The sequence below is a fragment of the Salvelinus fontinalis genome, chromosome 25, assembly GCF_029448725.1.
Source record: "Salvelinus fontinalis isolate EN_2023a chromosome 25, ASM2944872v1, whole genome shotgun sequence".
Classification (NCBI taxonomy): domain Eukaryota; kingdom Metazoa; phylum Chordata; class Actinopteri; order Salmoniformes; family Salmonidae; genus Salvelinus; species Salvelinus fontinalis.
The window spans coordinates 12,280,213-12,424,391 of NC_074689.1; the positions used below are offsets into that span (position 1 = coordinate 12,280,213).

Consider the following 144,179-nt stretch of genomic DNA (forward strand, 5'->3'; position numbering starts at 1 on the left):
TGGGAGGGGAATGGGCAGGGTATATGCAAATGAAATACTGTAGTATTACTACAGTTAAATAATGTTTTTTTGTGGACTGTAGTGTTTTTGGGGACATTATTGTAGTATTTACTACCGTTTTTGTATGTGTGTGTGTGTGTGGGGGGGGGGGGGGGGGGGGGGGATACTGTGGCCCTGCAGGACTCTGTATTCCTTGTCTAGACTCCGGATTAAGGTCTTTGGAAAACTGAATGGGTGAGGTGAAAGGCTGCAGCGCGCACCGCCTGTCCTTTCTCCGGTGTCGGCCAATGAGGTTCTGAGACCCTTGCAGGAAGAAGCAAGGACATGGTTTTCCAGCTCTACAGCTGCGTAGGAGAATTGACTTTCTCTAAGTAACATAATAACTATGTCCCCACCCGACCTTCCTTCCCTCACCACCTATAAGAAGTGTGGGAACAAATTCCAGCGCAAATGTGCGACTGAATTTTCATTAGCGTAAAAAATGGTCAAAACACCAGTCGGCGATGATTTGCAGTGGTGGCGGTACAAGTGGCTGCTCGTTAAAGGGACTCGTACATGTTACGAACATTTTCTTTACGGGAAATGTGGTGCGAGGCAAGCGTCTGTCTCTCCTCCCTGCCTCTGTGTCTATAGGGCGATCTGGGAGGGCAATCATCCTAAATGAAAGCAGCTGGAGAGAGAGAGAGAGGGAGGGAGGGAGAGAGAGAGAGAGAGGGAGAGAGAGAGAGGGAGGGAGAGAGAGAGAGAGAGAAAGGGAGGGAGAGAGAGCGGGAGAGAGAGAGAATTACATTGTAAATGTCTGTAATCTTTTGGACCTTTTGTGAGTGTAATATTTACTGTACATTTTTTTTAAATTGTTTATTTCACTTTAGTTTATTTTCTATTTCACTTGCTTTTGTTTCCCATGCCAATAAAGCCCTTAAATTGAAATTGAGAGAGAGCCTTACCTCACCCTCAATCAGCCACCTGGTCTTGCCTAATGCTCAGCTCAATTATTTAATATATTTTTGAACCATTATTTAACAAGGCAAGTCAGTTAAGAACAAATTCTTATTTTACAATGACAGACACTCACAGGTTGCCTCTTAGTTTTGTCTCCTTGCACACTCCCTCCTTAAAGCAGCTCATTGGCCCTGGTTTGATGTTTTTCAAAGGGTGTGCCTGGAGGTTTTATGAGCAGGAAATCCAGATCTCTTTTAATGGAGGGTGCCAAGCCAGTCATCATCATCACTGGGTAGAGTTCACTGCTAGGCAGAGGCTGCTGTAGCCCTGGGCCCAAACCTGCACCCCTCACATCACCACTCTACCCACTACCCCCTCTCGAAGCTCCCTGCAGCTTGGCAGGTAGTAAGAGTACAGGAGGCCTTCTGCGGCTGTGCCACCATTACCTCAACGCACACACACACACACACACACACACCACCATAACTGCCCTTCTACCTAAGGGTCTGGCTGGTGAGAACACAGAACATTAGATGGACCTGGTTTTAAACAGACTGGCTGAACTGATAGCTTTCATTGTTTACTGACTTCGCTGTTTAATTCCTGACCAATGCTTTTTCTATGAGATATAAACAGCTCCTGTGTCTGAATGTGTCCCAACAGCATGGGAAGTTAACTCTCTTTCTTAGTTACTTTGCTTTTTCTCTATTCCCCCTTTCTGTCTCGTTTTTATTCATATTTTCTCAGTCTAATTTGTTTCCAAATGAAAATACAAGTATATGCAGTTTGGGATAAAACTGCAGTTGTGTTATTCATGTCAAAATGTGAGTGTTAACGGTGCCTTTTTAGTTAAGATTTGGCCATTATTACATGACTACTATTTGTTTTGCATCTGAATCAGAAGTGGAAACAGAGAAACACATGTTACTACAGCACAGATTTGACCCCACACACACACCCACATGCACTCCTCACCAGCCCTCAAACTAGGTCCTTAATTAATCCTCATTGACCCCAAGGTGTACGTCGTTAAATGAACCTCTTTTTCTGTTGTGCTTTCAGAAACCATGGACCATGGATCAAGTAAATGTGACAAGTGAGTGTATTTTACAGATTCCTTCTGTATGTTTTCATGCTCATTTGGACATCGATTTTTCTCTGTCTATGATTATTAACTATTTGTAGAGCTCCCTCTCCTCCTTCAACTCTGTGTTTGTTCTCTCGCTCTTCTCTCTGTTCATTCATCTCTCTCTCTTCTCTCCTCTGTGTTCATTAATCTCTCTTCTCTCTCTCTCTTTTCTCTGTGCTCGTTCATCTCTCTTTTCTCTGTTCGTTCATCTCTCTCTCTCTTCTCTCTTCTCTGTGTTCGTTCATCTCTCTCTTCTCTCTTCTCTCTGTTCGTTCATCTCTCTCTCTTCTGTGTTCGTTCATCTCTCTCTCTCTTCTGTGTTCGTTCATCTCTCACTTCTCTCGCTCTCTTCTCTGTGTTCGTTCATCTCTCTTCTCTCTCTCACTTCTGTCTTCGTTCATCTCTCTCTTCTCTCTTCTCTGTGTTCGTTCATCTCTCTCTAACTCTGTGTTCGTTGTCTCTCTGTGTGTTATGTTCAGTGGGGGTGTTCAGAAGGAGAAGGTACGGGGCAAAGATGAGACGTACTGGAAGGAGATCAATGCAGCCATGGCCTTGACTAACCTGGCGCAGGGAAAGGACCGCAGCGGATCAGGGACGACCAGCTGCATCATCCAGAAGTCCTCTCATATATCAGAAGTAAAGACTGTCAAAGTGCCTCTGGTGCAGAAGTACTAGCGCCTATCACGGAGTCGTCTGTCTCCAACTCATCTTCCCTTCTACTCTCTATGCAACATCAACCTTCCCTCTGAAAACTCACTCGGAAGAGACAGTCAAAAACAAGAAACAGGTACTCTCTGTTTTCCGTCTGTAAAAATACAGCAGAACTGAAGACATCCTATTTCGTGTGTGGGTTGTGTTTTGACCTGCATCACATGCATTAGACAGGTGTTGCCATGATCATCGTTAACTGCATTGTTCAGTTCTGAACGAGACACTTTTGTTATGTTAACTTATTTGATGTATCTGAATTTCATTTTTTTTTATTTTTTTTAATACTCCAAAATTTGTATTGTACTTTTGCCAAAGTGCCTTTTTGGGAAGCAAAGCAACACACCCGTTGTGGTTAATAATGTACAGAGTGCCTCTGGGAACATAAAGGACTATCTGAAGAGGCAAAATAATATGGTCTTATAAGCTTCTTCTGAAGGACTTCCTCCATGATATGTGCCTTACAACGTGAATGAATTTAGCTGACCTTAAATAACATCTGTACTGTTCTAATTTATCAAGACACACACAAACACACAAAGCAGTGTGGGACTAAATTAAACTAAACTAAACAGACAATAACTGTGAATATATAGATAAAGTTCACTCCAGCCAAACACCTAGCACTTGAGGGTTAGAATGGACAAGATACCAGCAGATCCATTGTGCTGTCGTTAGTCACAACCACCATCATGTCTTCCACAGCTCGGCCTTGGGGTTTCATTTCCGAGAGAGGATGGATCCTTATCGAGGCTTTTAAACTGGAAAGCGCAAGCAAATGTTGAACTAGCACCAGCATACAGGCATGCTCACGTGCACACACACGCAGGCTGACACACACGCAGGCAGACAAGCAGACAGGCGTGCAAACCCACACACTCACACTCGGTCGGGAGGTTTAGTCGGCTCAGTGCTGCATCCGTTTAAGGGCCATGAACTAAAGGGATGTTTTTCTTTCTGTTATCAGTGTAGTATTATATGAAGTAAAGTGTTGCTCCCTTACATGTTTTCCTTTAGAACAAGGTACGTCAACAGTGTAAAAAAGACTAGGAGGTCAATTTAATCCAACCCGGATTGCAGTATTTACGCAGTAGTTCTTTTTCCAATGGTCAAATGAATTCGCAGACTGGTCTTGTCTTGGGTACTGTATAAAAACCTACAACTACTAGCAGGGCGACCCCCCCCCCCCCCCCCAACCCCTCACACACAGGTCTGCTTTTCACAATTAGAAGTGTGCGGGCATGGGATGGATATTGTACATAAAGACACTGAGTAAACGTTGCTAAGGCGGGTTTGATTGAATCCCAGCCTAGCTCACCATGCCGTTTAATCCTACACTCACTCCTGCTTAGCTGTTCAGAATCACATTCAAATTGCTGTTTACAAGAAGCCAGGGAGAGAGAGAGAGAGCAAGAGAGACTTGCTCAAAAAATTACAAATAAATAGCCTTTTCAGTATTATCTCTTCGTCAGCCAGCAAAGCAATTGTTCAAGTATTTGTTATTGAGAGTTTGTTTATGGCAGTGGTTGTTCTGCTGTATCAAAGTTTTCCTTAACCATAACCCGTTGTGTTCCTTTTTTGACCGACTGGAAAGAATCCTCCTTAAATACTTATAAAGTATGTTATTTACATTGTAGCAACCCAATGCCAAGTACACAACTGAGAGAAATCAAGTTGGACTGTTATAGTAACTAGTCGGCCATTTTCTGCCGACTCACTAATTGTATGTATATCTTCAAGGTAATGTTTGTGTCAAAATCTACACTTTTTTAAATTCTCTGTGCTGTTTGGGCCCATTGTTTGACAACCTCGACTGTGCTTGTGGTCAAGGGGTGATTGAGAAAAGCTGCACAAAGTTACTTTTAGCAATGACTCTTATTCTTGAATGTGCAAACCGTTAAAAGCTGCACTTTAGACTCTCTGTTCTCCAATAGAAAGAAACAGAAGAGAAGGCGTCATTGAGAAATTATGAGATTGATTTGAAGGGGGAAATAATGTGTTGAGGCGTCAGAGGTACAGAACAGCCATTGTTTTAGCTGTACAACCCTGTAGGGACACAGAACAGCCATTGTTTTAGCTGTACAACCCTGTAGGGACACAGAACAGCCATTGTTTTAGCTGTACACCCTGTAGGGACACAGAACAGCCATTGTTTTAGCTGTACACCCTGTAGGGACACAGAACAGCCATTGTTTTAGCTGTACAACCCTGTAGGGACACAGAACAGCCATTGTTTTAGCTGTACACCCTGTAGGGACACAGAACAGCCATTGTTTTAGCTGTACACCCTGCAGGGACACAGAACAGCCATTGTTTTAGCTGTATACCCTGTAGGGACACAGACCAGCCATTGTTTTAGCTGTACACCCTGTAGGGACACAGAACAGCCATTGTTTTAGCTGTACACCCTGTAGGGACACAGAACAGCCATTGTTTTAGCTGTACAACCCTGTAGGGACACAGAACAGCCATTGTTTTAGCTGTACACCCTGTAGGGACACAGAACAGCCATTGTTTTAGCTGTACACCCTGTAGGGACACAGAACAGCCATTGTTTTAGCTGTACACCCTGTAGGGACACAGAACAGCCATTGTTTTAGCTGTACACCCTGTAGGGACACAGAACAGCCATTGTTTTAGCTGTACACCCTGTAGGGACACAAAACAGCCATTGTTTTAGCTGTACACCCTGTAGGGGCACAGAATCAGCCAGCAAACTAAATGTACCCCAAGGCTTCGGTCTAGTACTGTACCTTTTATTTTCTGTGCAAAAACTCATGTTTCAAACAGATGCTGACAAACGGAAAGCAATTAACTTTTGTCATATTTTAGAAAATCTATAAATTATTAAGGATTGTAAAAAAATAAGTTGGTGAGAATAGTCTGTTTTTTTTATTGTTAAGTTATGAGTTAAAACATTTTGATAGAGACTGGATTGTTATCCAATGACCAAATGCATAATATCTCATTGTATTGTCTGATTTTGCTTTTATGTGAACATTTATTTTGTTAATCTATGGTTACTTCCACAAAACAATGAATAAACCTTTGAAGAAATTGTATGATATTGACATTTTGCTCAATTTGGGACTCTATAAAACATACAGTATATATTCATGGGAATTGTATAAACTTTTATGAATAATTATTGAACCATTGAGTTATTTTTCTATCAACTTTTACACATGAGAAGAAAATTCATTTTGCTTTTACTCTGATCAAAAGTATGAAACTCTTGCATCACTATACCAAAACTTTACATTAAAATATATATTTTTTAAACGGCACTTGAAAATAAATCTGAATTCACCACAGTTTGTTTTTGCAACATTAACTCCTCACTGTTATCGGCTAAAAACACATTTAAACCTGCACTTTTGGCATTCTGGGTTAAAGAGGTCCATCCCAGCCATGTGTTTGTTTGATTGGATAATTCCCGCAACATAAAGCCTCGCAAAAATATAATGTTGCAATTCATCTCTGATTGGGCCTCTGTTAAAACAGAGTGTTGACGTCTTTCGCTTTCTTCTCAGAATTATTCTGAATAGGCCACCCCACTAATTAAGCTAAATGCAATTGTCTTTGGTTTCTGTTTAGTACATACTGAAACCCAAAAGACACACAAGCCCCGAAATAGAAATAGATTTAAGGGACTAGAGCAGGAATAATGTAATGTCATTTCCTTAGTGAAAACACGTCACCCGCCCGCTGTTCTGAAGGTCTTCATTCCGATGATTATGTCACAAATGGCATGCTTTTCCCTATATAGTGCACTACTTTTGACCAGGGCCCCAGAAGTAGTGCAGTATATAAGGAATAGAGTGCCATTTTGGGATGCAAACCATGATTCAACAGCAGATGTGAGACATGTTTATTTACAATACAGGAGGGGTGTGGTTTTCTAAAGAGCATTTTCAGAGCTACACCAACAAATCAGACTCTTTTACAGCTTACTGTATACATCAGTGGTGTCTCTGTCGCCGCAGATTCACAGTTAAACTGGGCCCCTGTGTTTGGTATTACTGGTATTTTTTGACTTCATTGGGATTCTCAAACAGTTGTGTGTTCTTTGTGCATTCTGCAAATCCACTTATTACAATATGGACTAATGGAGATATGGTTTCTCTATACAGATCACAGTGACTAACTGTGGCGTTGTATTTGTACAATGCTTTTGATACAGTGTGCACAACCAAGTCTTTCTGCAGGGATCATGCAGTAAAGTTAGTCTCCCCTCCACAGTGAAGTTGGAGGAAGCGTGAATTCGTGGCAAGAGACGCTAGGTGTGTCCTTGTCCTCAGGGTTTGGTGTTGGCGGCGGGGCCTACACCCTCTCCTCGCCTCTCCTCTTTAGCTTCTATTAATCGCTCTACCATGCCATCGCTCTGCTCGCCACCCTATCCTGAGCCCTGCCGCGGGGCCAAGGCCCTCTCACTCCAGGGACGGCGCGCGAGAGAGAGGGGAAGAGAGGGGAGGTAGGGAAAGGGAGATGACATAAAGTAAGAGGCAGCGAGAGAGACACAGAGAAACATACAGAGGCAGAGAGAGATACACAGAGAAACATACAGAGGCAGAGAGAGAGACACAGAGAAACATACAGAGGCAAAGAGAGAAACATACAGAGGCAGAGAGAGATACACAGAGAAACATACAGAGGCAGAGAGAGAGACACAGAGAAACATACAGAGGCAGAGAGAGAGACACAGAGAAACATACAGAGGCAAAGAGAGAAACATACAGAGGCAGAGAGAGAGACACAGAGAAACATACAGAGGCAGAGAGAGAGAGTATACAGAAACAGAGTCCAAAGGAGTCCTTCCCAAGCCAATGGCAGTGAACACAACACCACAAACTGCATGACGCTGCCTGGCCCTGGAAAGCCCTTCGCTGCACGGCCCATCTATCAGTCAGGACCAATCAGGCGAGGGCTCTTTGAGGGGCCAGCGGCTCAGCAAGGGACCACTGGGGATGTACTGGATCCCTGAGCCAACTGGAGCGCAGCTCTATCTCTCTCCCCCTCCCTTTCTCTCTTGTCTCTCAGGCAGCTATCCCGGACACGTCCCAAAATAATTCTATCAGGTGTTTTGACCCGTCTCTCTGTTCTCATCTCTCATTAAGTGGCCTGGCAAACATCCACATCTGAGCAATAGTTTCCATCGAAAATATTAAGCGATATTCCATCATGGTTTCTTTTTCCCCCTGATATGTCCCAAATGGCACCCTATTCCCTATATAGTGCACTACTTTTGATCAGGACCCACCGGGGTTCTGGTCAAAAGTAGTGCACTATGTGGGGAATAGGGTGCCATTTGGGACTCAGATTTGGTGTTTGGAGGATTTGAAGTTGAAGACTCGCATTTGCTGAAAGATTTGAAAAGCGTTGCGGAACTAAGAGCTGTTATCTCGGAGCGCACGATCGAGAGACGGACAAGTGGAGAGATGTTAGGCGCTTGGCGGACAACTTTACTTGACAGACTCCAGATCACCTTGTTTTTACCCAGCCAGAAAAGGAATGGAACTCAGAGGAAAATCACACGGGATAAAATCCAAGAACCAAAGACTTTATTCCTGAAAATCATTTAAATGAACAAAACAAATAGTTAAGTATTTCTTATTTGATGAGGGACTCTAACCTTCACCACACTGAAGTAAATAGTTACCTTGCAGAGGAGGATGCTCCAACAGCACGTTCAATAGAGTCAGTCCTTCTCTGCATCCCAAATGGCACGGTATTGTCTATATAGGGCTCTGGTCAACGTAAATTCACTATAAAGGAAATAGAGTGCCGTTTGGGACACAAACCTTGTTGCGTTTCCACTCATACACAGTACGCTTGGAGACAAATCTGAAGACAAAAAGCATTCAGCTTGTTATTCAGAAATTGCTCAACTACTTTGTTGATTAAAACGGTCCGGCTTTGCAATCTTCTCAGCAATGGGACCGGTACTGATCAACTGCAGGTGCATGTCACAGGAGGCTGGTGGCACCTTAATTGGGGAAGATGCTCTCATGATAATGACTGGAGTGGAATTAGTGGAATGGTATCAAATACATCAAACAAATGATTTCCATGTGTTTGATGCCATTCCACTCGCTCCGTTCCAGCCATTATTATGAGCCGTCCTCCCCTCAGCAGCCTCCTCTGCTGCATGTGTGTTTTGCCATTATTTCATGTGCCTTTTTAAGCGTTTTTACATCATATAAAGATGAGGAAGCTAACAAAGCCATGTAAGGTCACACAGAAACTGTTGTAGGAGTCTCAGCTCTCGTGATAAAGAGTGTCGACAAGACACAGGGGTCAACGGGTAAAAGGGTGATGACATTTCAAGGATGTGTCCCAAACGGTTCTATTTTCTATATAGAGCACTGCTTTTTACCAGAGTCCTATGGCCCTGATCAAAAGTAGTGCACAAAATAGGGAATAGGGAGTCAAATTGGGACATAGACAAAGTCTTTAAACCGTTGAAACAGACTGATATGCACTTACCTAAAGACTAAAGATAAGGGCTCAGACACACCAAAAGCGTTTGCTGGCCGAGAGTACTTAGCACCTCCGAGCATAGTTTGCAGACCGAGTGTGTACCGTCGACAGTCAGATGTTCACACAACAAATTTACGATTGGAATTGTAACACCCAAAGTGCTAAATGTAATACTTTATTAGTAATTATATAATTACAAGTGTTAAACTAATACTTTTCAAAGTATTGATAAACTAACACCCCAAGAGTGTTGCAAATTCCAACTTAAATTAACACATTATTAAAGCGGTTGTTGGGAATTAACACCTGTGGTGTTACAGGAACTCATTGTTGGGTGTTGTTTTCTATCTGGTGTAAAGCCTTATTTGCATATTTATTTCCCAGGGTGCCTTTCGAGTGAATTTTAGATGTACCAATACCACGCATGACCGTGTACGCATTCGAAGGCTTTCAGTCCTGTAGCTCACCAAGTGAGTGCAGAAGTGAAGATTTCATCCTAAAAATGTAATTATTTATGACAATACATTACTTTTTTTGACAATACCATACTTCGACAGCTAGTTTTACCCTAACACAATAGTCTGACACTCCTGGTTTGCAGGCCACATTGGCAAATCATATTATGCTGGCTTGCAAAGTGTTACATAATTCCTATTGGAATCCAGCCAGAGTTAGCCAGAGTTTCCAACAATTGGAACTTTTAATCACCCGCAATCTGCAGTTAGAATGACATGCCAAGGTAGGGAAGAGAGATAAGAGACTACCTTAGCCATCGAAACTGGCACGGCCATTTCAATAAAGGGTGAAAAAAGTTGATTTGTTTCAAAAAATGTATGTTATTTATCTTTGTGTAGTATAAGATCAATTAATCAATCAATGCGCATGCAGAAAGATAGATATGAAAACAAACTAATCTAAAACGCAACCTAACTCTGAGAGAGTTAACGGAAATGGTTAACACATTTATTCACCGCTGGTGGCGTCAATTTCAATACCACTGGTGTCAACCCCACTAGAATCAACACTCAAATATATAACGCGCACAACACTTTGAACCTCAACACCGAGATGTTAACACCCGCAAATCTGCTTCGCACAGCAGGTGGTCCCTAAAACACTGCGTGCTGAAGGATCAGCAGATCCACATTTGGTGCAATGTATGCGAGCCACATCTCACCCAATCACAGAATTACCGAATCAAATCAAGTGAATCACACAGAGCCAAAGACTCCTTACTATAATAAATGAAGAGTTCATTTAGAATCATGAAGGAATTATGTAATATATGAATTGTTATCTCAGTGTGATGCTTCCTATACTTATCTATATGAATGCGGAAAGTTACATTGCTTTTTATTCATTTCTTAAACTAATGGGGCAGGATGACTGTTAAGAGTAAAACACTGAAAAGGTTTATTTTGTTATATTATATTGCTTAATGTATTATTTCCCTAAGGTATTTTCTATTGGTCTGAGTATGAGGGATGAATACTGGAATTGTTTTGTCTCCATCATTTTATTATTGTTTTAAAGCCACAAATGTTCAACTCTTCTCCTGGTTCCAATGCTGATGTGAGGCGGCAACTAGTTTCTAAATCTGCTGCTCAGTAAGCTTACCTAAGGCAGTAACAACATTTCCTGTCTTTATTTTTCATAATAAACTTCAAAAAACCACGAGAAACATTGAGAGAAAAAAGTTTGACTTGTAAGAAACAACATGAAAATGCTATTTTCGGCCAAACAGCGGCGTTTTAGATGCGTTCACTGTTCTGTTTTGTTAGAATGTCTGAGTCTTTTGAACACCTTGGTCTTAAACAAAGGAGTAAAAATGATACATCATGTCAAGTTAAAACAAAAAGGTTGAGTGGACTTGTAAGTACATGGTTAGGAGGGTTGCGTGTTGTTTCGACTTGAGAAATGGTCACAAGCGAGTAGATCAAGAACGAGAGACAGACAGACAGACAGACAGACAGACAGACAGACAGACAGACAGGACAGGACAGGACAGGACAGGACAGGACAGGACAGGACAGGACAGGACAGGACAGAGCTCCTAACCTTGAACACTAATTCTAACCCTAGCCTTGTGGGGACTAAGAAAATGTCCCCAGTTGGTCAAACCTTTGTTAGTTTACTATTCTACTAAGTACAGATAAGCATGTCCACAGTCACACACATAGGTCTGTAACATTGCAAGAAAAAGGCAGGATTAGCTTTTTCCTAACCTTTTCCCTAACCCTCAGCTGTTTCCTAACCTCCATAATCCCCTCTATAACTAACCTGCTGTTGTTCTCCTGAGACGGACCTGGCGAAACAGCTGCTACAAACAAACCCAACTTCCAATGGGATTGTGGGTAATAGCCAATTTATGCACGCAAGCACACACGCATGAGCACACACATCTAGGCACGCAAACAGGAACACACATACACATCTTGCCAACAAACAGCAGATTGCCAAACCCACATTATTGATAATTTGACTTCCTAAGACTCTTAACAACATGCTTTGGCTGCTCTTACAGTATCTCCTTTCATAAACGATGATCACTTTGGCCCAATTATTGTCTTCACCTCACCAAACTGGCCCAAGGTCCTAAGACTATGTATACTCAGTGGCCAGTTTGTTAGATACACTACCCCCATGACAAAAATGGATCGCTCCTACAGACAGTGAGTCACGTGGCCTGCGATATAAAGCAGGCAGACAGGCATCAAGGCATTCAGTTACTGTTCGACTGAACGTTAGAATGGGCAAATGAGGGACGTAATGAACTTTGAGTGTTGTGTAACTGTTGGTATCAGGCACGCCGGATCCAGTATCTCAGAAACGGCCGCCCTCCTGGGCTTTTCACGGACGGCTATAAGGTTTCCCGAGAATGGTGAGACAAACTCAAAACCTCCAGTCAGCGTCAGTCCTGTGGGCGAAAACAGCTTGTTGATGAGAGGTCGAAGGAGAATGGCAACAATCATACAAGCTAACAGGCGGGCCACAAACAGACAAATAACAGCGCAGTACAACAGTGGTGTGCAGAACGACATTTCGGAAACACACAACTCCTCGATCCTTGTCATGGATGGGCGGTTGCAGCAGACGATCACACCGGGTTCAACTCCTATCACCGCTCCAGTGGGAACACGATCACCAACACTGGACAACTGAGGAGTGGAAAAACATTGCGTGGTCTGATGAATCCCAGTTCCTGTTGCGTCATGCTGATGGGGTGGCAGGTAGCCTAGTGGTTGGAGCGTTGGACTAGTAACCGCAAAGGTTACTGCATCCCCGAGCTGACAAGGTAAAAACCTGTCGTTCTGTCCCTGTTCCTAGGCTGTCATTGTAAATAAGATTTTGTTCTTAACTGACCTGCCAAGTTAAATAAAGGTGGTCTACTGCTGTCCAATATGCAGCAACTGCTTGATGCCATCGCATCAGCATGGACCAACATCCATGTGGAATGTTTCTGGCTCGTAGAATCAATGCCTGAAGAATTCAGGCTGTTCTGGAGGCAAAGGGGGGGGGGGGGGGGGCTGACCTGGTACTCCATGGGTGTACCTAATAAACAACAGCTAGAACTCAGTAGAACTCGGTTGTTGAATGTCATTTTCTAAGCTAAAACAGAACCTATGCCATCAGCAAGACCCATGATTGAGTTCAGTGTACTTTCCTCATTCTCGCAACTTCCCATGTATTATGTATTCCCAGTTCTGTCTATTCTTCAGGATTAAATATTCTCTGTTATTCTGGATTAGGAATTCTGTCTTGTATCCATGATATAATGGTTCTCTGCTACAGTTTAAAATAACGTGTTCCATTCCATGTCCACATTGGGTTAGGTCAGAAACATTGTCCATGTCCCACATACACCAGTCCAGCAGTAGCAGTAGCATAACCCCTCATAATATAATGACAGCTGTGGGATCACAAATAAGGGAAAGAAGAGAAAAAAGGTCTATGTTTCTGTTCTGTCTGTAATATTTCTTAAGAGAAAAGTTTCCTAAATTCCTGACTACAGTCAAGTGAAACCACGTCAATGCAGCAGATGTAAAAAAAAAATAAAAAAAATCGCAGCTGCCGTAGGAATGTGGCTTGGCAGGGACGAGGATGGCCGGGGAGACTGTGGCCCCGTCCCAAACAACACCCTGTTCACTACAATGCACTACTTTTGACCAGAGCCCCAGTCAAAGTAGTGCACTATATAGGGAATAGGGTGCTATTTGGGGACGGGACATGTAAGGTCCTCTCACGTTAACACTTTGTGTTTGGAAGCACAAAGAAACATTGTTGATGGACGGAGTTTGACTCTCCCTGCTTGAATCACATATCTGCATGTACAGGGTATCACATCTCATTGACTGGCACATGAACAAATTATACACAAAGGCTTCCATGTGTCCAGACCATACGCCCAGGGTAGTTTTCTATTAAATACTATTAGCAATATTAAGAGTGAGTAGATCTACTATTATGACTGGCACCCACCCGCCCGCCCGCCCGCCCGCCCACCCACCCACCCACCCACCCACCCACCCACCCACCCACCCACCCACCCACCCACACACACACACACACACACACACACACACACACACACACACACACACACACACACACACACACACACACACACACACACACACACACACACACACACACACACACACACACACACACACACACACACACACACACGATTATGTCTGGATTCATGGTCTCACTGCTGGAGATTCAGTTTAATAAAGCGGAAGATGCACTCTGCATGGCCATTCTTATTTACTGCCCTGAAATGTATCATCCAGCCGACAATATATTCAGCATTACCCAACTTAGGAGTGTGTTCACAGAGAGTTTACCTATCAAGACGCATAGCTCATCAACCACCATATAAGCTCATTTCATAATGGAGACATTGAATGAAAACCCAGGTCAGTTTGGGTCAGCAGAACATTAAGGATATACGTGCAAATGAACCAATAAAGCAAGTACTGTATAGAGCAGCTGGAAATAATAACTAATAAAATAATAAAAGAAAAGAAACGTCCTCTCACTGTCAACTGCGTTTATTTTCAGCAAACTTAACATGTGTAAATATTTGTATGAACATAACAATATTCAACAACTGAGACATAAACTGAACAAGTTCCACAGACATGTGACTAACAGAAATTGAATAATGTGTCCCTGAACAAAGGGGGGGGGGGGGGGGGTCAAAATCAAAAGTAAAAGTCAGTATCTGGTGTGGCCACCAGCTGCATTAAGTACTGCGGTGCATCTCCTCCTCATGGACTGCACCAGATTTGCCAGTTCTTGCTGTGAGATGTTACCCCACTCTTCCACCAAGGAACCTGCAAGTTCCCGGACATTTCTGGGGTAATGGCCCTAGCCCTCATCCTCCAATCCAACAGGTCCCAGACGTGCTCAATGGGATTGAGATCCAGGCTCTTCGCTGGCCATGGCAGAACACTGACATTCCTGTCTTGCAGGAAATCACTCACAGAACGAGCAGTATGGCTGGTGGCATTGTCATGCTGGAGGGTCATGTCAGGATGAGCCTGCAGGAAGGGTACCACATGAGGGAGGAGGATGTCTTCCCTGTAACACACATAATTGAGATTGCCTGCAATGACAACAAGCTCAGTCAGATGATGCTGTGACACACCGCCCCAGACCCTCCACCTCCAAATCGATCCCGCTCCAGAGTACAGCCCTCGGTGTAACGCTCATTCCTTCGACGATAAACGCAAATCTGATCATCACCCCTGGTGAGACATAACCGCGACTCGTCAGTGAAGAGCACTTTTTGGCAGTCCTGTCTGGTCCAGCAATGGTGGGTGTGTGCCCATAGGCGACGTTGTTGCCGGTGATGTCTGGAGCGGCCCTGCCTTACAACAGGCCTACAAGCCCTCATTCCAGCCTCTCTCAGCCTATTGCGGAGAGTCTGAGCACTGATGGAGGGATTGTGCATTCCTGGTGTAACTCGGGCAGTTGTTGTTGCCATCCTGTACCTGTCCCGCAGGTGTAATGTTCGGATGTACCAATCCTGTGCAGGTGTTGTTACACGTGGTCTGCACTGCGAGGACGATCAGCTGTCCGTCCTCTCCCTGTAGCGCTGTCTTAGGCGTCTCACAGTACGGACATTGCAATGTATTGCCCTGGCCACATCTGCAGTCCTCATGCCTCCTTGCAGCATGCCTAAGGCACGTTCACGCAGATGAGCAGGGACTCTGGGAATCTTTCTTTTGGTGTTTTTCCAGAGTCAGTAGAAAGGCCTCTTTAGTGTCCTAAGTTTTCAGAACGGTGACCTTAATTGCCTACCGTCTGTAAACTGTTAGTGTCTTAACGACCGTTCCACAGGTGCATGTTCATTAATTGTTTATGGTTCATTGAACAAGCATGGGAAACAGTGTTTAAACCCTTCACAATGAAGATTTGTGAAGATATTTGGATTTTTACGAATTATCTTTGAAAGACAGGATCCTGAAAAAGGGACGTTTCTTTTTTTGCTGAGTTTATAAGAGTCTCGAGGGCTTCAATTGTATTGCAGAGTGTGATTGATTAATCTGCTTCATTGAATCAACATTGAATTGATCTCTTTACAAGTTTTCGTTGTATTCCACTGGCTACTGCTATGTCTGCCTGTGTGTCTGTCTGTCTGTGTGTCTGTCTGCAGGCCAAATCTATAAAAGGGATGAGAGTGATCTACTTAGGACTTATGCCCAGACGGTTGGACGGCAATGGTTGCGTCCCAAGTGGCACCCTATTTCCTGTAGGGCTCTGGTCAAAAGTATGGCTCTACATAGGGAATAGGGTGCCATTTGGGACATCACATTCCCATGTATTGCATGTCATCTCAGACCCAGATGCTCTGGCGTTTGTCAGGGTTGAGTTTTGCGTCACTGGGTCCTATTTAAATGACTGCTATTTAATCATCATATACCGCTCATCTCCTTCAGAGGAGACCTCAGTTATAGATATAAAGTTCTACTGTAGGTTGGTTTATTATATATGACACCCATACACAGAATCCCACAAACCTAATCTAACCAATGATCTCGAACAGTCTTTTATGTATCTTTTGAGAATATAGTCCATATGTTATACTGTTATAATACATGCCTGGTATTTGTTATTAGAATGGACCTAATAAAACTAACATTGTGGGGGAAATGAGGTTTCAGAGAACGTTTTAGCACCTCATCCGGTCATATGTTCTCAGATAAATATATGATGGTATTCTGGTTCTGACCCCTGAATGGCTGTCATTTCAGTTGCAGTTCTTTACACAGAGAGACAGAGAAAATAAATCAAGGAGAGAACAGAGAGACCACTGAAATGTTCCAAAAAAGATAAGATCAAGTTCTAAAACCTAGATGAAGATAAACTACCTCAAAATATTTGAAGCTCGGAAAGAGACAGACAGAGGAGGAGGGGACAACATCAATAGCTGTCCACTGTGTGTGTTATACTCCGTTATTCGGCTGTGTCCGGGAGAATACTATGAGCTACAGTACCCTGGATCCCCTAAGCTCTGCGGTGGGAGTGGGAGGCAGAACGCTGATGACCTCACTGAAATATATGCGCTACTGTCTGCCGCTTGATTGGACGAATGTAAATATTTGAACTCTTGGAAATGTGCCTGCTGCTATCCAACACCATAAATGAGTTCGGAGCCACTCAGGGTCTGTACGGTGAGGAGCCAGGAGCCAATGCACAGACACACACACACAGACACCTTGACGTTGGTAGCCAGGAGCCAAGGCGGGCCCCGAGCCCCAACCCGGCACTGTGGGGAACCTACACCATTGTTACTGTATCTGCTTACCTAGGAAGGGCAGGAGTGTGTGTGTGTGTGTCTGAACATATTGTGTGTGAAAGCTGATGTAAAATTAGACGTGGAGAGTTTTTAGAGCCGGTGCCAGTCTATGTTAAGCCAGGCTCAGGCCCAGCAGGTTACTAACGTCCTCCACATTACGGCCTTGAGATGGGTGAGGAGTAGACAAAACAGCCAAGCCTAAAGGCCCCCGGCCCGGGCGAGGCTGCTACCATTACAACACACACACACTCCCACACAAACAACACACGCACACATGCATACACACACATACATGCAGACACATGCGCAGACACACGCACATACACACAGTTTTCCAGCTTCTACATCTGCCACTAACTAACAGGCTACATTCCAAATAGCACCCTATTATTCCATTTTGTCCTGGTCAAGAGTAGTGAACTATAAATGGAATAGGGTGCCATTTGGAACAAATCTATAAAGTACAGGGTCTCTTTTCTCGAGTACCACAGTAAACTGTCCCGCTATTGTAAATTATACCACTGTATCAATAAAGTATTCCAAATCCAAAATATATTGATTTCCAAAATATTATAAAAGTATAACAACATCTATAAAATGTACTTTTTGGACCCAAATCTATCGTCTTGTATTCAATATTAGTCTAAAAAGTGATAAACATCTGTGCAATGAAAACATTTTCCAACCATTTCAGTATTTTTGAGTCATAAATCTTTGAGGTCTCTCAGATATGGTGATATTTTTCAAAATATTAAATATGTGATGACAAGGAATTCATGAAATTATTATTTTTCCATTCGCATGTATAAAATTCTTAGACAGAATACGAAAATACCAGTCATAAATATAACCTAAACAAACAGCCTGGTTTCATAGACTAGAGGTAACATAGTAAATGTAAATCTGGGACACTCAAATTAGTATATGTTACTTTTGGCATGGTTACATAACACACATGGTTACTTAAGGCAAAAATGGAGGTGGTTGGGTGGGCGTATAATGCAAACGTCTACCAACACAAGTTTGATTCTCATCATGGACAGCTTTAGCATTTGAGCTAATTAGCAACCTTTCAACTCAAATCAAATTTTATTTGTCACATACTCATGGTTAGCAGATGTTAATGCGAGTGTAGCAAAATGCTTGTGCTTCTAGTTCCGACCATGCAGTAATATCTAACAAGTAATCTAACCTAACAATTTCATAATAACTACCTTATACACACAAGTGTAAAAGAATGAATAATAATATATGAAAGAGCGATGGCCGAACAGCATAGGCAAGATGCAGTAGATGGTATAGAGTACAGTATATACATATGAGATGAGTAATATAGGGTGTGTAAACATTATATAAAGTGGCATTGTTTAAAGTGGCTCGTGATACATTTATTACATCAATTTTTCATTATTAAAGTGACTAGAGATGAGTCAGTACGTTGGCAGCAGCCACTCAATGTTAATGATGGCTGTTTAACAGTCTGTGGCCTTGAGATAGAAGCTGTTTTTCAGTCTCTTGGTCCCAGCTTTGATGCACCTGTACTGACCTCGCCTTCTGGATGGTAGCGGGGTGAACAGGCAGCAGCTCGGGTGGTTGTTGTAAAAAGGAACGCGAAGCGAGGCGGCCATCTCTGTCGGTGCCAGAAGTTGTACTTATTACTTAGTCTACTTACTACTTTGCAACATGATAGCTTACCCTTCCCCTAACCTTAACCTTTACCCGTCCCCTAACCTTAACCTTAACCTTAAACATAAGTCCTATACTTAACCCTAACCTTAACTCTTCCCCTAACCTTAACCCTTTCCCTAACCTTAACCCTTCCCCTAACCTTTAACCTAACCTTAACCCTTTAACCTAAGTCCTATACTTAACCCTAACTTTAACCCTAAACGTTAGCCAGCTAGCTAACGTTAGTAACCAAGCCAACTAGCTAGAATTCGTAACATATCATACATTTAGCAAATTCGTAAAATATTGTACATTTGGGAAATTCATAACATGTTGTACATTTAGTAAATTCGTAACATATAATACTAATTTGAATTCGTAATACGAAACAGGTGACGGACATCCAACATATCATACAAAACGTAACATAAACTACATGACCAAAAGTATGTGGAAACCTGCTAGTCGAACATCTCATTCCAAAATCATGGGCATTAATATGGAGTTGGTCCCCCCTTTGCTGCTATAACAGCCTCCACTCTTCTAGGAAGGCTTTCCACTAGATGTTGGAACATTGCTGCAGGGACTTGCTTCCATTCAGCCACAAGAGCATTAGTGAGGTCGGGCACTGATATTGGGTGATTAGGCCTGGCTCGCAGTCAGCATTCCAATTCATCCCAAAGGTGTTTGATGGGGTTGAGGTCAGGGCTCTATTCAGGTCAGTTAAGTTCTTCCACACCGAGCTCTTTGCATTTGGCAGGGAGCGTTCTGGCATCCGGCAAACCCAGATTCATCCGCCATCACTCCAGAGAACGCGTTTCCACTGCTCCAGAGTCCAACACCGGTGAGCTTTACACCACTCCAGCCAACGCTTGGCATTGCGAATGGTGATCTTAGGCTTGTGTGCTGCTCCTTGGCTATGGAAACCCATTTCATGAAGCTCCCAACAAACTGTTCCTGTGCTGACGTTGCTTCCAGAGGCAGTTTGGAACTCGGTAGTGAGTGTTGCAACCGAGGATGGACAATTTTTACGCGTTACAAGCTTCAACGGTCCTGTTCTGTGAGCTTGTGTCGCCTATCACTTCACGGCTGAGCAGTTGTTGCTCTTAGAAATGTCCACTTCACAATAACATCACTTACAGTTGACCGGGGCAGCTCTAGCAGGGCAGAAATTTGACGAACTGACTTGTTGGAAAGGTGGCATCCTGTGATGGTGCCACGTTGAAAGTCACTGAGCTCTTCAGTAAGGCCATTTTACTGCAAATGTTTGTCTATGGAGATTGCATGGCTGTTTACAAAATTTTATACACGTGTCAGCAACTGGTGTGGCTGAAATAGCCGACTCCACTCATTTGAAGGGGTGTCGGAAGTTTACATACACCTTAGCCAAATACATTTAAACTCAGTTTTTCACAATTCCTGACATTTAATCCTAGTAAAAATTCACTGTCTTAGGTCAGTTAGAATCACCACTTTATTTTAAGAATGTGAAATGTCAGAATAATAGTTGAGAGAATTATTTATTTCAGCTTTTATTTCTTTCATCACATTCCCAGTGGGTCAGAAGTTTACATACACTCAATTAGCATTTGACAGCATTGCCTTTAATTGCTTAACTTGGGTCAAACGTTTCGGGTAGCCTGCCACAAGCTTACGACAATAAGTTGAGTGAATTTTGGCCCATTACTCCTGACAGAGCTGGTGTAACTGAGTCAGGTTTGTAGGCCTCCTTGCTTGCACACGATTTTCAGTTCTGCCCACAAATTTTCTATAGGGTTGAGGTCAGGGCTTTGTGATGGCCACTCCAATACCTTGACTTTGTTGTCTTAAGCCATTTGGCCACAATTTTGGAAGTATGCTTGGGGTTACTGTCCATTTGGAAGACCTGACTGACTGATTTGGAAGTCCTGACTGATGTTGTTTCAATATATCCACATAATTTTCCTCCTCATGATCTATTTTGTGAAGTACACCAGTCCCTCCTGCAGCACAGCACTCCCACAACATGATGCTGCCACCCCCATGCTTCACGGTTGGTATGGTGTTCTTCGGCTGCAAACATAACGATGGTCATTATGGCCAAACAGTTTTATTTTTGTTTCATCAGACCAGAGGACATTTCTCCAAAAAGTACGATTTTTGTCCCCATGTGCAGTTGCAAACCGTAGTCTGGCTTTTTATGGCGGTTTTGGAGCAGTGGCTTCTTTCTTGCTGAGCGGCCTTTCAGGTTATGTTGATATAGGACTTGTTTTACTGTGGATATAGATACTTTTGTACCTGTTTCCTCCAGCATCTTCACAAGGTCCTTTGATGTTGTTCTGGGATTGATTTGCACTTTTCGCAAGTCTCCTTCCTGAGCGGTATGACGGCTACGTGGTCCCATGGTGTTTCTACTTGCATACTATTATTTGTGCAGATGAACGTGGTACCTTCAGGCGTTTGGAAATTGCTCCCAAGGATGAACCAGACTTGTGGAGGTCTATAATTTTTTTTCTGAGGTCTTGGCTGATATCTTTTGATTTTCCCATGATGTCAAGCAAAGAGGCACTGAGTTTGAATGTAGGCTTTGAAATACATCCACAGGTACACCTCCAATTGACTCAAATTATGTCAATTAGCCTATCAGAAGCTTCTAAAGCCGTGACATCATTTTCTGGAATTGTCCAAGCTGTTTAAAGGCACAGAAAGAATCTGTCTGTAAACAATTGTTGGAAAAATGACTTGTGTCATGCACAAAGTAGATGTCCTAACCGACTTGCCAAAACTATAGTTTGTTAACAAGAAATGTGTGGAGTGGTTGAAAAACAAGTTTTAATGACTCCAACTTAGGTGTATGTAAACTTCCGACTTCAACTGTACACTACCTTTCAAAAGTTTGTGGTCACTTAGAAATGTTGCATACATGTTGGGAATAGCTTCTTATGGCAATCTCTGAATGGATTCCAGACGCAACCATTCCACAGTATAGTAGTGTAGTGGGTGAGGTGAAATCGATCTTCAAGGAGCTTTAACTAACAAGACATCAACGCTAGAACCTTCTCAGCACCAGAGAGTGACTTAGTGGTAGCATGACCTGAACTAAATGAAACATGTAGATCGCATACACTTCACTATGGCAGCGTGCCAAATGGCACCCTATTTCTTTTATAGTGCACGACCTTTGACGAGAGCCCAAATGGTAGTGCACTGTAAACTCAGCAAATGTTTTTCAGAGTTTTGCGTGACTGTTAACATAGATGTAACACAGAGATTTGGTTCTGGGTTACAAGATTAGTCAGATAGACTATTGTTTTCCTTTTGAATCTGATTGAAATGAATTACCCAAAAGAAGTGGATACAAGATATTGACTGGGATTAGATCAAGTAAAACTCATGTACAGTACTTTTGATGTGTCTGTCTATGTGAAACTCATCTATAGTTTCTTTATAGAGCAAGAGCTGTATTCTACTTAGAAGAAGAGGGAAAGAGAGAGAGAGAGAGAGCGAGAGAGAGAGAGAGAGAGAGAGAGAGAGAGAGAGAGAGAGAGAGAGAGAGAGAGAGAGAGATAGAGATATATATATATATATATATATATATAGAGAGAGAGAGAGAGAGAGAGAGAGAGAGAGAGAGAGAGAGAGAGAGAGAGAGAGAGAGAGATATTCTACTTGGCCAGTGGGAGGGTATGAGTCGTGAAAGAGGTAGAGGTTGAGGTCGGGGCCTGTCTGTGTTTTCAATTTCAATTGTCCGCCATACATCTTAAAGAACCTGAGCTTCCTGTGGTTCAGGGTAATAAACGTAACCTCAGGTTACATCCTGAGCACAATGGAACAGACATGTTGGAAAAGCATACATTAAGTAAGAGGTAAGCTGCAGGGCAAAGGTACTATGCTGTGCAAACACCCTGCAAAAATGACAAAGCTACCAACAAAAGTAGCAAAGCTACCAACAAAAGTGGCAAAGCTACCAACTCAAATTAAGTGGCAAGGGTTTAGTACCATTGAACTACTTGTCAGGTCGATACTTTGTACTGCTTCTCTTAAACACCCCCTATTCTGTCCAAGGTGGCACGCCTATTCAGCGTTTGAGGAAAAGTAACCCTGTATCTTCCCCACCCTGACAGACCTACACGCCTCATCAATGCCAGTCAAACTGCAGGGACTTCTGGTCTTTGTGGTTTCTAATGAATTCACTAGTACAGCCCTGAAAACCAGATCATCCTGGCAAAGGAAAATAAGCAGCGCAATTATAACACAGAGCAGGATTATTTGTTTCTATACATGCCAATCATGTAGCCCAAAGGGAGTTTAATAATATATATTTTTTTTCAAGGCGGGTCGAGATAGAAGCGTAGCAGTAAAACATGCGGCCTTTTTCATGGATGAAAAAGTGTTTCAGGCATGTGGAAAGCTTACACCCGGCCCATGTTGACACAATGTGATTCGTTTATTATAGAATCCAATAAGTTTGGGCCTGTATGGATATTTGCTTCCATGTTGTAGTAGCACGAGTCCAGATCTGACCGGAGGGCTTTTTGTGACAAGCGGTCGGGTGGTGTGGGTGAATGACAGCACAGCTAAAGAATTCTGGGGAGAGCCGGAGTATGCCAGAAATATGCCACAGGAGAGTGGAGCGGGGAGCGCAATAAACAGGGGAATTATGGGTAGATGGATGATGAATGGTGGTACTCATCCTTTCATTTGGTTTTGTGTGTGTGTGTGTGTGTGTGTGTGTGTGTGTGTGTGTGTGTGTGTGTGTGTGTGTGTGTGTGTGTGTGTGTGTGTGTGTGTGTGTGTGTGTGTGTGTGTGTGTGTGTGCGCGCCTGCGTGTGCGCGCCCCGGTCTGTCCCTCTCCGAGCCCTGTGCTTATTAACACAGTAACCTGAGGCCAAGATGAAAGACTGCCCTGTAGAGAAAGGAGCTTCCGCTGTATGGGTGTGGAATCACTTGAGTCCCTCTCCCTTGCATTCTTTAGGGACCTTTACGTAGGAGTCTGTGTTTTCCCAAATAACAAATATAGGTTACAATACAATCACTTAGTTTCAAATCCTGAGGAAACTCAATTACAACTGAATTACAAGTCAAATTGAATACACGAAATTAGGCCAAGGGTTCACACCAAGCAGGGGTAGAGGTTTCCTACTCACCCAAGGTCAGGGATTATTCAGTTATGGGGCTGCTCCAGTCTGATTGATAAGTGATCTTGTAGGCCTGGTATCTCAGAGGATATGATCACACCTTTCTGAGGAGGACAGAATCTAACTTCAGTGGGCCCTACACTACTCTAACCCTGTCTTAACATTATGTCAACACCAACACTATCTCTGTTCATACTGTTTCAGGACACAATTTCAAAAAACAGGAGACTGCGATCTAGAATGAGAGGGAGGTAGAGAAAGAGAGTGAGAGATACAAAGAGATAGAGGGGAAAGTAGAGAGAGTGAGAGGGAGGTAGAGAAAGAGAGATGGAGGTAGAGAAAGAGAGAGGTAGGTAGAGAAAGAGAGGGAGGTAGAGAAAGAGAGTGCGAGGTAGAGAAAGAGAGAGGGGGGTAGATAAAGAGAGAGGGAGGTAGAGAGAGTGAGGGAAGTAGAGAGTGAGGGAGGTAGAGAGAGAGAGGGAGGTAGAGAGAGAGAGAGAGAGAGGGATGTAGAGAGAGAGAGAGGGAGGTAGAGAGAGAGAGAGGGAGGTAGAGAAAGCGAGTGAGAGGTAGAGAAAGAGAGAGGGATGTAGAGAAAGAGAGAGAGATGTAGAGAAAGAGAGAGGGAGGTAGAGAAAGAGAGAGGGAGGTAGAGAAAGAGAGAGGGAGGTAGAGAAAGAGGTAGAGAAAGAGGTAGAGAAGGAGAGTGAGAGGTAGAGAAAGAGAGAGGTAGAGAAAGAGAGTGAGGGAGGTAGAGAAAGAGAGAGAGGCAGGTAGAGAATGAGAGAGGGAGGTAGAGAAAGAGAGAGGGAGGTAGAGAAAGAGAGTGAGAGGTAGAGAAAGAGAGTGAGAGGTAGAGAAAGAGAGTGAGAGGTAGAGAATGAGAGAGGTAGAGAATGAGAGAGGTAGAGAATGAGAGAGGTAGAGAAAGAGAGTGAGAGGTAGAGAAAGAGAGAGGTAGAGAAAGAGAGTGAGGGAGGTAGAGAAAGAGAGTGAGGGAGGTAGAGAAAGAGAGAGAGGGAGGTAGAGAATGAGAGAGGGAGGTAGAGAAAGAGAGTGAGAGGTAGAGAAAGAGAGAGGTAGAGAAAGAGAGTGAGAGGTAGAGAAAGAGAGTGAGGGAGGTAGAGAAAGAGAGGGAGGTAGAGACAGAGAGGGAGGTAGAGAAAGAGCGTGAGAGGGAGGTAGAGAAAGAGAGTGAGAGGTAAAGAAAGAGAGAGGGAGGTAGAGAAAGAGAGTGAGGGAGGTAGAGAGGGAGGTAGAGAAAGAGAGAGGGAGGTAGAGAAAGAGCGTGAGAGGGAGGTAGAGAAGATCGAGGGAGTGAAGGAGTAGTATTATAGGACAAAAGGAGGGCCATACATCTCCGAGGGACCACTGAAATTGTGAAACAAGAAGCTCCTGATGAAATAACAGGTGACAGAGTGTAAAACGACAATCTAAACAGGAGATTCAACCTAATTAGTGTGTTTCCACCTGCATTGACAGTCTCATCAGTCCTGGGGCTGTTGGTTGCATTACCTCAGAGGCTTCTGGTACAGAGAGAGGTTGCTTCCCAAATCACACCCTATTTCCTTAATAGTGCATTTCATTTGACCATGACCCATAGGGATCTGGTCATATGTACTGTAATATATAGGGAATAGGGTGCCATTTGGGACGTACACAGGGTAACCTAAGAGAGGAGAAGGCCAGGGAGCTTGGCTGAAGCTGGAGCTTACTGACTTCAGAGGATAGGGAAGGAGGATGGAGGGGCATTTTCCTCTACCTCACTTCAGAACGTTAACACTTGAAAAGTTTGCAGACGCACAGGTGCCTTATAGGCATGGTTGGGTAGGCTACTTTCTAAATGTAATCCGTTTAAGTTATCAGTCCAAAATTGTAATTAGTAACATAACTTGTTGATTACTTAAACTCAGTAATCTGATTACTTACTTTTGGATTGTTTTTCCCTTAACCTAGAAGACAAAAAGGATCCATCAAACATATTTGCTGTGTCATCATAGTGGTCTCTGAGTTGTGGTCAGACTCGCTGAGGTGGAACAAACTTAAACTTATGCACAAAGGTGTCAATGTATTTTTTTCTTGCAAACATTTAAAAGTAATCCAAGAAGTAATCATCTAGTTCTTCAAAGTATCTGTAATCTGATTACAATATTGTTGCTGGTAACATAACCAATTACAGTAAAAATTTAAAAAGAAAAATCAGATGACATGTACGGTAATCAGTTACTCCCCAGCCCTGCTTATAGACCACCCTTTTCACACTACTGAGCTGAGCCGAACCAAGCCGTACTGCTCCGGCCTCGTTACGCATCCAACTACTGGAAATGTGTTGCAAGGGCCAATGTGAATCAGAGCCAGCATGGTACATTCGGTTTGATTCAAGTTGGCACAGTGTGGAAGGAGTAGCTTTTTAGACAAGGCCTGTTGCAATGTCGACTCACCAGTGCTCCCCATCACTTTCACACACAACACTTTCTGGGCGCAGAGCGGAGAGGAGGCTATCCTTATGGTTAACCTATTAGCCTTAAGGCCCCCGATAACTCAGATCTCTCCCAGCATCAGTAACAGAGAGCGTGATCCTTTCAATTGTTCTCTCCCCATTCTTTCTTCTGGTCGGCATGGCAAAACAATTAACTGATAGTAGACCGACAATGAGCATGACAAACTGAGTGACGTCTGGCAACCCGACACCTTATGAAACGATGCCCGACGTCTCGTAACATTTTTACACATGACAGCATGACGGCTCTCCTGAGAGGCTCGTCTGAGCTAGCGCTAACCCAAAACCCATACGGCCTGGCGGAGAGGAGCCCGTGCTAATGAGACACAGACCCACTCTGTTAGCTTAGCCCGGCTGGCCGCTCAGACTGGCTCACTCCAGTCCCTTAAAAATCTGACTGACTATACATTTTCTGCAACCCATATTTTTTAACGTAACCTTTATTTAACTAGGCAAGGTCCGTTAAGAACAAATTCTTCTTTACAATGACGGCCTAGGAACAGTGGGCTAACTGCCTTGTTCAGGGGAAGAATGACAGATGTTTATCTTGTCAGCTCAGGGATTCCATCTAACAACCTTTCCGTTACTGGCCCAACGCTCTAACCACTACGCTACCTGCCACCCATGGTCAAAAGTGGTGCACTATATAGGGAATAGGGTGCCATTTGGGACTCCGACATACTGTTATAATACTATACTATTGCTAGTACCAATTTGAGTAGTGTTAAGTGGAAAGAGAATGCAATGGGACGTGGCAGGCAGTGGCATTCAGTGCATTCGTAAAGTATTCAGACTCCTTGACTTTTTCCACAGTATTTAGACCATTTGCTATCAGATTGAGCTCAGGTGCATTCTGTTTCCATTGATAATCCCTGAGATGTTTTTACAACTTGATTGGAGTCCACCTGTGGTAAATTCAATTGATTGGACATGATTTGGAAAGGAACACACCTGTCTATATAAGGTCCCACAGTTGACAGTGCATGTCAGAGCAAAAATCAAGTTATGAGGTTGAAGGAATTGTCCGTAGAGCTCTGAGACAGGATTGTGTTGAGGCACAGATCTGGGGAAGGGTACCAAAAAATGTCTGCAGCACTGAAGGTTCCCAAGAACACAGTGGCCTCCGTCATTCTTAAATGGAAGAAGTTTGGAACCACCAAGACTCTTCCAAGAGTTGGCCGCCTGGCCAAACTGAGCAATCGGGGGAGAAGGGCCTTGGTCAGGGAGGTGACCAAGAACCCAATTTTCACTCTGACAGAGCTCCAGAGTTTCTCTGTGGAGATGGGAGAACCTTCCAGAAGGACAACCATCTCTGCAGCACTCCACCAATCAGGCCTTTATGTTAGAGTGGCCAGCAGGAAGCCACTCCTCAGACTGGGGCAAAGTGCTCAGGACCTCAGACTGGGGCAAAGGTTCCCCTTCCAACAGGACAACGACCGGCACACAGCCAAGACAACGCAGGAGTGGCTTCGGGACAAGTCTCTGAATGTCCTTGAGTGGCCCAGCCAGAGCCCGGACTTGAACTCTGGAGAGACCTGAAAATATCTGTGCAGTGACACTCCTCATCCAACCTGTCAGAGTTTGATAGGATCTGCAGAGAAGAATGGGAGAAACTCCCCAAATACAGGTGTGCCAAGCTTGTAGCGTCATACCCAAAAAGACTTGAGGCTGTAATCGCTGAGTAAACGGTCTGAATACTTATGTATATGTGATATTCCTCTTTTTGCTTTGTTATTATGGTGTATTGTGTGTAGGTTTAATAAATTTTAGAATAAGGCTGTAACGTAACAAAATGTTGAGTCAAGGGGGTCTGAATACTTTCCAAATGCACTGTATATCCCACTGGTGGTCAATTGTCAGACCTAAGTTCAAATAATATTTATTTGTATTTATTCTGTTTCAGGTAACTTTCAGCGTTCGATTGAAGTGTGCAAGATGAGCAGAGTTTGCACCTTGTGCTATTCGATTAGTTCCATTGCGCCAGGCAGGCTCCATCAAATGCAGCTAAAGTATTGAACCCAAGTCTGAGTTTGGGGTTGGTGGTGGTTGAGAATCCTCTGGGAAAATGCTCCTTCTAATGTACTTTCTGCGCTGACAGACCTTTGGTCTGTGTAATAAAGCAGATTCTCAATCTAACAATGTAGTGGTTAGGTCTATAGATGCTACAGACATTCAGTTATGTTGTAGGCCTGTGTTTTCAGATTAACAGCCTTCCCTGAGCAGTGAGGAAAGACTGAGGGTAGTGGGCTCGGTCGGCTCTGCCAGCCCTTTCATAATGACACAGGACTGATGCACATCCCAGTCCAAGCCACCGCACCAGGGCAAAATACTAGTGGGGGTTTCCTGACCAGCTGCCCAAAGGATGATTTAGAAATCACAGGGAGCTGACAGGAGTCCTCAGACAGTGTTTAAACCAAACACATATCTACTTCTCGATCTGTAAACGTGTGGAATTCAAAAACAGGCTTTAAGAGAAACCCTTTCTCAGTGCTCACCAAAGGATGACATTTCCAACATGGTAAGTAGTCTAGGTCGTTTTCTGTGAAGACGTCTCAGATGAGGTGAAGTACAAGTATTGTGTGAAGATTTATACTAAGTTAATAGGATCTGGCACTTTGTTTTACAATAGGCGAGGGCTCCTTAGCTCGGGCAGGAATAAGCATCAACTTCAGAATCCTTTAAAAATTACTTTATTCACTTTAATACATAGGGCGGTTTTATAATTGTAGTATGTATACATTCAAATTTTACAATCCACACAGGATTTATACATTTTTTCATAAGTATTCCTAAACACACACACAAATTTACAATGTGTTTATATGCTGTCACATATAAACAGAAAATAACAAGTTCAAGAGTTAAAGTCTCTGTCATTTCAATCATAAAGCAGACGTTTAGTTCATTCAGAACAAATAAAAAATCCCAATGCAGTCTACTCTAAACCTGTGTGCAAGGTTCTGGATGAAGGTACATTTAACTCAATTGTGTATGTGTGGTTCATACAGTCCAAGTGTGTCCAAAATGGCACCCTAATTCTCTATATAGTGCACTACTTTTAGACCAGGGTGGTTGAAAGTAGTCCACTATATATTTAATAGGGTGCCATTTGGGACACAATACAACTGTCTCTGCAAGGCATTTATAAAACAAACATGAAAAAGTAAAAGAATTCTCCATGCAATTAAAAAAAAAAGGATAAGAAATAATAATAATTTTGATTAGACATACTGTAAAGGCATCCGTGTCACTCCTGACAAATATACCGTAGGTCATAGGTACGGTCACCCAAAACTACATTTCCCAACACATTCTTCCTGGCTCTCAAGAACTACAGGCAAGGTCTAAGGACATGGAACATGGAGACAGAGCATTGCAAAACTCATTTTTTTACAGGTCTTACACCTTCTTTGATTTCAATGCTAACACCCATATGACTCAATGTATTCTTTAATATAGAAAACTTGAGTCTTTTTTCCATACAGGGATGCATTATGAAAAGCTGAAGCAAGACTGACGCTAGCGCTGATACTGATATTAATATTTAACTGTCCGAGTGGCAGATAAGCAGGTTGGTCACAGCCCATTAGAACAACCAACAAAACATGCAGCGTTGGTTCGTTTAGTTTCTTTTTCATAACACACACACACAATGGATAGCCAACCCTCCTGTGCCAATCTGTTTGATTTATAAACCCTTCAAGAAAATGCTGAAAGTTTCGAGTCCAAGTCAGGAAAAGTTGTAAAACTTTGTTCCAGAAACATGGTGACTGTATAATTTTTAGAACAAAAGAGGCAGCTTGTGGAAGAGAGACAGAGAGAGAGAGAATACATGACGGCTTGGCCTGATAAGAAAATCAACTGCTGTTAGGAGGGCGAGCACTGGAGGACAAGGCTGCATGATCACACAGGGTAGATGCACAGGCTGGAGAATCATCCCTGCAGCCAACACACACTAGCTGTCAACACACACTAGCTTGCCTTGCTAGGAGGAACAAAGTGTTAAAGCAGAGAAAATAAGGTGGGGGGGGGGGGGGGGGGGGGGGGGAAATTCTACAACAAAAAAGTGTTGAGAGGGGGAGGACAAACAAAACTCGTTACAACCGTAATTGAGAACAGGTGATAGAACATATTTTTCTGAATGAAAATAATACCCCCATCTGCTTTCCATGGTATTGTGCCCCCCTCACTATTCCACCAAGTCATACACTAATATCATTTTCAGAAAGACCAACAGGGTAGAGTACCTTTAAACAGAATTATAGCCATGATAACAGGAAGTGTGCAAACAGCAACGCCCCTATGAATGATCACAGCCAGTGAGCGGAGGGTGCTGGTCAGGAGCAGCCCTGCCTCACTCCACACCTAAGGGGCTGATGTGGGAAATAGTCTGAAAACTATAGCCTTCATAGTCCTCATCGCAGGACATCAGCCATCAGTGTGAGTGTTTGGTTGGGTGTGTCTTTCAAGTGAGTGTGTGTGGAGTGCATTTCATATATGTGTGTGTGTGTGTGTGTGTGTGTGTATGAGTGTCTATGCTTTGTATGTGCGCGCGTTGCGTGTGAATGTAGTGTGGGTCTATACCAGGGAGCAGTAACCCCCACAGCCACCCCCTGCAGCCTGGTCCTGCCGGCCCAGCTGGACCCCTCGGCCCTGCGTCTCGCTCTCCCACAGTCCAGGGGTCTGGATGATCTTCTCAACCAGCTCCTCAAACGCACACTGGACCCCATCACGCGTCTTAGCACTGGCCTCTGGCCCAGAGAAGGGGGGGGTTAGGAGAGAAAGAGAGGGGGAGAGGAGGAAGAAGGGATACAGACATAACAACTGTCAGTGACTGGCTGCTCCTTCATGTCATGGAGCTTCTGACCTCCACAGCTGCATTTCTCTGAAACTAGACAGGGTAATTTTCCTGAACATTGTGTGCCTCCGCTGCGTGTCAGACCGAACAACGTCATTTACCTGGGACTATGTTTATCACAGCCTCTTGTGCGTTACTGCTTAGCTAGAATGTGCTCTGAGTGCTACAATTTGAACAAGTTGCTCAAAATAGCCGTTCCTATTGATTGGTAGAAGTTATTTCTGTTCTGATTGGAATAACAAAGACACGGACAAAGATTTCATGTACTAAGTTTGTCTTACGAAGTCGGGAGATAGCCTAGCGGTTAAAAGCGTTGTGCCAGTAAACCGAAAGGTCGCTGGTTCGAATCCCTGACTAGGTGAGAAATTTGTTGATGTGCCCTTGAGCAAGGCACTTAGCCTAATTGCTCCTGTAAGTTGCTCTGGATAGTGTCTGCTAAATGACGTAAATTTAAAAACGAAAGTGGTAAAATTGTTGTTTCTTAAATTAGAGAGAAAATAAAGTAGTTGACGCGGTTCCTAAAACAGCGGTGTCTCTGGAATGGCAGAATAAACTTCTGCTCCGAGTCAATTATGTATGAGTGTTGGTCCCACTGCCCTTTAACACAGTGTATATTTACCACGTGGTTATCATTAAAATGATCTAAAATATGTTATACTAAATACAGGCAAAAACATGGTAACTATACAAAAGAAAAATGTTAAGTCATTAAATTGCTTATTTCAAGCAAAAATCAGACAACTTTGTCCACATAGGTGGGGGGTTAGACATAAAGTGAAAGATGTTAGAGGATATTAAAAAGATAAGGCTAAGAATAGAAGCAGGCAAACATTACAAGTCCAGGTATGACAGGTATTTAAAAAGCTGTTTCCCCTGCATAATGGTGGGCCATAACTCATGCCCCGAGTCGCATCCGAGAGGGGAATCCTCCCAGCTCCCAACTTACCTATAAACAGCATGGAATGTTTTCTTGCAAACTTCAGGCCTTCGTTCCTGTCTAGTTCATGGTTTTCCTAAAACAAAGAAGAGTAATCTTTTATGAGGTCTGTCCAGTATACCTGTCAGCTACTGTGAATGTGACTGGGCTGGGTACACGGGAAACATACACTACATGGCCAAAAGTATGTGGACACCTGCTCGTCGAACATCTCATTCCAAAATCACGGGCATTAATATGGAGTTGGTCACCCCTTTAAGCTATAACAGCCTCCACTCTTCTGGGAAGGCTTTCCACTAGATGTTGGAACATTGCTGCAGAGACTTGCTTCCATTCAGCCACAAGAGCATTAGTGAGGTCGGGCACTGATGTTGGGCAATTAGGCCTGGCTCGCAGTCGGCTTTCCAATCCATCCCAAAGGTGTTCGATGGGGTTGAGGTCAGGGCTCTGTGCAGGCCAGTCAAGTTCATCCACATTGAGCTCGACAAACCATTTCTGTATGGACCTTGCTTGTGCACAGAAGCATTGTCATGCTGAAACAGAAAAGGGCCTTTCCCAAACTGTTGCCACAAAGTTGGAAGCACAGAATCGTCTAGTGTTATTGTATGCTGTAGCGTTAAGATTTCCCTTCACTAGAACCAAGGGGCCTGAACCATGAAAAACAGCCCCAGACTATTACTCCTCCAAACCTTAGAGTTGGTACTATGCATTAAGGCAGGTAGTGTTCTCCTGGCATCCACCAAACCCAGATTCGTCCGTCAGACTGCCAGATGGTGAAGCGAGATTCATCACTCCAGAGAACGCGTTTCCACTGCTCCAGAGTCCAATGACGGTGAGCTTTACATCACTCCAGCCAACGCTTGGCATTGCGCATGGTAATCTTAGGCTTGTGTGCGGCTGCTCGGCCATGGAAACCCATTTCATGAAGCTCCCGTTGAACAGTTCTTGTGCCGAAATTGATTCCAGAGGCAGTTTAGAACTCGGTAATGGGTGTTGCAACCAAGGAAAGATGATTTTTTACGTGCTGTGTGCTCCTAGACGTTTCTGCTACACAATAACAGCATTTGCAGTTGCCCGGGGCAGCTCTAGCAGAGCAGAAATGTTACAAATTGACTTGTTGGAAAGGTGGCATCCTACGACAGTGCCACGTTCAAAGTCACTAAGCTCTTCAGTAAGGCCATTCTACTGCCAATGTTTGTCTATGGAGATTGCATGGCTGTGTGCAATTTTCTTTTTTTACACCTGTCAGCAATGGGTGTATCTGAAATACCCGAATCCACTAATTTGAAGTGGTGTCCACATACTTTTGTACATACAGTGTAGGAGAGTCCAGTCAGTACCACAAGACCAGTAATGTACATGACGTCTACTAATGTTATATTATCCTACAGGGTTAAGAAACAACAAACAAAGGACCTACTATGGCGGAAGATGACAGAGGCAGCAGGATACATTTCAATGTAATTACAATGTTTGTTTTTTAAAAACACAGACTCAGGGAACTAAACCCAGAGATAACATTTGGTTGAACATGCGAGTGTTTTCAAAACACTTCTGTGGGCCACATGGGCTCGGGATGTGTTCAAATGTGTGTCCCCAGGTTGGGGAGGCAATAGTATTCACATTACATTCCAGCTCCATCTGTAAACTAGGAACATACTATACCTAGTACTGAAGAATGTTTCAAATATACACCAGCGCAGTGGATCCCCTAGGATATTTTTCAGCAGTGGTGGCAAGGGTAGCAGGGGGGGGTGTAGGGGATCCACAGGTAGGCATGGTTGTTTTAACAAAGACTACATTGTGCAGTCAGTTAGAGGCATTACTACGAGTTTAATATTTTTTTAATTTTTTTATATACAATATAATACATTTTGAATAAAATAATACAGGGGAAATACTGGGGTATGATCTAAACCTAGATAATCAAGAAACGGGGGATATTGGTTAGGGGTAGGTCAATACAATGAACAGAAGATAACTGAAAAACAGGAAATTCCCTGTATATAGAATGTGTTGATTCTATGAGGGGGAAAAGCCTTGCTACCTATAAAGTATCAACAAACATTTACCACTGATTATAGCACAATTCTAGCCTAAATGACACACTGTACACAAACAAACGGACTCACCTTATCAATTTTGTTCCCGACCAGCATCTTGACAAGGTCATTCCTTGTGCAGTACGTCTCCAGCTCATTGAGCCAGTTGTCCAGCTTGGTGAAAGTATCCCGGCGCGTCACGTCATACACTGAGGAAGAGACAAGAGGTGAGGTGCTCGGTCAAAAACATTGTATCTCTATCAGCAGATGACTGCAGGACATACTGTAACTGAGGGCGGGACCTTTGACCTTTCAAACCGTGTTTCACCCCCCCCGACGCATCACAAGAATGTGTTAGTGTTATATCATAAAGTAGTCCTGAGCTGTGTATCAACACAAAATGTAGCGTAGCAACACTGGTTCTGCTACTACTAGGAATGTGTGTGAAATGTGCCATCTCTATATGACAAAAGCCACAATTCACCCAAAATCGGACACTTGGCCACCGGACTAGAACTGATGAGGAAATAAAACACTTTTGTTTAGAAAGCCAGTTCTACTGCATCCATGGTGTTAGCCACACTATCATAGCCTCCTGGTATACTGTAGGCTTTGGAGGATGTCTGCTCTAGCGTTAAGAGCAATAATGTCAGTTCCAGAGAGTAAGAAAGAGGACAGGATGAAAAGCCATCAGTCTTTATGGTGGCTGTCCAGACCTGCAGTGGCTGTATGTGTCTAAAGGGGTAGAGTTCTGAATGATGAAGTTGTTTGCTCACCCAGGATGACTCCCTGCGCGCCGCGGTAATAACTAGGTGTCAGGGTTCGGAAACGCTCCTGGCCAGCCGTGTCCTGCAAAACACAACCATAACCATTAAAACCCTGGGCACATCAAAACATAACAGCTCTGGACACATAACACAGCCATAACCCTCTCAGCCATCAGGCTCTGGACACATGGGGCGGAAAATATGGTGGTGTGACTAAGACAGAACCATAAAAAGTGATGGAGGACAAGGACTAAAGCATAAAGAGAGATTTGACAGCCATTTGTCATTGGTGCTCAGAATGATGTACATCAGCACCATCTTGTGGAGGTTAAGTGAATCATTTGTTAAGTGGAAGTTAAGCAATTAGATATTTTTTTACTAGCCATCCCTAGGAGTTGTCGACAACAATAACTCCTTTCCAGCATTTTCCAGTAGGTTTGAAAGGGACAGTGTGTGTGTGTGTGTGTGTGTGTGTGTGTGTGTGTGTGTATGTGTGTATATAGAGGACTACTTACCCATATTGCCAATTTCGCCTTGTTCCCATCCACTGAGATGGTCTTCACTTTGAAATCAACGCCTGCGTAAGAAACAGAGAGAAACACACATTCAGGGTGCGTTCGTAAATTCACTCGGGCTATCCTCAGATTTCAGAGCACTCTCGCCTGAGTGTGCAGAGTTTTACAAATGCTCAACACCCGTTGAATATGGCCGGTGTTGGTAAATGTTAGCAAAAAGCGTAATTCATTTGTTGCCAGCAGCACAGTTACAGTCACCAAAGCTCTGGTTAACATGAAAAGAGCATAACCAGCTCTGCTAGGGAGAGTAAAATGGTCAGAGTGAGGTGTTCTCATTTGTGTCTGGAAGTAGCTAGCAAGCAAGCCAATGTTAGCCAATTAGCTTGGGGGCTTGACTGCCGTTATGAGGTCAGAACACTCGGATCAACCCTACTCCTCGGTCAGAGTGTCTAGTATGCACTCTGAAAGCATTTACAAAACGGACAATCCGACAACGCTCTGAATGTACGAAATACCCTGAGTGCTCATTGGTACCCCAGAGTGAATTTACGAACGCACCCCCAATCAAAGATGAATGTGTGCCTGGTGATTTGAGTCATCACACAGGTCATATACGCCAAGAATATGAATCAAGAAGACAAATGAACTTGACTCATTTAACTTAGGCCTACATGTACCACACAATGCATGTCTGAACTAAAACGGATCCTTATACTAGTCAGAGAGGGGCGGAGCTTTGTGCACTTCAATTATGATGCGAGTCCTGATTTAAAACTATGTGGGGAATATGTGGTTGAATATGTAAAGATAAAAATATACCAAAAATAAATAAATAAATAAATAAAATAATTCACCCGTGACGTCGCTCAGAAGTGCCATAATTCATATCCCCTCTTCTTCGGTCGAAAATACATCAAAATAAAAGCGTCGTGCTCGTCACGCATGACGAGTAAATCTCTATGGCTTCTTTCAGCGCACATAGCATGAAGGGTTTGGCTGGACGTATTGTCCATAGTTTTAGCACACACTGAAAGATTTATCAGGAAAAACGTATGCTTAAGATGGGGTTGTTTTTATGTCTGGACCAGGCCCCAGACAAGAGACAAAACAGAGAGGAGTGACGAGGGACTCGTCTCCTCACCCTGCCCTCCTCCTACAACCAAAAGAGTTTCAAGCATGTCCTCTCGCTCTTTGTTTATCCCTACTGACCGTGGTATTTAGCACCCACTCCAGTGTAGACAACAGTACAGTCATTGCCATGATGCAGCATCTGGTTCATACATCACCAAGCCAACAATAACTGACAATCACTGCGGTGTAGTCAAGGTAGGGCTGTTGTGCTGCAGACTCAACTCTTTACGGGCGACCTGAAACGTCCCGAGTACTTCTGATAGAAACTGGAATAGGCAACTCAAACATTGTTTGTTTATTAATAAAAAAGTACGTGATGGAGCTTTTTTTTTCGACCCTGCAACCCACTAAATGATGTGCGTTTGATTTAAGATAATGCCCGAGAAGCCTGTGTTTGGAGGATACATTGGCATGGGTGATAGGCCCGAAACGAAGTCGAGGGCCGGCAAACCGTGCCAATATATCCCCCAACACCGGTTTCGAGGGCATTATCACTTGTATACAACGGGTTACCAACATATTTAAATAATGATTGACATTTTCATTAAATACTTTATTTTGATGAATTTATGGATACCATTTCATCCTTCCACAAGATCTAGTCCAGACACAAATCTAGGGTTGCTACCCAAGATGGCTGGTCATTCGTTCTATCGGTTTGGTTTCTAGAGACGAGACCCAGTCCTTCAGTCTTTTTGTTCTGTATCTATGGACGCGACTCCAAATGTTCCATTGCCATACTGGCTGGTAACATTCTTATCCCATGCTTGTTAGCTAGCCAACTACGGCTAATTTACAGTCACGTCAAAAAGTGTGATATCGCCTGGCTTAGAAAATGTGCTTCCTTGTCAGGACACTGTTGTTCAGGGGAGCTAGCCAACAACACATCTAACACAATCACGTCAAACTGAAGCTGGAAAGACCGCAAACTAGCTGAACTTCGATTCACCTTTTTTTCCCAATTTACATTTCTTTGTATAGATATATAATCGATAAAAATGATGCCAGCTGATGAATGATTTCGACTGGCTGAGAAACGCTGCCTTCCTGTGTCTGTCTCATCCCGAAACGCCCATTAATGGGACAGCTGAAGATCGAAACAATGTTGTAAATGTCCGAGAGGCAGACAGCCAGGTTTATACAAATCTCCGCTGTTGAAAACGAAAGGTTCGTCTAAAAGAAATGTGAGATAATGTCTAGATGCTTTTCATAGTGGAGATCAAGTTTATAAAGTGCCTGGCGGGGGCTGATGAGACAGTGGATTGCGCAGTCAGATGGAACAGCGTAAATAGTCCATTATATTTAATATATTTAGCCGTATATGGTAATTTGTGGAATATACACCGACTGGAAAGCGGTTTTAACCAATCCGCATTAGAGCCACCCGCTGTATAACACTTTGATAACTCACACAGACAGCAAACTAAGTAGAACAACCACATGCACCAAAACAGTAGTAGTGTCAAAGTATTTTAACTGATCACAGACAACCTGTGTCTTCAAATCTGAGGCTCTGTATTTATTCATGAGAACCGGTACACCTGAACCGACATTTCTTATCACCTTATTTAAGACAGAAAGTAGTTGGATGAAAGGGAGGTAGTTTTATTTGGATGGCTCTGTTTAAATGTCAAAGGGGCGCTACAAACCACATGTTCCGATACAGATTTGTAACATGCTGGCACAGAATTACAGCAAGACTCAAATAAGAGACCACGGTATGCTTATGCTAATATGACAGATAGACAAGTGTAGATTGTACTTTTACTTTATACAAAGGAAGAAAGGAGCAAGCAGGAATTGAGGGATACCAGTGGTTCTCAGACCACAAATCACAAGGGACTTGTGTCAATGTGGGGAGTATAGCTAAACTTCTATGGGGACATCTGTTTGGCAAAGATATTGAGTTGGCCAAGTAAAATAGGAGTAAGGCATGCCTACCAGAAAAATGATTTTATTACGTTGAACTTTCTCTCTGGGAATCCACAGGCACGTATGGTTGTTTTAACAAAGACTACATTGTGCAGTCAGCTATAAGAACTTCTTATTGTAGAAAAAAAACAGCACTATTCCGTTTGTGTCTCCCATTCTAAGTAATCAATAGCGCTATGAATTTTGAGCCTGTCTTTCACTAGGACTCCTGGATGTTAACTGTCTCAAGGCTACCTGAAAGAAATAATAGGGGTGTCCTTGAAGAGTATAATGTTTAATACAGTTTGGAATTCTGATATCATTTGCAGATCCTGGAAGAAAAGGAATTCTCCATTTCCCAAACCATGCATTTCACCACCAGTTGAATTAGCTCACTCAATGTAGACCGGGCTGTATCTCAAATTCATTCCGTTAAATTTAGGAAGTAGATTATTGAAATAGTTGGGATATTATCTATACTTTTCATTCAGAATACCAGTCAGTGAGTTGCTGTTATTGTTACCTGGTCTGTTCATACTGTTGATACCCATATGAGCCCAGTACAGGGCTGACCAGGTCAAGCTACCCTGCGCTTAGCTCAGATAAGAGGGGTCCTGTCCAGTACTGTCTGTGTGCGCTCACGGTTTGTCTTGAGTGACTTCATAGAAAATAGGCTAAGAGCTGTTAGCTAGATTGTTATCTGGTTAACAAACACAGCACGAAAACATGGCCATTTAATTATTGGGCATGTTTTAACGAGACAACAAGGGCTCCTAGTCAATCCAGGATTAATCAGGGGAACTGTCACTAAAACAAGAACTAATGATACTGACTATTATGTGTGTGGGTTATAGAGGGCTAGTGACACTGCCTTCAGAAGGTCTTACCTATTGTTGCTGCTAGTTCTGGATCAAATGTGTCATCTGTGAATCTCAAGAGAAGACTGCAAAAGAGAAAAAGGACAAATACTTTATAATTTGTATCATTTCCATTTTAGCCTTGCACAATTACAACTGTGTCGTTTTTACAGGACTGTATAACACATTTGAAATGGAGGGCAACTTCCACAAAGGCAAATAGCCATGAGCACATAGGCCTACATATTAAATACACTAACAACCAGATGACATCATCGGTTGGTGTTCAGAGGGTCAGGGTTCAGTTGAGTCACTAATCAAGTGCTAAGAACGGAATCACAGGGCTAATGATGTAGCTAGCTAATCCTTATTTCCAGTCAACCCCAGCACAGATAATAGCCCGATACTCTAATTTTCTTACTCAACCATACATCCATTTTCTTCATCCACATGGAAATGATTTATCAGATTGAATGTCAGAAGAACAACTGATCATAGTTTTATATCAGTATCCGGATACCTCAGTAGCAATGTTGTTACTTAGCCTACATAATAGCACAATCGCAGTGCAACAGACCAATTTGCCCAGTAAAATAAAACCCCTATTCTCTGCCAGAGAGATTTCTAATGATTTGAAGACCTAGGAAGAGAGGGGGAATATTTGAGAATGAGATCATGCATTTATTTAACAAATAAATGACAAAATATATATACATAATGTCAGTAATGAAGATTGAGTAATCGTATGCCATTACATTTTAACAATACTTAAAAATTCAAGGTTGAGGCAGTAACCCAAAATGGGCAGATGAAACACTATTCTACATTATTCATACCAATAGCTAACGTTAATGATGAGTTGGAGGTGTTGCAACAACAAGGATGACTGCATAGAGTTATTTTCACACAGCTAACATCTTTATATGCCTCTAGTCACTTCAGTATAAGTGCGTTTTGTAATAAATCAGAACAATCATTTTGCTGATAGTATACAAATATTTAAGCTACTGTTTTATTTGGAAAAGTGTCTGATTCAGTCAATTCAGGTGTTAGATGAATTTGATCAAAATTGAACATTTGACACATCCAATGACAGCAGGGTTTAGCTAGGCCTTTGTGTCCTGAGTCTGATATATCTTAGACCAATGCCTTAGCTATAGCTAAAGAGCTTGGCCAACTCAGCTGAGAGAGTTAGAATCTTAAATGGGTGCCATGTTGGCACCATAAGTTCCAAGAAGAAATTCCAGGCCGTCCTTGTAAATGTTCTTAAATTGAGTCGCCTGGATAAAAAAAAAAGACCCTTCGCATCTCATTGCTAATCTCGCTAAAATACAAAAAAGGCTTGAAAAGGCTTAAAATCTTAGAAAAAGAAGGAATATGGAAGGAATATGCAGTTATTAAATAGGCAAGCAAGGCAAGCAAGTTAAGAACAAATTCTTATTTACAATGACGGCCTACTCCGGACGACGCTGGGCCAATTGTGCACCGCCCTATGGGACTTCCAATCACATCCGGATGTGATACAGCCTGGATTTGAACCGTGGACTGTAGTGGACTCTTGCACACAGCCTGCATTCGAACCAGTACCCTTGCACTGAGATGCAGTGCCTTAGAACACTGCGACACTCAGGAGTTGCAGTGAGTCTGTCGGCCTTTCTTCAATTAAAAACATTTCTTTGATTATTTTGAGAAACTGAAGGCTGTCTGGTCTGAACCAAAGGCCTTAAATGAAAATGATATCTGACTGCTGGGCCGAGCAGTGCAGGTGCACTAGTCCTCATGCTTTAGTAATATAGCATAGCCCTACTACATACCAGCATTCTTTCCAGCAGTCTAGAGACTAAAGCCAGAGATATGCACAGCTTGGTAACATTCCATGACAATAACATCCTACTTTGCATTATTTCTAGAATTTCTTCTTGGAACTTGTTGCCATCATGGCACCCTTTAATATACTAACTCTCTCAGCTGAGTTGGCCAAACTCTTTAGCTATTGCTAAGGTATTGGCCTTGACATAGGCCTTTTAGACTCACTGGGTCTCACTCAGGGCATAGGCCTAAATAAATCTTGCTGTCATATTGGAGGCGTCAAATGTCCAGTCTTGATTAGATTAATATAACATAACTAAACACGTGAATTGAATTACACTTAAATTGATCACTTCACTGACACTTTTCCTATAAAAATATGTATTTAACACGGCAAGTCAGTTAAGAACAAATTCTTATTTACAATGACGGCCTAGGAACAGTGGGTTAACTGCCTTGTTCTGGGGAAGAACGACACATTTTTACCTTGTCAGGTCGGAGATTCGATCTAGCAACCTTTCGGTTACTGTCCCAACGCTCTAACCACTAGGCTACCTGCTATTAAAGCATTATTAACCTAGTTATTTGTATACTACAATCAAAATTATTGTTTTTGATTTAATCTTACAAAACTCACTCCTACTGAAGTGACTAATAAAGGGATTATAAAGATGTTAGCTGTGTGAAAATAACTCGTTGCAGCCATCCTTGTTGTTGCAATACCTCCAACTCATCACATCGATTACGTCACCCGTTCCACATAGTAAGCTAGCTAACGTTAGCTAGCTGATGTGGCATAGCAAACGATTGTGTTACATTAGCCAGTTTACTATGACCTAACAACATATGTTGTTGTTTGCTTTGTTAACACTCAAGCTATCTGGTTAACAGACACAGCACGAAAACATGGTCATTTTTTAACGAGACAACAGGGCTCCTAGCTAATCGTTCCAGCTACTGTTAGCTACCAGCTTTCTTACCTGGACTTCCCAACGCCACTTTCTCCAATTATTAATATTTTCAGTGTTGTTAAAACGTCGTCTTCCATCTTCCTATGCGATCTATAGACTATACTTGTACTTCAACTGAGAGTTGTAAAAATACACCCTAGGAGAGTTGTCAGCTAGCTAATGAGACTTCTTCTTTAAATTTGTATTGGCGGATCGCAACCACCTCAAAGACCCATGGACCGCCACCTACTGTACTGGAGTGAGGCAGGTCACGGCCTCCCTATATAGAGCGCCACAGTATGAGTCATAATACCCATACAACCTAACGGTCAAACAGGGAAATGGTTCCAATCGTTTTTCCACCATTGATTTTTTACATAGGGTATTTTAGAAACACTTAAAACGAGGGCTGTGTTTCATGTAGGCTTAACCTGGTGTGACGTTTTGATAACTGTAAATCTCTCTCAGACAACATGCCCTTTATCAATACATTTGCCTGTATTCACACTGTATCCCCCCCCCCCCCCCAAAAAAAATGAAATGCTAATTACCTACTTATGTGGCTATCATACAGAACTACAAATGCCATGATGATCTGGACAAGCCTGGCAAATCGAGGCAAAGGTAAGAATCTCTGGATTAACTATCTAATGTTAGCTAAATGTAGTAATGAATAAATTGTCTGCATTTCTTTAAATTGACAATTCTGTCAACTGTTTTGGGCAAGTATGAAATGTAAACAATACCTGTTTGCAAAGGTGAAAGCTAGAGATTACGTGCTGGAGCTTGCAGGGTTTTGTAGTCTAGTTTGATGCTAATAAGCATCAATTAAATAGAGCCGAATATATTTATAAAAGTCACCTTGTCCGAAAGAGATTTACACAGTTATCAAAACGTCACACCAGGGTAAGCCTACATGAAACACAGCCCTCATTTTAAGTGGTTCTAAAATACCATATGTGAAGAATAAATGGTGGAAAAAATTATTAGAGCTATTTCCCTGTCTGACCGCTAGGTATTATGAGAGGGCCACTCTGGGGCTCTATTAGTAAATGTTGTCTTATCTAGCCATGTGTTTCCACCTACTAATATGGAGTGTGAATACATTAGACTTTGTAACACAAAAAAGGGGACAGAAAAAGTAAGAAAAAATTGCCCTACCAACTAACCCTACACCCATTAAAAAACCTCACCACTATTCCGCTACTTGGCCCTATCTGATCCTACATTAGGCTGGAGAATAATGTTACTTCTTCTGTGGGGTTTTACGGCGGACTACATCCTATTATGGTGTATTGCCGCCACCTACTGAGTGGGGTGAAAACTGAGAGGCTTTAACTCCGAAAAAGAGGAAAAAACGTCAACAAAACCAAAAATAAAACAAAATAGTCTGTCTTCCTACTCAGATCTCTACACAGCCTCTGCGGCCTGAGAGGGGGGAACATCTTCAGATAATATTCCCTGCGATGTCTTGGCTGTGAAGTCCTGGAGATCCCAAAAACTTTTAGGTTTCACAATGTCCAGTTTCTTAGATTTCTTGGTTGTTTGGCCAGTACAATGAATCACCAGCGCAATAAACGCAACAAAATCCACTACTTAACAATCAGTGTTTCAGGATCCTTTAACTGATGAACGACTTTCTCAGCAAGCTGCGGGGCATCCACTACCATGTCATCCACATCTCCATTTCCTCCAACAATTTCCACTGCCTCCGCATAGGAGACCCGCTGGACAGCCACCTCGTCCTCCTTCAACCTGACAGGGCACTCCGGGGGACTCAGGAATGTGATTCCCACCACAACTGCAGCATTATACACCCTCCGACTCTTCAACAACATTTTTCTTCATCCTGCACACACTTGACATGCGTGTCCAAACATTTTACAATTCTGGAATAACACTGGAGACTTTCGCACACTTCCAGTATAAAGGGGCACTTTAAAAACAAGATGTGGTATTTTGAGAGATTTTTTGTATTTTAAAAACACATTCCAAGAGGCCTTTTACTTCAATACTGATTTCACACAAACACTGTTACAGATGAAAGGTCCTGTGATTTCAGAACAAAGGTCACCATTTTTAACATTGATCAACATGAAACACATTGGTTGAATCAACGTTGTTTTCACGTCGTTTCATCGAAATTACATAGAACCAATGTGGAATAGATGTTGAATTGACATCTGTGCCCAATGGGAAGGCTTTGCAATGAAGCCATATTTGGCTTTGCTTGGAATGAGCACAGAAAAAATGACCTGAGGTTGAATACTGAAATCTTATAGAATATTATACTAAAAATAAATTAAACTTCCAATTTTGTCACATAAAGACATGTCAATTGATTGTGTAATTCAATAGTGCAATGATCACTTTTAAAACATCAATGTAATAGCACTTCTTCACGCAATAAATGATATCTGATGACAAGGTTAGAGTCAACCAATGGTTTTCTATGATTGACAATTATGTGATTGATGTGATAAATTCATATTTAAAAACTGCTCTCAATGATAAATCCAGATTCTTGTAATCCTGCTTAATGGATGACTATTTTATACACAAATCAATTGGCTGAAAAAATTATTTATAACCACAATGCAAAAGGTATGTTTTAGCCTCAGGTCCTGTCTGAAACTCGATTTCTTCATTCCAAATGGCACTCTATTCCCTATATACAGTAGTTAGCTACTTTTGATCAGAGCCCATTGGCCATCGTCAAAAGTAGTGCACTATAAAGGGAATAGAGTGCCATTTGGAGTACATATACAGTCTTTGAAAGGTAAAACCCTTTGCTCATACCAGTCCTGTGGCAAAATCCTTAATTTCAAACAGTGGTTCAAGAAATGAAATAATCTTAAAAGTATATACACATAACTGTACTTTAAAAATATGCATAGAAAATGCATTTAAAAATGCATAGAAAATAAAATGTTAGTAAACATACCAAATCTATTGGCCAAATGTAATGTTATAATACTGAGGCAAAAAAAAGAAGAAATGACAAAATACATACAATGAATCCCCCCTCCCATGCCACTATCCCTCTCACCCTCGATTCGCTATAACTATAATTGCATACAGTGTTTTTCAAGCTCCATCATTTGCCTTCATATTTGGGGTTGACCACTGTCGTAACAGCACTCTTGTAGATAGGGTTTTCGCCCTGGAAGGCACAAGAGAAACAAGGAGAAAACATTAGAATTGTAATGTACAGTCAGTCATACTATATCTGTCACATAACATGTCAGTCGTGTGAACACAGCTGCAACACATTTATTAGGAAAAAACACCACAGCAAAATCCGAGCCATCCATTTAGGATATCAAATGATTATGAAGCATTCTTTGGACAGATCTTTCCAACTGATCGTGCGATCACCTGGATACGTTGCTGTCATTGTGAGTGAGCATTTGTGTTGTCATCCAGGGAACACTTTTAAAAGAAATATCAACAAACGTCACAGTCACAACATGCCATTTCCATCATACTGTAGAATTAAATATGATATAAATACTACACGTGACCACCTGTTAATACTTACCTCCATTTAAACTACTAACAGAGGGGACAGCTTGTGTTGACCAACAAAACAATAGATATTATTGTGGGTTTTAATATCCCCTCATATGGATCTTTCTGCACAGTTTCATCAACTGTCTTATTTGGCCCAAAGAGACCAAATGCATGCCAGAAATAATGAGATGGATGAAAAAGTGACAGTTTACAGTAAGTTGACAAACACAAACATATAAACAAACAGGAAACCCATGCAGGAAAACAGAGGAGAGGAAAAGTAAATACAAACTTATAGAACCACAGCTTTATGTCCATAGTTCGGGTTCTGGAACTTATTAATAGGACTCTTGTAAATGGGATTCTCTTGCTATGGGTTGAGAGAGTGGGACAGAAAATTAAGAACAGGAAACAGAGAATGAAATGAAAAGCATAGGTGAAGACAAATGAGAAGGAATGAAACAATGATATGACAAAGAAGTGAAAAAATGAATCCCCTGAAAAAGGGGTATTTCTACATCAAGATCCAAGACTGAGTTGTACTTTTTTTTTTACCAGGCAAGTCACTTAAGAACAAATTCTTGTATTCAATGACGGCCTAGGAACAGTGGGTTAACTGCCTTGTTCAGGGGCAGAATTACAGATTTTTACCTTGTCAGCTCAGGGATTTGATCCTGCAACCTTCCGGTTACTAGTCCAACGCCCTAACCACTAGGCTACCTGCCGCCCCAGGTTGATCATCTCCCTTTGAAAATCATCTTACAGTGCTGGGTATATGCCCCTTTTATACAGTACCAGTCAAAATGTTGGACACACCTACTCATTCAACGTTTCTTCTTAATTTTTTACGATTTTCTAGATTGTAGACTAATAGTGAAGACATCACAACTATGAAATAACACATATGGAATCATGTAGTAATAAAAAAAGTGATAAACAAATCAAAAAATATTTTAGATTCTTCAAAGTAGCCACCCTTTGCCTTAATGACAGCTTTAAACACTCTTGGCATTCTCTCAACCAGCTTCACCTGGAATGCTTTTCCAACAGTCTTGAAGGAGTTCCCACATATGCTGAGCACTTGTTGGCTGCTTTTCCTTCACTCTGCGGTCCAACTCATCCCAAACCATCTCAATTGGGTTGAGGTTAGGTGATTGTGAAGGCCAGGTTATCTGGTGTGGCACTCCATCATTCTCCTTGGTCAAATAGCCCTTACACAGCCTGGAGGTGTGTTGGGTCATTGTCCTGTTGAAAAACAAATGATAGTCCCACTAAGCGCAAACCAGATGGGATGGCGTATCGCTGCAGAATGCTGTGGTAGCCATTCTGGTTAAGTGTGCCTTGAATTCTAAATAAATCACCCACAGTGTAACCAGCGAAGCATCATCACACCACCTTCTCCATGCTTCACGGTGGGAACCACACATGTGGAGATCATCCGTTCACCTACTCTGCATCTCACAAAGACACAGCGATTGGAACCAAAAACCTCAAATTTTGACTCTTTAGACCAAAGGACAGATTTCCACCGGTCTAATGTCCATTGCTCATGTTTCTGGGCCCAAGCAAGTCTCTTCTTCTTATTGGTCTCCTTTAGTAGTGGTTTCTTTGCAGCAATTAGACCATGAAGGCCTGATTCACACAGTCTCCTCTGGACAGTTGATGTTGAGATGTGTCTTACTTTAACTCTGAAGCATTTATTTGGGCTGCAATTTCTGAGACTGGTAACTAATGAACTTGTCCTCTGCAGCAGAGGTAACTGGGTCTTCCTTACCTGTGGCGGCCCTCATGAGAGCCAGTTTCATCAAAGCGCTTGATGGTTTTTGAGACTGCACTTGAAGAAACGTTCAAAGTCCTTGGAATTTTACGGATTGACTGACCTTCATGTCTTAAAGTAATGATGGACTGTCGTTTCTCTTCGCTTATTTGAGCTGTTCTTGCCATAATATGGACTTGGTCTTTTACCAAATAGGGCTATCTTCTGTATACCACCCCTACTTTGTCACAGCACAACTGATTGGCTCAAATGCATTAAGGAGGAAATCAATTCAACAAATTAACTTAACAAGGCACACCTGTTAATTGAAAGGTATTCCAGGTGACTACCTAATTTTTACCTAATGAAACTGGTTGAGAGAATGCCAAGAGTGTGCAAGGCTGTCATCAAGGCAAAGGATGGGTACTTTGAAGAATCTCAAATATAAAATAGATTTTGATTTGTTAAACACTTTTTTGGTAACTACATGATTCCATTTGTGCTATTTCATAGTTTTGATGTCTTCACTATTATTCTACAACGTAGAAAATCGTAAATGTAAAGAAAAACCCTTGAATGAGTAGGTGTGTCAACACTTTTGACTGGGACTGTATCAAGCCAGGTCAGTCTGCTCTCTCATACAGTCATTTAGGTCTGGTGTCTTCTCCATGTACCATAATGAGAGGATCCAGAAGCCTCAGTGCCCTGCCCATGTCACCAGACCAGAGAGGCTATCACAAGTGGCTGGTCTGACTGGGAGTAATCAGGATGAGCTGAATCATTAAGGATTTCAAACCCTGCCCGCTGTCCGGAATGTAACATCTGCCTGCTGTGTGGATAACTCGCCACTAGGTTGAAGCATAACACAGAACAAACCAAGCTGCTGTAGCCACTCCCATGAAAAGACAGATGTGTGTCCAGACCTTCGCATTCCAAAAAGGCTTCCGTTTTTCATAGCCGTATTTTGCACAGAGATTACTTAAAACTACAGGGTTTTAAGACGTTTTTAAACAAACTGTTGGGTAGGACTGTGGAAAAATGTGTGTGACATCTTATGAAGTCATCATCAAAAGCAACAGGTCTGTCATAGTCATCGAAGGTTGAGAGAGAGAAAAACATTTACAATTCTGTGTTCCTTTAGAAGTTTGTTCTCTGTGTAAGAGATTCACACAGTGGCCATATCTATAACACCCGTTTTCCACATCTCAATCAACCTACTGAAATTACAGTCAGGGAGAATACAAACTAGGACCTGCAAAAGTACATAAGCAGCATCATCATCACCGTGCTTCTACACCTGCATTGTTTGCTGTTTGGGGTTTTAGGCTGGGTTTCTGTACAGCACTTTGATATATCAGCTGCTGTAAGAAGGGCTATATAAATACATTTGATTTGATCATCCCCATTATGGGCCAGAGCAAACAGTTCTCCAAGATGGCTTCCTGCATCCTGTATCTACCATCTCTACTCTCTTACCGTGTCCCATTTAGCATTCATCTTCTCCTTCTCAAACTTGGCGAACTCTCTCCTGTCGTGGATGATCATGAGCAGCTTCCAGATGAGAAGCAAAGCCAGGCCGATCAGCACGATGCCCGCCACGACGCCAGCCACGATGGGGATGATGTCAGGGCCCGCAGGGCAGTCTGGAACACAGGCAGGAAACACACAGCCAGGAACATTCAGTTATCCCAACTTTTATTTATTTAACCAGGCAAGTCAGTTACTGTAAGAACAAATGCTGATTTACAATGATGTCCTGATTTGCATTATATCTAGGCCCAGGAACTTTACCCGACCCTGTAAGCTGACCAGGAAGAACTTCAGGGCGGAGTACTAGGTCCTAGTACCATTAGAGCCAAGAGTTTTTCCTAGTCAGGTCAAAAACGCCTGGCTGTAATCACAAAATGTCTCCATAGACAAACAAATAACCTCCCTTTTCACTGTAATATCCTCCGTCACAATGACATAGTAGGCTGTATGTAATATGCTCTCACCTAGTGTTTCAACCACATGGACCTCCTTCTCTGTCTTGTTGTTGACAGCGTAGGTGTAGTAGAACCAGCAGTCGTTGGCATCCCTCTCCTTACAGTGCATCAGGGGGAAGGCCTGCCCTGGCTGAGGCAGCTTGTCCCTGTCCTTCACCGTGATCAGGTTGAAGTAGCTACAGTCTCTCTCACACGTGTCCTTCTTCTCCCCCGTCCCAAAGGCCCTGCACTGAACACACTCCCTGTGGAAGACAGGACATTGACATGTAACTCTGTACAGATGGAGTAACACATGCAGGTAGTCTCGCATTGGGATGCTTGCTAGACTTGTGACATATTCACTACTGTAATGCAAGAAAGCTGGATATTGAGGTTCCACCCCACATGCAGGTGTTTGTAGTGGACAATGCTGTACCCTTGCCACCATTACTGGTTTTAAATATCACAGTTGTGTCTAGACTGTTCATTGGTCCCCTTTCTTGGAATTATCAGAAGAAAGTAAACAAAGGTCACAATAATAATAGAGGTTAAGACAGATAAAGGAAGACATCTCTTTATGCCTACTTAAAAGGTTAAGAGGCATTAAATTCAGGCTGAGGAAAGAGACAAGGAACCGGTCCCGCAAATAATAATACATTTAAAAAAAGCAGAATTCATTTCAACCATCACAACAAACCTTTATGTAATCCACACACAACATTCCCAGAGGGAAATACAGGATATAAAGCGGTTCAATTCACAATTCTACATATACATTTTCAGAAACATTAGCTTTTATTGTTTAAAGAAATTCTGAAAGAGATTGGTGTGTTTTTTCACTATCTAATCATGGCACAGGGTTGATCAATGACATACATGTATTTGTTTAAAATCTATCACTTGATGGTTTCATTTCAGAGAGACAAATAATCATGTTTTTTTAAAGAACTGTACAAATGATACATTTGACATCAAAAATCTATACAGTATAATGAGATGCCTGTAAAAAATGTACATTTGATATTTGAGTCATTTAGCAGATACTGTTAGTCACTTTTGATAAGAGTAAGTGCATTCATGTTGAGACAACCACATATCAGTCACATATACAGGATACGAACATTCCATTCCAGCTAAACAATGGACAGACAGGACCTGAGACTAAAGCATACATTTTGCATTGTGGTTTACAAAAAATAAAAAAATTCATCTAAAATCTATGAATAATAACATCTGAGAACAGTAATATTTTACACACACATGAAGGTACCCATAAGGAATCATTACTGATGTAAAAACAGAAATGTGAATTTTTTTCAATATAGCGTTTTGGAAATAAACTCTTTGTATATTGTTGTTTTCTGCATAGTTAAAACAGAATAAAATAAACAAATACAATTCATCCATTTATTTATTCAACTCACTTGTGTTCTGCGCAGACCCCTGGACAGGTAGGACAGATCTCACAGCTGGGGCCCTGGAACTTTGGGTCAGTACACTTGCAGGCGCCACACTCACAGGTGCCTCGTCCGTTACAGATCTGCTTGTTGGAAGCCAGGCAGGTCGTGGTGTCCAGAGAACAGTCACAGGCACTGCCTGTCCAGTTGGCATCACATATACACACCCTGCACTCACAGCGACCATGTCCTGCCACAACACAACACACGGGGTCAGAGATGATCCTCTAAAGTTCAAACATCATTTCATATTATAGATAATATTCTAGATTAGAGATGAAATTAAGCTAAATTGAACACGGTAAATCTCATTTCGTAAAAGGCGATGTCTGATTTGATCAACTGATCTCTAAATTAATTGGGAAATCACCCATTACGCCACAAACACAGAGGTAGTTTGTGCTCTGAGGAAGATGTTCCACAGGTCTTCAGATGTAACACAGGTCTTGACCGTCATTTCACAGCAAACACAATCTTCATTGATCATCCAATGAACTGAAATCACGTACCTCCACAGAGTTTGTTGTTGGCGCGGTCACAGTTGAAGTTGTCACACTCGCAGAACATCCCGCTGTAGCGTTCCTCTGGGTTCACTCTCTTCTTACACTCACAGGTTCCACACACACAGTCTCCGTTGTTGCTGCAGATGTCTGTACCGTTGTCTTTACGGCAGCTCTTATCCAGGTCTTCGCTGGTCACCTCGTTGGTGCGGCACTCACACTGTCTACCAATACGGCCCTCATTGCACCTGACAGATCATAAAGGAAATCTAATGCTATTAACAACAAGGGAGGACTGCATAAAAGACTGCCTATGTACAAATATTCACATTCAAACAGTCACATGCTAATGGCCCATAGAAATAGATTTACAACAAATTATATATACAGTATCAAATATCAAAATGTATCTCTATGCCATGGAAATGATTACAATATGGAAGGTGAATAAGGGTTAAGATCTTCTGCTCGTGAAACATACTTGCCTTACCTGCAGGCTCCACATTCATATGTCCCGTTGCCATTGTGGCAGATCTCACTGTTCTCAATGCCATCTTTGTGACAGTCACACTCGCAGATGAAGTTCAGAGTGATCTCCACCTCCTCATTGAACCCCAGGAGCTTGATCTTGATGGTCTCTGGTTTGCCCATTTTAGGACACTGCTTAGATGTGACGCTTATGGTGAAAGACACCTACAGATCAGGGATGAAGGGATATAATCACATTTTGTAATAAAAACAATGACCTTGATAACTCAGACACCTACAGATACTGAAAACATTATCTTTACTTGATAAGCTAAAATAACTGAACCAGAAAGATTAAAAAAATAAAAAATAAAAACATATGTATTTAGAATAGAAAACATTCAATGGCGTGTTGTTTTGGTTTCTCACCTCGTCACCGATGGAGATATTGGAGCATTTTCTTCCCATCTCTCCCTCACCAGTCACTCCGTTCTTGCAGCGTGACTGGTACATTATGGTCACTCCCTCTGGTAGCTTGCTGTTCTCCAGAATCACCTCTGAGGAAAGAGACTAGCACATAAAGAACAACAATTAGCCCTTTGTACACTATATACAACATTTTCAGTAGGCTTCAGTTTTACAAAAGCAGATGTATGACTATTCCCATAGAAAGATCAGTTCAGAAAGAGAGATGTGATGACTTAACAATAGCAGCAGCATGGTTTTGCCAACTATTTTAAGGATGAAAGTTAGATAGTGTGCAGAAGTGCATCTTCTCCAGTAACTAAACCAACCCAATCTATACTTACATTGTAGGCATCAATAATGAGGTTGATAACGTTGCTGGAGTTAGCAGAGAGTGTCCCCACCGCAGATTTAGGAATGAGATTCTTTAACTCCTGAGAGAGAAAACACAATACACTAAATGATCATGTACTAGTATGTCAATAGGAATCCTGTCAATCTCTAAATACTCACCAGAAAAGTCTAGAGCAAAACAGTTCTGTCATTTTTTGCCTGGCCCGTTTAGATTGCTGAGTAGTTTGATTGTGGTCTTGCATCACATAGTGGTAAGGTCTGAATCTAAAGTTACAACTTTTTGCAGTGTTGTGAGGTTCTAAATTCAGAGATCCAAGGTTGCGTCCCAAATTACACTCAATCCCTACATAGTCCACTACTAATATCGGGAATAGGGTGCCATTTGGGATGCATCGTGTAATCAACTAAATGAGAACGCCATTCTACCGAGGTTGACAAATATTGTCCAAACATTGGACTGATGGGGATATGATAAAAGGTCATTACGGAACTCCAGACAGACTTCTAATTGGCTTGAAAAGCACTAGAGGGCAGCAGGGAACATTCAAAGGCTGCTGCCCAAATGGAACCCTATTCCCTACAAAGTGCAGTACTATTAACCTGGGCCCATAGGGATCTCGTCAAAAGTAGTTCACTTTTTAGGGAACATGGTGCCATTTGGGAAACAAGCAGAGATCCAAAGAGATGCTACTGGTAACAAGGAGCAGATGCTGCTCTTCAAAGTGTTGGGCTTCTTCTAACCTACAACAGACAAGCACAGGAAATTTAAAAGAAGAAAATGTTTTCCACACACACGTCCACGCACGCACACGCAAACACGCACAACTGACCATGTAAACAGGCTGGAACTCCTCTGTGATGGCAAAGATCGTCTGGATGTTGTTGTCGCTAAGTTTCTGAACCAGGTGAGCGATGGAGGGGTAGTCCTGTTACAGGGAGACAATGAGGAAGTAAGTACAGGTACCAGGTAAGCCCTTTGATGACATCACTAAGGGCAAGTAGCCCATTCCCTTAAAATCTTGTCATATTCAAAATACAGACCACACGGAAGACTAGAAAAAAAGTACATACAAAAAAGTCACAATACATACAGTACATAGGAGTGCATTATTATATTTACATAGCGCATTATTATACTACATAGTGTATTATTATAATGCATAGTGCATTATTATACTACATAGTGCATTATTATACTACATAGTGCATTATTATACTACATAGTGTATTACTATAATGCATTATTATACTACATAGCGCATTATTATACTACATAGTGTATTATTATGCTACATTGTGCATTACAATAATGCATAGTGCATTATTATACATACATAGTAGTGGCTCATTGTGTACATGTTGTTCTCCAGGTGGCATTTCCCATCGTTGGGCAAAACTATCCCTCCCAGTTTCCCGTCTCCAGCAAAGTGGAAGCCAGCATCAGTGGAGAACACCAGCAGACGGGTGACGTTCCTCCAGCCAATGTGCTCCTGGGGAAGGGAGGGAGAGAGGGAGGCCTATTAAAACTTGTAAAAATTAACCACAAACAGAAAAAGGACACAGCCTACAGAAATACCAGAGAACAAAATTACAAGACTTACAAAAGATTCAGGAAGTATATATCAAAATCTATGAACAACTATGTGAGAGGTTACCCTCTTAAAACTGCAGTTTAGCGCCCTAGAGTGAATGAACTCTCAAGCGTTTTATAAAAAGGCCTTCTCTAAGCATAGACACATTAAGCCTTGACTCCAGCCATTCTCAAATGAGGTCAAGTACCATGAGACAGTCAATATAAAGCCCTGATAAAAGTACTATTGGAACTTTATGGGCTGGTTTTCTGGACAGATATCAAACCTAGTCCTGGAGTAAAAAGTAAGCTCAATGGAGAAAGCTTTTCAGTCCTGGACTAGGCTTGATCTATGTCCGGGAAACTATCCCTAAATATGATATAAAAACATATTACTTACACCACACACAGCCACTTGCATGATGGCATCGAAGCCTCCCTCTGGTGAGTCCAGGTTTCCAGAGATCTGCTGTTGTCCCACCAGGGTGTTGAACTCCTGTCCATTGCTGGTCAGCTTCAGAACGTTCTTGTAGCTGAAGGGACTGGTGCAGTTCTGGTCCCCAGTACAGGGGTTCAGCAGCTTGGCTGGGGTGGTGCTAATGTAAGGCATCACCGTCTTCTCTACAAAGGAACCAAAACCTAGAAGAAGAAGAGATCCATCTCATATATAAACTGTATTGTTAAGGAGACGGGACACCAATTTGTTAGCTTCAAAACACCTTTACTAAGATCAAACCGGTTATCTTACACGTGGCATTATGGGTATTGTAGTACAGTGTAACTATGCAATATGCACCCAACCTGAACTGAAAGCATGAGAGATCAATTTGAAGTGGAGAAGATGTTCAAATAAATATAAACATCCCCAATCCTCATACAACCAGGCTGATTCTCAAGCTCACCGATTCTGAAATCAGATGTGATCTTTGACATCTCCAGCATCAGATGTGTTCCCAGGTTCTTGACGTTTTCCAGATCGTCCTTCATGGAGTAGGACAGGTCCATCAGGTAGTAGAGGTCAATGGGGTAATCCTCGGCACGTTTGAACTTCAGGTTAAAAGACTGAGGTTCACCTGCAGTACAGAGACAAATGGGCAAGGTTAAGCCGGGGACTACTGACTTGCTAACTCTGGCATATTTACATTGATGTGAACACTGAAATCCAGTATCTCTACTTACACATCATCATCTGCTCATTTATTACTCCAGTATTAATCTGCTAAATTGTAATTATTCGCTCCTATGGCCTATTTATTGCCTACCTCCTCATGCCTTTTGCACACACTGTATATAGACTTTTTTTTTTCTACTGTGTCATTGACTTGTTTATTGTGTTATTGGCTTGTTTATTGTTTACTCCATGTGTAACTCTGTGTTGTTGTCTGTGTCACACTGCTTTGCTTTATCTTGGCCAGGTCGCAGTTGCAGATGAGAACTTGTTCTCAACTAGCCTACCTGGTTAAATAAAGGTTAAATAAATTAATTAATTAATGTGCACCTTCCCTGTCAAATAAGGTGCTGGCCTTCACATGAAAGAGTATAAGGAACACTCCTTCCAAATCATAATAGCTAAAACACTCAAAAGAAAATGGAGGCTACTGTAACTAATCAACATAACAGTGAAAGACCACGGAGGAACAGCAGGATAAACAAAAAAGACCCTCAGCAACGCTGCGTCAACAACGGTTGTCAAGCAAGATGTTTTGGCTGAAGCAAAATTAACTAAGACTTCATGAGAGGACTAGGTTTGATATCTGTCCAGAAAACCAGCCCATAAAGTTCCAATAATACTTTTATCAGGGCTTTATATTGACTGTCTCATGGTACTTGACCTCGTTTGAGAATGGCTGGAGTCAAGGCTTAATGTGTCTATGCTTAGAGAAGGCCTTTTTATAATGGCACCCGATTCCTAACATAAGGCACTACTTTTGACTAGAGCTAAAAGTAGTGCACTAAATAGGGAAAAGGGTTCAATTTTGGACGCTACCCAATCAAACGTAACAGTTCCATTTAAGTTTTTACCAGATCTGAGGCTAAGGGTGAGTTTCTGTGGCTGGATCTGTGTGATGTCCTCTGGTCGGAGTTTCCCTTCTCCCTTGTTGCGGTTGGTCACAGCCTTGTTCTTCAGGAGCCGCTGGCTGCCTCGGGGGTTCTCTACCTTGGTGGAGCTGCAACCTCTCTTCCTCAGGGACTCCAGCTCGTCACAGCGGGTCGATGTGGCCTCACCCTGCTTCAGGAACTCCTGGGAGAGAGGAGGTGTAAGTATCATGACACATTGCATTATGGCACTCAGAGGAAATCCACCCAAAAATGTAAGGTCCTTATTTTCTGAAAATGTATTTCCTACACTCCCAAGCAGGTTATAAAGGTTACAAACAATATTGTCCGACACACTCGTGGTTAATTCCAAGAAATTAAGGAATTTAATTCCAAGGAACAAACTCTTCAAGTTGTAACGCTGAGTCAGTTGATATTAAGGTTGTGTAGCATCAATGCAGTAACAATGTTATTGGCAAATTCATATCCACGTACTGGGTCCATGCACCAGCCACATTTCGCTCCCACTTGAATACACTCCCCACAGGATTTGGCATTAGCCTTGATGCACTCGTTCCCTTCTGGAATGGAATGGAAAAACAAAGGTTGAAAAGAAGCAAACTCATCATAGACTTCTAAAAACTAACCAGGAAATAAGCCAGAGTGTACACATTGTGTAATTTGGAAAACTGTGTGGCTCAGTGAGAACAGTAAATTGAGCCAGAGACAGAATGGAATATTACGCTGTTCCGTAGGTCCATGATGTCGTCACTACTATGATCAAAGAAATGCTCAAAGAAACATACACTGTAAACCCCAGTGTGATGTCATTACTCAACTTTTGAGGAAACCTGTTGCACTTAATATATCTGAGTACAGTTACTTAAAGTGATTTGTAGTCATTACTCAAACCAACAGAGTAACTGTTACCCTGTAGGGGGTTCAGATTTGAGTTGTATCAGCTTGATTTTTTTTTTTGCATATGCCCCCACTAAGCCACGCCTCCAATATAATTTCCCAGTGTGCCTTGCCTTTTCGAGTGAGTCCTGTGGCCTTCACCAAGTGAGTTCCTAGGTGAATGTTATCATTATAATTAAACTCTTTATGACAATACATTACATATCTCAGATTTTATAGAATGGCGCCGGAGGGGATGGCTGCCGTTGTACGTGCTTCTAACCAACTGTGCTATTTTGTTAGTTTTTTTGCGTTGTTTGTAATTATTTGTAACGGCATTCCTCCTCCTCTTCATCTTCGGAAGAGGAGGAGTATTGAGGGAACCAAGGCGCAGCGTAGTGAACAGACATATTTTATTAACGAAACACAAACTTGATTAAACTAACAAAAACAACAAACGGTGTAGACAGACCTAGACGACGTACTTACATAAAACAAGAAAACGCACGAATAGGAACATAGGCTACACAAACCGAACAAACCGTAAACAGTCCCGCGTGGTGTAAAGACACAGACACGGAAGACAATCACCCACAACGAACACTGTGAAAACGCCTACCTAAATATGACTCTTAATTAGAGGAACGCCAAACACCTGCCTCTAATTAAGAGCCATACCAGGCAACCCAAAAACCAACATAGAAACAAAAAACATAGAATGCCCACCCAAACTCACGTCCTGACCAACTAACACATACAACAAACTAACAGAAATAGGTCAGGAACGTGACATTATTATTATTTTTTTAACTTATTTTGTACATAATGTTGCTGCTACCGTCTCTTATGACTAAAAATAACTTCTGGGCATCAGAACAGCGATTACTCACCTCGAATTGAACAAAGATTTTTTCCAAGTCTGACGCAAAGGATATCCTGCTTTCTCGGGAACGTGAAGAAAAGTCGGAGAAAAAGGGGGGCGGAGGTCAGGCTGCCTTCTGAGAATTCGTAGGCGAGTGAGTAAACCTCCACTGCCATCCGCTCTATTGGCCAACATGCAATTGGAAAACAAAATGAATGATATACGATCAAGACTGTCCTACCAACAGGACATGAAAAACTGTATTATCTTATGTTTCACCGAGTCGTGGCTGAGCGACGACAAGGATAATATAGAGCTGGCAGAATTTTCCATGCATCGGCAGGACAGAGAAGCTACGTCTGGGAAGACGAGGAGCGGGGGTGTGTGTCTATTTGTCAATAACAGCTGGTGCGCAATGCCTAATATTAAAGAAGTCTCGAGGTATTGCTCGCCTGAGGTAAAATACTTTATGACAAGCTGTAGACCACATTATCTACCAAGAGAGTTCTCATCTATATTATTTGTAGCCATCTATTTACCACCACAGACCGATGCTGGCACTAAGACTGCACTCAACCAGCTGTATAAGGCCATAAGCAAACAAGAAAATGCTCACCCAGAAGCAGCACTCCTAGTGGCAGGGGACTTTAATGCAGGCAAACTTAAATCCGTTTTACCTCATGTCTACCAGCATCTCACATGTGCAACCAGAGGAAAAACAACTCTAGACCACATTTACTCCACACACAGAGAAGCACAGAAAAGCCCTCCATTTGTCAAATCTGACCATAATTCTATCCTTCTTATTCCTGCTTACAAGCAAAAACTAAAGCAGGAAGTACCAATGACTTGCTCAATACGGAGGTGGTCAGATGACGTGGATGCTACGCTACTGGACTGTTTTGCTAGCACAGACTGGAATATGTTCCGGGATTCAGCCAATGGCATTGAGGAGTATACCACATCAATAAGTGCATCGATGATTTCGTCCCCATAGTGACCGTATGTACATATCCCAACCAGAAGCCATGGATCACAGTCAACATCCGCATCGAGCTAAAGGCTAGAGCTGCCACTTTCAAGGAACGGGACATTAATCCTTTCGCTTACAAGAAATCCCGCTACGCCCTCAGACAAACCATCAAACAGGCAAAGCATCAATACAGGATTAAGATTGAATCCTACTACACCGGCTCTAACACTTGTCAGATGTGGTGGGGCTTGAAAACTATTACAGACGTGAGCCTACCAGATGAGCTAAATGCCTGTTATGCTTGCTTCGAGGCAGGCAACACTAAAGCATAAATGAGAGCACCAGCTGTTCTGGCTCTCGGTAGCCGATGTGAAAAATACCTTTATTAAACAGGTCAACATTCACAAAGCTGCAGAGCCAGAGGGATTACCAGGACGTGTACTCAAAGCATGCGCGGACCAATTCGAAAGTGTCTTCACTGACATTTTCAATCTCTCCCTGACCGAGTCTGTAATACCTACATGTTTCAAGCAGACCACCATAGTCCCTGCGCCCAAGGAAGCAACGGTAACCTGTCTAAATAATTACTCACGTTGGTAGCCATGAAGTGCTTTGAAAGGCTGGTCATGGCTCACATCAACAGCATCATCCCGGATACTCTAGACCCACTCCAATTCGTATACCGCCCCAACAGATCCAAAGATGACGCAATCTCAATCGCACTCCACACCGCCCTTTCCCACCTGGACAAAAGGAACACCTATGTGAGAATGCTGTTCATTAACTACAGCTCAGCGTTCAACACCATAGTGCCCTCAAAGCTCATCACTAAGCTAAGGACCCTGAGACTAAACACCTCCCTCTGCAACTGGATCCTATATTTCCTGACGGACTGCCCCCTGCGGTAAGGGTAGGCAACACCATGTCTGCCACGCTGATCCTCAACACTGGGGCCCCTCAGGGGTGTGTGCTTAGTCCCCTTCTGTACTCCCTGTTCACCCACGACTGCGTGGCCAAGCATGACTCCAACACCATTATTAAGTTTGCTGACAACACAACAGTGGTAGGCCTGATTACCGACAACGATAAGACAGCCTATAGGGAGGAGGTCAGAGACCTGCAGTGTGGTGCCAGGACAACAACCTCTCCCTCAATGTGAGCAAGACAAAGGAGCTGATTGTGGACTACAGGAAAATGCGGGCCGAACAGGCCCCAATTAACATCAACGGGGCTGTGGTGGAGCGACTCGAGAGTTTCAAGTTCCTTGGTGTCCACATCACCAACAAACTATCATGGTTCAAACACACCAAGACAGTCGTGAAGAAAGCACGACAACACCTTTTCCCCCTCAGGAGACTTAAAAGATTTGGCATGGGTCCCCAGATCCTCAAAAAGTTCTACAGCTGTACCATCGAGAGCATCCTGACCGGTTGCATCACCGCCTAGTATGGCAACTGCTCGGCATCTGACCGTAAGGTGGTACAGAGGGTAGTGCGTATGGCCCAGTACATCACTGGGGCCAATCTTCCTGCCATCTAGGACCTACAGTGGCAAGAAAAAGTATGTGAACCCTTTGTAATTACCTGGATATCTGCATAAATTTAACCAAATTTGATCTGATCATCTAAGTCGTAACGATAGACAAACACAGGGTGCTTAAACTAATAACACACACATTATTGTTTTTATCTTGTCTATATTGAATACATAATTTAAACATTCACAGTGTAGGTTGGAAAAAGTATGTGAACCCCTAGGCTAATGACTTCTCCAAAAGCTAATTGAAGTCAGGAGTCAACTAACCTGGAGTCGAATCAATGGCACGAGCTTGGAGATTTTGGTTAGAGCTGCCCTGGCCGATAAAAAACACTCACAAAATTTGAGTTTGCTATACACAAGAAGCATTGCCTGATGTGAACCATGCCTCGAACAAAAGAGATCTCAGAAGGCCTAAGATTAAGAACTGTTGCCTTGCATAAAGCTGGAAAGTGTTACGAAAGTATCTTTAAAAGCCAGTCTACGGTAAGACAAATTGTCTATAGATGGAGAAATTTCAGCACTGTTGCTACTCTCCCTAGGAGTGGCCGTCCTGTAAAGATGACTGCAAGAACACAGTGCAGAATGCTCAATGAGGTTAAGAAGAATCCTAGAGTGTCAGCTAAAGACTTACAGAAATCTCTGGAAGATGCTAACATCTCTGTTGACGAGTCTACAATACGTAAAACACTAAACACTAATGGTGTTCATGGGAGGACACCATGGAAGAAGCCACTGCTGTCAAAAAAACATTGCTGCACATCTGGAGTTCGCAAAAGAGCACCTGGATGTTCCACAGAGCTACTGGCATAATATTCTGTGGACAGATGAAACTAAAGTTGTCTGTTCCTTCCAAACAACACAACACTATGTGTGGAGAACAAAAGGCACAGCACAGCACACCAACATCAAAACCTCATCCCAACTGTAAACTATGATAGAGGGAGCATCATGGTTTGGGGCCGGCTTTGCTGCCTCAGGACCTGGACAGCTTGCTATCGTCGACTGAAAAATGAATTCTCAAGTTTATCAAGACATTTTGCATTGAAGCTCAACAGAAGTTAGGTGATGCAACAGGACAACAACCCAAAAGACAGAAGTAAATCAACAACAGAATGGCTTGAACAGAAGAAAATATGCCTTCGGGAGTGGCCCAGTCATTTCTGACCTCAACCCGATTGAGATACTGTGTCATGACATCAAGAGAGCGGTTCACACCAGACATCCCAAGAATATTGTGGAACTGAAACAGTTTTGAAAAAAAAATTCAACTTTTGTGGAGGTCTGATCCGCAACTATAGAAAATGTTTGGTTGAGGTTATTGCTGCCAGAGGGTCAACCTGTTATTAAATCCAAGGGTTCACATACTTTTTCCAACCTGCAATGTGAATGTTAACACGGTGTGTTCAATAAAGACATGAAAAATGTGAATTGTTTGTGTGTTATTAGTTTAAGCAGACTGTGTTTGTCTATAGTTGTGACTTAAAAGAAGATCAGATACAATTTTATGACCAATTTATGCAGAAATCCAGGTAATTCTAAAAGGTTCACATACTTTTTCTTCCCATTGAATTTGCTACGCGGTGTCAGTGGAAAGCCCAAGAAATTGTCAAAGACTCCAGTCACCCAAGTCATAAACTGTTCTCTCTGCTACCGCACAGCAAGCGGTACCGGAGCGCCAAGTCTAGGACCAAAAGGCTCCTTAACAGCTTCTACCCCCAAGCCATAAGACCGCTGAACAATTATTCAAATGGCCACCCGGACTATTTACATTGACCCCCCCATTCGTTTTTACACTGCTACTACTCACTACGTATTATCTATGCATAGACACTTTACCCCTACCTATATATACAAATGACCTCGACTAACCTGTACCTCCGCACATTGACTCGGTACTGGTATCCCTTGTAAATAGCCTCGTTATTGATATTTTATTGTGTTACTTTTTTATTATTTTTTACTCTAGTTTATTTGGTAAATATTTTCTGAACGCTTTCTTGAACTGCATTGTTTGTTAAGGGCTTGTAAGTAAGTATTTCACAGTAAGGTCTACTTGTTGTATTCGGTGAATGTGACAAATAACATTTGATTTGAAGGCAGGGTTCATCAAATAGTTCAGCATTGGAACGATTTTATTTTTGAGAGGATGATCAGAGGGCCGGAACATATTTAAAAATAATATTTAGACTGCGTATACAAATGTAAGCAAGGTTTGAAATTATTATGTTTTAGTAAAATATTATATCAGTTCTGGCTTCTTGCAGTCAATTTGATTACATACAGTGCCTTCGGAAAGTATTCAGACCCCTTGACTTTTTCAACATTGTTACGTTACAGCCTTATTCTAAAATGGATTTAAAAAATAAAGAAAATCATCAGCAATCTACACACACTACTCTATAATGACAAAGTGGAAACAGGTTTGTAGAAATGTTAGCAAATTTATTACAAATAAAAAACAGATACCTTACTTACATACAGTGGGGCAAAAAAGTATTTAGTCAGCCACCAATTGTGCAAGTTCTCCCACTTAAAAAGATGAGAGAGGCCTGTAATTTTCATCATAGGTACACTTCAACTATGACAGACAAAATGAGAAAAAAAAATCCAGAAAATCACATTGTAGGATTTTTAATTAATTTATTTGCAAATTATGGTGGAAAATAAGTATTTGGTCAATAACAAAAGTTTCTCAATACTTTGTTATATACCCTTTGTTGGCAATGACAGAGGTCAAACGTTTTCTGTAAGTCTTCACAAGGTTTTCACACACTGTTGCTGGTATTTTGGCCCATTCCTCCATGCAGATCTCCTCTAGAGCAGTGATGTTTTGGGGCTGTTGCTGGGCAACACGGACTTTCAACTCCCTCCAAAGATTTTCTATGGAGTTGAGATCTGGAGACTGGCTAGGCCACTCCAGGACCTTGAAATGCTTCTTACGAAGCCACTCCTTCGTTGCCCAGGCGGTGTGTTTGGGATCATTGTCATGCTGAAAGACCCAGCCACGTTTCATCTTCAATGCCCTTGCTGATGGTAGGCTTTGTTACTTTGGTCCCAGCTCTCTGCAGGTCATTCACTAGGTCCCCCTGTGTGGTTCTGGGATTTTTGCTCACCGTTCTTGTGATAATTTTGACCCCACGGGGTGAGATCTTTTGTGGAGCCCCAGATCGAGGGAGATTATCACTGGTTTTGTATGTCTTCCATTTCCTAATAATTGCTCCCACAGTTGATTTCTTCAAACCAAGCTGCTTACCTATTGCAGATTCAGTCTTCCCAGCCTGGTGCAGGTCTACAATTTTGTTTCTGGTCTTGGCCATTGTGGAGTTTGGAGTGTGACTGTTTGAGGTTGTGGACAGGTGTCTTTTATACTGATAACAAGTTCAAACAGGTGCCATTAATACAGGTAACGAGTGGAGGATAGAGGAGCCTCTTAAAGAAGAAGTTACAGGTCTGTGAGAGCCAGAAATCTTGCTTGTTTGTAGGTGACCAAATACTTATTTTCCACCATAATTTGCAAATAAATTCATTAAAAATCCTACAATGTGATTTTCTGGATTTTTTTTCTCATTTTGTCTGTCATAGTTGAAGTGTACCTATGATGACAATTACAGGCCATCTTTTTAAGTGGGAGAACTTGCACAATTGGTGGCTGACTAAATACTTTTTTGCCCCACTGTAAGTATTCAGACCCTTTGCCATGAGACTCGAAATTAAGCTCAGGTGCACCCTGTTTCCATTGAACATTGTTGAGATGTTTCTACAACTTGATTGGAGTCCATCTGTGGTAAATTAAATTGATTGGACATGATTTGGCAAGGAACACACTTGTCTATATAAGGTCCCACAGTTGAGAGTGCATGTCAGAGCAATATGTAAATGAATACTTATGTAAATATAATATATATTTTTTTACTTTGAATAAATTAGCAAAAATGTATAAAAATCTGTTTTTGCTTTGTCATTATGGGGTATTGTGTGTAGATAAATGAGGGGGAAAACGATTTAATCAATTTGAGAGTAAGGCTGTAACCTACAAAATGTGGAAAAAGTCAAGGGGTCTGAATACTTTCGAAAGGCACTGTATATCTCTCTATTATTTATCTTTGTGCAGCATAAAATTCATCAATCAATCCCTCAATGTACATGCAAAAACACAGATATTACATATTTTTTTGTATCTACCTGCAGTAGAGCATGCTGGGGAAAAAGTACATTTGTTATCATAACTTTAAAAATGTAGTTGATGTGACTTCCCATTGTCCCCCACGATGAAAATCGGGGAGGGAACTGTGGATCTGTCTGCGTCTATTCATTTCGTACGTCATACGCGATATCTCAGACAGCACTGGTGACGAAACATGGGTGAATGATGTGTCTTGCCATAGAAATACGGCATTTACGAAATTACACCGATTGGCCCCTTGGTGGGAGCTATACTAATTAACTGAAATGTGTTAGTCACACACAATCTCAATTTGCTCAAAATGGGGTGCTTTATCATTCATGGGGGACGACACGTTTACTGTTGCCTTGTTTAGTTGAGGGTCAGGACAACAAATTTTAAGAAATAATGACTTTTCATTGACTTTGAGATCAACTTACTTGAAGTATTTGAGTAAAAATGTCTTGGGGTTTACAGTGTAGGTGGAGCTGCTTCTTCTTCTGACTAATGACATCATTACATTACAGCAGCTCAGTTGGGGTCGGCTCACCCTTGCGGTACATCAGGCAGTTAATCACTATTCTGTACTGTATATTTATGATGCGGCTTAGTAGAAATATATTATGATTAGATGATGTACTGTGTAGTCAGTGTACAGAAACAGAATACTGTTGAGGGTTGATTTTGTCTAACAGGGTGGAAGTTACAGTAAGTAAAGCAGAAACTTGAGATAAGATGGAGAATAATCTTACCTTGCTGAGCACTGCTGTAACAAATGACTCCTAACAACGTTGAAATCAGAAGTAGTTTCAGGTCCATCTGAAAAAAATGTAATGTGTGAGGATACAGTAAAGGTGGAGGTGGATACTGTGTTTTTGTTTACATTTCTTGTACCATAGAAGACAGACGTTGTGAATGTATTTACATTTGTAGTACCATAGAATGCATGAGGCTTGGTGATCTAATGCATACATTCTTCCTTCCCTTGACTAAAAGGACCAGTTAACTGATATTGTCATGCTTCCTCCTGGCACCAGAGTGCGGCAGAAGCTGCTCTAGAGACTTTTATTGGACTCAGGTGTGTCTTATAATTTCATGATTGTGTCCCTTTAAAAGAGGTGTGTTTTCTGCAGCCCTTTGTAAACTTGAATTGTTTGCCTTGTTTGCTTGTTTCCTGAGTGAGTTTGAGACTTGGCGGTTGTTGTTTTTTCATGTGTACTGTGATCATGTGGCTACCGTACCTCAGTAAAATATTATGTTTATCCTTTACCACTGATTCCTCGTCTGGTCTCTTCTCTGCACCTGGGTGCAACCTTACCACGTCACAGATATAGCCTTAGGGCACAGAGTTCTTCCTGGTCAGGTGGTCACATGATCTGGACGCCTATATATTATAGATATAATCAGTAACTGTATTAACTCATGACATGGGCCATTACTCTACTTATGCTCCCATGTAAGCTGTGGTTCTCTAATGGTCCGTTTAACCAGAGAAGTCAGAGTGTATTTAGTCTCCCTGTCGTTAAGGAGGGTTGAGCTGGGGACTGAGTGTAAAACGGGGAATGATTCATTGACCTGAGTCATCAAAGGTTGTGTGTGTACCGGATGCGGATCGATATACATTGCAGGAAGACTTTTGACCCTATAGAGCCTAGCTCGGCTATTTACAGGAGGGAGGGAGGGAGGGATAGATGGCGGGAAGGAGGGCAATGGAGAGGGAGGGGAGACTGCAGGTTAGTGAAGGAAGAAGAATGACATGTGAGAGGAGGTTGTTTTATTGAATTAGCTCCTGACTGTTATCCTGTGACACACTGAGAATAGCAGACCTCTGCCTCCCTGCCATCAGATAGTTTATTACCTCCCATTATAACCAGGCATTTTACAGATAGCCTAGAAAGAAATCAGCCTCAATGTTTCAACTCTATTTAGTGGTACAGCTTTAACAGAAGCTGTTATCTCAGGGTAGTAAGTTGGTGGCTTTGAAGATATCCCTCTAATGGCTGTGCTTTTGCAAAGTGGGTGGGGTTATGGCCTGCCTGCCTGTCTGGGGGCATCGTCGGACAGGGCCACAGTGTCTCCCAACTCCTCCTGTCTCAGCCTCCAGTATTTATGCTGCAATAGTTTGTGTCTCGGGGCTAGGGTCAGTCTGTTATATCTGGAGTATTTCTCCTGTCTTTGTCCTGTGTGAATTTAAGTATGCTCACTTTAATTCTCTCCCTCTCCCCTCCCGGAGGACCTGAGTCCTGGGACCATGCCTCAGGACTACCTGGCCTGAGGACTCCTTGCTGTCCCCAGTCCACCTGGTCGTGCTGCTGCTCCAGTTTCAACTGTTCTGCCTGCGGTTATGGAACCCTGATCTGTTCACCGGACGTGCTACCTTGTCCTGGACCTGCTGTTTTCGACTCTCTCTCTTCCGCACCTGCTGCATCTAACTCTGAATGATCGGCTATGAAAAGCCAACTGACATTTACTCTTGAGATGCTGACCTGTTGCACCCTCTACAACCACTGCTAATTTTTATTTGACCCTGCTGGTCATCATTGAACGTTTGAACATTTTGGCCATGTACTGTTATAATCTCAACCCAGCACAGCCACACCTCAGAGCCTGGTTCCTCTCTAGGTTTCTGCCTTTCTAGAGAGTTTTTCCTAGCCACTGTGCTTCTACATCTGAATTGCTTGCTGTTTGGGGTTTTAGGCTGTATAGCACTTTGTGACATTGGGCTTTATAAATACCTTTGATTAATTGATTGAAATGGGTGAGGGGACAATGCTATTATGCTGATGGAGAAGAGATAAGCACAGCATCCATGACACAATCCCTTAAGGTGGAGAAGGGGGTTGAGAGTGCACCAATGTGGAGAATTCACTAGAAACTTCCTGTCTCAGTACAACAGACCAACCCTAGCGAGTTTAGTAGGGATGCATCCTATTCCTTTGGGATGCAGACTTCAGCTGGTAGCCTACAGGACAATCCTCTGCATTGTCTCTCTACCGAGGCCATCCATACAACACAGAACTGCTAATCACCAGCATGCTGTCCTAACATCAATGCACATGGTTAACATTACGGATAGAAGGGCTAGTGATGAGGAAGCTCAAGAGGAATTCTCCCCCATTTTACAGTGGTGGGAAGCTGTAATAGGACCAAAATATATACCCCTGGCCTGTCAATGACAGCTAACACTACACAGTTACTGCACTGAGGGTGCTGTGCTCGTCTGCATGTTGTCGTTTGTATGTGTATGTTTTGTAAAACAAAACATATAATTAAATCTTGCAAAAGAGTGCTGGTGCAGTCTCAGCACAATAAGTTCTGGCAGTCAGTACTGTATGGTGTTGAGTGAAGCATTCCTTGGCACCTCGTGTGTGTCCCATCATGTTCTATATAGAGCCTTGCAGGACAGACAGCCTGTCTTCAACCCCCAGATTAGATCAGATGGACTAGGGCCTCTGACTGGCTGACTATAATTCAGTTATTGATGAGTTGTTGACGAAACAAATGTCTTAGAGAAAGAGATTAAGGCAGCCTTTTGCTTTAGCTAAAAGCTTCTGCAAAGTAGTTGAACTTCACACAACAACGATTTGTACAAACGGCCCTGCAAACCCTTTGTCCCAGATAGAATAAACATCTGTGACCTCTGGACAGAACCAAAACCACAGCCTCTGTTGGTCCAGCACAGAGTTCCAGGGAACCATTATGTGTTAAACTATGCTTGTAAAATGCCAGCGAGGGGTCAAGTTAGAAAAACAAAAGGGCTGCTTCTATTCTATGAAGCTTAGCAGCTGGTGACAGGAATGCTCTTCAAGTCCTCCACTGTCAGAGGGAAAGGGACTAGTGGACAGAACGATATGTAGACCAACACAGTGGTACTGTCCTACCCCTTATTGAAGATGAGAAACGTACACATAACTTAAGAATTAGTATCTTTTGGCCAGATCTTTCACTGGGCAGATATGCAGCACAGGGGCCAATGGGCTGGACTGAGACTGATATGGCAGTGGCGTGCCGTGGGCCTGGGGCCTGGGCCTTCAGTGTGGTACTACACAGTCCCACCCGAATTAATCCACCTCTTATTACCATCATTATGATGCCATGGCTCTAGACACTATACATTTAGACAGAAACGCAGTATAACCAGGCGTTGCGTCACCTTGAAATTGACATTTTTGGGTAAACAGTGTTTACCCAAAAACATGACACAATCAATGAGTCTTTTCAATATTTCCCTTCACCTTTTCATTGTGCAGCTCCGTTGCCCTGCGCGCGTGTTCTTTGAGCTGTAGATCCACTCCAATGTCCCCAAAAGTTTTCAAAAGCACCATTGCTTGTAAGTGCCCAGCCGTACTTTGGTGTCTCGTTGCTGCCTTGGTTAGACAACTCAAGTTTGCAAAGCCAGTGTGGCTCCAAACACCAAATCGATCACTTGCAAATAATAGGCATTCCCAGCAGTACAGTTTGCAGTGCTTCTCGGAGCCTGTGAGCCATTGATAGCGCTTGTAGTTGGAACCCCTTTCCCGCCTGTGACAGGCTTTATAGCGTCGGCGTCGGGCGACCTCTACTTACAATGTCTAACTTTTCTTGAAAAGTTCGTCTTGAGAATGGCGTTATAATTATATCCTCGACCAAATCGATATCTTCTCCTCCTTCCACCATTGTGGGTTGAAAAAACAGCTTAGTAGTACGCGAATTAATTCGTTTATCAAATTCAGTTTCCTAGATCTGCATAGACCTGCCCATAGGACCTGCCTCTCAATATTGGTAATCCAATCAAAAGACGTGCACGCACTACGCCTGCTAGCTGGCTCCTGTGTAACACTGGAGCCAGCCAGCAGGCGTACAATAGCCAACTCTAAACCTGATTGGTTGACACTAAATTTTCATTTCCATTCACTATAAGCTACAAGCGCCCGCACTGTTGATTCTGAAGGCCTGAGGGCAGATTTTAGACCCCTGGCAACACATGATGGCTGAATATGATTGGATAAAAGATCTAACATAAAGACCAGCCCTCCAAATCTCAACCTGGGGCTGGAAGCAGTGCAACCAAGAGGAAAGCTATGAAATGAAGAGTATAACTCTTACTCTGGGGAATAATTTAATACATATTTGTGGGAAAATCTATTTAAAAAAAAATTATATTCTGATGATGTTTAGGCCAGCAGAGAAGGCCTTGCTCGCTCTGACGGCCCACCACTGTGATATGGTAACTTGACTAAACTACCAAATTTCTCAAGTATATCCACTTTGGGAGGGCAACAAAAATCTGAGATCTTCATTAAACCTAAACCATGTCCAAAATTAGACATAGATCACTGGTCTGTAAACAACACAGTGCAGATTCCTTAAAACCATCCAGGGGATAGGATATACTGTCAACCACACACACCATGAACCCCCCCCACACACACACCCTGAACCCCCTCCCCCGCACACACCACCCGAACCCCCCCGGCCCACACACCCTGAAACCCCCCACACCCTGAAACCCCTCCCCTGCAAACACACACCATGAACCCCCCCACACACACCCTGACCCCCCCCCCCCCCCCCCCCCCCCCCCCCCCCCACACACACACACACACACCCTGAACCCCCCACACACCCTGAAGGAGGACCCATACCAAATCTTTTCAGTCTCCTGAGGGGGAATAGGCTTTGTCGTGCCCTCTTCACAACTGTTTTAGTGTGTTTGGACCATGATAGTTTGTTGGTGATGTGGACACCAAGGAACTTGAAGCTCTCAACCTGCTCCTCTGCAGCCCTGTCGATGAGAATGGGGGCGTGCTCGGTCCTCTTTTTCCTGTAGTCCACAATCATCTCCTTTGTCTTGATCACGTTGAGGGAGAGGTTGTTGTCCTGGCACCACGACCAGGTCTCTGACCTTCTCCCTGTAGGCTGTCTCGTTGTTGTCGGTGATCAGGCCTACCACTGTTGTGTCATCGGCAAACTTGATGATGGTGTTGGAGTCATGCCTGGCCATGCAGTCATGAGTGAACAGGGAGTACAGGAGGGGACTGAGCACGCACCCCTGAGGGATCCCCGTGTTGAGGATCATCGTGGCAAATGTGTTATCTACCCTTACCACCTGGGGGCGGCCCGTCAGGAAGTCCAGGATCCAGTTGCAGGGAGGTGTTTAGTCCCAGGGTCCTTAGCTTAGTGATGAGCTTTGAGGGCACTATGGTTTTGAACGTTGAGCTGTAGTCAAGGAATAACATTCTCACATAGGTGTTCCTTTTGTCCAGGTGGGAAAGGGCAGTGTTCAGTGCAATAGAGAATGCATTATCTGTGGATCTGTTGGGGCAGTAGGCAAATTGGAGTGGGTCTAGAGTTTCTGGGATAATGGTGTTGATGTGAGCCATGACCAGCCTTTCAAAGCACTTCATGGCTACAGACGTGAGTGGTACGGGTCGGGAGTTAATTAGGCAGGTTACCTTAGTGTTCATGGGCACAGGGACTATGGTGGTCTGCTTGAAACATGCTGGTATTACAGACTCAGTCAGGGACAGGTTGAAAATGTCAGTGAAGACCCTTGCCAGTTTGTCAGCGCGTGCTAGGAGTACACGTCCTGGTAATCCATCTGGCACTGCGGCCCGTTTAAAGGTCTTACTCACATCGGCTACGGAACGCATGATCACACAGTCATCCTGAACAGCTGATGCTCTCATGCATGCTTCAGTGTTACTTGCCTCGAAGCTAGCATAGAACTAATTTAGCTTGTCTGGTAGGCTCGTGTCACTGGGCAGCTCGCGGCTGTAATAGTTTACAAGCCCTTCCACATCTGACGAGCGTTGGACCTTGTGTAGTACGATTCAATCTTAGTCCTGTATTGATGCTTTGCCTGTTTGATGGTTCGTCAGAGGGCATCCCACTCCATGAAATCGGCAGCTCTAGTCTTTAGCTCAGTGCGGATGTTGCCTGTAATCCATGGCTTCTGGTTGGGGTATGTACGTACAGTCACTGTGGGGATGACGTCATCGATGCACTTATTGACGAAGCCAGTGATGGATGTGGTGCACTTCTCAATGCCATCGGAAGAATCCTGGAACATATTCCAGTCTGTGCTAGCAAAACAGTCCTGTACCTTAGCATCTGCTTCATCTGACCACTTTCTTATTGACCAAGTCACTGGTGCTTCCTGCTTTACTTTTTGCTTGTAATGATTTGACAAATGGAGTGCGAGGGAAAGCTTTGTACGTGTCTCTGTGTGTGGAGTAAAGGTAGCAAAACCTCAAGACGTACTTAGATTTTGTGCACCAGCTGTTGTTTACAATTATACATAGACCGCCACCCCTTGTCTTACCAGAGGCCGCTGTTCTATCCTGTCTAAAAAGTTTAAACCGGCCAGCTGTATGCTATTCATGTCATCGTTCAGCCATGACCTGGTGAAACGTAACATATTACAGTTTTTAATGTCCCATTGGTAGGATATACCTATTTTATTATCGGTTGATTTTACGTTGGCTAATAGGACCGATGGTAAAGGTAGATTACCCTCTCGGCGTCGGATCCTTACAAGGCACCCGGACCTTCGTCCTCGATACATCCGTCTCTTTCTTCTGCGAATGACGCCTTAGTCGGGCGTCTGAAGTAAATCCTTCCCGTCCGACTCGTTAAATAAAAGGTATTTCTCCAGTACGGGGTGAGTAATCACTGTCCTGATAGCTAGAAGCTCTTTTCGCTCATAAGACACGGTGGCAGAAACATTATGTACAAAGTTACAAATAATGCAAAAAAACACACACAATAGCAAAATTGCTCTGAAAATGCAAAATTTTATCTCTATCAACAAGAGGGGTGTGAACAGTTTGGGGGAGCATGGGTTGTGAGGTGGGAGTTTATTACCACGCCAATAAATTACATTATCCATCCGGACCTTTGCCACCTAGACAAGTTGTGTGACCGGACCTTCTCAAATAGTTCTTCAGCACCCCTGTCATATCGCACCTGAGTATCGTGATAATCTCGTATCGTGAGGTCCCTGTCAATACCCAGCCTTACCCCCTGCCTAATAATTTCCCATGATAACCACCCATTTCCTTCTAAAAATACACAGCCCACTCTGACCACTCTCCCTGTTATTTTTATTGAGCTGCCCTCTTGGCTCTTGGTCTTCTGACCTCAATAGGACTTCCTGAATGCATAAAGGTTAAATAAATAAAAATGCAGACCAACTGTGTATAAAGTCAGATGGGTTAAACACAATCTCTTCCTGTCTAGAATAGATTGTTAAAACAGCTGAGCATCAGATTCAGATTGAGTTGCACTCGCAGGTCTTAGTCACAACTGAGTGAGTGGCTTTATATATTTAGAGGTTTCCTTCCTTTAGAAATATCTACATGTCAGCGAATACTTCCTAGCAGCAGCAGCAATATTACAATCACAAACGCTAAGCTAACTGCTTTTCTGGGTAAAACAGAGAGAGAACTTGGCAGTACTCCAGAGAGAGAGAGAGAGAGAGAGAGAGAGAGAGAGAGAGAGAGAGAGAGAGAGAGAGAGATCCTATGGCAGCAGTCCCAGACTGGTTTACTACAGTCGCAGACAACTGACAAACAGGAAATACATCTCAACTGAAATGATGCTGAAATATAAATCAGTTGCAAGATAAGTAATCTCTCTCCTTCTCTCCCTCCCCATTCTTGCTCTCTTTATCTCTCTCTCCCTCCCCTTTCTTGCTCTCTTTATCGCTCTCTCCCTCCCCTTTCTTGCTCTATTTATCTCTCTCCCTCCCCATTCTTGCTCTCTTTATCTCTCTCTCCCTCCCCTTTCTTGCTCTCTTTATCTCTCTCTCCCTCCCCTTTCTTGCTCTATTTATGAATCACTCTCTCAACTCAATTTCAATTCAATTTAAGGGCATTATTGGCACGGGAAACATATGTTTACATTGTCAAAGCAAGTGAAATAGATAATAAACAATATCATTTTTATTGTAAACATTACACTTACAAAAGTTCCAAAAGAATAAAGACATTTCAAATGTCATTATGTATATGTACAGTGTTGTAATGATGTGCAAATAGTTAATGTACAAAAGGGAAAATAAATGAACATAAATATGGGTTGTATTTACAATGGTGTTTGTTCTTCACTGGTTGCCCTTTTCTTGTGGCAACAGGTCACAAATCTTGCTGCTGTGATGGCACACTGTGGTATTTCACCCAGTAGATATGGGAATTTATCAAAATTGGGTTTATTTTCTAATTCTTTGTGGATCTGTATAATCTGAGGGAAATATGTGTCTCTAATATGGTCATACATTTGGCAGGAGGTTAGGAAGTGAAGCTCAGTTTCCACCTCATTTTGTGGGCAGTGTGCACATAGCCTGTCTTCTCTTGAGAGTCAGGTCTGCCTATGGCGGCCTCTCTCAATAGCAAGGCTATGCTCACTGAGTCTGTACATAGTCAAAGCTTTCCTTAAGTCCCCCCCCCTACTCATGAGTCAGGTTTAAAGCACAACCATGATATCATATAATCTCAAATAGGGTGTGAGTGTGAAACATGGCTGTCACTGTGTTGAAAATAGCAGGGCAGTGTTAAAACTACTTTTGACTCACCCACATGGTTAACACTCAGATAATAATCAACAGTCTCACAGACTAGGCCTATGAGCATTATTCAGGCAAGGGGGAAGAGAGAGACATTTAATATGAATCTTAGCTAACGGCCACCAATCACTTCCATACAAAATATTTCCTGTTGCACACGACCCCAGATTCCCCCGATGAACAGCTGAGCTATGATATTAATGAGTTCAGCTGCACTGAGAGATAAAATAGGGGAGGTGAATACTATAAGCCTAGGGGCTTGCTCTCTGAGCTGGAGTTCAGACAGGCAGCAGCAGCAGTGGTAGTCAGACCTGGGTTCAAATACTACTTGAAATTAATTAAATACTATTCTATTGGTTAATTAAGCCAGGCAAGCTCAGTCAAGCATATTAAAAATGATTTCAAATAGTATTTGAACCCAGGTCTGACAGGAGTACAGTGAGTCGTATCCCTAAGCGTTGGTTTGCTGAGTTGGCCCTTCCTTTGATGGAACACAGGAAGCTCATCTCAATCACACAGGATGCCGGCCGGCGTGCTGCCTGGCAACGGGCCAAATAAGGCCGCCGCATAACGTGGAGATACAACTGCAGGGAGGCCAGCCTCTGTGGACACTGGAGAGGAGAGTAGCAGTCCAGGGAAGCTGGAGGCGGAGGTAGCGGCGGAGGTAGCGGTCCTGCTGCTGGGTTGTTGCCCTCCTACGGCCTCCTCCACGTCTCCTGATGTACTGGCCTGTCTCCTGGTAGCGCCTCCATGCTCTGGACACTACGCTGACAGACACAACAAACCTTTTTGCCACAGCTCGCATTGATGTGCCATCCTGGATGAGCTGCACTACCTGAGCCACTTGTGTGGGTTGTAGACTCCGTCTCATGCTACCACTAGAGTGAAAGCACCGCCAGCATTCAAAAGTGACCAAAACATCAGCCAGGAAGCATAGGAACTGAGAAGTGGTGTGTGGTCACCCCCTGCAGAACCATTCCTTTTTTGGGGGTGTCTTACTAATTGCCTATAATTTCCACCTTTTGTCTATTCCATTTGCACAACAGCATGTGAAATTTATTGTCAATCAGTGTTGCTTCCTAAGTGGACAGTTTGATTTCACAGAAGTGTGATTGACTTGGAGTTACATTGTGTTGTTTAAGTGTTCCCTTTATTTTACATATATACATATATATATACACGTATACATATGTGTGTGTGTGTGTGTGTGTGTGTGTGTATATGTATGTGTATATATATGTATACATATATACGTATACATATATGTGTATACACACACACACACACACACACACACACACACACACACACACACACACACACACACACACACACACACACACACACACACACACACACACACACACACACACACACACACACACACACACACACACACACACACACACACACACACACACACACACACACACACACACACACACACACACACACACACACACACACACACACAGCTTTAAGGTGGAGAGGAGAAAGCCTCAGTAGTGGCTGAGTAGCAGACACAGCCAACAGCCTCTGTGGAAGCTGCATGGAGACTGGAGGGGAGATGACTCTGATTCATGGTGACTCCTATGGTAATCAACACCATAAGAGTTAACAGCTATGTATTAGGGTTATAGGAGAGAGAGCCTTCGGAGGAAGGGAGGCCAGGGGAGCCAGTAAAGCCACATGATTGTCTATGTGGATTGACTGTGTCTGACCTGCTCCTTTAAATCTATCCATCCTAAATCATTTAAGGTCTGGGAAAACACGGCAATACCGCAACAAGCATATTCAGAGATACCACAACCAAACATTGCTTATCCTTATTGGGTAATAGAGGCAAAACTTAATGTAAGAAAAGGTCCCTCAGTAAGAGTAAATTATTTGGGTAGCTAGTAGAAACAATATGGATAGCTAGTAGATAATAACTTGGAGAGCAAGTAGAAACAATATGGATAGCTAGTAAATAATAACTTGGATAGCTAGTAGAAAATAACTTGGAGAGCTAGTAGAAACAACATGGAGAGCTAGTAGATAATAACCTGGATAGCTAGTAGATAATAACTTGGATAGCTAGTAAATAATACATTGAATAGCAAGTAGATAATAACTTGGATAGCTAGTAGATAATAACTTGGATAGCTAGTAGATAATAACTTGGAGAGCTAGTAGAAACAATATGGATAGCTAGTAGATAATAACTTGGATAGCTAGTAGATAATAACTTGGAGAGCTAGTAGAAACAATATGGATAGCTAGTAAATAATAACTTGGATAGCTAGTAGATAATAACTTGGATAGCTAGTAGATAATAACTTGGATAGCTAGTAGATAATAACTTGGATAGCTAGTAGAAACAATATGGATAGCTAGTAGATAATAACTTGGATAGCTAGTAGAAACAATATGGATAGCTAGTAAATAATAACATGGATAGCTAGTAGAAACAACATGGATAGCTAGTAGAAACAACATGGAGAGCTAGTAGAAACAATATGGATAGCTAGTAGATAATAACTTGGATAGCTAGTAGATAATAACTTGGATAGCTAGTAGATAATAACTTGGATAGCTAGTAGATAATAACTTGGATAGCTAGTAGATAATAACTTGGATAGCTAGTAAATAATAACTTGGATAGCTAGTAGAAACAACATGGATAGCTAGTAGAAACAACATGGATATCTAGTAGATAATAACTTGGATAGCTAGTAAATAATAACTTGGATAGCTAGTAAATAATAACATGGATAGCTAGTAGAAACAACATGGATAGCTAGTAGAAACAACATGGAGAGCTAGTAGAAACAACATGGAGAGCTAATAGATAATAACTTGGATAGCTAGTAGATAATAACTTGGATAGCTAGTAGAAACAATATGGATAGCTAGTAGATAATAACTTGGATAGCTAGTAGATAATAACTTGGATAGCTAGTAGATAATAACTTGGATAGCTAGTAGATAATAACTTGGAGAGCTAGTAGAAACATCACAGCGAAAAAGACGACCATTAAAACAAGTCAATATTTACAGTGAGAAGTGATTGATCAGGCTCCCAGAGCCTTGGTGTTGGAGTAGGATCAACACAGACGCTCAGGGCTTTAATGAGGTCCCTCAGCCTGCTGTAGGAAAGTCTGCTAACTGCCCACTACCGTGCTCCCAGTTGAGCTACGGACTAATTTACTAAAGCTGTCTATTACCAGTAATAACAGAAGTTTTGTGTTACGTGAGCCTTTGAGGGCAAAGATACTTTCACTAAGGGCATTGTGACGTCTACATTGAGTGCAAACAAATGAACAGAGTACAAAACAGTCAAGCTGTTCAACAGAAGCGAACATGCCACAAGTGTTAGGCCTATAGAACGCAGCCCATGTGAAAACTCAACTCACTCTATTAGGTCTAAGTTGAGAACTTACTGCTTGGCTTTCTCCTGACAGCCAAGTCAAAGTAGTGTTCTAATCAGACTTGTAATACTACAGTCATCAGCTTGTTAGGGTCAGCTGTGGACACCTTTAGGCCGGTTAACACTGTAAATTTGGTTTTAGGTTGCAGGCTCAACACTTGAACAAGAGGGCCTCCATTTCTGCCTCCAACAGCATGGTGAAATCTCTACAGGCAGAAAACAGTAAGCAGTCATTACTAGACTACTTTCTCCAGGGATCGTGGTGGAAATAAGTTCATTTCCATGTAAAGGGACCCATGAGCACCAAGGGGAAGTTTATAGGAGCATGTCAAATTGGGTGTCAAATGAAGCTAAGAGTCTATATTTTTTTGAGAAATTAAGGCATATATAAATTGTTCAACCATTTTCCATGGCAAAAATGTGGAATAAGCAAAGACTTTGATTCCTGGTTAAACAGATGGAAAAGGGGTCTTAGAAAACATCTACCAGAAACATCAACACTTATATTTAGTTTTGGATCATTGTATCTGCATTCTGTAACTTTAACAAACATTGCCTTGTGCCTTGAAATTCCATTACCAAAAACCAACAAAGTATCTTTTAGATATTTTCATGAGGGAGGATAATGAAAGTTCACATAAGTAACCTATCAAATAGTTATGGTGTTTTTACTGATATCAATTTTCTTTATGAATTGTTAAGTGATTCAAACTCGAAATGTGGTAAAGTGTCTGCAATTGAATAGGCTACAATAGGACATCATAGTAGTAACAAACCACAATTGGGTTCACAATAATTTTTAACAAGGTACACATGTTAATTGAAATGCATTCCAGGTGATTAGCTTATGAAGCTGGTTGAGAAAATGCCAAGAGTGTGCAAAGTTGTCACCAAGGCGAAGGGTGGCTACTTTGAAGAATCTCAAATATAAAGTATATTTGAATTTGTTTAACACTTTTTGGGTTACTCCATGATTCCATATGTGTAATTTCATAGTTTTGATGTCTTCACTATTATTCTACAATGTAGAACATAGTAAAAATAAAGAAAAACCCTTGAATGAGTAGGTGTGTCCAAACTTTTGACCGGTAGTGTATGTCCCTTTGTTGCAATGACCAATTTGTTACTTTCTTTTGTAAACACAGTTTGCTGGCTGTCTTCACAGTTGCTAATAAAAGCCTCACTCGGGGCCCAAAAAATGATCTTCATTGTCAGCCTCCTCAGATCATCCCAATCTACTATTTACCAAGTTTGTCCCGTTTTCAACACCAACCTCTTGTAGCATTGCAGAGGTCACCTTAACTAAACAAATGGCACTCCTATCGGCTCCGGTCAAAAGCACATTCCTGTGTGTGGTTTTGATGCTGTTTTTAGACCTGGACTTGGAGTTGCCATGAAATCACAAAGTGCCTCTGAGTCTGAGGGGAGAGGGGAGTGGGAGGGCAAACCTCTATATAAACTACTGAGCAGGTCTAACCAAAACCCAAAGCAATTTCAACTTAAAGAATGACAACTCCATCCCCGACAACAGAGACTTCTGAAAGACTGAAACTAAATCTGATATAGGCTTGACCATAGAGATCCTATAATTCTATATGTAATCCTATGTGCTCAACACAGTAATCAATGACTATAATGTTTACATTGCTTTATCTCATTCATATACAGCACCAGTCAAACGTTTGGAAAGACCCACTCACTGTAGAATAATAGTGAAGATATCAACACTATGAAAGAGTGAAACTGGCTCTCATGAGGACCGCCACAGGTTTTGATGTCTTCACTACTATTCTACAATGTAGAAAATAGTAAAAATGAAAGAAAAACCTGGAATGAGTAGGTGTGTCCAAACTTTTGACTGGCACTGTACATTGAAATAGAGCACATTTTATTCCTAACATCAGCACAAGATGATTTCATAATTAGACTGGAATAATCTTGTGATAATCAGGATGAGGTCTAATTATGAGCTCTTATTTTTCCACTCTCACACGGTTGAGGAAAGTCCTGAGGGAATTCCATGATGTGCTAGTTAGAGCAGACAGGGATTTACAGACAAACAAAACGTGATAACCACACTGTGATCATCTGTGGCCTCTCTTTGTTACGGGCTCATACTACTCCTTGTTGTGTGTCAAGGTAACATAATGGTTGTAACATGCAGTCATTGTACTACTTGTTTTCTACACAAATCGCCTCGTTCAGTACAAACAATGTGTTTGAGTAACAGCCGATTCATCACTTCCGCCACAGAGGGACAGGAGAACACATATGGTCTGTGTCAGACAGACAGACACACATCCCCCAGAACGGCAGGGTGGGGTCTCCAGTCAATCAGATGAGAAGCCAGCTCTTCAACAGCTGTTATCTGGGGTTGGAGGTCACATCCATTCAGCTGGTAACTCCCCAACATAGCGTATCCGACCTACCGTCTCCTACCTCCTAACACACACTCTCCTCTTCTCCCTCAATTAGCCCTACCCCCCCTTCTCCTCATCGCTCCTTCCACTCTCCCTCCATCCCTCCCACAGCTCTATCCCCTTAATTAAACTCTAGCAACACTGAGAAGTCAGCTCGACTCGGGCGCCCGTATTTACAAGGTTATTGAAAACGGACACACATTATATCTTCCCTGAGAATAAATGGATGACTTCTTCTGGGGGACGACTTCTGCTGTGTACATCTCTATTCTCCCTGGATATTGACATTATAAAGGGCTATTGATGTCTGCAAGCCAGACGCTACAGTGTTTGTGAGCAGACGGGATTGGTGAGCGATCAAATAAAGTGACATTGACTTTATCAGGTGGAAGAGCGAGAGAGAGAGCGAGAGAGCGAGAGAGCGAGAGAGCGAGAGAGCGAGAGAGCGAGAGAGCGAGAGAGCGAGAGAGCGAGAGAGCGAGAGAGCGAGAGAGCGAGAGAGCGAGAGAGAGAGAGAGAGAGAGAGAGAGAGAGACTGTATTGTTCTTTGGGACCTAGCCCTGATGTTATCTTTAGGTCATGACCCCAACACACCTCATCAACACGATTACTCCCCCCACCCACCCACACACACACAAACCACACATCTATTCAGTACACACAAACCTCTCTTTCAAGGATCAACACCACCAAACATTAAAGTGATGATGACCATAAACAGAAAGGGAAAGGGGGGATACCTAGTCAGTTGTATAACTGAATGACTTAAACTGAAATGTGTCTTCAGCATTTAACCCAACCACTCTGAATCAGAGAGGTGTAGCTGCATGTCTTTAGTCCATAGCATCCTTATTGTCAATTTGACACAGACATACTTGTATAAGATTCCAAGGAGCTGATTTCTTCATCCCTCAACCGTGATCAATTATAGTGTTTATAATCTATTATAGACCTGTGGCCCTAGAGTTGAGCCCACTGTAGGGTCTCAAGCAAGGTAACCTAGGCAACACATCTACAAAAACATCCAACATCAACATTACAGGAAACATGACAATTACATGTTTGTTGTTGAATAGGAAAAATAACGCAAAATCGTCAAATAAAATGAAGTTCGGAACACTATTTAAAAACAATATCTTGTCCCAAACAATATTTATCTGTACTAGCGATTATGAACATTCAACCTTTCCATCAATGCTCAAAAAGAAGATAGATTGAGATCCATCTGGAACAAATATTCCCTCTCCTTTCCGCTCAAAATATTTATTCTGGTCCAAGTTCGAAGACTGCCAAGATCCTACTGTCTCTGTCTGTGAAAGTCTAGAAATCTGGATAAGGGACGGTTTGACATTTACTGGGGTGGGGTTGTCCAAAATACTGGAGGGTTGTCTTCTACACCTGCATTGCTTGCTGTTTGGGGTTTTAGGCTGGGTTTCTGTATAGCACTTTGTGACATCGGCTGATGTAAAAAGGGCTTTACAAATACATTTAATTTGTCAAACTCTTTTTTAAATTTGAGGAGGGTTGTGTGTTTTTTTATTTTATTGGGCACAGTGTGTTTTTTCCCTGGTTTACATTTGCTCTTTTGCAGGTTTTGCATAATTTCTTCCATCCTAACCAAATTTCCTCATCTGCTTGAATGTGTCTCCCACTATATCAAGGTCCCTTATGCACTACGCTTTTACGCATGCTAACTTTTACTATACCACAATCTACCAATCTAACTCTCTATCCTGCCCTCTATCCACCAGTCATAGTGACAATACATTTATATTTACATTTATATGTATTGTCATTTAGCAGACACTCTTACTCAGAGCGACGTAGGCGAGCAATTAGGGTTAGGTGCCTTGCTCAAGGCCACAGACAGATTTGTTCACCTTGTTGGCTACTGGCACAACACTCTAACCACTAGGCTACCTGCCATCCTACCACAATAGTGGTGGGTGGATGTTATCTAATTTAGTAATTAATGTTCATAAATTGCAATGATCTTTTTAGGTCTGAAACCCAGAGGTTGTAAAGTTCTGGTTTAAATGAAACAGACTGAATTCCCATCTCACAATTAGTCAGATACAAATGTATTTGCGAGAGCTCTCCCGTGCATATACAAAAACGTTCCTTTTATACTTTTCTCTTAACCTACACACATACATACATACACACTAATATATGGGATTTCCCCCTGAAGTCTCACCACAGTTTATTACCACTCAGCTGACAGTTCCAGTCCCCCCCAGATACGGAAACCTCCCTGTCCTATCTTATCTCCCCAGAGTTATAGCTGGGTCGGTTCAAACATCGGTTAACGAGTCTCTTTGCTTTCTTTCGGCACACACATACACTCCTTTCTTCACCAATGGTTATCATTTTTAATTACTCCTGGTCCATGCTACATAACCTCTAATCCTAATGGTTAAGTTTCCGGGTATAATTATTTAATCATTTATCTTAAACCTTGATAAAATATTTTAACAGTGGATCATTTGTCCAGATCCGCAATAGGCTAACTAACAATGATACCACATATAAAAGCATTCAAAGCTGCATACATTTTCTATATGAATCCACAATAACAAATAGAAATAGCTGATAGGCCGCAGAGAGGCCAGGTGCATCATTGTGCATGAAAGAACAGTGAAGATATGAGACAAGCGGCTCAAAAAGCCCCCACTATTGCTCTCGTTTAGGGACAATAGAATAATCCTACCTAGACTAGCCTACAACACCACAATGCAAGGCATAATTGCATTATTGTTTTCAAGTGAGTATCATTCCAGTTGGATCAGTAGTGTGTCTACTCTCGACAGTTGATTCTAGAAAGGCAGAGTAGCAGGCCTGTCTGGCTGTATTTTTACTTCAGATACTGAGATGCGCTGTCTGTTGTGGATCATCATTCTCCCAAGTCATCCTGTAATAATGTGGCCATATATGCTCCCAGCAGGCCCGGTTATTGAGGAAAACTTAACACGCGCTCTGAGTCCTCTCCAATCCGAGAGGCTTGCGCACCTTTAATATCGCCTAAATATTTGTCATTTAACTTTTAAAATGTAGTACCTTCTATATGTGTATAATCACAACCAGTCAATGTTTTAATCAGATTAAGGTACTTCAGAAATCTCCTGTAGGCATGCGCACATTTGTCCAAAATATCATTCCAGCATCCTCAAAATGGCTTGACATTAACCAGGTTTTCATCCAACCTTTTTATGAGAGTAAAGTACAAATCTGACAAATCCCCCCCCCCCCCCCCCCCCCCCCGACCAAAATGTAGACAAAACTAAATACGCTGAACAAGGTGGGGTCTTTTTGAGTCTGTAAAATTATTTATGCGAGAAATAGTGGTGGAAGCGCTTTTATGCGCAAATATTGATATAATAACCACCATATCGAAGTAAACATGGAGTCACACGATGATATGTTGTGTTATGATGAACTTCCCAGGGTGGTGAAAGTGCATGGTGATGACGTTCCTTTCAATAAATATCGAGGGTCTTATTTTGGTGACATGATGATCGATGCTTGGCTGCCATTTGACAAGTAAAAATAATCTCGCACTTTTGTCCATAATAATCTCATGTAGGCATTTACCCTTACTGTATCTGTGAGCTGTTGGCTAGAGGGCACGTGCCAATACCAGAGCGGGCACATTCGCTATACCGACGCAACATTTTTAATGACAAAACAATTAGTAGCCCTAGACTTGAAAATGCGATGGAAACCCATTGAACTTACTTAAAACATATATGTGTACTATGTATTTATGCACAGACTTAAGATGGAAAAACAACTCCGATGGGAAAATGTGCATATTGTTTTTTTATATATATTTTTGCATATTTTTGGAATATTCGCATGAAAATCTGTCGCCAATAGTTATAGACACCCTAAAGACTCTGGCAAGTGTGCTAGTCCAGTGTCACTTTGATTATGCCTGCACTTCATGGTTCACCAGCAGACCCAAACGTCTAAAGAATAAGCTACAGACCAGCCAAAACAAGCTTGTAAGAATTGTACGTAAACTTTCCCCTCATACTAATCTGGAGATTGAGCGTTTTAAGCAGCTAGGCTGGCTATCTGTGGGAAAAAAAGGATAGCATTAATTCAACTTGGTTTGGTCCACAGAATTATCATGGACTCAGCCCCTAGGTACATATCCAACTATTTTTAATTTGTTAAAGATGTCCACCAGCATAACACCAGAGCCAGAGCCTCTAATATTCTCTGTTTTAAATATAAGAATCTATCTGGTAAGAACACATTTTTATATCCCGGCGCTGTTGAGTGGAACAAACTACCACATCAACTCAAAGCCAAACATAACCACTTTTAAAAAGAATCTCAAAAGCTGGCTAATGTGTGAACAGAATAACCTTTTTTTGTCTGTATCTCCATAATGTGTCTGTATCTGTATTATTGTTTTGTGTATTTATGTAAAGAAAAAAAAGAAAAATAGGGACCACAATGGAAATAAGTCCCCGGCTTTATAGTGCAATCCCGGTCACTTTAAAAAATCTTTGTGCTGTGTGAATATGTATTTGTTTTTACTGACTGAAAAAAACTATACAGACAATGCCTTCATCAAACAACACTGTTTCACGACGCATCAGTGACATGGCAGGAGATGTTTTGAAACAATTACTGCTTTGCATATAAGCCAGTGAATTCTATGCATTACAGCTGGATGAGTCAACAGATGTGGCACCCCTGGCACAGCTCCTAGTACATGTCTGTTACGTTTATGGGGGGGTCAATTAAGGAAGACATTCTCTTGTGCAAACCACTGGAAACAAGGACAACAGGAGAGGATATTTTTAAAGTACTGGTCAGCTTTGTGACATCAAATGGACTTTGGTGGTCAAGATGTGTTGGTATCTGTACTGATGGCGCAAAAGCCATGAAGGAAGACATAGTGGAGTGGTAATGCGCATGCAAGCAGTTGCTCCCGACGCCACTTGGGTACACTGCAGCATCCACGAGAGGCTCTTGCTGCCAACAGCTTGAAAGACGTTTTGGACACTACAGTGAAAATGGTTAACTTTGTTAAAGCAAGGCCCCTGAACTCTTGTGTATTTTCTGCACTATGCAATGATATGGGCAGCGACCATGTAACGCTTTTACAACATACAGAAATGCGCTGGTTATCAAGGGGCAAAGTATTGACACGTTTTTTAAATTGAGAGACGAGCTTAAAGTTTTTCACTTGTCTGACCGCTTGCATGATGACGAGTTTCTCACACGACTGGCCTATCTGGGTGATGTTTTTTCTCGCCTGAATCTGAATCTAGGATTACAGGGACGCTCTGCAACTATATTTAATGTGCGGGACAAAATTGAGGCTATGATTAAGAAGTTGGAGCTCTTCTATGTCTGCATTAACAAGGACAACACACGGGTTTGATTTTTTGTGTGCAAATGAACTCAAGCTTACGGACAATGTCAAATGTGATATAGCGAAGCAATTACACAGGTACTTTCCTAAAACGGATGACACAAACAACTGGATTCGTTATGCCTTTCATGCCCTGCCTCCAGTCCACTTACTGATATCTGAACATGAGAGCCTCATCGAAGATGCAACAAGCGGTTCTGAGAAAATAGAATTTAATCAGAAGCCACTGCCAGATTTCTGGATTGGGCTGCGCTCAGAGTATCATGCCTTGGCAAATTGTGCTGTTAAGACACTGATGCCCTTTGCAACCACTTACCTATGTGAGAGAGGATTCTCGGCCCTCGCTAGCATGAAAACTAAATACAGGTACAGACTGTGTGTGGAAAATTATTTATGACTGAGACTCGCCAATACAACCCAACATTGCAGAGTTATGTGCATCCTTTCAAACACACCCTTCTCATTAACCTGTGGTGAGTTATTCACAATTTTCGAAGAACAAATAAGGTTTTATATGTAAGATGATTAAATAAAGAGCAAAATTATTGATTATTATATTATTATTTGTGCCCTGGTCCTATAAGAGCTCTTTGTCACTTTCCACGAGCCGGGTTGTGACAAAAACTCACACTCATTCTTATGTTTAATAAATGTATTGTATAGTGTTTGTGTGTGGCAGGCTTACAATGATGGCAAAAAAACAACATTTGAGAGTACGCTGACCCTGGTGCTGGAGGGGGTACGCAGCTGGAGGTTGAATGTTTGAAGGGGTATGGGACTATAAAAAGTTTGGGAACCACTGGTGTAGAGAATCATTGTACCATCTAAACCGCTGTGAAATATATATTTCCCATAACCAAAAATATTGTGTTTTCAGCTACTACTGTGAGTAAGTGACATGGAGAAGGGAGGGAGAGACAGCAAACAACCAAGCCGACTCGCACTATAGTAGAATAATAGCTGCCATAGTTAGTGTCAGAGCTGCTAGGAGTACTGGGTGGAGGAGTCAAGAGCAGAGAGCAGGGTTTCAAGAAAGTGGATTTATTTTCCAACGATCCTGCCCGAAACACACGGGCGCATGAAAAAGACGAGTCTAAAAAACACCGGACTAAACTGTCCCGAGAAAATAATAAAATCCACATCACAATCCAACACCAAATAACAGATAAACAAGCCCGCACAAAAGCCAGCGGGCTACCTGCCCTTAAATAGCCTACCCACCAAACTAAACTCAAAACAGGTGCACCCAATCAGCCCAAACTAACAGAAACAAAAAGAAAAGAATCGATGGCAGCTAGTAGGCCGGTGACGACGACCGCCGAGCGCCGCCCGAACAGGAAGAGGCACCATCCTCGGCGGGATTCGTGACAGTTACGTTATTATCATCCAATATGATTACGTAGTACCTGTCTTGACTGCATCAAACTGAGAGGAGCCAGTTAAGCTACCTAGGCTAATTGAGGCCTCATGTGCTTTCTCGTGCTACACATTTACAAACAACAACTCCATTCAGAATATTAAGTAGAAGCCTACCTGTTCGCTCTTGTTCGTTGTAACCTATCCTCCTCCTTTAACTTTTAATTCAATCATTTTAATTTCATCTTCCATTGATTAGATACCTCCTATCTTTTGCCACACACGGCTGTAGCCTACTTCCACTTTGATGACTTATGATTGGCCAACAACAAGCTACAGTTGAAGTCGGAAGTTTACATACACTTAGGTTGGAGTCATTAAAACTTGTTTTTGAACCACTCCACAAATTTCTTGTTAACAAACTATAGTTTTGGCAAGTCGGTTAGAACATCTACTTTGTGCATGACACAAGTCATTTTTCCAACAATTGTTTACAGACAGATTATTTCACTGTATCACAATTCCAGTGGGTCAGAAGTTTACATACACAAATTGACTGTGCCTTTAAAAAGCTTGAAAAATTCCAGAAAACTATGTCATGGCTTTAGAAGCTTCTGATAGGCTAATTGACATCATTTGAGTCAATTGGAGGTGTACTTGTGGATGTATTTCAATACCTACCTTCAAACTCAGTGCCTCTTTGCTTGACATCATGGGAAAATCAAAAGAAATCGGCCAAGACTTCAGAAAAAAAGAAAAGAGATTGTAGACCTCCACAAGTCTGGTTCATCCTTGGGAGCAATTTCCAAACGCCTGAAGGTACCACGTTCATCTGTACAAACAATAGTACGCAAGTATAAGCACCATGGGACCCACGCAGCCGTCATACCACTCAGGAAGGAGACGCGTTCTGTCTCCTAGAGATGAGCGTACTTTGGTGCGAAAAGTGCAAATCAATCCCAGAACAACAGTAAAGGACCTTGTGAAGATGCTGGAGGAAACAGGTACAGAAGTATCTATATCCACAGTAAAACGAGTCCTATATTGACATAACCTGAAAGGCCACTCAACAAGTAAAAAGCCACTGCTCCAAAACTGCCATAAAAAAGCCAGACTATGGTTTGCAACTGCACATGGGGACAAAGATTGTACTTTTTGGAGAAATGTCCTCTGGTCTGATGAAACAAAAATAGAACTGTTTGGCCATAATGACCATCGTTATGTTTGGAGGAAAAAAGGGGAGGCTTGCAAGCGGAAGAACACCATCCCAACCGTGAAGCACGGGGGTGGTAGCAACATGTTGTGGGGGTGCTGTGCTGCAGGAAGGACTGGTGCACTTCACAAACTAGATGGCATCATGAGGAGGAAAATGATGTGGATATATTGAAGCAACATCAAGACATCAATCAGGAAGTTAAAGCTTGGTTGCAAATTAGTCTTCCAAATGGACAATGACCCCAAGCATACTTCCAAAGTTGTGGCAAAATCGCTTAAGGACAACAAAGTTAAGGTATTGGAGTGGCCATCACAAAGCCCTAACCTCAATCTTATAGAGAATTTATGGGCCAAAATGGAAAAGCTTGTGCAAGCAAGGAAGCCTACAAACATGACTCAGTTACACCAGCTCTGTCAGGAGGCATGGGCCAAAATTCACCCAACTTATTGTGGGAGGCTTGTGGAAGGCTAGCCGAAATCTTTAACACAACTTAAACAATTTAAAGGCAATGGTACCAAATATTAATTGAGTGTATGTAAACTTCTGACCCACTGGGAATGTGATGAAAGAAATAAAAGCTGAAATAAATAATTCTCTCTACTATTATTCTGACATTTCACATTCTTAAAATAAAGTGGTGATCCTAACTGACCTAAAACAGGGAATTTTTACTCAGATTAAATGTCAGGAATTATGAAAAACTGAGTGTAAATGTATTTAGCTAAGGTGTATGTAAACTTCCGACTTCGACTGTACATGCGCCACTTTCCTGAAAAGCAAGAGCAGTAGCATAAATGATACAATTTCTCTCTCTCTCTCTCTTAGCAATGGGCCTTCTGAGTCTTTTAGGTGATCCGAAAAACACTTGGCTTTGTTCGCGTAGAAGACCTGGTTCATTTGGATCCCAAACAGCTCTTTGTTCAAAATTCTTAAAAATCTACATAGAACCATGAATAAAATGTAAATCTCCAATGTACATTTTTACCTGGCCAAATGATTAGATGGCATGCAAATTACTTTTACGCACTGTAAATATCACTGTGGTCCAGATTGACAAGCTCTCCCCGCTGTGTATTGTTTCTGCAGTGAGGATTCACCCTCTTTAGGAAATTATTTTGTAATTTATCTGCAGAAAAAACTTTTGAGCCTAAAAAGCAGTAGTAGGAGTATGCAAAAAACTTTTGAGCCTAAAAAGCAGTAGTAGCAAATTTGGGAGCCAAAGGAAATGCGGTGAAGACGTTCACCAAAAAGATACTTTCAAAAAGAGCCATCGATCACTACTCCCTCTCTACTGCGGCAGTCAAGTTCCAATGTGTATGGGTCCTTTCGGACAAGTCAGTTAAAATGATATATACCCAAGACCCATGACAATCATATCAGATCCGATCCAGACCTGTGACAATATTTCTAATTCTGGACCCGGACCCGCTCATGTCCCGGGTATCCGGGTACAGGTGGATCCATGAAGACCTCTTGACAGGGGTGTTTTTTTTTGACACCACCACCCCCCCCCAGTAAATGTCGAACTGTCCTTAAAATATCCATCATAAAAGTCCTTCAATCATGTGGAAAATTCATAGACTTATTGGAGAGTAATCAAGAACGGATGAAAAACAGGATTCATACAATTATCAAAATATAAAAATGTACCTTATCGGCGTGACTTATTTCCGAGGCAACATACGTAAATGTATGCTCTTAAAAATCCCCGTTGTGATCCGCTAAACACCGTAGACACAGCAGCAATTGCTTTGTTGGTAACAGCTTTCTCCTCCGCGAAAAGTCACGGTCAAATCACTCCCCCGCGGGTCACTCCTTATTCAGTTACTTCATAGAGAAAGGGAAAAATGTAAAGTTTACTATTTAGTTATAAAAAAGTGTTGGCGTATGTAATATATATATATATATAATATAATATATATATATATATTTAGCATATTCGCCTGGCCGCGTGAATTTATTTTATTTTCAAAATTAGTCCGCAGTACTCTCCGCTGAAGATAAGCTCCGCCCCCACAGGAAATTCCATATGACGTCATGAGTTTACGATACGCCCATATGATATTACAGTGAACATTATGACATGTACGAGAATAATGAACATTCTACCAAAGCTAACACTGGAATAGCCTCTTCTTATCAGATACATTTGTCATGTATGGATGGGTTTGTGATGTGTTTCCTTTTAGGGTCATGTTCAGTCTATATCCCTTATTGGTTACCCTCTTTTTAATGGACATTGTATGCTTTTTAAAATGACTTTGCAAGAGGTTCTTGGGAGAATTGCTGACATCTAGTACGACTATAATACATATTGCGAGTGGACTGACTGAGGGGTTGACGACAGTTTCCATGTGGATGTTAGAGTCTGGTTAGGGTGTACCCACACAGGCTCCATTGAAGCTGCACAGGTCTGAATGGGACACAAAGACACTGTTTGTGCTTTACAGAAAACCTCATTGCATAAAGAATCAAAGGGCGATTCATTCTTTCTTATATTTGGACTACTCACTCTCACACAACAACTTAATAGGCTACCTGTAATTTTACTGCTGTTCTGCATGGTTTTGGGTTTGAACCCAGTCCAGCCTCTTTTCACTGTTCAATCACCACTTTCATTTGTTTATGTTAGAAAAAATTACTTTGACTGGTCACCTTGCTCCCTTACCAAATGTGTTTTGGTTGGATTTGACCAAAATAAAATGCAAGCAAGAAAGTTATTTTGTATTCAACTATATTTCTTGTATTTAATACATTTTTCTTTATTAACAAAATATTTATTCTTCAGGATGGAAGACATTGGTAAACTTTCCAGTCAAACAACCACGGGCGGATTTACCATTAGGCAAATGTGCCTCCCTCAGGCCTCACATCATCAAGGAGCCTCCTGAGCTGGGAAAAAAAATATATACAGTATATGTATATATTCTCTGCTTGAGAAAACATTTTTACAATATGGCCAAAGTCAATATATTTTGGGGCTGTGGTAACTAGTGACAACCGGCTTGTCAGACAGGGTGACATTCCCGAAAATTGGTCTTCTCTACTCTATGGAAAGGTGAAACTCTCATGAACACGATGGTGTTCTCTGTTTGAGGGACCACAATAGAAATAAGTCCCTGACTTTATTGCTCAATCTTGGTCACTTTTAAAAAGATTTGTACTGTGTGTATATTTGTACTGTGTGTACATATACCGGGTTACCTCTAGTCTGAAGGTATCCGGTACAGGCCATTCCCACGTAAAAGGTATGCAGGTAATTCCACAGAATTTTTTATTTTATTTCCCAGATTTTTCTTATATCTCTCAGATATAAGACAGAAACTTCAAAACATGGTTCCTTTTGATTTCATTTCAGACAAATTTCTGTTTTTCCATGTATTAATCTGTTATTCAATGCATTTCTATGGGCTAATATCAGTAAGGCCAAAATCAATGTTTTATCAAATAGTTTTTTATATATATATATTTATTTATATACCTACAGGAGTTCAAAATCAAATAGCTAAATGATTTTTCAAATGACCATCTTAAAACAATTCCATATGTTAGCTTAGTAGAAACCCAGCCTCGGGCCCTTAGCCTCTAAGAGGATGCGATACGCATTTCTCTGGTAAAAAGACACTTGCTGCTGATAATACTGCAATCGTCGTTAAGGTAAGAGACATGTATGTGTCACCCATGTATTGGATGCTGTCTGGCCAAAAAGAGTATGGCATATCACTAACTGTCTGGATAAGAGCATCTATTAAATGACTAAAATGTAAATATACATGGGTTACATATAGTCCTAGTAAGGCAGAAAGACGCTGTTTCGCTCGCTCGGATGCTTTCTCCAGTAAGACAGTTTCAGCCACTTGTGAATTGAAGGAAAGTTGACGGGTGCACAGTGCACTGTTGGGATGCTGGAATTATTTGGATGAACGTGCAAAGGTAACCTACTTTTTGAAGGGATTTGTTTGACAGTCAGCTGAAAACATCATGACTGGTTGTGTTCGCTATAAAACCCATATATTGTTTGGGAACCCATATATTGTATGAGTACCAATGGGAGGGGTGGGGTGGGCGTCAGACTGGCCTCTGACTGGAGCCTCCAAATCACTAAGTACGCCCCTGCAAACAACCAAAACATCAGTCCTGGTAGCTTGACTTTTCCTGTTTAAAACCTCTTAAGGATCGGACCCTTTTTTTCAATGTTCACCGAAAATGACATACCCTAATCTAACTGCCTGTTGCAAAAACACTTTTTTTTTTTTATTTTTTTTTTTGTACCTTTGAAATGCAAGAGAAATGCCATAATGTATTATTCCAGCCCAGGCGCAATTGAGATTTTGGCAACTAGATGGAAGCAGTGTAGGTGCAACGTTTTAGACTGATCCCATAGTGGTTAATCCCTGGGATCTATTTCCAGAGGAATGTTGTTCTTCTTCTTTATTTTCATTCAGCACTCTCATCAGGGTCATTACAGTTCCTTAATCACTGGCATATTGTATTCCCCTGGCCCAATCATGCAACTACTCTACAGTACATATTGTCCACTCCCAATTCCAGATGTTGACCTTATCCTTCCTGGCTCTTGAATAACTATGATAATAATTCACAACTGTGGAAATGTTGTACTGTACAGAATTTTAGTCACATTAGAGAATCATTTATACAACTCTTTATAAAACCTTATTCAACTACAAGGGGATGGATATTATCGTGTATGTTTTGTAATCAAGTGTTGGTCATCAGATTTTCTTCCATCAAGAACATTATTGGGTCTTGATTGTATTTATATATCTAAACAGTAGGCCTTGTGGAACTTTCTTCCAAACAAAATACAGGATAAATAGATAGAAAATGAACCCCAGGCAGTATCTGTTATCAGCTAAAGCCAAGCAAGCACACCCATAAGAACTGCCAGGTGTTTAGTACCTGTGGCCAAGTTCGCAGGCCAAGGATTGAGCTGGGAAACAATCTATGCCTGAAGCTATATGATATGCAGACATGAAGATTCTGGCTCTCATTTCCTTCTTATGAACTCAACAAAAAAAGAAACATCCTCTCACTGTCAACTGCGTTTATTTTCAGCAAACTTAACATGTGTAAATATTTGTATGATTAGAACAAGATTCAACAACTGAGACATAAACTGAACAAGTTCCACAGACATGAGACTAATAGAAATGGAATAATGTGCCCCTGAACAAGGGGGGGGGGGGGGGGGGGGGGGGGAAGTAACAGTCAGTATCTGGTGTGGCCACCAGCTGCATTAAGTACTGCAGTGCATCTCCTCCTCATGGACTGCACCAGATTTGCCAGTTCTTGCTGTGAGATGCTACCCCACTCTTCCACAAAGGCACCTGCAAGTTCCCCGACATTTCTGGGGGGAATGGCCCTAGCCCTCACGCTCTGATCCAACAGGTCCCAGATGTGCTCAATGGGACTAAGATCCGGGCTCTTTGCTAGCCATGGCAGAACATTGACATTCCTGTCTTGCAGGAAATCACGCACAGAACGAGCAGTATGGTTGGTGGCATTGTCATGCTGGTCATGTCAGGATGAGCCTGCAGGAAGGGTACCACATGAGGGAGGAGGATGTCTTCCTTGTAATGCACAGAGTTGAGATTGCCTGCAATGACAATAAGCTCAGTCCGATGATGCTGTGACACACTGCCCCAGACCATGACGGATCCTCCACCTCCAAATCGATCCCGTCCCAGAGTACAGGCCTCGCTGTAATGCTCATTCCTTTGACGATAAACACAAATCCGACCATCACCCCTTATGAGACAAAACCGCGACTCGTCAGTGAAGAGCACTTTTTGCCGGTGATGTCTAGTGAGGACCTGCCATTCAACAGGCCTACAAGCCCTCAGTCCAGCCTCTTTCAGCCTATTGAGGACAGTCTGAGCACTGATGGAGGGATTGTGCGTTCGTGGTGTAACTCGGTCAGTTGCTGTTGCCATACTGTACCTGTCCCGCAGGTGTGATGTTCCGATGTACCGATCCTGTGCAGGTGTTGTTACACGTGGTCTGCCACTGCGAGGACGATCAGCTGTCCGTCCTGTCTCCCTGTAGCGCTGTCCTAGGCGTCTCACAGTACGGACATTGCAATTTATTGCCCTGGCCACATCTGCAGTTCTCATGCCTCCTTGCAGCATGCCTAAGGCACGTTCACACAGATGAGCAGGGACTCTGGGAATCTTTCTTTTGGTGTTTTTCAGAGTCAGTAGAAAGGCCTCTTTAGTGTTCTTTGTTTTCATAACTGTGACCTTAATTTTCTACTGTCTGTAAGCTGTTAGTGTCTTAACGACCGTTCCACAGGTGCATGTTCATTAATTGTTTATGGTTCATTGAACAAGCATGGGAAACAGTGTTTAAACCCTTTACAATGAAGATCTGTGAAGTTATTTGGATTTTTACAAATTATCTTTTAAAGACAGGGTCCTGAAAAAGGGACATTTCTTTTTTTTGTGAATTTAGTTTGAGTCTTATCTATATCCATTTTATCATATCTAATTTATCACCAGTGCAAATTCACACCTACAGTATATGCACAGATTATTATGAGCTGCAATTCAGCATTGTGTAATAGTGAATGAGTCAAAGGCAAAAATGTTATGATATAGTTGTTTAACATTTTCCCTCTAAGCTTACATGTTTCTACTCCCTTGAGTCTCCTTGTGGCCCTTTCAGTCATTGCACAGGTGAACAGCAACATATGCCAAGTTATTGTTGCTTTTTGAAAAGTCCTGATTTAGTTGGTCTATTCTTTAATCCTACTTTTTGTATCGTAAAAACACAAATTAATACCTGCCATCTTGTCTGGATTTTGAAGCCAAACTACTACAGAGGCAATTGACAATGACCCAGGTCACAATCACATGGAAACCATGAGAAACATATACAGAAAGACATTCAGTAGACTCAAGCCCCCACAGTGACGTACGTGTTGCTTTTGGCAGTGTGGATCAGTCTTAAGGGTCTAATCAGAGTAACAAAGGTGTGTAAGCACAGCAGTCTTCTAGAATATTGGACCCTTGGCGTTCATACTTTTCGAATTGTCAGTGCAGCTCATTTAATTTCTCCAACTGTCAACACATTCAAATGAATAGATGTGTACCGGTAGATTTGTTGGTTGGTAGGCTAATTGGGGGGAGGTGGGTGTTCGGGCTGTGCGTCCCCCAAAGATGGTGGTCTAAGAGCTGGTACCTATGTCACAATGGGACGCTGGACTATCGTGTCTCTCGGGGGGGTGGTATTTCTGTCTGTAATGAGGAGTATTTCTGTCTGTATTAAAGCCCTTTTGTGGGAAAAAACGAATTCTGATTGGCTGGGTCTGGCTCCCTAGTGGGTGGGCCTATGCCCTCCTAGGCCCACCGATGGCTGCGCTCATGCCCAGACATGGGAAATCCATAGATTAGGGCATAATTTATTCATTTAAATTGACTGATTTCTAGGGGGGGGATAACTCAGCAAAATCTTTGAAATTGTTGCATGCTGCGCTTATATTTTTGTTCAGAATAATACCGGTGTCACGGCTGTAACAAGGATCGGACCAATACGCAGCGTGGTAGGTATCCATGTTTTAATATAGAACACTGAACAATGAACACCAATACAAAAACAATAAACGTGAACAAACCGTAACAGTCCCATGTGGCACAAACACTGACACAGGAAACAATCACCCACAAAATACCCAAAGAACATGGCTGCCTAAATATGGTTCCCAATCAGAGACAACGATGAACACCTGCCTCTAATTGAGAACCAATCTAGGCAACCATAGACTTACATAAACACCTACAATGAACACAACCCCATAACTCTACAAAACCCCCCTAGACAGTACAAACACCCTAGACGAGACAAAAACACACAAACCACCCTCGTCACACCCTGACCTAACCAAAATAATAAAGAGAACAAAGATAACTAAGGCCAGGGCGTGACAACAGGATCGGACCCTTCTTTACCTCCAGAACAGCCTGGATGTTTTTTGGTTGTCGCACCATTTTCAGTAAACACTAGACACTGTCATGAGTGAAAAGCCCAGGAAGGCGGCCGTTTCTGAGATACTGGATCCGGCGTGCCTGGCACCGACGATTATACCACGTTCAAAGTCGCGTAGGTCACTCCTTTTGCACATTCTAACGTTCAAACGAACAGTAACTAAATGCCTCGATGCCTGCTTTATACGGCCACGAGACTGACGACTCTGGCAGGTCCTGGTCAGCTTCCTTCGCTATTGTGCCTGCCGAACACCTGCTCTCGCCACCGTTAACAGAACTTCAGGAAAACAGTGCCTGACAGGTGGGGGCGATGGACAGTAACTGTAGCTGTAGCTACAGTAGCTGCAATAGCCCATATGTGACAAAAATCGACAAGTTCTGAGTTCCGAGATGACGTTCTACACATTGCTGTACTGTGCAGTTTGTTGCCCGCCTGTTAGGTTGCACGATTCTTGCCATTCTCCTGCGACCTCTCATCAACAAGCTGTTTTCGCCAACAGGACTGCTGCTGACTGGATGTTTTTGGTTGTCGCACCATTCTCAGTAAATCCTAGTCACTGCCACGTGTGAAAAGCTCAGGAGGGCGGCCGTTTCTGAGATACTGGATCCGGCGTGCCTGGCACCGACGATTATACCACGCTCAACGTTGTTAAGGTCACTCGTTTTGCACATTCTAACGTTCAATCGAACAGTAACTAAATGCCTCGATGCCTGCTTTATACGGCCACGAGACTCACTGTCTGTAGGCCAGCTTCCTTCGCTATTGCGCCTGCCGAACACCTGCCCTCGCCACCGTTAACAGAACTTCAGGAAAACAGTGCCTGACAGGTGGGGGCGACGGACACTGGGAGACTCTCAATACATACTCCTCGCTCATTGGATGAGAAAGCCAGAGGTCCCTCCACTCTGACCTTCTCATCCAATGGATTTTGAGGAGGCGAGAAGAGAGGATGCGAATAGTATGCAATTGAGATTCCTTTGTATACCATTGTCATAGCTAGCTAGCTACCGTGTCAACCTCCGCCTCTTCTTCTGTGGGGTTTATCGCCAGTTTGCATCCAACGATAAGGTGCATTACCGCCACCTACTGTACTGGAGCGCCCCCACCTCCCACCTGTGTAGGCGAGTCCTCGACCAATAGAAGTATAAAGAGGGGTTCCTGCAGATGCAGGAACGCCCAGAAATGCAGGCTGCAATTGCACCCTTCTCAAATATTCGTGATTCATGTTTTGGAAACATAGTTTAAGTATTTATTTTATTACGCCTTCTTTTTGCTGACTGCAAGTCAAGGCAAAAAGGTTGATCGCCGATGGAGACACGCTGAAGAATCTTTCAACAGATAATGAGCCATGTCATCGACTGTGCAGTCTAGCACAACATTGCTATAACATAATGATGTTAGCTGATATGTAAAATACCTATCCAGGCGTTGTAAGATCTGACCTGCATCAGCAATGTCTGGGCAGAGGAACACGACCAAGATAACCCTTGCCAACCTACATTGTACCCTTGCCAACCTACATTGGATTTGAGAGTTTGAATTGTCTACACGTGTCTTTGGCTTCCCGCTTGATTTTGAATGAAATTTGTTCCGGTTCATTATTTATTTGTCTGTGTTCCGGTTCAACCGAGGTACCGGGTTAACTTTGGTCCTCTTCCCCTGCTCAGACATTGCATGCATCAACCAATGGTTGGGTGCCATGTCATTGACTGTGCCATCAGCCATGTGATTCTAAAAGCTAACTTGTATCAGTATGTCTTCAGAACAAATTTCACAATGTTTTACATTGATCAACATGAAACACAATAGTGCAATGATCACTTTTAAAACATCAATGTAAAAGTTATTTGCACTTCTTCATGCATTATATGTTATCTGATGACAAGTTTAGAATCAACCAATGGCTTTCTATGATTGACAATTATGCCAATGTTGAATGTTTATCCTTTAAGCTTGGAAAAGATACCCTTAAACCCAAATTGGACCACACACCCACTCCACTGAATAGCAGGCTAGTCATTGCTTTGCAATGCTTGCAGTTAGCCACTGATTCCCTCCAAACCACTCATTGTTGAATGTGCAATTTCCAACTTGTTGTGTAATGTACGTTTTATCTCTAATTTCTCTTCATTATTTCTCTTCATATGACAAGGATTGAAAAGGTTTTGCCAGTTGATTGTCGACTTGATTCATGATGATGACTGCTAGCCTGCTAGCTAAGATTTAGAAAGTGGGATGTTGACATGATCAGTTAAATCAAAGCTACTGTAGATGTAATGTGATTTGAAGTCATTTTATCTGTGGCCAATGACCTTGAGCCTTCTTGGATGGGCACTTCTAATGTAACTCTATGACAGCACCCAAGGGGCTTGAATTTCTTTGCTCTACCCGTAGATTTTGAGGTGACGTAATGTCCCCATGAGTGACAGAACACTGAGCCAATCACTGCACAACTAGAGAACATTACCAACCCCTATGTTCCGTATTTTCCACTGCCTGCCGTACCGCCACAGAAAGCACCAACATTTTGGAGCTGCCTTACTCAAGAAACCAAAAAAGAGACCATGTTTGTATGCAGCTTTATTAACTCAATGACACTTTTTTTGTACATTGTTTGCAAACTGATATGTGACATGTATTAATGCCAAAATAACATGCAAAACAGGCAAACGGGTGGAGCTTGCCTGCCCTGAATAACGGGTCGCCACTGCTTGTAGATAGGGTTTTCGCCCTGGAAGGCACAAGAGAAACAAGGAGAAAACATTAGAATTGTAATGTACAGTCAGTCATACTATATCTGTCACATAACATGTCAGTCGTGTGAACACAGCTGCAACAAATTAGGAAAAAACACCACAGCAAAATCCGAGCCATCCATTTAGAATATCAAATGATTATGAAGCATTCTTTGGACAGATCTTTCCAACTGATCGTGCTATCACCTGGATACGTTGCTGTCATTGTGAGTGAGCATTTGTGTTGTCATCCAGGGAACACTTTTAAAAGAAATATCAACAAACGTCACAGTCACAACATGCCATTTCCATCATACTGTAGAATTAAATATGATATAAATACTACACGTGACCACCTGTTAATACTTACCTCCATTTAAACTACTAACAGAGGGGACAGCTTGTGTTGACCAACAAAACAATAGATATTATTGTGGGTTTTAATATCCCCTCATATGGATCTTTCTGCACAGTTTCATCAACTGTCTTATTTGGCCCAAAGAGACCAAATGCATGCCAGAAATAATGAGATGGATGAAATAGTGACAGTTTACAGTATGTTGACAAACACAAACATATAAACAAACAGGAAACCCATGCAGGAAAACAGAGGAGAGGAAAAGTAAATACAAACTTATAGAACCACAGCTTTATGTCCATAGTTCGGGTTCTGGAACTTATTAATAGGACTCTTGTAAATGGGATTCTCTTGCTATGGGTTGAGAGACTGGGACAGAAAATTAAGAACAGGAAACAGAGAATGAAATGAAAAGCATAGGTGAAGACAAATGAGAAGGAATGAAACAATGATATGACAAAGAAGTGAAAAAATGAATCCCCTGAAAAAGGGGTATTTCTACATCAGGATCCAAGACTCAGAGGTTGATCATCTCCCTTTGAAAATCATCTTACCGTGCTGGTTATATTCCCCTTTAATATGTAACAAGTCAGGTCAGTCTGCTCTCTCATACAGTCATTTAGGTCTGGTGTCTTCTCCATGTACCATAATGAGAGGATCCAGAAGCCTCAGTGGGGATGATGTCAGGGCATTCTGGAACACAGGCAGGAAACACACAGCCAGGAACATTCAGTTATCCCAACTTTTATTTATTTATTTAACCAGGCAAGTCAGTTACTGTAAGAACAAATGCTTATTTACCATAAAGTCCTTCCTGATTTGCATTATATCTAGGCCCAGGAACTTTACCTGACCCTGTAAGCTGACCAGGAAAAACTTCAAGTTGAAACTAGAATTTTTCCTAGTCAGGTCAAAAACTCCTAGCTCTAATCACAAACGACTCAATAGACAAACAAATAACCTACTTTTTCACTCTGTAATATCCTCCGTCACAATGACATAGTAGGCTGTATGTAATATGCTCTCACCTAGTGTTTCAACCACATGGACCTCCTTCTCTGTCTTGTTGTTGACAGCGTAGGTGTAGTAGAACCAGCAGTCGTTGGCATCCCTCTCCTTACAGTGCATCAGGGGGAAGGCCTGTCCTGGCTGAGGCAGCTTGTCCCTGTCCTTCACCTTGATCAGGTTGAAGTAGCTACAGTCTCTCTCACACGTGTCCTTCTTCTCCCCCGTCCCAAAGGCCCTGCACTGAACACACTCCCTGTGGAAGACAGGACATTGACATGTAACTCTGTACAGATGGAGTAACACATGCAGGTAGTCTCGCATTGGGATGCTTGCTAGACTTGTGACATATTCACTACTGTAATGCAAGAAAGCTGGATATTGAGGTTCCACCCCACATGCAGGTGTTTGTAGTGGACAATGCTGTACCCTTCCCACCACTACTGGTTTTAAATATCACAGTTGTGTCTAGACTGTTCATTGGTCCCCTTTCTTGGAATTATCAGAAGAAAGTAAACAAAGGTCACAATAATAATAGAGGTTAAGACAGATAAAGGAAGACATCTCTTTATGCCTACTTAAAAGGTTAAGAGGCATTAAATTCAGGCTGAGGAAAAAGACAAGGAACCAGTCCCGCAAATAATAATACATTTAAAAAAAGCAGAATTCCTTTCAACCATCACAACAAACCTTTATGTAATCCACACATAACATTCCCAGAGGGAAATACAGCATATAAAGCGGTTCAATTCACAATTCTACATATACATTTTCAGAAACGTTAGCTTTTATTGTTTAAAGAAATTCTGAAAGAGATTGGTGTGGCATAGGGTTAATCATGGCATAGGGTTAATCATGGCACAGGGTTGATCATGGCACAGGGTTAATCATGGCACAGGGTTAATCATGGCACAGGGTTAATCATGGCACAGGGTTAATCATGGCACAGGGTTAATCATGGCACAGGGTTAATCATGGCACAGGGTTAATCATGGCACAGGGTTAATCATGGCACAGGGTTAATCATGGCACAGGGTTAATCATGGCACAGGGTTGATCATGGCACAGGGTTAATCATGGCACAGGGTTAATCATGGCACAGGGTTGATCATGGCACAGGGTTAATCATGGCACAGGGTTAATCATGGCACAGGGTTAATCATGGCACAGGGTTAATCATGGCACAGGGTTAATCATGGCACAGGGTTAATCATGGCACAGGGTTAATCATGGCACAGGGTTAATCATGGTACAGGGTTGATCAATGACATAGGTGTAGTATTTGTTTAAAATCTATCACTTGATGGTTTCATTTCAGAGAGACAAATAATCATGTTTTTTTTAAAGAACTGTACAAATGATACATTTGTGACATCAAAAATGTATACAGTAATATGAGATGTCTGTAAAAAATGTACATTTGATATTTTAGTCATTTAGCAGATACTGTTAGTCACTTTTGATAAGAGTAAGTGCATTCATCTTAAGATAGCTAGTTGAGACAACCACATATCACAGTCAAATATACAGGATACGAACATTCCATTCCAGCCAAACAATGGACAGACAGGACCTGAGCATACATTTGCATTGTGGTTTACAAAAAAATACATTTTTCATCTAAAATCTATGAATAAAAACACCTGAGAACAGTAATATTTTACACACACATGAAGGTACCCATAAGGAATCATTTCTGATGTAAAAACAGAAATGTGAATTTTTTTCAATATAGCGTTTTGGAAATAAACTCGTTGTATATTGTTGTTTTCTGCATAGTTAAAACAGAATAAAATAAACAAATACAATTCATCCATTTATTTATTCAACTCACTTGTGTTCTGCGCAGACCCCTGGACAGGTAGGACAGATCTCACAGCTGGGGCCCTGGAACTTTGGGTCAGTACACTTGCAGGCGCCACACTCACAGGTGCCTCGTCCGTTACAGATCTGCTTGTTGGAAGCCAGGCAGGTCGTGGTGTCCAGAGAACAGTCACATGCACTGCCTGTCCAGTTGGCATCACATATACACACCCTGCACTCACAGTGACCATGTCCTGCCACAACACAACACACAGGGTCAGAGATGATCCTCTAAAGTTCAAACATCATTTCATATTATAGATAATATTCTAGATTAGAGATGAAATTAAGCTAAATTGAACACGGTAAATCTCATTTCGTAAAAGGCGATGTCTGATTTGATCAACTGATCTCTAATTTAATTGGGAAATCACCCATTACGCCACAAACACAGAGGTAGTTTGTGTTCTGAGGAAGATGTTCCACAGGTCTTGACCGTCATTTCACAGCAAACACAATCTTTATTGATCATCCAATGAACTGAACTCACGTACCTCCACAGAGTTTGTTGTTGGCGCGGTCACAGTAGAAGTTGTCACACTCGCAGAACATCCCGCTGTAGCGTTCCTCTGGGTTCACTCTCTTCTTACACTCACAGGTTCCACACACACAGTCTCCGTTGTTGCTGCAGATGTCTGTACCGTTGTCTTTACGGCAGCTCTTATCCAGGTCTTCGCTGGTCACCTCGTTGGTGCTGCACTCACACTGTCTACCAATACGGCCCTTATTGCACCTGACAGATCATAAAGGAAATCTAATGCTATTAACAACAAGGGAGGACTGCATAAAAGACTGCCTATGTACAAATATTCACATGCAAACAGTCACATGCTAATGGCCCATAGAAATAGATTTACAACACATTATAAAGTGCATTCGGAAAGTATTCAGATAAGGAATTTTCCACATTAGTCTTAATCTAAAATTGATTCAATTGTTTTCCCCCCCTCATCAATCTACACACAATTCCCCATAATGAAAAAGCTAAAACTGTTTAGACATTTTTGTAAATGTATTAATAATTTCAAAGATTTCTGTACTTTTCTCCATTCATCTTTCCCTCGATCCTGACTAGTCTCCCAGTCCATGCCGCTGAAACACCCCCACAGAATGATGCTGCCACCACCATGCTTCAACGTAAGGATGCTGCCAGGTTTCCTCCAGACGTGATGCTTGGGATTCAGGCCAAAGAGTTCAATCTTGGTTTCATCAGACCGGATAATCTTGTTTCTCATGGTCTGAGAGTCCTTTGGGTGCCTTTTGGTAAACTCCAAGCCTTGTCAAGTGCCTTTTAATGAGGAGTGGCTTCTGTCTGGCCACTCTACCATAAAGGCGTGATTGGAGGAGTGCTGCAGAGATGGTTGTCCTTCTGGAAGGTTCTCCCATCTCCACAGATGAACTCTGGAGCTCTGTCAGAGTGACTATCGGGTTCTTGGTCACCTCCCTGACCAAGGCCCTTCTTCCCCGATTGCTCAGTTTTGGCGGGTGGCCAGCTCTAGGAAGTCTTGGTGGTTCCAATATTCTTCCATTTAAGAATGATGGAGTCCACTGTGTTCTTGGGGACCTTCACTGCAGGACTTTTTTGGTACCCTTCCCCAGATCTGTGCCTCGACACAATCCTGTCTTGGAGCTCTACGGACAATTCCTTCGACCTCATGGTTTGGTTTTTTTTCTGACATGCACTGTCAACTGTGGGACCTTACATAGACAGGTGTGTGCCTTTCCAAATCATGTCCAGTCAACATCTCAAGGATGATCAATGGAAACAGGATGCACCTGAGCTCAATTTTGTGTGTCTCATAGCAATGGGTCTAAATACTAATGTAAATAAGGTATCTGTTTTTTTGTTTTAATAAATGTAAAACATTTCTAAAAACGTGTTTTTGCTTTGTCATTATTGGGCATTGTGTGTAGATTGATGACGGGAAAAAAATGTGTAATCCATTTTAGAATAAGGCTGTAACATAACAAAATGTGGAAAAGGGGAAGGGGTCTGAATACTTTCCGAATGCACTGTATATACAGTATCAAATATCAAAATGTATCTCTATGCCATGGAAATGATTACAATATGGAAGGTGAATAAGGGTTAAGATCTTCTGCTAGTGAAACATAAGTGCCTTACCTGCAGGCTCCACATTCATATGTCCCGTTGCCATTGTGGCAGATCTCACTGTTCTCAATGCCATCTTTGTGACAGTCACACTCGCAGATGAAGTTCAGAGTGATCTCCACCTCCTCATTGAACCCTAGGGGCTTGATCTTGATGGTCTCTGGTTTGCCCATTTTAGGACACTGCTTAGATGTGATGCTTATGGTGAAAGACACCTACAGATCAGGGATGAAGGGATACATTCACACACAAGGCATAATAATCACATTTTGTAATAAAAACAATGACCATGACAACTCAGACACCTACAGATACTGAAAACATTATCTTTACTTGATAAGCTAAAATAACTGAACCAGAAAGATTGAAAAAATGTAGAATAGAAAACATTCAATGGCGTGTTGTTTTGGTTTCTCACCTCGTCACCGATGGAGATATTGGAGCATTTTCTTCCCATCTCTCCCTCACCAGTCACTCCGTTCTTGCAGCGTGACTGGTACATTATGGTCACTCCCTCTGGTAGCTTGCTGTTCTCCAGAATCACCTCTGAGGAAAGAGACTAGCACATAAAGAACAACAATTAGCCCTTTGTACACTATATACAACATTTTCAGTAGGCTTCAGTTTTACAAAAGCAGATTTTTGACTATTCCCATAGAAAGATCAGTTCAGAAAGAGAGATGTGATGACTTAACAATAGCAGCAGCATGGTTTTGCCAACTATTTTAAGGATGAAAGTTAGATAGTGTGCAGAAGTGCATCTTCTCCAGTAACTAAACCAATCCAATCTATACTTACATTGTAGGCATCAATAATGAGGTTGATAACGTTGCTGGAGTTAGCAGAGAGTGTCCCCACCGCAGATTTAGGAATGAGATTCTTTAACTCCTGAGAGAGAAAACACAATACACTAAATGATCATGTACTAGTATGTCAATAGGAATCCTGTCAATCTCTAAATACTCACCAGAAAAGTCTAGAGCAAAACAGTTCTGTCATGTTTTACCTGACCCGTTTAGATTGCTGAGTAGTTTGATTGTGGTCTTGCATCACATAGTGGTAAGGTCTGAATCTAAAGTTACAACTTTTTGCAGTGTTGTGAGGTTCTATATTCAGAGATCAAATCAAAGTTTATTTGTCACCTGCTCCGAATACAACAGGTGTAGACCTTACAGTGAAATGCTTACTTACAGGCTCTAACCAATAGTGCAAAAAAGGTATTAGGTGAACAATAGGTAAGTAAAGAAATAAAACAACAGTAAAAAGACAGTGACAAATAACAGTAGCGAGCCTGTATACAGACACCGGTTAGTCAGGCTGATTGAGGTAGTATGTGCATGTAGATATGGTTAAAGTGACTATGCATATATGATGAACAGAGAGTAGCCCGGTTAGCCAATGCGCGGGAGCACTGGTTGGTCGGGCCAATTGAGGTAGTATGTACATGAACGTATAGTTAAAGTGAATATGCATATATGATAAACAGAGAGTATCAGCAGCGTAAAATAGGGGTTGGGGGGGGGGGCACACTATGCAAATAGTCCGGGTAGCCATTTGATTACCTGTTCAGGAGTCTTATGGCTTGGGACTAAAATCTGTTGAGAAGCCTTTTTGTCCTAGACTTGGCACTCCGGTACCGCTTGCCAACAGTCTATGACTGGGGTGGCTGGGGTCTTTGACAATATTTAGGGCCTTCCTCTGACACCGCCTGGTGTAGAGGTCCTGGATGGCAAGCAGCTTAGCCCCAGTGATGTACTGGGCCGTACACACTACCATCTGTAGTGCCTTGCGGTCGGAGGCCGAGCAAATTGCCGTAACAGGCAGTGATGCAACTGGTCAGGACGCTCTCGATGTTGCAGCTGTAGAACCTTTTGAGGATCTCAGGACCCGACCCAGGTTTTGTCGTGCCCTCTTCACAACTGTCTTGGTGTGTTTGGACCATTCTAGTTTGTTGTTGATGTGGACACCAAGGAACTTGAAGCTCTCAACCTGCTCCACTACAGCCATGTCGATGAGAATGGGGGCATGCTCGGTCCTCATTTCCCTGTAGTCCACAATCATCTCCTTAGTCTTGGTTATGTTGAGGGATAGGTTGTTATTCTGGAACCACCCTAGTGCAAGTCTGCATCCCAAATGGCACTCAATCCCTACATAGTCCACTACTAATATCGGGAATAGGGTGCCATTTGGGATGCATCGTGTAATCAACTAAATGAGAACGCCATTCTGCCGAGGTTGACAGATATTGTCCAAACATTGGACTGATGGGGATATGATAAAAGGTCATTACGGAACTCCAGACAGACTTCTAATTGGCTTGAAAAGCACTAGAGTGCAGCAGGGAACATTCAAAGGTTGCTGCCCAAATGGAACCCTATTCCCTACAAAGTGCAGTATTATTGACCTGGGCCCATAGGGATCTCGTCAAAAGTAGTTCACTTTTTAGGGAACATGGTGCCATTTGGGAAACAACCAGAGATCCAAAGAGATGCTACTGGTAACAAGGAGCAGATGCTGCTCTTCAAAGTGTTGGGCTTCTTCTAACCTACAACAGACAAGCACAGGAAATTTAAAAGAAGAAAATGTTTTCCACACGCACGTCCACGCACGCACACGCCACACACACAACTGACCATGTACACAGGCTGGAACTCCTCTGTGATGGCAAAGATCGTCTGGATGTTGTTGTCGCTAAGTTTCTGAACCAGGTGAGCGATGGAGGGGTGGTCCTGTTACAGGGAGACAATGAGGAAGTAAGTACAGGTACCAGGTAAGCCCTTTGATGACATCACTAAGGGCAAGTAGCCCATTCCCTTAAAATCTGGTCATATTCAAAATACAGACCACACAGAAGACTAGAAAGAAAAGTCACAATACATAGGAGTGCATCATTATAATACATATCGCATTATTACACTACATAGTGCATTACTATAATGCATAGTGCATTATTATACTACATAGTGTATTATTATACTACATAGTGTATTACAATAATGCATTACTATAATACATAGTGCATTATTATACTACATAGTGTATTACTATACTACATAGTGTATTACTATAATGCATAGTGTATTATTATACTACATAGTGCATTACTGTAATGTATAGTGCATTATTATACTACATATCGCATTATTATACTACATATCGCATTATTATACTACATAGTGTATTACTATACTACATAGTGTATTACTATACTACATAGTGTAATATTATACTACATAGCGCATTACTATAATACATAGCGTATTACTATAATACATAGTGCATTATTATACTACATAGTGCATTACTATAATGCATAGTGCATTATTATACTACATAGTGTATTATTATACTACATAGTGTATTACAATAATGCATTACTATAATACATAGTGCATTATTATACTACATAGTGTATTACTATACTACATAGTGTATTACTATAATGCATAGTGTATTATTATACTACATAGTGCATTACTGTAATGTATAGTGCATTATTATACTACATATCGCATTATTATACTACATATCGCATTATTATACTACATAGTGTATTACTATACTACATAGTGTATTACTATACTACATAGTGTAATATTATACTACATAGCGCATTACTATAATACATAGCGTATTACTATAATACATAGTGCATTATTATACTACATAGTGCATTACTATAATGCATAGTGCATTATTATACTACATAGTGTATTATTATACTACATAGTGTATTACAATAATGCATTACTATAATACATAGTGCATTATTATACTACATAGTGTATTACTATACTACATAGTGTATTACTATAATGCATAGTGTATTATTATACTACATAGTGCATTACTGTAATGTATAGTGCATTATTATACTACATATCGCATTATTATACTACATATCGCATTATTATACTACATAGTGTATTACTATACTACATAGTGTATTACTATACTACATAGTGTATTACTATACTACATAGTGTAATATTATACTACATAGCGCATTACTATAATACATAGCGTATTACTATAATACATAGTGCATTATTATACTACATAGTGTAATATTATACTACATAGTGCATTACTATAATGCAGTGCATTATTATACTACACAGTGTATTATTATACTACATAGTGCATTACTATAATGCATAGTGCATTATTATACTACACAGTGCATTATTATACTACACAGTGTATTATTATACTACACAATGTATTATTATACTACACAGTGTATTATTATACTACACAGTGTATTATTATACTACATAGTGTAATATTATACTACATAGTGTAATATTATACTACATAGTGCATTACTATAATACATAGTGCATTATTATACTGCATAGTGTATTACTATAATACACAGTGCATTATTATACCACATAGTGTATTACCATACATACATAGTAGTGGCTCACTGTGTACATGTTGTTCTCCAGGTGGCATTTCCCATCGTTGGGCAAAACTATCCCTCCCAGTTTCCCGTCTCCAGCAAAGTGGAAGCCAGCATCAGTGGAGAACACCAGCAGACGGGTGACGTTCCTCCAGCCAATGTGCTCCTGGGGAAGGGAGGGAGAGAGGGAGGCCTATTAAAACTTGTAAAAATTAACCACAAACAGAAAAAGGACACAGCCTACAGAAATACCAGAGAACAAAATTACAAGACTTACAAAAGATTCAGGAAGTATATATCAAAATCTATGAACAACTATGTGAGAGGTTACCCTCTTAAAACAGCAGTTTAGCACCCTAGAGTGAATTAACTCTCAAACATTTTATAAAAAGGCCTTCTCTAAGCATAGACACATTAAGCCTTGACTCCAGCCATTCTCAAATGAGGTCAAGTACCATGAGACAGTCAATATAAAGCCCTGATAAAAGTATTATTGGAACTTTATGGGCTGGTTTTCTGGACAGATATCAAGCCTAGTCCTGGAGTAAAAAGTAAGCTCAACGGAGAAAGCTTTTCAGTCCTGGACTAGGCTTGATCTATGTCCGGGAAACTATCCCTAAATATGACATAAAAACATATTACTTACACCACACACAGCCACTTGCATGATGGCATCGAAGCCTCCCTCTGATGAGTCCAGGTTTCCATCGATCTGCTGTTCACCAACCAGGGTGTTAAACTCCTGTCCATTGCTGGTCAGCGTCAGGAGGTTCTTATAGCTGAAGGGACTGGTGCAGTTCTGGTCCCCAGTACAGGGGTTCAGCAGCTTCTTCTCTACAAAGGAACCAAAACCTAGAAGAAGAAGAGATCCATCCCATATATAAACTGTATTGTTAGGGAGACGGGACACCAATTTGTTAAACTTCAAAACGTCTATACTAAGATCAAACCGGAAATCTTTATGGGCATTATGGGTATTGTAGTACAGTAGTGTTTGGAGGATATATTGGCATTCAAACCATGCCAATATATCCACTCAACACCGGCTTTGAGGGCTTTATCACTTTTATACCAGGGGTTACCAACATATTAAAATAATGATTGATAGATCTTCATTAAAAATGTTTTTTTTTAATGAATTCATTCGTACTATGTCACCCTTCCACAAGATATAGGCCCGACACAAATCTAGGGTTGCTACCTAAGCCGGCTGGTCGTTCATTCTATCGGTTTGGTTGAGACTTGACCCAGTCGTTCAGTCTTTATGTTCTGTATGGACGCGACCCAGTCGTTCGTTCTTAATGTTCCATTGCCATACTGGCTGGTAACGTTCTTATCCCTTGCTTGCTAGCTAGCCAACTACGGGTAACTTACAGTCAAGTCAAAAAGTGCATCCAGATTAACAGCAAATTTGCTGGATTTGTATAAACTGTTTTCTAGTGACATTTATCTGGTTACAACCATAACAATGAGGTAATGAGGCGTGATTTCGCCTGGCATAGAAAATGTGCTTACTTGTCAGGACAGTGTTGTTCAGAGGAGCTAGCCAACAACACAGCTAACACAATCACTTCAAACTGAAGCTGGAAAGACTTTAGTTTTACCTTTTTTTCAATTTACATTTCTTTGTATATATCTTATACTTCCTCCCAATCCCGGATCCGGGAGCACCCCCATCAGTAAAAAAGCTGACTAGCATAGCCTAGCATAGCGTCACAAGTAAATACTAGCATCTAAATATCATTAACTTCTTGCCACTAGGGGGGTGCCATTTCGACATAGTACAAATTCGTTTCCAAATTAAACTGCCTCGTACTCAATTCTTGCTCGTACAATATGCATATTATTATTACTATTGGATAGAAAACACTCTAGTTTCTAAAACCGTTTGAATTATATCTGTGGGTGAAACAGAACTCGACTTAGAGCAATTTTCCTATGTGTATGTCAGAATGCAGAATTTTGCTGGCTGTTCTGAGACCTGTGTATTAATTTGCCTGTCCTCTATTGGTTGAGATGCACTGCATACGCCTTCCCCTGGTTGTTAGCGAATAGGGAGACTTGAAATGGAGTTTCTACGTAGTTCCCAAAGTTTATAAATTGCTTGGGAAATAGGTGGCTCTTTCTTTTCACCCTCGCTCTGGCGCAGTAAGGACCTTGGGACGTTCTTTTGGAAACATCGGTTATAGGTCTTTGACATTTCCGGCTGTGTTTTTATTCGATATAGGCTTTAAAGACATCATAATCTTGTTATTTTGAACCGAATTATATCAGTTTATGTCAGTACATTGCGATTTTCGGGTATTTATTTCCTTGGCGCTGTAGGATTTTGGGTATCTCTCTCTTTCGTGCTAATGTTTACTGCTAATTGCAACTCTGAAGACGACGTTCTCCAACCTAGCAACGATTATTTTGGACAAATGACACCCATCCCAAGATTCTGATGAGAGTTCATCGAAAAGTAAGAACTATTTATGCTGATAATTCATTGTTCTGTTGAAAAAAGTAAAATGCATGAGACGCCATTTCTGGCAGTGTAGCCTTGCGTTATCGCAGCCTGTATTGCGCAGTAAGGTTAATTTTAAAAATGTAATTCAGCGATTGCATTAAGAACTAATTTGTCTTTCAATTGCTGTCCAACCTGTATTTTTTTAGTCAAGTTTATGAATAGTTTTCGATAAGTATAGGTGCCGTTCCAAGATGGCGCCGGACAGATTGCTTGATATTTTGGACACTATTCTCAATGTATAAGCACGATTTGTGCCGCTAAATATGCACATTTTCGAACAAACTCTATATGAATTGTGTAATATGATGTTACAGAACTGTCATCTGAAGAATTCTGAGAGGGTTAGTGAAAAAATTAATATATTTTGGTGGTTTATACGTTATAGTTATTTTTGCCTTGAATCAATGCTGGTGTGATGCTCGCTATTGTGCTAAGCTAATATAACGCTATATTGTGTTTTCGCTGTAAAACACTTAGAAAATCTGAAATATTGTCTTGATTCACAAGATCTGTGTCTTTCATCTGCTGCACGCTGTGTATTTTTAAGAAATGTTTTATGATGAGTAATTAGCTAATACACGATGGTCTCTGTAGTTATTCTAGTCGTTTTAGTGAGAGTTGTGATGGGGGCTGCAATGGTAAACTATGATTTATACCTGAAATATGCACATTTTTCTAACAAAACCTATGCTATACAATAAATATGTTATCAGACTGTCATCTGATGGTTGTTTCTTGGTTAGTGGCTATTTATATCTTTATTTGGTCGAATTTGTGATAGCTGCTGATGCAGTAAAAAAAATGGTGGAGTATGGAACTGGTGTCTTTTGCTAACGTGGTTAGCTAATAGATTTACATATTGTGTCTTCCCTGTAAAACATTTTAAAAATCAGAAATGATGGCTTTCAAGATGTGTATCTTTCATTTGGTGTCTTGGACTCCCAATAGCCACTAACCAAGAAACAACTTCATCAGATGACAGTCTGATAACATATTTATTGTATAGCATATGTTTTGTTAGAAAAATGTGCATATTTCAGGTATAAATCATAGTTTACCATCACAACTCTCACCAAAGCGACTAGAATAACTACAGAGAGCAACGTGAATTACCTAAATACTCATCATAAAACATTTCTGAAAAATACACAGCGTACAGCAAATGAAAGACAAAGATCTTGTAAATCCAGCCAATATTTCAGATTTTTTAAGTGTTTTACAGCGAAAACACAACATAGCATTATATTAGCTTACTACAATAGCCAACCACACAACAGCTTTGATTCAAGCCAAAAATAGCGATAACGTATAAACCAGCAAAATACATTAATTTTTTCACTAACCTTCTCAAACTTCTTCAGATGACAGTCCTATAACATCATATTACACAATACATATAGAGTTTGTTCGAAAATGTGCATATTTAGCGGCACAAATTGTGGTTATACAATATGAATAGTAGCCAAGCTGCCAACAAAATGTCGGGAGAAATCTTGGGAGAGGCACTTATTCTAATCGATAACTAATCATAAACTTGACAAAAAAATACAGGTTGGACAGCAAATGAAAGATACATTAGTTCTTAATGCAATCGCTGTGTTAGATTTTTAAAATTAACGTTACTACAACATACAGCGTGCGTTAAAGCGAGACCGCACCTAGATTAATGGCAGAATATGAGTTCTACATTTTTCAACAGAACAACGAATTAACATCATATATAGTTCTTACTTTTTGATGAACTCCCATCAGAATCTTGGGCAAGGTGTCCTTAGTCCAAAAGAATCGTTGCTTGGTTGTAGATTGTCCTCTTCAACGTTCGAATTAGCAGTAAACATTAGCCATGTGGCAAAGACGTGTCCGACTCACTAAAACGCAGTACAAATAAATATCCGAAAATCGCAATATACCGATATAAACTGATATAACTCGGTTTAATATAACAACATTATGATGTCTTTAACACCTATATCAAATAAAAACAGAGCCGGATATATCTAAGAGCTATAAAGGGAGCTTTCTATCACGACAGCCAGAGATCCTTTCTGCGTCAGAGCGAAGAGGACAAAGGGAGTACACCACGTTGCCAGGCCATTTATAAGCTCTCAGATCTGCCTAGAAACACCATTTCAATTCTCACTATTCGCTGACATCCAGGGGAAGGCATATGCAGTGCATCTCAACCAATAAAAGACAGGCAAATTAATAAACTGACCTGAGAACAGCTTGCAGAATTCAGCACTCTCACATCCTCATAGGAAAAATGCTCCAACTCGAGTTCTGTTTTACTCACAGATATAATTCAAACGGTTTTAGAAACTAGAGAGTGTTTTCTATCCAATAGTAATAATAATATGCATATTGTACGAGCAAGAATTGAGTACGAGGCAGTTTAATTTGGGAACGAAATTATTACAAAGTGCAAACAGCACCCCCTATTGAGAAGAAGATATCCATAAAAATTATGCAAGCTGATTCATGATTTTGACTGGCTGAGAAACGCTGCCTCTGTCTGTCTCGTCTCAACACGTACATTATTATGGGACAGCTTGAGGAATATTGAAACAATGTTGCAAATGTCCGAGAGGCAGACATCCCGAATCCTCATACAACCAGGCTGATTCTCAAGCTCACCGATTCTGAAATCAGATGTGATCTTTGACATCTCCAGCACGAGCTGTGTTCCCAGGTTCTTGACGTTTTCCAGATCGTCCTTCATGGAGTAGGACAGGTCCACCAGGTAGTAGAGGTCAATGGGGCAATCCTCAGCAAGTTTGAACTTCAGGTTAAAAGACTGAGGTTCACCTGCAGTACACAGACAAATGGGCAAGGTCAAGCCGGGGACTACTGACTTGCTAACTCTGGCATATTTACATTGATGTGAACACTGAAATCTTGATTCATGTGCACCTTCCCTGTCAAATAAGGTGCTGGCCTTCACATGAAAGAGTATAAGGAACACTCCTTCCAAATCATAATAGCTAAAACACTCAAAAGAAAATGGAGGCTACTGTAACTAATCAACATAACAGTGAAAGACCACGGAGGAACAGCAGGATAAACAAAAAAGACCCTCAGCAACGCTGCGTCAACAATGGTTGTCAAGCAAGATGTTTTGGCTGAAGCAAAATGAACTAAGACTGCATCCCTAATGGCACCCAATTTCTAATATAAGGCACTACTTTTGACTAGAGCTAAAAGTAGTGCACTAAATAGGGAAAAGGGTTCAATTTGGGACGCAACCCAATTAAACATAGCAGTTCCATTTAAGTTTTTACCCGATCTGAGGCTAAGGGTGAGTTTCTGTGGCTGGATCTGTGTGATGTCCTCTGGTTGGAGTTTCCCTTCTCCCTTGTTGCGGTTGGTCACAGCCTTGTTCTTCAGGAGCCGCTGGCTGCCTCGGGGGTTCTCTACCTTGGTGGAGCTGCAACCTCTCTTCCTCAGGGACTCCAGCTCGTCACAGCGGGTCGATGTGGCCTCACCCTGCTCCAGGAACTCCTGGGAGAGAGGAGGTGTAAGTATCATGACACATTGCATTATGGCACTCAGAGGAAATCCACCCAAAAATGTAAGGTCCTTATTTTCTGAAAATGTATTTCCTACACTCCCAAGCAGGTTATAAAGGTTACAAACAATATTGCCCGACACACTCGTGTTTTAATTCCAAGGAACAGTTTAGACTCTTCAAGTTGTAATGCTGAGTCAGTGAATATTACGGTTGTGTAGCATCAATGCAGTAACAATGTTATTGGCAAATTCTTATCCACGTACTGAGTCCATGCACCAGCCACATTTCGCTCCCACTTGAATACACTCCCCACAGGATTTGGCATTAGCCTTGATGCACTCGTTCCCTTCTGGAATAGAATGGAAAAACAAAGGTTGAAAAGAAGCAAACTCATCATAGACTTCTAAAAACTAACCAGGAAATAAGCCAGAGTGTACACATTGTGTAATTTGGAAAACTGTGTGGCTCAGAGAGAACAGTAAATTGAGCCAGAGACAGAATGGAATATTCCTTTCACGTTTGTCGTAGACCAAGGCGCAGCGTGATAGGAGTACATTCTTCTTTAATAAACGAAGAACACTTAAACAAACTAACGTGAAGCTAATTACACCGAGTGCTGACATGCAACTACACATAGACAATAACCCACAAAACCAAAATGGAAAATGGCAACCTAAATAGTATCCCCAATCAGAGACAAGGATAGAAACAGCTGTCTCTGATTGGGAACCAATTCAGGCCACCATAGACCTACATTACCTAGACATACCAAAATCCTATAGATATACAAAAACCCTAGACAAGACAAAAACACACATACCCACCCTCGTCACACCCTGACCTGACCAAAATAATACAGAAAACATAGATAACTAAGGTCAGGTCGTGACAATTCCGCTGTTCCATAGTTGCATGATGTCTTCACTACTATGCTCGAAGAGATGCTCAAAGAAACATACACTGTAAACCCCAGTGTGATGTCATTACTCAACTTTTGAGGAAACCTGTAGCACTTAATATATCTGAGTACAGTTACTTAGTCATTTTGAGTGCCTTCGGAAAGCAAATCAGACCCCTTGAGTTTTTCTACATTACAGCCTTATTCTAAAATATATATATATATTTTAAATATTTTTAGCAATCTACACACAATACCCCATAATGACAAAGTGAAAACAGGTTTTTACATTTTGCAAATGTATTAAAAATAAAAAACAGAAATACCTTGTTTACACAAGTATTCCCACCCTTTGCTATGAGACTCGACATTGAGCTCAGGTGCATCCTGTTTCTATTGATCATCTTTGAGATGTTTCTACAACATCATTGGACTCTACCTGTGGTAAATTCAATTGATTGGACATGTTTGGAAAAGCACACACTTGTTTATATACGGTCCCACAGTTGAAAGTGCATGTCAGAACAAAAACCAAGCCATGAGATCAAAGGAATTGTCCGAGAGACAGGATTGTGTCGAGGCACAGATCTGGGGAAGGGTATCAAAACATTTCTGCAGTATTGAAGTTCCCCAAGAACACAGTGATCTCCATCATTCTTAAATGGAAGAAGATTGGAACCACAAGCTTCCCACAATGTTGGGTGAATTTTGGCCCATTCCTCCTGACAGAGCTGGTGTAACTGAGTCAGGTTTGTAGGCCTCCTTGCTTGCACACGCTTTTTCAGTTCTGCCCACAAATTCTCTATATGATTGAGGTCAGGGCTTTGTGATGGCCACTCCAATACCTTGACTTTGTTGTCCTTAAGCCATTTTGCCACAACTTTGGAAGTATGCTTGGGGTCATTGTCCATTTGAAACGCCCATTTGCAACCAAGCTTTAACTTCCTGACTGATGTCTTGAGATGTTGCTTCAATATATCCATGTAATTTTCCTGCATCATGATGCCATCTATTTTGTGAAGTGCACAAGTCCCTCCTGCAGCAAAGCACCCCCACAACATGATGCTGCCACTCCCGTGCTTCACGGTTGGGATGGTGTTCTTCAGCTTGCAAGCCTCGCCCTTTTTCCTCCAAACATAATGATGGACATTATGGCCAAACAGTTCTATTTTTGTTTCATCAGACCAGAGGACATTTCTTCAGTTGCAAACCGTAGTAGTTTTTTTTAATGGCGGTTTTGGAGCACTGGCTTCTAACTTGCTGAGCAGCCTTTCAGGTTATGTCGATATAGGACTCGTTTTACTGTGGATATAGATACGTTTGTACCTGTTTCCTCCAGCATCTTCACAAGGTCCTTTGCTGTTGTTTTGGGATTGATTAGCACTATTCGCACCAAAGTACGTTCATCTCTAGGAGACACAACACGTCTCCTTCCTGAGCGGTATGATCGCTGCGTGGTCCCATGGTGTTAATACTTGCATACTATTGTTTGTACAGATGAACGTGGTACCTTCAGGCGTTTGGAAATTGCTCCCAAGGATGAACCAGACTTTGAGGTCTTGGCTGATTTCTTTTGATTTTCCCATGATGTCAAGCAAAGAGGCACTGTGTTTGAAGGTAGGCCTTGAAATACATCCACAGGTACACCTCCAATTGATTCAAATGTTATCAGTTAGCTTATCAGAAGCTTCTAAAATCATGACATAATTTTCTGGAATTTTCCAAGCTGTTTAAAGGCACAGTCAACTTAGTGTATGTTAACTTCTGACCCACTGGAATTGTGATACAGTGAATTATAAGTGAAATAATCTGTCTGTAAACAATTGTTGGAAAAATTACTTGTGTCATGCACAAAGTAGATGTCCTAACCGACTTCCCAAAGCTATAGTTTGTTAACAAGAAATTTGTGGAGTGGTTAAATGACTCCAACCTAAGTGTATGTAAACTTCCGACTTCAACTGTATACTCTGTGGGTATGTGGATGTATATATATAAATATATTTACCCCAAAAATATATGGGGTATTGGAAATGATGCAGGCAATTACATTGATGGAAGCTACAATATATCTGCAATATTAAAGCTGATCTACCCCCTACAAAAAAAAGTACTAGGTAAAGGGCCTGAATACTTAAATGTGATATTTCAGTTCTGTTTTTAAATAAATTTGCTCAAATGTTTTAAAAAAACAACGTTTTTTCGCTTTGTCATTAGCGGGTGTTGTGTGTAGATTAATTAAGAAAAACATCTATTTAATACATTTTAGAATAAGGCTGTAATGTGACAACATGGAAAAAGTCAAGGGGAATACTTTCCAAATGCACTGTACATACAAAAACACATATATTAATTATTTTATTTGTATTTTTATCTACCTGCAGTAGATTGTGTTATCATAAATAAAAACGTTTAGTTGATGTGACTTCTCATTATCCCCCACGTTGAAATCGGGGAGGGAACTGTGGATCTGTAACACATCAGACAGTACTGGCCCGATTTTGACAAAACTTGGGTGGATGACGTGTCTTGCCACAGAGATACGGCATTTAGAAAGTTACACTGATTGGCCTAAACCGGGAGCTATAGTAATTAACTGAAATGTGTTAGTCACACACAATCTCAATTTGCTCAAGGGGGTCACTGCATCATTTGTGTGGGATGACATGTTTGCTGTCGGCTTATTTGGTTTTGAGTCAGGACAACTTAAACATTTTAAGAAATAATGACTTTTCATTGACTTTGAGATCAACTTACTTGAAGTATTTGAGTAAAAATGTCTTGGGGTTTACAGTGTAGGTGGAGCTGCTTCTTCTTCTGACTAATGACATCATTACATTACAGCAGCTCAGTTGGGGTCGGCTCACCCTTGCGGTACATCAGGCAGTTAATCACTATTCTGTACTGTATATTTATGATGCGGCTTAGTAGAAATATATTATGATTAGATGATGTACTGTGTAGTCAGTGTACAGAAACAGAATACTGTTGAGGGTTGATTTTGTCTAACAAGGTGGAAATTACAGTAAGTAAAGCAGAAACTTGAGATAAGATGGAGAATAATCTTACCTTGCTGAGCACTGCTGAAACAAATGACTCCTAACAACGTTGAAATCAGAAGTAGTTTCAGGTCCATCTGAAAAAAATGTAATGTGTGAGGATACAGTAAAGGTGGAGGTGAATACTGTGTTTTTGTTTACATTTCTTGTACCATAGAAGACAGACGTTGTGAATGTATTTACATTTGTAGTACCATAGAATGCATGAGGCTTGGTGATCTAATGCATACATTCTTGACAAAAAGGACCAGTTAACTGATATAGCCTTAGGGCCCAGAGTTCTTCCTGGTCAGGTGGTCACATGGTCTGAACACCTATATATTATAGATATAATCAGTAACTGTATTATCTCATGACATGGGCCATTACTCTACTTATGCTCCCATGTAAGCTGTGGTTCTCTAATGGTCCATTTAACAAGAGAAGTCAGAGTGTATTTAGTCTCCCTGTCGTTAAGGAGGGTTGAGCTGGGGACTGAGTGTAAAACGGGGAATGATTCATTGACCTGAGTCATCAAAGGTTGTGTGTGTGTACCGGATGCGGATCGATATACATTGCAGGAAGACTTTTGACCCTATAGAGCCTAGCTCGGCTATTTACAGGAGGGAGGGAGGGAAGGAGGGAGGGAGGGAGGGTGATGGAGAAGGAGGTAATGAGAGGGAGGGGAGACTGCAGGCTAGTGAAGGAAGAAGAATGCCATGTGAGAGGAGGTTGTTTTATTGAATTAGCTCCTGACTGTTATCCTGTGATACACTGAGAATAGCAGACCTCTGCCTCCCTGCCATCAGATAGTTTATTACCTCCCATTATAACCAGGTCTTTTACAGATAGCCTAGAGAGAAATCAGCCTCAATGTTTAGAGGTACAGCTTAAACAGAAGACATGGGTGAGGGGACAATGCTACTACGCTGATGGAGAAGAGATAAGCACAGCATCCATGACACAATCCCTTAAGGTGGAGAAGGGGGTTGAGAGTGCACCAATGTGGAGAATTCACTAGAAACTTCCTGTCTCAGTACAACAGACCAACCCTAGCGAGTTTAGTAGGGATGCATCCTATTCCTTTGGGATGCAGACTGAGCTGGTAGCCTACAGGACAATCCTCTGCATTGTCTCTCTACCGAGGCCATCCATCCAACACAGAACTGCTAATCACCAGCATGATGTCCTAACATCAATGCACATAGTTAACATTAAGGATAGAAGGGCTAGTGATGAGGAAGCTCAAGAGGAATTCTCCCCCATTTTACAGTGGTGGGAAGCTGTCATAGGACCAAAATATATACCCCTGGCCTGTCAATGACAGCTAACACTACACAGTTACTGCACTGAGGGTGCTGTGCTCGTCTGTATGTTGTTGTTTGTATGTGTATGTTTTGTAAAAATATATATATAAGAAAAAGAATGCTTGTGCATTCTCAGCACAGGACGTGGTGAGAAATAAGTTCTGGCAGTCAGTACTGTATGGTGTTGAGTGAAGCATTCCTTGGCACCTCGTGTGTGTGTGTGTGTGTGTGTGTGTGTGTGTGTGTGTGTGTGTGTGTGTGTGTGTGTGTGTGTGTGTGTGTGTGTGTGTCCCATCATGTTCTATATAGAGCCTAGCGGGTCTGGAGGATGAATCAGAATTAGTTGGGTAACATAGATAAATAAGATGTTTTATTTACATAATATACTTATGTGAGATACTTGTCATTAGAATGTCTCCCTTTGGACTATACTGTTGGCAGTTGCACTTTTCCCTTCTCAGCTAGGGAAAAGTCACTTGGGGCCCAGAGAGGGGAGAGGTCAGAATGGAACATTGTCTTCATATGTGAAAGTATCTGTTAAACCATGTGAAGGGATGGCGTGATTAATGGGGAACCAGTTAGTTGTCTCCACAATGTCTGTACGCCAGTCACTCCCTCCTTTTCCCATTGGGGGGAGGAGTATGGCAGTGTCTGGAACCATTGTATGTCCCCTCTGATGTTGCACATATCTTGAGATAGTATATGACCTAGAGGCTCACTCCCCTCAGTGAGCTTGTCCAGGAGTGGGGTGTACTTGAGATGAGAGTATCTAGAGTTGACAATTGATATATGCCATTGGATGAGTTGGTGTTTTTGTACTATGAAGTACCAGGAACGAGATTAGAACCTCGTCTTAGAGACCAAACTGAACAATAATTTATAGCTAATGCTATTTGGCTATGGGATACTCCTTTCTCAAGTAAAAGGCCCTTTGTGAAGTTTTCCTAAGATCTGTGGTTCGTCATGTAAGTTGAGAGAGGCGTATCTTGGCTATAAAAGATCTTGGTATTCTTTTGTAGGCACTCTCAGAATTCATTATACACTGAATTGATCTGAGAGTCAAAGGGCGATTTTAAAGCTCACATGTTATTAAAGATGAAATTTAAGTATAACTCTGACTGGTGTGTGGTCCTCATTTGGTAATACAGGAAATTGCCACGACACAGGACAGTCTTCAACTCCCAGATTAGATCAGATGGACTAGGGCCTCTGACTGACTGACTATTATTCAGTTGTTGATGAGTTGTTGACAAAACAAATTGTAAGGGGTGCGTACTGGCGGCAGAGAAGTCAGACGCAGGAGAGTAAAAACTGTGGTTCCAAAGGCGCAGTTTAATAATAAAAAACCATCGGAAACCAGAACAATCAATGAATGGGTACAAAACCCGACGCACACCAGACATAACGTGAACAAGCACTTACAATAAATAATTCCGGACAAGGACATGGGGGGAACAGAGGGTTAAATACACAACATGAAATGAATGGAATTGGAACCAGGTGTGTAGGAAGACAAGACAAAACAAATGGAAAATGAAAGGTGGACCGGCGATGGCTAGAAGACCGGTGACATTTACCGTAGAACGTCGCCCAAACAAGAAGAGGGACCGACTTCGGAGGAAGTCGTGACACAAATATCTTAGAGAAAGAGATTAAGGCAGCCTTTTGCTTTAGCTAAAAGCTTCTGCAAAGTAGTTGAACTTCACTAAACAAAGATTTGTACAAACGGCCCTGCAAACCCTTTGTCCCAGATAGAATAAACATCTGTGACCTCTGGACAGAACCAAAACCACAGCCTCTGTTGGTCCAGCACAGAGTTCCAGGGAACCATTATGTGTGAAACTATGCCTGTAAAATGCCAGCGATGGGTCAAGTTAGAAAAACAAATGGGCTGCTTCTATTCTATGAAGCTTAGCAGCTGGTGACAGGAATGCTCTTCAAGTCCTCCACTGTCAGAGGGAAAGGGACTAGTGGACAGAACGATACGTAGACCAACACAGTGGTACTGTACTAACCCCTATCGAAGACACATTATTGCTTTTAAGTTGCATCTTAAACTACATTAGTAACTTAACTTAAGAATCAGTTTCTTATACCGTAAAACGTATAAAGGTTAAGAACTTTCGTGAAAGAGCACAGTTTGAATGATATGGCAAATAGAAATCAAACCAGATGGACATCAGAAATGGATGGTAGAGGTTGAGGGTAGAGGAAGGACAGGAGTAAAAACAAACACAATAGAACTGCTGTAAAATAGATTGTGTCCATAAAATGTATATAGTATGTATAAGCTGGAAATACAGGCCTAAGCGTTGTTGTTCACTACTTTGCTTCAATTGGGGGAGGGATGGTTGGGTTGGAGGGTAATATATATATTTTTTAAGATATGTAAGTTTTGTATGTGTATATGTAAGTTTTGTAGGTGTATATGTAAGTTTTGAATGTGTAAATGTATATATTTATATGTGTATATATATACACTACTGTTCAAGATTCTGAGGTCACTTAGAAATGCCCTTGTTTTTTAAAGAAAAGCACATTTTTTGTCCATTAAAATGACATCAAATTGATCTAAAATACAGTGTAGACATTGTTAATGTTGTAAATGACTATTGTAGCTGGAAACTGCAGATTTTTTATGGAATATCTACATAGGCGTACAGAGGCCAATAATCAGCAACAATCACTCCTGTGCTCCAATGGCACGTTGTGTTAGCTAATCCAAGTTTATCATTTTAAAAGGCTAATTGATCATTAGAAAACCCTTTTGCAAATATGTTAGGGCAGCTGAAAACTGTTTAAAGAAGCAATAAAACTGGCCTTCTTTAGACTAGTTGAGTATCTGGAGATCAGTATTTGTGGGTTCGATTACAGGCTCAAAATGGCCAGAAACAAAGAACTTTCTTCTGAAACTCGTCAGTCTATTATTTTTCTGAGAAATGAAGGCTATTCCATGCGAGAAATTGCCAATAAATTGAAGATATCGTACAACGCTGTGTACTACTCCCTTCACAGAACCGAGCAAACTGTCTCTAACCAGAATAGAAAGAGGAGTGGGAGGCCCCGGTGCACAACTAAGCAAGAGGACAAGTACATTAGAGTGTCTAGTTTGAGAAACAGACGCCTCACAAGTCCTCAAGTCCCCTAAATAGTTCAACATTCACAAGGCCGCAGGGCCAGACGGGTTACTAGGACGTGTACTGCGAGCATGCGCTGACCAACTGGCAAGTGTCTTCACTGATATTTTCAACCTCTCCCTGTCCGCGTCTGTAAAACCAACATGTTTTAAGCAGACCACCATAGTGCCTGTGCCCAAGAACACTAAGGTAACCTGCCTAAACGACAACCGACCCGTAGCACTCACGTCTGTAGCCATGAAGTGCTTTGAAAGGCTGGTCATGGCTCACATCAACACCATTATCCCAGAAACCCTAGACCCACTCCAATTTGACTACAGCCAGAACAGATCCACAGATGATGTAATCTCTATTGCACTCCACACCGCCCTTTCCCACCTGGACAAAAGGAACACATATGTGAGAATGCTATTCATTGACTACAGCTCAGCGTTCAACACCATAGTGCCTTCAAAACTCATCAATATGCTAAGAACCCTGGGACTAAACACCTCCCTCTGCAACTGGATCGTGGACTTCCTGACGGGCCGCCCCCAGGTGGTAAGGGTAGGTAACAACACATCCGCCACGCTGATCCTCATTCTCATCGATGGGGCTGCAGTGGAGCAGGTTGAAAGCTTCAAGTTCCTTGGTGTCCACATCACCAACAAACTAACATGGTCCAAGCACCCCAAGACAGTCGTGAAGAGGGCACAACAAAACCTATTCCCCCTCAGGAGACTGAAAAGATTTGGCATGGGTCCTCAGATCCTCTAAAGGTTCTACAGCTGCACCATCGAGAGCATCCTGCCTGGTTGCATCACTGCCTGGTATGGCAACTGCTCGGCCTCCGACCGCAAGGTACTACAGATGGTAGTGCGAACGGCCCAGTACATCACATCACTGAGGCCAAGCTGCCTGCCATCCAGGACCTCTATACCAGGCGGTGTCAGAGGAAGGCCCTAAAAATTGTCAAAGACTCCATTCACCCAAGTCATAGACTATTCTCTCTGCTACCGCACGGCAAGCGGTACCAGAGCGCCAAGTCTAGGTCCAAGAGGCTTCTAAACAGTTTATACTCCCTATAAGACTCATGAACACCTAATCAAATGGCTACCAATACTAAAATTTGATTTGAGAGGGAGGGAGAGAGGCTGTGTTGTTCTTTGGGACACACCTAGCCCTGATGTTATCTTTAGGTCATGACGCCAACACATCTCATCAAGACGTTTACTCCCCCCCCCCCCCCCACACACACACACAAACCTCTCCCTCAAGGATCAATACCACTACACATTAGATAATGTGATGATGACCATAAACAGAAGCAGCTGCATGTATTTAGTCCATAGCATCCTTATTGTCAATTTGACACAGACAGACTTGTATAAGATTCCAAGAAGCTGATTACTTCATCCCTCAACCGTGACCAATTATCGTGTATATAATCTATTATAGACCTGTGGCCCTAGAGTTGAGCCCACTGTAGGGTCTCAAGCAAGGTAACCTAGGCAACGCATCTACAAAAACATCCAACATCAACATTACAGGAAACATGACAATTACATGTTTGTTGTTGAATAGGAAAAATAACGCAAAATCGTCAAATAAAATGAAGTCTGGAACACTATTTAAAAACAATATCTTGTCCCAAACAATATTTATCTGTACTAGCGATTATGAAAATTCAACCTTTCCATCAACGCTCAAAAAGAAGACAGATTGAGATCCATCTGGAACAAATATTCCCTCTCCTCTCCACTCAAAATATTTATTCTGGTCCAAGTTCGAAGACTGCCAAGATCCTACTGTCTCCGTCTGTGAAAAACTAGAAATCTGGATAAGGGACAGTTATACATTTACTGGGGTGGAGGTGTCCAAAATAAGGGAGGGTTGCCTAACTTTTTTTTGCTTTGAGGAGGGTTGTGTGTTTTTTTATTGGGCACAGTGTTTTTTCCCTTGGTTTACATTTGCTCTTTTGCAGGTTTTACTATACATTCTCTTCCATCCTAACCAAAGTCCCTCATTTGTTTGAATGCACTTCCCCCTATATCAAGGTGTTAAGGTACTTCCCTGGTGCACTACACTTTTCCGCATGCTAACTTTTGGTCCAACGCTCTAACCGCTAGGCAATCTGCCGCCCTAACACAATAGTGGTAGGTAGATCATTTGTTCAGATCCGCAATAGGCTAACTAGCAATCATACCACACATAAAATAGCGTTGGAACCGCTTTAATGCGCAAATATTGATATAATAACCATCATATCGAAGTAAACTTGGAGTCACACGATGATATGTTGTGTTATGATGAACTTCACAGGGTGGTGAAAGTGCATGTTCCTTTCAATAAATATCGAGGGTCTTATTCTGGTGACACGAGGATCGATGCTTGGCTGCCATTTGACAAGTAAAAATAATCTCGCACTTTTGTCCATAATAATCTCATGTAGGCATTTACCCTTACTGTATCTGTGAGCTGTTGGCTAGAGGGCACGTGCCAATACCAGAGCGGGCACATTCGCTATACCGACGCAACATTTTTTATGACAAAACAATTAGTAGCCCTAGACTTGAAAATGCGATGGAAACCTGTAATGGTCCTATGTGTGGCTGGTGTAGCGAGTCAGGCGCAGGACAGCAGATATGAGTAATCAAAGTACTTTACTCAAAAAAGACAAATATACAAGGCAACAATGATAGCCCACAAACACGGGCCGAATTACAATAAACAATCACTCACAAAACAAACATGGGGAACAGAGGGTTAAATAATAAACAAGTAATTAGGTAAGTGAAGCCAGGTGTGTAAGACACAGACAAAACAAATGGAAAATGAAAAGTGGATCGGCAGTGGCTAGAAGGACGGTGACGTCGACCGCCGAACGTCGCCCGAACAAGGAGAGAGACCGACTTCGGTGGAAGTCGTGACAAAACCAATTGAATTTATGTGCGCTATTTATTTATGCACAGACTTCTATCCGCAACAAGTCAATTAGATGGAAACACAACTCTGATGAGAAAGTGCACTTATTGTTTTTATGCAGATTTTAGAATATTAACATGAAAATCTATCGCCAATAGCTAAAGACACCCTAAAGACTCTGGCAGGTGTGCTAGTCCAGTGTCACTTTGATTATGCGGCACATCATGGTTCATCAGCAGACCCAAACTTCTAAAGAATAAGCTACAGACCAGCCAAAACAAGCTTGTGTCACAATTGTCGAAATAACATTCGGACCAAGGCCCAGCGTGATATGGGTTCCACATATTTATTGACGTGAAACGCACGAAACAATAAACCGCAAACGATACGTGACGCTATGGAGTGCTCACAGGCAACTACACATAAACAAGATCCCACAAAACACATTGGGGAAATGGCTGCCTAAATATGATCCCCAATCAGAGACAACGCTAAACAGCTGCCTCTGATTGGGAACCATACCAGGCCAACATAGAAATAAAACAACCTAGATTACCCACCCTAGTCACACCCCGACCTAACCAAAATAGAGAATCAAAAGGTTCTCTATGTTCAGGGCGTGACAGCTTGTAAGAATTGTACGTAAACTTCCCCCTCATACTAATCTGGAGATTGAGCGTTTTTAAGCAGCTAGGCTGGCTATCTGTGGGAAAAAAGGATAGCATTAATTCAACTTGGTTTGGTCCACAGAATTATCATGGACTCAGCCCCTAGGTACCTATCCAACTATTTTTAATTTGTTAAAGATGTCCACCAGCATAACACCAGAGCCAGAGCCTCTAATATTCTCTGTTTTAAATATAAGAATCTATCTGGCAAAAACACATTTTATATCCCGGCGCTGTTGAGTGGAACAAACTACCACATCAACTCAAAGCCAAACATAACCACTTTTAAAAAGAATCTCAAAAGTTGGCTAATGTGTGAACAGAATAACCTATTTTTGTCTGTATCTCTGTATATGTATGACTGTATATAAAAAATAAGAAAATAGGGACCACAATGGATATAAGTCCCCGGCTTTATTGTGCAAAAATCTTTGTGCTGTGTGAATGTCTTTTTTTTTTACTGACAAAATTAATAAATTAGTCAATCCAAACTGTGCAGTGAACGTTTGATGAATGGAAAGAGACATCTGTTACAAAACACCAAAAAGTTTAATGACATTCAGGGATTGTCAAGCCAAGCCTTCGATAGTGGGTAGGCCTACAAGGTAGGGAGGGATGTATTTTCTGTCTGTCGAGATTGACATAGTCTATTTATTGTGGTGTTGAAAACGTAAACCATGATATTGAAGCGCCCAAACTTGGTCTGCTTTGTTTATTGGATGTGGGGTGCATTGGCACATAAACCTGTTGTTGGAAAATTCATTACATATATTTTATATAATTATAAATATGACATCAAAATGTTGAAAATCTGATTTCCCCCTAGCTGATCATTGTCTGCAGCCAGCTCTGATCGTAGTGTAGGTCTAATGAAACCAATAGTGTGCAACTGCAGCCCTCGAGCATCCCATTGGTTCCTGCATGAACCCCCACCCCACCTCGAGCATCCCATTGGTTCCTGCATGAACCCCCACCCCACCTCGAGCATCCCATTGGTTCCTGCATGAACCCCCACCCCACCTCGAGCACACCATTGGTTTGTGCATGAACGACCCCGAGCATGTCATCTTCATGCTTGCACCCCTGCCTCCTGCCTATATACTGGAGTCCTAGCTTAACAATGGACCAATAGAAGTATAAAGAGGGGTTCCTGCAGATGCAGGAATGCCCATATGCAGGAACGCCCCGAATTGCACCCTTCTCAATGAAACAGGCAGGGAGAGTGAGCTCGTCCGTGATGTTCGGCAAACCCTCAACCTTATGGCCTGTGGCCTTGCGTGGCATCTACTGTGCCACAAAAGTATTCTGAAGTGGCAAAGTCGGTATCCACGTTTATAAACACAGGGTTGCTACAGTAATTGTTATTTGTGGTCGTAAACATTATTTTGAGTGAAAGATGCACTATGCAGAAATCGCTCCGCCATTTCTTATTTGCAAAAATTCTAGTTTTCCTAACTTCAGCGTGTGACAAAACAGAGTACAGAAAAAAACATACCATGTAAACCACTGTGAAATATAATTTTCCGTTACCAAAAATATTGTATTTCCAGTAAGTAAAAAGTAAAAGACGCCAAAAGAAACGTAAGAATTGGAAGCATAGAAATAGCTCTCATAGAACAGATATACCGCTTCTTACACTTGCTTTCAAAGAGAATGACAGATCTATAACACACATTTCTATGTGAATTTTGTTGGGTCGCAAAATAAATGACACATTGCAGCTTTAACTGTGTGTGTGTGTGTGTGTGTGTGTGTGTGTGTGTGTGTGTGTGTGTGTGTGTGTGTGTGTGTGTGTGTGTGTGTGTGTGTGTGTGTGTGTGTGTGTGTGTGTGTGTGTGTGTTTTTTACAGTACAATGGGAGTGTTACATTGGGTGGGAAGTGGGGTAGAGGCCTTCACGGGTCCGAAATTAATCTGGGGCTTTCCCATCCGGAACTAATATGTATAAATAAATGTTTTAAATATAGAGACCCGTTCCTAACGGATATACCCGTTCCGTATAGACCTGGCTGGACCAGGTCCGATCCGAGTGAGGGAAGCAGCAGAAAGGTTTTTTTTTTTTTAGATAGACTACTTTATTAACCATAGCTGATAAAGCGCGAAAGAGAAGAGGTAGAACGTGGCGACGCTCTAGCAGGGGCCGTGCTGTGTATGTAGGCTACTACTGTGACTATCATCCAATATGATTACGTAGTACCTGTCCTGACTGCATCAAACTGGGAGAAGCTAGCTAATTGAGACTACTCCAGAATATTAAGTAGAAGCCTACCTGTTGGCTCTTGGTCGTTGTAGTCTATCCTCCTCCTTTAACTTTTAATTCCATCTTCCATTGATGAAATATCTCCTAACTTTTGCCACACACGGTGTCTCTATGACTGTAGCCTATTGCCGCTTTGATGACTTATGATTGGCTGACAACAAGCTACACCTGCAGCATCAATTATACCATCTCTCTCTCTCTCTCTCTCTCTCTCTCTCTCTCTCTCTCTCTCTCTCTCTCTCTCTCTCTCTCTCTCTCTCTCTCTCTCTCTCCTCTCTCTCTCTCTCTCTCTCTCTCGACTCTCTCTCTCTCTCTCTCTCTCTCTCTCTCTCTCTCTCTCTCTCTCTCTCTCCTCTCTCTCTCTCTCTCTCTCTCTCTCTCTCTCTCTCTCTCTCTCTCTCTCTCTCCTCTCTCTCTCTCTCTCTCTCTCTCTCTCTCTCTCTCTCTCTCTCTCTCCTCTCTCTCTCTCCCTCTCTCTCTCTCTCTCTCTCTCTCTCTTCTCTCTCTCTCTCTCTCTCTCTCTCAGCAATGGGCATTCTGAATATTTTCGGTGTTCCGGCTCATTTGGCTTCGTTCACGTAAAAGAGCTAGCTCATGTGGCTCCCAAACAGAAGATTCACCCTCTTTGGATAATTATTTTGTTTTGAGTTTAAAAAGCAGCACGCAAAAAAATGAACGGCTCTTTCACCAATGCGATTCGGTTCTGACGTTCACCAAACATATCCTTTCAAAAAGAGTCACCCATCACTACTCTCTTTCTACTGCAGCAGTCAAGTTCGGATCTGAACGTGTCCTTCCGGACAAGTCAGTTAAAATGACATATACCCAATCATTATAGATCCGACCCAGACCCTTGACAATATTTGTCATTCTGGATCTGGACCCGCTCGGGACCCGGGGATTCGGGTACAGGTGGATCCATGAAGACCTCTAGAAGGGGGTGTTTTTTTTATGATACCTAGAGTTATACCAGTCCCCCCAGTAGAAGTCGAACTGTCATTAAGATATCCATCATCCAAGTCCTTCACTCATGTGGAAAATGCATAGACGTATTGTAGAGTAATCAAGAACTTATGAAAAACAGGATTCCTACAATTATGTTTACCTTATCGGCGTGATTTATTTCCGAGGCAACATACATACAGTAAACGTATCCTCTTTAGAATCCCCGTCGTGATCCGCTACCCAGCGTAGACACCGCAACAATTGCCTTGTTGGCAACGGGAGCTACGCTCTCCTCCTGCGAAAAGTAATATAAAAGTGTTGGCGTATTTAATTAATATATATATTTAGTATATTCTCGTTGCCACGTGAACTTATTTTTCTTTTCAAAATTAGATGAAGAGACAAGTCCGCAGTCCTCTCTGCTGAAGCTAAGCCCCGCCTCCACAGGAAATGCAGATACGCACATATTCTATTACAGTGAACATTATATGTACGATCATTTTTACATTTTTTTTTATCTAGGCAAGTCAGTTAAGAACAAATTCTTATTTACAATGACGGCCTACCCGGGCCAAACCCTAACCCGGACGACGCTGGGCCAATTGTGCGCTTCCCTATTGGACTCCCAATCATGGCCGGTTGTGATACAGCCTGAAATCGAACCAGGGTCTGTAGTAACGACTCTAGTACGAGATACAGTGCCTTAGACGGCTGCGCCACTCGGGAGCCAAGAGACCTTGTCACTTTAAAAAATCTTGGTTCTGTATGTATAGTTGTGCTGTGTGTACATATACCGGGTTACCTTTAGTCTGAAGGTAACCCGGGATTTACCGAAAAATGAATGGAAGTGGATAGGGCACGCAAAAGGTATACGAGTAATTCCACAGTAAAAAAATATTTTTTTCTAGAAGATTTTTTTTTTTTGATTTTTAAATTTCTTATCTCTCTCAGATATAGGACAGACACTTCAAAACATACTTACTTTTGATTTAATTTTAGACTATCTGTTTTTCCATGCATACATCTGTTATTCAATGCGTTTCTATTGGCTAATATCAGTAAGGCCAAATTCAATGTTTCATCAAATAGTTTTTTTTATATATTTTTTTTTTTATACCTACAGGGGTCCAAAATCAAATAGCTAAAGGATCCTTGATATGACCATCTTAAAACAATTCCATATGTTAGCTTTGAAGAAACCCAGCCTCGGGCCCTTAGACTCTAGGTGGATACAGTACGCATTTCTCTAGTAAAAAGACAGTTGCTGCTGACAACTGCCGTTTTCGTCACTAACTGTAAGTTGCTCTAGATAAGAGCGTCTGTTAAATAACTCAAATGTAAAATGTAAATATACATGAGCTACATATAGTCCTAATAAGACAGAAAGACACTTTCTCCAGTAAGACAGTTTCAGCCACTTGTGAATTGAAGGAAAGTTGACGAGTGCACAGTGCACTGTTGGGATGCTTTGAATATTTGGATGAACGTGCAAAGGTAACCTACTTTTTGAAGTGATTTGTTTGATAGTCAGATGAAAACATCCTGACTGGTTGTGTTCATGACACATTAATAAAAGGTAGTTCAATTTTACATGTCTTCACTATAAAACCCATCTATTTTTTTTGTGGCACCCGTAGGAGGGGTGGGGTGGGGGGGCTTCAGACTGGCCTCCGCCCGGAGCCTCAAAATCACATAGTCCGCCCCGGCAAACAACCAAAACATTAGTCCTGGAAGCTTGACTTTTCCTGTTTAATCCCTGGGGTCTATTTCCAGAAGAATGTTGTTATTCGTTATTCAGGGTCATTTCAGTTTCTTCATCACTGCCATGTTGTATGTCCCTGGCTCTCTCATGCAGCTACTCTACAGTGCACTTTGTCCACACCCAATTCTAGATGTTGACCTATCCTTCCTGGCTCTTGAATAACTATGATAATAATGAATAACTGTGGAAATGTTCTACTGTACAGCCTTTTAGACACATTAGACAATCATTTATGCAACTCTTTATGAAACTTTATTCAACTACAAGGGGATGGGATTTTATTGTGTATGTTTTGTAATCAAGTGTTGGTCATCAGATTTCCTTTCATCAAGAATGTTATTAGGTGTTGATTGTATATATCTCTCTAAACAATAGGCCTTATGGAACTATCTTCCAAACAAAATAGAGAATAAATTGATAGACAGGCCAGGGATTGAGCTGGGAAACAGTCTATGCCTGAAGCTACAGTGGGGCAAAAACGTATTTAGTCAGCCACCAATTGTGCAAGTTCTCCCACTTAAAAAGATGAGAGAGGCCTGTAATTTTCATCATAGGTACACTTCAACTATGACAGACAAAATGAGAATTTTTTTTTCCAGAAAATCACATTGTAGGATTTTTTATGAATTTATTTGCAAATTATGGTGGAAAATAAGTATTTGGTCAATAACAAACGTTTATCTCAATACTTTGTTATATACCCTTTGTTGGCAATGACAGAGGTCCAACGTTTTCTGTAAGTCTTCACAAGGTTTTCACACACTGTTGCTGGTATTTTGGCCCATTCCTCCATGCAGATCTCCTCTAGATCAGTGATGTTTTGGGGCTGTTGCTGGGCAACACGGACTTTCAACTCCCTCCAAAGATTTTCTATGGGGTTGAGATCTGGAGACTGGCTAGGCCACTCCAGGACCTTGAAATGCTTCTTACGAAGCCACTCCTTCATTGCCCGGGCGGTGTGTTTGGGATCATTGTCATGCTGAAAGACCCAGCCACGTTTCATCTTCAATGCCCTTGCTGATGGAAGGAGGTTTTCACTCAAAATCTCACGATACATGGCCCCATTCATTCTTTCCTTTACACGGATCAGTCGTCCTGGTCCCTTTGCAGAAAAACAGCCCCAAAGCATGATGTTTCCACCCCCATGCTTCACAGTAGGTATGGTGTTCTTTGGATGCAACTCAGCAATCTTTGTCCTCCAAACACGACGAGTTGAGTTTTTACCAAAAAGTTATATTTTGGTTTCATCTGACCATATGACATTCTCCCAATCTTCTTCTGGATCATCCAAATGCTCTCTAACAAACTTCAGACGGGCCTGGACATGTACTGGCTTAAGCAGGGGGACACGTCTGGCACTGCAGGATTTGAGTCCCTGGCGGCGTAGTGTGTTACTGATGGTAGGCTTTGTTACTTTGGTCCCAGCTCTCTGCAGGTCATCCACTAGGTCCCCCCATGTGGTTCTGGGATTTTTGCTCACCGTTCTTGTGATCATTTTGACCCCACGGGGTGAGATCTTGCGTGGAGCCCCAGATCGAGGGAGATTATCAGTGGTCTTGTATGTCTTCCATTTCCTAATAATTGCTCCCACAGTTGATTTCTTCAAACCAAGCTGCTTACCTATTGCAGATTCAGTCTTCCCAGCCTGGTGCAGGTCTACAATTTTGTTTCTGGTGTCCTTTGACAGCTCTTTGGTCTTGGCCATAGTGGAGTTTGGAGTGTGACTGTTTGAGGTTGTGGACAGGTGTCTTTTATACTGATAACAAGTTCAAACAGGTGCCATTAATACAGGTAATGAGTGGAGGACAGAGGAGCCTCTTAAAGAAGAATTTACAGGTCTGTGAGAGCCAGAAATCTTGCTTGTTTGTAGGTGACCAAATACTTATTTTCCACCATAATTTGCAAATAAATTCATTAAAAATCCTACAATGTGATTTTCTGGATTTTTTTTTCTCATTTTGTCTGTCATAGTTGAAGTGTACCTATGATGAAAATTACGTGGGAGAACTTGCACAATTGGTGGCTGACTAAATACTTTTTTGCCCCACTGTATATGGTATGCAGACATGAAGATTCTGGCTCGCATTTCCTTCTTATAGTTTGAGTCTTATCTATATCCACTTTTATCATATCTAATTTATAACCAGTGCAAATCCACACCTACAGTATATGCACAGATTATTATGAGCTGCAATTCAGCATTGTGTCATAGTGAATGAGTCAAAGGCAAAAATATAATGTAATGATATAGTTGTTTATACATTTTTCCTCTAAGCTTACATGTTTCTACTCACTTGAGTCTCCTTGTGGCCCTTTCAGTCATTGCACAGGGTAACAGCAACATATGCCAAGTTATAGTTGCATTTTGCAAAGTCCTGATTTAGTTGGTCTATTCTTTAATCCTACTTTTTGCATCGTAAAAACACAAATGAATACCTGCCATCTTGTCTGGATTTTGAAGCCAAACTACTACAGAGGCAATTGACAATGACCCAGGTCACAATCACATGGAAATCATGAGAAACATATACAGAAAGACATTCAGTAGACTCAAGCCCCCACAGTGACGTACGTGTTGCTTTTGGCAGTGTGGATCAGTCTTAAGGGTCTATCAGAGTAACAAAGGTGTGTAAGCACAGCAGTCTTCTAGAATATTGGACCCTTGGCGTTCATACTTTTCGAATTGTCAGTGCAGCTCAATCCATTTCTCCAACTTTTAACACATTTATATGAATAGAGGATGTGTACCGGTTTATTTGTTGGTTGGTAGGCTAATTGTGGTGAGGTGCACGTTTCGCAGATGGTGGTCTCAGAGCTGGTACCTATGTCACAATGGAACGCCGGACTATCCCGTCTCAGTGTCTGGGGACTATAATTTATGCTTAGATGGTTTATCCAGAGCCATATACTCTTACCGGAAAGTTTATTAGGGACACCCATCTATACTGAACAAACATATAAACGCAACATGTAAAGTGCTGGTCCAATGTTTCATGAGCTGAAGTAAAAGATCCCTGACATTTTCCATATGAACAAAAAGCTTATTTCTCTCATTTTAGCACAAATTTTAGCACAAATTTGTTGACATCCATGTTAGTGAGCCTTTTGTCTTTTGTCAAGATATATCCATCCACCTGACAGGTGTGGCATATCAAGAAGCTGATGATGTCACGATCGTGTGGCGGATTGACGGACCAAAACGCAGCATTTGGAAAATAAGCCATCTTCTTTTATTTTAAAGACGACGAAAAATAAACACGAAACACTTAATACAAACTAACAAAACAACAAACGATCGTGAAGCTAATAAACGTCGTGCACATACACAGGCTACAAACGTTCTGACATAGACAACTACTCACAACCAATGAAAGCCTATGGCTACCCTAAATAAGGCTCCCAATCAGAGACAACCGAAACCAGCTGTCTCTAATTGGGAACTCATTCAGGTAACCATAGACTCTCCCAGACAACTAAACATACATAGACAACACTAGACACATGTACTCAACACAAACCCATATACTATACCCAACAACCCCTTTACCATAAAAACACCCAAAACCAACAAAACACAAACATTCCCCATGTCACACCCTGACCTAACTAAAATAAAGAAAACAAAGAATACTAAGGCCAGGGCGTGACATAACCCCCCCCTTAAGGTGCGAACTCCGGGCGCACCATTACACAGTCTAGGGGAGGGTCTGGGTGGGCTTCCATCCACGGTGGCGGCTCCGGCTCTGGTTGTGGTCCCCACGTCACCACAGTCCCTAACCACCTCCTAGGCTTCCTCCAAATGACCCCCCTCCACATTAACCCCATTGCATTAAGGGGCAGTTCCGGACTAAGGGGCTTCTCCGGACTAAGGGGCAGTACCAGGGTAAGGGGCAGTACCAGGGTCAGGGGCAGTACCAGGGTCAGGGGCAGTACCAGGGTAAGGGGCAGCACCAGGATAAGGGGCAGCACCAGGATAAGGGGCAGCTCCGGACTGAGGAATGGCAGCTCCGGACTGAGGAATGGCAGCTCCGGACTGAGGAATGGCAGCTCCGGACTGAGGGACTGCAGCTCCGGACTGAGGGACGGCCCATGGCTGGCTGACAGATCTGGCTGCTCATGGCTGGCTAACGGATCTGGCTGCTCATGGCTGGCTGACGGATCTGGCTGCTCATGGCTGGCTGACGGATCTGGCTGCTCATGGCTGGCTGACGGATCTGGCTGCTCATGGCTGGCTGACGGATCTGGCTGCTCATGGCTAGCTGACGGATCTGGCTGCTCATGGCTAGCTGACGGATCTGGCTGCTCATGGCTAGCTGACGGATCTGGCTGCTCATGGCTAGCTGACGGATCTGGCTGCTCATGGCTAGCTGACGGATCTGGCTGCTCATGGCTAACTGACGGATCTGGCTGCTCATGGCTAGCTGACGGATCTGGCTGCTCAAGGCTAGCTGACGGATCTGGCTGCTCATGGCTGGCTGACGGATCTGGCTGCTCATGGCTGGCTGACGGATCTGGCTGCTCATGGCTGGCTGACTGATCTGGCAGATCCTGTCTGGTTGGCGGCTCTGGCAGATCCTGTCTGGTTGGCGGCTCTGGCAGATCCTGTCTGGTTGGCGGCTCTGGCAGATCCTGTCTGGTTGGCGGCTCTGGCAGATCCTGTCTGGTTGGCGGCTCTGGCAGATCCTGTCTGGTTGGCGGCTCTGGCAGATCCTGTCTGGTTGGCGGCTCTGGCAGATCCTGTCTGGTTGGCGGCTCTGGCAGATCCTGTCTGGTTGGCGGCTCTGGCAGATCCTGTCTGGTTGGCGGCTCTGGCAGATCCTGTCTGACAGACGGCTCTGGCAGATCCTGTCTGACAGACGGCTCTAGCGGCTCCTGTCTGGCTGGCGGCTCTAGCGGCTCCTGTCTGGCGGACGGCTCAGTAGGCTCATGGCAGACGGGCGGCTTTGCAGGCTCATGGCAGACGGGCGGCTTTGCAGGCTCATTGCAGACGGATGGCTCAGATGGCGCTGGGGAGACGGATGGCTCAGATGGCGCTGGGGAGACGGATGGCTCAGATGGCGCTGGGGAGACGGATGGCTCAGATGGCGCTTGGCAGACGGGCAGTTCAGTCATCGCTGTGCAGACGGCAGACTCCTGCCGGCTGAGGCGCACTGTAGGCCTGGTGCGTGGTGCCGGGACTGGTGGCACCGGGCTGGGGACACGCATCTCAGGGCTAGTGCGGGGAGCAGCAACAGGACGCACAGGACTCTGGGGACACACAGGAGGCTTGGTGCGTGGTTTAGACACTGGTGGTAAAGGGCTGGAGACACGCACCATATAGCTAGTGCGTGGAGGAGGCACTGGTGGTACTGGGTTGGGGCGGGGAGGTGGCGCCGGAAATACCGGACCGTGCAGGCGTACTGGCTCCCTTGAGCGCCGAGCCTGCCCAACCTTACCTGGTTGTATGCTCCCCGTCGCCTGACCAGTGCGGGGAGGTGGAATAACCCGCACCGGCCTATGTAGGCGAACCGGGGACACCATGCGTAAGGCTGGTGCCATGTACGCCGGCCCGAGGAGACGCACTGGTGACCAGATGCGTTGGGCCGGCTTCATGACATACGGCTCAACGCTCAGTCTAGCCCGGCCGATACGTGGAGCTGAAATGTACCGAACCGGGCTATGCACGGGTACAGGAGACACCGTGCGCTCTACTGCGTAACACGGTGTCTGCCCGTACTCTCGCTCTCCACGGTAAGTACAGGGAGTAGGCGCAGGTTTCCTACCTGACTTCGCCACACTCCCTTTAAGGCCCCCCCCAAGAAATTTTTGGGTTGTACTCACGGGCTTCCAGCCTTGTCTCCGTGCTGCCTCCTCATATCGCCTCCTCTCGGCTTTAGCTGCCTCCAGCTCTTCACGAGGAAGGCGATATTCTCCCGGTTGTGCCCACGGCCCCTTACCATCCAGTATCTCCTCCCATGTCCACGAATCCTGTGTAGGTGGGTCCTGTTGCCGCTTTCCATGCCGCTTGGTCCTGTAATGGTGAGTAGTTCTGTCACGATCGTGTGGCGGATTGACGGACCAAAACACAGCATTTGGAAAATAAGCCATCTTCTTTTATTTTAAAGACGACGAAAAATAAACACGAAACACTTAATACAAACTAACAAAACAACAAACGATCGTGAAGCTAATAAACGTCGTGCACATACACAGGCTACAAACGTTCTGACATAGACAACTACTCACAACCAATGAAAGCCTATGGCTACCCTAAATAAGGCTCCCAATCAGAGACAACCGAAATCAGCTGTCTCTAATTGGGAACTCATTCAGGTAACCATAGACTCTCCTAGACAACTAAACATACATAGACAACACTAGACACATGTACTCAACACAAACCCATATACTATACCCAACAACCCCTTTACCATAAAAACACCCAAAACCAACAAAACACAAACATTCCCCATGTCACACCCTGACCTAACTAAAATAATAAAGAAAACAAAGAATACTAAGGCCAGGGCGTGACAGATGAAGCATGATAATTACACAGGTTCACCTTAAAATGTACAGTTTTGTCACATAACACAATGCCACAGATGTCTCCAGTTTTGAGGGAGCGTGCAATTGGCATGTTGACTGAAGGAATGTCCACCAGAGCTGTTGCCAGAGAGTTGAATGTTAATTTCTATACAATAAGCCGCATCCAACGTCGTTTTAGAGAATTTGGCAGTATGTCCAACCGGCCTCACAACCACAGAGCACATGTAATCATGCCAAGGGGTGCTGATGAGTATTTCTGTCTGTAATAAAGCCATTTTGTGGGGGAAAACTCATTCTGATTGGCTGGTCTGGCTCCCCAGTGGGTCGGCCTGGCTCCCAAGTGGCTGGGCCTATACCCTCCCAGGCCCACCCATGGCTGCGCCCCTGCCCAGTCATGGGAAATCCATAGATTAGGGCATAATTAATTTAAATTGACTGATTTCCTTATATGAACTGTAACTCAGCAAAATCTTTGAAATTGTTGCGTTTATATTTTTGTTCAGTATAGTACCGGATCGGACCCCCCTTTGCCTCCAGAACAACCGGAATTCTTCAGGGGATTCTACAAGGTGTCGAATGTTCCACAGGGATGTTGCTCCATGCCAACGCGATGGCATCACGCGGTTGCTGCAGTTTGGACGGCTGTACATTCATGCTACAAACAGTCCGTTCCATCTCATCCCAAAGATCCTCTATTGCAGGGGCTCCCAAACTTTTTATAGTCCCATACCCCTTCAAACATTCAACCTGCAGCTACGTACCCCCTCTAGCACCAGGGTCAGCGCATTCTCAAATGTTGTTTTTTGCCATCATTGTAAGACTGCCACACACACACTATACAATACATTTATTAAACATAAGAATGAGTGTGAGTTTTTGTCACAACCCGGCTCGTGAGAAGTGACAAAGAGCTCTTATAGGACCAGGGCACAAATAATAACATAATAATAATCAATAATTTTGCTCTTTATTTAATCATCTTACATATAAAACCTTATTTGTTCTTCGAAAATTGTGAATAACTCACCACAGGTTAATGAGAAGAGTGGCTTGAAAGGATGCACACAACTCTGCAATGCTGGGTTGTATTGGAGAAAGTCTCAGTCTTAAATCATTGTCCACACACAGTCTGAGCCTGTATTTAGTTTTCATGCTAGTGAAGGCCGAGAATCCACTCTACATAGGTACGTGTTTGCAAAGGGCATTAGTGTCTTAACAGCACGATTTGCCAAGGCAGAATACTCTGAAATCTGGCAGTGGCTTCTGATTCAATAAAATATTCACAGAACCGCTTGTTGCAATTTTGATGAGTCTCTCTTGTTCAGATATCGGTAAGTGGACTGGAGGCAGGGCATGAAAGTTATAACGAATCCAGTTGTTTGTGTCATCTGTTTTGGGAAGGTACCTGCGTAATTGCACATCCAACTCACTCAGGTTCTTCGCTATACCGCATTTGACATTGTCCGTAAGCTTAAGTTCATTTGCACATAAAAAATCATACAATGACGGAAAGACCTGTGTGTTGTCCTTGTTAATGCAGACAGAGATCAGCTCCAACTTCTTAATCATATCCTCAATGTTGTCCCCTCACATTGAATATAGTTGCTGAGAGTCACTGTAATCCTAGATTCAGATCATTCAGATGAGAAAAAACATCACCCAGATAGGCCAGTCGTGTGAGAAACTCGCCATCATGCAAGTGGTCAGACAAGTGAAAATTATTTGCCCATTATTTGCCCATTGATTACCAGCGTTCCATGGTCGCTGCCCATATCATTGCATAGTGCAGAAAATACACGATAGTTTAGGGGCCTTGCTTTAACAAAGTTAACCATTTTCACTGTAAGGTCCAAAACGTATTTCAAGCTGTCAGGCATTCCTTTGGCAGCAAGAGCCTCTCGGTGGTTGCTGCAGTGTACCCAAATGGCGTAGGGAGCAACTGCTTGCATGCGCATTACCACTCCACTATGTCTCCCTGTCATTGTCACGTTCCTGACCTATTGTTCCTTTTTCTTTTATTTATTTAGTTGGTCAGGGCGTGAGTTGGGGTGGGTTGTCTTTGTGTGTTTTTGTATTGTCTAGGGTGTTGTATGGTTTAGGGGGTTAAGTAGAGTAGATGGGTTAGTGTTTAGTATAGGTGTCTAGGAAAGTCTATGGTTGCCTGAATTGGTTCTCAATCAGAGACAGCTGGTTATTGTTGTCTCTGATTGGGAGCCATATTTAAGGCAGCCATAGGCTTTAGCTGTTTGTGGGTAATTGTCTATGTGTAGTGTTTGTGTCAGCACTATCTGTCGTTATAGCTTCACGGTTGTCAGTTTTGTTAGTTCGTGTATAGTTGTTCGTTTCTTGTTTGTTTTCTCTCTTCTTAAAATAAAGAAGATGTATTTTGCACACGCTGCGCCTTGGTCCAATCTCTCACCCTTAGACGATCGTGACAGTCATGGCTTTTGCGCCATCAGTACAGATACCAACACATCTTGACCACCAAAGTCCATTTGATGTCACAAAGCTGTCCAGTACTTTAAAAATATCCTCTCCTGTTGTCCTGGTTTCCAGTGGTTTGCAGAAGAGGATGTCTTCCTTAATTGACCCATAAACGTAACAGACATATACCAGGAGCTGTGCCAAGCCCGCCACGTCTGTTGACTCATCCAGCTGTAATACATAGAATTCTCTGGCTTATATGCGAAGCAGTAATTGTTTCAAAACATCTCCTGCCATGTCACTGATGCATCTTGAAACAGTGTTGTTTGATGAAGACATTGTCTTTATAGTTTTTTGGGCCTTTCCCCCAGCATTGTCCCAGCCATATCCACGGCAGCAGGAAGATTTAAGTCCTCCACTATAGTACGGTGTTTGCCTGTCCTAGCCACTCTGTAGCTCACCATATAAGACTCTTCTTCGCCCCTTCTTATTAATGGTGTCTGTTGCTTTTATACATGTCTTACTACTCGAAAGTTGTCTTAATTCTTTCTCATTTTTGAGCAAACGGAATGAGCAGCAGCTACGTTTGGCTACATACGGACCGTTAGTGGAATTCCCGCGAGAGAGTAATGGTTAATGTGATTGGATGTTAGTTATTTGACTTGGCTACCTGTATTTTACGTTGTGTTGTTATTTTGCTGAACAATTTTATTTTTGGCAGTGAAACGAGGCTACTCAGGCGAAAAAATAACCTCACCCAAATGTATAGTCCCGTTGGAAAATATAAATAGACTGTTTGAAAATGTGAAGAATGTTTTTGTACATTTAAAATAAAAAGATTATTATTATTATATATTTTTAAAAAATGTGAATCACATGTTTATTCGGCGTACCCCCGACGGCATTGTGCTTTCCCTCGAGTTGTACGCCTACCCCAGTTTGGGAATACCTGCTCTATTGGGTTGAGGTCTGGGGACTGCGCAGGCCACAAAGTGAACTGCTGTCATGTTCCAGGCAATGTTTTTCCACTCCTCAATTGTTCAGTTTGTGATCGTGTGCCTACTGGAGCCACTCCGTCTTGTTTTTAGCTGATAGGAGTGGAACCCGGTGTGGTCGTCTGCTGTAATAGCCCATCCGTGTCAAGGATTGACGAGTTGTGCGATTCGAGATGTCATTCTACACACCACTGTTGTTTGTACTGTGCAGTTTGTGGCTCTCCTGTTAGCATGTCTGATTCTTTCCTTTCTCCTTCGACCTCATCCGGCGTGCCTGGCACCGATGATCATACCATACTCAAAGTCGCAAAGGTCACTCGTTTTGCACATTATAAAGTTCAATGAACAGTAACTAAATGCCTCGATGCCTGCTTTATACGGCCACGTGACTCACTGTCTGTAGGACAGCTTCCTTCGCTATTACGCCTGCCGAACACCTGCTCTCGCCACCGTTAACAGAATTTCAGGAAAACAGTGCCACAACAGGTGGAGGACACTGGGAGGACACTGAAGGACACTGGGAGACTCTCAATTGCATACTCCTCGCCCATTGGATGAGAAAGCCAGAGGTCCCTCCCCTTTGACCTTCTCCTCCGATGGATTTTGAGAAGGAGGCGAGGATAGAGGAGAGAGGCTGCGAAGAGTATGCAATTGAGAGTCCCCTTTTGTATACCATTGTCCTAGCTAGCTAGCTACCGTGTCAACCCCGCCTCTTCTTCTGTGGGGTTTATCGCCAGTTGGCATCCAACGATAAGGTGCATTACCGCCACCTACTGTACTGGAGCGCCCCCGCCTCCCACCTGTGTACGGGAGTTCTAGACCAATAGAAGTATCAAGAGGTGTTCCTGCAGATGCAGGAATGCCCCGAAATGCAGGCTGCAATTGTACCGTTCTCAAAAATTTGGGGCTCATATTTTGGAAACATAGTTTTAATCGTTTTTTTTCCCACGCCTGCTTTTTGCTGACTGCAAGTCAAGGCAAAAAGGCTGATCTCTGATGGACACATACTGAAGAACCTTTCAACAGATAAAGGTTGCACAACCAATGGTTGTGTGCCACGTCATTGACTGTAAAACATCCGGTTTGGAGCGAGCGGTCGCATTTGCATTCGCTCTGCAGGTAGTATAAATTTTCATTTCATTTTCATTACATTTCATTATAGTACAACGGTTTAATTTGTCTAACCTTAGCAATTTCTTCTTAGCTAGCTACTTAGCCGTCTGTGTATAAAAGATAATTGCGTAATTATCGTATTCCGTCGTCTATCGTAGTCCACACTGCTATCTGCCCAGCAGCTAGCAAACGTCCACCGTCTACCGAATAGTAGTATAAACTTTTCATTACATTTCATTATAGTACAACGGTCTGATTTTTCATTTTCACTACAGTACAACGGTTTGATTTGTTTGATCTTAGCTAGCTACATAGCCGTCTTTGCATCAAACATAATTGTGTAGTTATTGAGGTTCGCCAGCCAGCTATTTTCGCCCTAACGTAACGCAACGTAGCCAAACACTGCTAGCTAGCCAGCTTGCCACCGAATAGCAGCATTGTAGAAACGAGTGCATTACAACGGAACGACTTGATCAGTGTAGTGTTGGCTGACTACACAGTTGTCTTTGCCATCTTTGATTTGTATTTGTTCGATCTTAGCTAGCTACTTAGCTGGCTACATAGCCGTCTTTGTATCGGTGATAATTGTGTAGTTATCAAGGTTCGCTGAGGTTCGCTAGCCAGGTATTCTCGCCCTAACGTAACGTAGTCAACCCTGCTAGCTAGCCAGCTAGCCACCGATTAGCAGCACTGTAGAAACGATTACATTACAACGGAACGACTTGACTTGTGTAGTGTTAGCTAGCTACATAGTTTTCTTTGCTATCTTTTTATCTAAGATAATTGTGTAGCTTTGAGTAATTATCGGTTAGCTAGCCAGCTTTTTTTCGCCTGCCGCGCTGCCGTCCTCCTACCTAGCCAACACTGCTAGCTAGCCAACTTCTACCGAATAGCAGCACTGTAGAAACTTACATTACAACGGAACGACTTGATTAGCGTAGTGTTAGCTAGTTGTCTTTCCTGTCCTTGTATCCATGATAATTGTGTAGCTTAGAGAAATTTAGTGAAATTGTCGAGGTTACCTAGCCAGCTTCACTTTCAACAACGTAGCCACTGCTAGCCAGGCTACTCCACCAGCCAGCAGTACTATATCATTTTAGTCAATAAGATCTTGTATTTTATTCTTATTTTTTGCAACGTAAGCTTAACTTTCTGAACATTCGAGACGTGTAGCCCACTTGTCATTCTAATCTCCTTTGCATTAGCGTAGCCTCTTCTGTAGCCTGTCAACCATGTGTCTGTCTATCCCTGTTCTCTCCTCTCTGCACAGACCATACAAACGCTTCACACCGCGTGGCCGCGCCCACCCTAACCTGGTGGTCCCAGCCCGCACGACCCACGTGGAGTTCCAGGTCTCCGGTAGCCTCTGGAACTGCCGATCTGCGGCCAACAAGGCAGAGCTCATCTCAGCCTATGCGTCCCTCCAGTCCCTCGACTTCCTGGCACTGACGGAAACATGGCTCACCACAGATAACACTGCTACTCCTACTGCTCTCTCTTCGTCTGCCCACGTGTTCTCGCACACCCCGAGACCTTCTGGTCAGCGGGGTGGTGGCACCGGGATCCTCATCTCTCCCAAGTGGTCATTCTCTCTTTCTCCCCTTACCCATCTGTCTATCGCCTCCTTTGAATTCCATGCTGTCACAGTTACCAGCCCTTTCAAGCTTAACATCCTTATCTCCAGGTTCCCTTGGAGAGTTCATCAATGAGCTTGAT

At 42.2% G+C, this 144,179-nt stretch overlaps 4 protein-coding genes across 4 annotated transcripts in view; 1 reads left to right on the forward strand and 3 right to left on the reverse strand.

Moving 5' to 3' along the window:
* LOC129822846 (homeobox protein Mohawk-like) overlaps window positions 1-5,839 on the forward strand; it is a 33,036-nt gene extending 27,197 nt beyond the window's left edge. Inside the window, exons 6-7 of the mRNA XM_055881299.1 lie at window positions 2,005-2,038; window positions 2,551-5,839. Of these exons, the coding sequence (XP_055737274.1) occupies window positions 2,005-2,038; window positions 2,551-2,746 (230 nt within the window). The 3' untranslated portion in view covers window positions 2,747-5,839. The remainder of the gene's footprint in view (window positions 1-2,004; window positions 2,039-2,550) is intronic.
* A 23,189-nt stretch (window positions 5,840-29,028) lies between these two features.
* LOC129822847 (ras-related protein Rab-18) lies at window positions 29,029-42,390 on the reverse strand. Its single transcript, XM_055881301.1, has 7 exons — window positions 42,162-42,390; window positions 39,403-39,458; window positions 35,474-35,535; window positions 34,968-35,040; window positions 34,282-34,400; window positions 32,159-32,225; window positions 29,029-31,105 (listed from the first exon to the last, which is right to left on the reverse strand). Exons 1-7 carry the CDS (start codon window positions 42,227-42,229, stop codon window positions 30,933-30,935), a joined length of 618 nt encoding a protein of 205 aa, XP_055737276.1. The 5' UTR covers window positions 42,230-42,390; the 3' UTR covers window positions 29,029-30,932.
* A 1,696-nt stretch (window positions 42,391-44,086) lies between these two features.
* On the reverse strand, window positions 44,087-89,862 carry LOC129822848 (integrin beta-1-like). Its single transcript, XM_055881302.1, has 16 exons — window positions 89,636-89,862; window positions 65,401-65,467; window positions 56,711-56,796; window positions 56,201-56,420; window positions 55,081-55,251; window positions 54,579-54,817; window positions 53,943-54,098; window positions 53,439-53,534; window positions 52,599-52,688; window positions 52,219-52,359; window positions 51,812-52,014; window positions 51,331-51,569; window positions 50,789-51,011; window positions 49,395-49,627; window positions 48,877-49,043; window positions 44,087-45,294 (listed from the first exon to the last, which is right to left on the reverse strand). The coding sequence occupies exons 2-16, from the start codon at window positions 65,465-65,467 to the stop codon at window positions 45,229-45,231; spliced, it is 2,397 nt and encodes a 798-aa protein (XP_055737277.1). The 5' UTR covers window positions 89,636-89,862; the 3' UTR covers window positions 44,087-45,228.
* Window positions 89,863-98,602: 8,740 nt separating this feature from the next.
* Window positions 98,603-118,519, reverse strand: LOC129822849 (integrin beta-1-like). The gene is made up of 15 exons (XM_055881303.1): window positions 118,453-118,519; window positions 114,752-114,837; window positions 114,259-114,478; window positions 113,615-113,785; window positions 109,118-109,323; window positions 108,482-108,637; window positions 106,697-106,792; window positions 104,862-104,951; window positions 104,482-104,622; window positions 104,076-104,278; window positions 102,445-102,683; window positions 101,922-102,144; window positions 100,111-100,343; window positions 99,637-99,775; window positions 98,603-98,720 (listed from the first exon to the last, which is right to left on the reverse strand). Exons 1-14 carry the CDS (start codon window positions 118,517-118,519, stop codon window positions 99,702-99,704), a joined length of 2,205 nt encoding a protein of 734 aa, XP_055737278.1. The 3' UTR covers window positions 98,603-98,720; window positions 99,637-99,701.
* Window positions 118,520-144,179: the final 25,660 nt, after the last annotated feature.

What these genes read in the sequence shown, in the direction of transcription:
- LOC129822848 (XM_055881302.1), bottom strand. Translation starts at nt 65,467, where the DNA reads ATGGACCTGAAACTACTTCTGATTTCAACGTTGTTAGGAGTCATTTGT. An exon ending in GGGGTCTGCGCAGAACACAA is followed by an intron (nt 49,628 to 50,788) that starts GTGAGTTGAATA and finishes TGTCTTCCACAG; the next exon opens with GGAGTGTGTTCAGTGCAGGG. An exon ending in CCATGTGGTTGAAACACTAG is followed by an intron (nt 49,044 to 49,394) that starts GTGAGAGCATAT and finishes CCTGTGTTCCAG; the next exon opens with ACTGCCCTGCGGGCCCTGAC.
- LOC129822849 (XM_055881303.1), bottom strand. Translation starts at nt 118,519, where the DNA reads ATGGACCTGAAACTACTTCTGATTTCAACGTTGTTAGGAGTCATTTGT. An exon ending in AGTTCCAGCCTGTGTACATG is followed by an intron (nt 104,952 to 106,696) that starts GTCAGTTGTGTG and finishes TTTCTCTCTCAG; the next exon opens with GAGTTAAAGAATCTCATTCC. An exon ending in TCATTATTGATGCCTACAAT is followed by an intron (nt 104,623 to 104,861) that starts GTAAGTATAGAT and finishes TTTATGTGCTAG; the next exon opens with TCTCTTTCCTCAGAGGTGAT.
- LOC129822847 (XM_055881301.1), bottom strand. Translation starts at nt 42,229, where the DNA reads ATGGAAGACGACGTTTTAACAACACTGAAAATATTAATAATTGGAGAA. An exon ending in AGAACTAGCAGCAACAATAG is followed by an intron (nt 35,536 to 39,402) that starts GTAAGACCTTCT and finishes TTTCTTACGCAG; the next exon opens with GCGTTGATTTCAAAGTGAAG. An exon ending in TCGGGAACAAAATTGATAAG is followed by an intron (nt 32,226 to 34,281) that starts GTGAGTCCGTTT and finishes TCTTTGTTTTAG; the next exon opens with GAAAACCATGAACTAGACAG.